At 40.6% G+C, this 144,179-nt stretch overlaps 2 protein-coding genes and 1 pseudogene across 3 annotated transcripts; 2 read left to right on the forward strand and 1 right to left on the reverse strand.

Annotated features, from left to right (window-relative positions):
- Nucleotides 1-7: 7 nt before the first annotated feature.
- Nucleotides 8-690, reverse strand: LOC308535794 (small ribosomal subunit protein uS2-like; annotated as a pseudogene). Its single transcript has one exon. The product of its transcript is annotated as a small ribosomal subunit protein uS2-like (transcript).
- Nucleotides 691-18,282: 17,592 nt separating this feature from the next.
- On the forward strand, nucleotides 18,283-109,928 carry KITLG (KIT ligand; the record flags this gene model as incomplete). The annotated part of the gene is made up of 9 exons (XM_081084628.1): nucleotides 18,283-18,312; nucleotides 52,444-52,557; nucleotides 66,585-66,647; nucleotides 81,852-82,022; nucleotides 84,987-85,146; nucleotides 85,869-85,952; nucleotides 92,912-93,021; nucleotides 95,056-95,132; nucleotides 105,395-109,928. The coding sequence occupies 9 exons, from the start codon at nucleotides 18,283-18,285 to the stop codon at nucleotides 105,462-105,464; spliced, it is 879 nt and encodes a 292-aa protein (XP_080940754.1). The 3' UTR covers nucleotides 105,465-109,928.
- A 25,499-nt stretch (nucleotides 109,929-135,427) lies between these two features.
- LOC308536330 (putative ATP-dependent RNA helicase DDX23) lies at nucleotides 135,428-137,889 on the forward strand (the record flags this gene model as incomplete). The annotated part of the gene is given in 2 exon segments (XM_081115463.1): nucleotides 135,428-136,307; nucleotides 136,310-137,889. Coding segments are annotated over 2 exon segments (2,460 nt in total).
- Between the last annotated feature and the right edge of the window lie 6,290 nt (nucleotides 137,890-144,179).

Genomic DNA, 144,179 nt, shown 5'->3' on the forward strand with positions numbered 1-144,179 from the left:
ACCTCGGTTAAGTGGCAGCGAACTCGGGAGCTGCAGCAGTCCACTCACCCTGAAATTCCTCCTTGGTCGCAGCCTTTTCGACAGTGCTCTCCCCTTCCTTTTCAATCTCTGCAGAAGCAGAGGTCAGGCATGACCTCCCATGGGTGTCCACACATGCGCAGAACTTCCCAGGCCCGCATGGATGGCGTCAGACCCACTGGGTGAGCTCCCTATTGTTGCACAGGATGGCAATGTCCACACAGTGCAGAGGGAGTCTGAGTTACACAGAGCGATGGCTGGCAGGTTAATGTAAAGCATCTGTGAGAGGCTGGTGCTCAGCCCTGGGGCCAGTAATCACCCAAGTCTCAGCTCCTGGGAGGCTGCCTGGATCTGGTCATGAAGGTTCCAGGAGTGAGGTGTCAGCAGTGGGAGTGGCTCCAGTGGCAGCAGCAAACCTCAGCACAGCTCGCTGGCCCGTGTTCCTGGATATGGCACTGACATCAGCAGGGTTTTCAATGGCAGCAATGGCACAAGCTGCTAACAGAAGCTCCTCCCAGGTTTCTTCAGATTGATGATGGAGACGCCATCACTTTTCCAGATGTACTGCTCCATTTCCAAGTCAAGGTTGGTGTCACCTCAGAGTGTTCCGGCTGCAAGGAATTTGAGGACATCCTCCTCCTTCATTTGCAAGACATCAAGGGCTCTGGGCATTGTGAAAGTGTCTCTATTAGTTACAAGGGACCCCAGGACAATATTCTATGATCCTTTCTTTTGGTAGCACAGAAAAGCAGGAATGTCATTTGTAATAAATAAAGAAAAGTAGTATATCAGTAACTTAGATTGTGGCCAATTTATATACAGTGAAAACTTTGAATAAGATGCACAAAATTCTAGATCTGGAAGAACTCTCAGCTCTTTGCAGCTAAAGGTCACTGCTATGGGCTAAATTGTGTCCCTTCATAATTCATGCTGAAGCTCTAATCCCCAGCACCTACCATCTGACTGCATTTGGAGAGAGGGCCTTTAAAGACATCATTTAGTTAAAATGAGGCTAATAGGATGAGCCCTAATTCAATCTCACTGCTGTCCTAGTAAGAAATTCGGACACACAAAAAGGCACCCAGGGCACATGTGCACAGAGGGACAACCATGTGAGGACACAGCAAGAGGGGGCCCATCCGCAAGCCAAGGAGAGAGATCTCAGAAGAAACCAACCCAGCTGACACTGTGCTCTTAGACTTCCAGCCTCCAGATCTGTGAGAAAATAAATTTCTGTTGCTTAAGCCACCTATCCAGTGGTAGTTTTGTTTGGCAACTTAGGGAACTAATACAGTCAGTCAATCTACTATCTAAATGCACGAATTATCTCTAATATTTTTCTAATTCCATCAAGAGTTTTCTATCCAAAACTTTAATTAGAATGGGCAAAGTCTGTTCTTCATAAAGCCCCATCTTTCCCCTGAAATCCCCTCCTATATTGTGCTCCTCTTACAGGACCTCATATATAAGGTCCTCGTGTGCTTGGGATCCTTTTATAATGAACAGTTCTGAATATCTTCAAAGCATGTTATTAACACGATTTCCTAGAAAGAGCACAAATATGGTTGAAAATTAGCTGTTTTATTATGAAGTCAACCTAAAGTTTAAATATCACTTAGGCTGTAATTTACCTTTTTTAAAAAATGAACAAACTATAGTGTTAGGGGCAAAGCATTTGATAATTTAATAGCTAGGAAAGACTTTTGCCCGCCTTTGTGATTGTGAATGCTTTGCCCTTTCTGCACAATGATGATACTACTATCACTAATCCTTATTTAAGCATAAGCTGGCAAGAGAAACAACAATAACAAACACCTTTCTCTCAATTAAAGAAGAAAAAAATATGTTCATATTTTAAAAAAATAAAAGTTGCAAGTATTTGTGTTTACTTATGTAAGTAGTTTTGTTTCTATCTGTATATCCATGTTAGTATATCAAGTGAATTATTAATTGAACCACTTCTGAGCCATACGTCTGTGGATAAATTTCTTAATCTAAGGTACAGTCCCCTCATCTATAAAATGGGGCTAATAAAATGCTATTTCCCAAGGATTTAGGTGGAGGCATTAAATAAAACATATTGCAAAACTCTTGGAAGTATGGCTGATACACAGCAAAAGATCAGTAAAAGTCATCAACTATAAGATTTTATTACCATAAAGCTCATACACTGAATTCCTCAAAGGCAGACACCTTAGTTATCTTAGGGCCAGCATCATGCCCTGGAGAGCAGGCTCTCTATGAGCATCGTAGGCTGACTTAAATTATCGTAGGCTGAACTGAACTGAAATAGATAGTAAGTTTATACATTTACACAATGCTTTATGTTTCTATTACTTTTTGAAAGTATTTTAATATTGCAAAGGAAAAGGTGTTAAATCATAAAATATTTAGCTGGGTAAAATAAGCTATATTAAGGAATCTAAGTCAGTTTGGGCTTATAAGTACAATGCTTCCTAAATAATACCATCTATACTAATAAAAGGGTAATATGCTAATAAGAGCAGGTCAACCCGACATCTTCCCTTTGTCCAGTCCTCCTTCCAGACAAAGCCACAGTGGCAGGGGCTGAGGCAGAGGTGGTTAGGGGCGATCAGGCTGGCAGGGGAGGGCGGTTAGGGGCAATCAGGCCAGCTGGCAGGTGAGTGGTTAGGAGCCAGCAGTCCCGGATTGAAAGGGATGTCCGACTACCGGTTTAGGCCCGATCCCTGTGAGATTGGGCCTAAACTGATAGCCAGACATCCCCAGAGGGGTCCCGGATTGGAGAGGGTGCAGGCCGAGCTGAGGGACCCTCTCTGTGCATGAATTTCATGCACCGAGCCTCTAGTGTACTATAAGTAAACATGTTTCACAGAAAATTTAAAATTTTGTTGATATTCCAATTTTTATTATTTTAATCAAAACATTTTTCTTTAGCTATTTAGAGTTGATAAATTTGTTTGTGCTTTTAAAAACTTCAATTTTTCTTTCCAAAAAATGACAAAACCTTTTGTTAATTTTCAACTTTTAAGAACCTAAAATCCGTTCAAAGCTCAAAACTAATACAGGCCCAGCAGGTGTGGCTCAGTGGTTGAACATGTACCCATGAACCAGGAGATCACAGTTTGATTCTGGTCAGGACACATGCCTAGTTTTCCTGGCTCCATCCCCAGTAGGAGGCATGCAGGGGGCAGCTGATGGATGATTGTCTCTCATCATTTATGTTTCTATCTCTCTCTCCTTCTCCCTTCCTCTCTCTGAAATCAACAAAAACATATTTTTAAAACACATGATACCTGCAGAAGGCTACTCAATTTAGCAAAAGTGTGTTCTCTCTGTTTCTAAGTGTTACAGAGAACTCATTATCTTTTTTTACATATAAAGAATGTCACAATAAGCCAAGGATATCAACTCATAATGAACTCATAAGAGGAACACTTATTTTGAGGATTTATTTCTTGCTCTAACAGTTTACCCTAAAGAGGATTTCTAGAAAGGTATGCCAGACCAATTGGACAGTGTCAGTGTGGTATAATGGAGAGATCACGAGAACAGAATCCAGGAATCCAGATTCCAGGCCTGACTCCCCTATTTAAAAACATATCATTTCTAGTCAATATCACTAACTTTCTCCGGATCTCAGCCTTATTTTCTGGAACACAGGAAGTATGATGTATGTGTGTCTTTCTCTGTGAGGATATGATTATGCTTTAGGAAATGGAGAACAATTTAAATATGAGACATTTTTGCCTCACATATTGTCTTCTCTGATCTATTTTCTCTATGAAAGCAAGTACTAAGTAAGCCCATGCCACCAATAGATCTTGAGTGAATTTCATATGTAGTTCTAATATTTACTGCATGCCTTTTGTGCCATTTATTGCCTGGCTACTATGAGCTAGGACTTGAAATCCATTACTGCCTAATCTTTAGAATGCCACTGCTAGGTAGTCATTACGAAACAAAAAACACCAAAAGTGTCAGTCCTTTATGTTTTGGGCACACATGCAGGGAAAAGTTCTAATGAGCCAGGGAGATTTTGCAGATGGAGCTTCTGGTGCCCAGAGAGGTTGAGTTGCCCAAAGTTAAATAGAAGGTTCCTGACAGATACAGGCTGCAACACTACTGGGAACTCCACTTAACCCTATGGGAACTGAGGCTCAGAGAGGTTAAATAATCTGCCTTAAATTTCCCAGGCAGCAAGTGGTAGAGCCAGGACTTAAACCCAGGTCTGTTGACTGACTGCAAAGGTAATGTTCTTTACATTACGACACAGTATAAAAGGAAAGCATGTTAGATAAGCGCAATGCACCACCTTTCATTTAATTAACAGTTGTAAAATAAATCATCTAGTGTTTTACAACTTCCTTGTTCGCTCTCTCCTCCCTCCTTGGCTGCGCAGCCTCTCTGCTCTTCCACCTGAGTTAGCTGGTCTCCCAAAATCAGACCTGTTCTCTTCTCTTTGAGGTAGAAAGGCTTATGGAGCATTATGTTCTCTTTTCTTTTCTCTCTTGTTTTCTTTCTTTCTCTTATTTTCTTTTTCTTTTTTTTTTTTTTTTGCCAGCTTTCCTTTATATAATGCTAAACGTTCAAGGATTATCTTCCTTAACAATGCCAGATCTTTGATACAATTGATTTAGGAGAACAGTTTCAGCATAAGGATGAATTGACAAAAACTCTTATTGAAGCAGGAAAACTTTGTTCCACTGCAAATAATCAAGATTATAGAAAACCCTCTTTGTTCACAATGTCCTATGGTGTCGCTATTCTTTAGTGAACCTTCTCCCTAGGAAGGCTTCCTTCTTCAAATGCCTTCTTGAGAGTCACTATCAGTGCTTTAATGCCCTATGTTATTTCTGCTCAATAAAAACATTTTAGCTTCCTTTTCGTTTTTTTCTAGTTAGCACCATTGGAAACCAGATGAAAGGCGGCTTCTCACTTTGCACTGATAGTTGATCAAGATAAACCTACAAACACAAAGGTTACAGAGATGATATTGTACAAGCTATACTAAGGTCGAGTAACGAGAAACCCAATAACGGGATTAGGGGAAAATCAGCACAGATAATCTTCGGCATCCAATGTTCACCCTGAAAAGACTCCGTGCTAGCCTAACGATTTCCTTTGCTCTTCATAAAAGAACCTTGTTCAGCTTTCTGAGCCCTTCATTGTCATGAAATCAGTCATTTGAATCAAAGTCCTTAAGGACATTTTCCACGCTGAGAGTACTGCTTTAAAAGGTGTCTAATTATCCTGCAGCTACCCAGCATGCCCTATGACTTGACAGGTTATTTTCTACCTTTCAAGCACGTAAGAAAATTCAGCAACAGAAATGCTCTTTATAAGGAATATTTAACTCACTTCTTAGCCATAAATTCTCCTATTTAAGAATCATTAAGGGATGCAGTAAAACAGCGTGGTTAGAAGGAAGGGCTTTCAGAGTCACGCAGGCACTTTCTAGTTCTGTGACCTTGAGTAGTCACTTAACTACCCTGTGGCTTAGTTTCTTCACCTATAATACAAGGTGACTGCACCCACCTCATAGGTGGAGGTAACGATCTTGTTTCTCTTTCTCTAAATAATGACAATGGTTAGCACCACCCTATGCATGGATGGCTTACTAAAAACATAAACAAACAATAATAGTTGTGTAAAGAGCATTGTGAGGATTGTTGTATAGGTTACCATAAAGATTAAATAATATATGCAAAGTACTTAGCACATTGTAAGTGCTCCATAAACAATTATGAACTGCCCTTAAGCCAATTTAACATGTACAACTTGGGTTCTTAATGGTAAGATTACATACCTTCAGATCATAATGAAAGCAAATCATAAACCAAATTCTGCAACACATATAGAACAATATACTAACAAATAGATACAATTCAGTTCATAAAAACTATTCCTTAAAGTTTGATAAATTTCTAGCTCTTGGTACAGTTAAGTGCTCCCTTTAACATCTTGCATGAAATATTTACTCAAAACAAACTCATCATAAGAAATCTTCCCACACCAATGACTGAAACCAACCTGTTTAGGGCTCAAGTCTCAAGCATCATTCCTACTGCTAAAGGCTGCAGGCCTCCTTGCATTCTCAGGCTATGTTCATATCTATGCATTTAAAACAATTTTAGCCAATGCACATATTCTGAAGAACTTTAGTTTTACCAAGGAGAGCTTTCTTACATTAAGGATGTTGCTCAATAAGTTACTTTTTTTCTCCTCTAAAAAAAGTATTTTGCCACAGGGTATGCTATTAATGAATAATACCCAATACTCTTATTTCTAAGCTATTTCCAACATCTATGAATAAGCTATGTTTGGACAACATAGAGATGAATCATAGAAGTGCTTGCATTAGTACCTTCTCGAGCATGGAACTTCTGCTGAGGATGCTAGCTGGCCAGCTCTGGCCTGAAATTCTTGATGACAGCACCTGGATTCACCCTCAATCAAATATCACACACCTAATACCATGCTGCATATTTTAAGGTCAATGAAGAATATCATAACAATCATCCCATTTAAATATGTATCATTTACAAGTGACAAAGAAAATACATATTTCAAAACCAATGGTTATGACAATGATTGTTTTATTTTCGTAACTCACCTTGAGCAGGTCTTCAGGATAAGAAAGCTGGTTTCTGGGATTTGCCAGGGGAGCCTCCACAGCATGGAAAGGCATCTTTGAGTGAAAACGGAATAAAGCAAAGGAAAGCGGGTAAGGGTGGCTGATGTATGTGGCTGATGATAGCAATGTCTAGGGTTTACTAACCATTCTAAGTTTGGATCTCTAAATTTGGAAAACCAACTCTTCCCTCGAGGCCATCCCTCAAGAGCAGGTTAAAAACTGGTCAAGATCCTCCTAATCTCTGAAGATGGAGTCACAGCAAATAGTTCCAAGCTGAGGGAAAATACTGACAATGAGGTACATTGTTAACAAATGTCTTTTATCTAAACTTGATAAGTGGTCTGATGACGCTGAACGGAGACTCGAAAACACAAAAAATCTGCTACTTGTTTAAACCAGTTGCGCATGCAGTAGAAAAAAAAAGTAGCTCATTTCAGACTGTGGAACACACAATATAAAGTTATTTGGTCCCTAGCTACCTTAATGTCAAATCTATTCTTTATCACCCACTACTCCCCAAAAAAGAAAGAAGAAAGTTCCAAATATGTGACAGCTGCTGTGCTGTCCTGTTTATAATTTCTGTAGAAGAGATAGTCAGGGGAGTGGCATTACCTCTGTGACAGGGCTTTCCAAATAGCATATTTGTCTGTTTCTACACTCTTATTAACTGTGCCATCCAAGAGTTGTACAGAACAAACATGTCAATTAGGAAATAAGCCATGCTGTAGAAATTTCTCATTTTAATGATTCATTAGAGAGCATGCAGTTCAAACATAGAATATAAAAAAGAACATTGCCACAGTTGAGGCCACAAATCTCTTTTAAAATCAGATAACTAAAGAGAATAACATCACTGCTGAAAATATCAACCTAAATTAATCTATCTAATACACATAAAGGTTATGAGCTATATATGAAAGCCATAACCAGGAAAAATATGCAAAATGTACAATTAGGTAACATATTTTTTAAATGTCATGGAGAAGAGGGAACTTTGGTCAAATATATAGAAGTTGTGTTATTTCATGTTATTTGAGCATCTAAGCTATAATTCAACAATCTCCTATATTCTTACAATATAGAATATAAAAAAGTATATTCCCTGAAAATATATATATATATATATATATATATATATATATATATATAATTTAAAAATCGACTCTATCTTTTGTCCTACTATAGAAATTCTTCTCTGAGTATGCTTAAAGTCAAGGTCTTATTAATAATAAATCACTCTTTACTATAAACCTGGGTGGACTATTTACTCTTGAACCTTGATTCCTTGGAAGCAGTGCTTCTGGATTCCCTGGAAAGTGTGCCATAAATCAATTCTGGAAATGTGGCTTCCACCTTTCATTCAAATTAGCCTTTGCGGCCTCAATTTCTTCATCTGTAGATTAATTGTGTAAATTGCATATTATTAAAATTCTCTTCTAGTTTTAAAATCTATGTGCTGTGAAATAACTATTTCTGGAATTTCTAAGGATTGGGAAGACATAATAATTTTTAGATAAATGAAGTAATTATACCTTTTTATTAAAAATAAATGTTGAGGCAAAATATACTTATTAAACTTTTAACAGAAAAAGAATAATGTGAAAACATAGGTTTTTTTCATCAAGCCCTATAAGCATATTCTCTCTCTAGAACGTTCCCATTAAATTATCACAGCTCATTTTATTCTTTCACTCAGCATATTTTGAGCAATGTTCTTCTTTCCTTCACTGAGTGAGGGCTCATGTATTATAAATTAATTTTCCCATTAACTTTAAACCTAATTAATGTTATAAGAAATGAATAAGTATTTGCTTAAAAGAGGAAGTGTTATTGGAACCAGGATTTGAATGATGAAAAGAAGATTTCAGACAGAAAATAGAGGGAAAGCTACTCCATGATAAAGAACAATATGAACACAAGAACAAAGGTATCAAAGAGAAAATATGGAGAAGGCCAACATAACTAGTTGGAAGTGCCTAGTACAATAGATGAGTCCAAGGAACTATAAATATGGCCAAATTGTGAGGAGTTTGGATTTTATTCCCTAGGTACTAAGGATCAAAATATATTTTTAAGTTAGTGAGGTGGTGTGACTAGGTTTTTATGGACACTACTATAATGTTAGCAGCAATGTTGAAATGGATTGGGGTAAGAAAGGACCAGAGACAGGGTGACCATTGGTGAATCAGCTGAAATAGTTTAGGTGAGGTTCATGAGACTCTGAACTAGGGCAGTGTTCATAGAAAAAAATACATTTTAGAGGAAATCATTAATGTCATCTGGAGGTATTCAAATATATTTGTAAAATGAATTAATTAATGAATATATGAGTTATTTCTGTAAAGTCAAATGCATAGTTTAAATATAGCAGGAAATTTCCCCCTAAGGTCTACCATTTTTCTTTTCACTCAAGTTCTTCCTAGGTTGTTTAAATAAATTTATTCCTTTAGAATTATTTTTATAATCTTACATGTCATTGGATAATGATAGCCAATATCTCCTTGATTATTTGATAAACATGGTATATAATTATCTATTTGTATTATAATTATATCCATAGAACACTAATTCTTTTTTTTTTTGGCAATCAAAATCTATATGATGCGTGATCAATATTTATTTATAACATTAAATAGAACATTCTAAATTAATATTATGAACATTTCTAGAATTTTACAAAAAAGTTAAAAAGTATCTCTTATTAGATATTATACAGGTTCAACTTTCTTCAGAAATGTAATTATTTATTGTTGATTTTTAAATTGTACCTGTGATTAATTTTTAGGTGCAATATAAATGTAAAGGAAGGCTGACTACCAATAATTTAAGTATTCACTATCGTTGGCAATATTTACTAATCTTTATTCCGTAATTTTAAAAAAAAAGTGAGCTAAACAAATGGGCTTGATAGTATTCCCTGAATACTAGAAAATTTGGGTTATTCAAAGAAAATTCTGTGAACTGATGTCTTTCATTATTTTTAAGAATGGTAAAACCACACCCTATAGGATAAAGAAAGCTTCACATTTTTGTAGCTAGACATGCCATAGGGAAGAGGGCAACTTTCCAATTAACTTCAGCAGATGAGTCCCACAGTGGATTCTGACTGGCACCCCTCAGGTGATGTATCCACACCTCACCAATCAGACAACTGGCTGGACCCAGACCCAGTTGTGAGGGGAACAGAACCTTGTGGATGACAAGCCCTCCTGAAAGGCATGGAATCCAGTGTGAATTCTACGAAAGACAGTGGGGTCCTGGTAGCAGCAGCAGAACAGGAAATTGTGCTGGGCCGATAAGGAGTCCTAACCATAGCACATGTGCCTGGATTAGATCATGATTTTTCCACTTAATGATGGAAGAATCTTAAATAAAAAACCTTCCCTTGGTGGTCCTCAGTTTTCTTATTTATCAAATAGAATAATTATCTCACATAATTGTTGAGAGAAGTTAGTGACATACACAAGCTAAGGGCCTAACCCAATTCCTGACTCATGCCTGGTATCAGCGACCTCATTAGAAAAATATTTAAGAGATTCACTATGTTCTGTTTAATATGCAAGACACTGAAGGCAAAATAATAAGTGATAAGCATCACAGTCAGTGACTTTAATCAAATTATCACACAAAGAAATGTCAAACTGGCAAATACTACAAAAGAGAGGGAATTCCTACTTGTCCTATTTGATAAAAGCCTAATTTGACCATTTGACCAGTTGCTATGATGTATGCTGACCACTAGGAACACACGCTCTGACCAGTAGGTTAGCTCGCTGCTGGGGTCCAGCCGATAAGGACTGGATCAGATGGGTCAGACACACCCTGGAGCCCTCCCACGATTCCTCCCCAGTCCCGATAGTGCACTGGTGGGATCCCTCAGCCTGGCCTGCACCCTCTTGCAATCCGGGACCCCTCAAGGGATGTCAGAGAGCTGGTTTAGGCCCGATCCCTACAGGCCAGGCTGAGGGACTCCACTGGTGCATGAATCCATGCACCGGGCCTCTAGTGTTTATAATAAGGAGTTGACGGAATTGAAGTGTTAGAGAAAGCCTGCCTGAGGGAACAGAGGGAATGTTGAGTTGAGGTCTAAAGAATGAGAAAATATTTACTAGGCAAAGAGCAGAGGGTTGAACAAAGTGGCCTAAGCAGAGGCAGGAGGAAGGGTATATGCAAAGGTTCTGAAATGAGAGAGAATTGTGAGGAACAGAAAGCAGGCCCTTGTCTCTTGAGCAGGGATGCACAGCGTGAGTTGACTTTGAAGAGGCAACGAGGGGCCAGACCCTGGAACCCTGAAGCCTTTGCTAAGGGTTTTATCCTAAGAGCAATGGCAAGTTACCAGTTTTCAGCAGAGGAGTTAATAATCAATGTGTGATGTTCTCCTTCTCCTTTTCCACCTTCCCCAAAGATGAGAATGGACGGCCTCCCTCTGGTCTGGCCTTGAAATACAGGCTTTAGTTTGGGGTGCCACTTTTTTAAAGAAGGGTACTGAAAACAACCTGTGTTTCTAACAGAGGACAGCCACAAAGTGGTGAAGAAAAAGATGTTTCATGTGCACTAGACTGAGAAAATTTAGTTACTAAACGAAACCTGTTTCTTACCAAGAACAAATGTTAAAGCTTTTTTTTTTTTTAAAAAAAAAAAAAAAGCTATTCAACAGTTGGATTAAAAAAAATACCCCACCAGCATGGTAGACCAACTAGCATTGAAATATGCAAGGAAGGACTAGATAATCATGGAGAGACTTTCTTTCTAATGTATCAAATGTTGAACTCTCTGTACCCATAGTGAGCATCTACTATTTCTAAAAGAAAAAATTCCCCATGCCTCTTATCCACTTGGGCCAAAGCAATGCCACTTGTTCACTTTTAAGTACCTCCTGCTTTTGTTTCTGCTGGGGAACTGGATTCTGGCCCGTGTCTCCTCTCCAAGGCACACTTTAGAGAGAAATCTCAGTCTTCCTGACCCACTTCTGACCTTGCCAACTATCCTTGATTTGCATACAAACTCTTTTTAATCCCTTTGATATGTTTTCTTTATTCTCTTGACTTAATTTCAAGTAACATGATCATACAGCAACTGTAGCACAACATTATGAAAGAAACAAAAGATACAGAGTTATGGTTGGTCTGGTGTGGCTCAGTGGTTGAGCACTGACCTATGTACCAGGAGGTCAAGGTTCAATTCCCAGTCAGTGCACATGCCTGGGTCTTGGCCTCTGGCTTGGATGCCCAGTAGGGGGCGTGCAGGAGGCACTTGATCAATGATTCTCTCTCATCATTGATGTTTATATCTCTCTCTCTCCATCTCCCTTCCTCTCTGAAATCACTAAAAAAAAAACTTTATTTGCTGCCCTAGCTGGTTTGGCTCAGTGGATAGAGCAGTGGTTCTCAACCTTCTGGCCCTTTAAATACAGTTCCTCATGTTGTGACCCAAACATAAAATTATTTTCGTTGCTACTTCATAGCTGTAATGTTGTTACTGTTATGAATCGTAATGTAAATATCTGATATGCAGGATGGTCTTAGGCGACCCCTGTGAAAGGGTCATTCGACCGCCAAAGGGGTCGCGACCCACAGGTTGAGAACCGCTGGGATAGAGCATCAGCCTGCAGAGGGTCTCGGGTTTGATTCTGGTCAAGGGCACATGCCAGGGTTGCAGGCTTGATCCCCAGTAGGGGGCATGCAGGAGGCAGCCAATCAATGATTCTCTCCCATCATTGATGTTTCTAACTCTCCCTCTCCCTTCCTCTCTGAAATCAATAAAAACATATTTTAAAAAGTAATTTATTTATTTATTGCCCTATAGAAGGAAACTTTATGCACTGCAAACAGTTCAATGTTGGTATGACACAGCTGTGAGAATAGCACAGCTATGGTTTGAACGCTAAACAGCTGAGTGATGAAGCAGCATGGGTGTGGAGAATCATGACCATGAGGCAACTCTGGGATAAGGTGGCCCTCGGCAAGACGCCCCTCTGGCTAGACAGCTCTGCTCTGCTCCAGTGTGCTCCACTCTGCCCCGTTCCACTCTGCCTGGCTTTGCTCTGCTCAGCTCTGCTCTGCTCCGGGCCAGCAAGACCTCTTCAGTGTCGGCAGTTCAGCCCCAGTCAGGGAAACACATTCTCCCTGAAAAGGGAAAGTGCACTCCTAAATATATGTATTAAAAAAAGATACAGGATTATGGGTGAGAAAGTCAGTGATGATATGAATGTAGCCGGAGCCAATGAACTGTGGAGGCGAGAGGATAAGACAGAGAACTGAGAGGCAAAAGAAGGGAAGGAAGGATGAAGGAGAGAAGAGAGTGAGATGCACTGTAGGAGAGAAATATATTGAGTATTGGGATGAATTATTGAGTTAAATGAAAAGACTATAAACTTAATTTCAGGTAGGTCTACCTCCTTGTTTCTTTAAAACCTTGTCTAACTTATTAGGCCATTCTATCCTATTGAGTTCACAAAATTAGTATGGTTAGATCGATGTTTCCTAAGCATCAGCAATTCTACCAACTTTGTAGTTTTTGTCATATATGCCCTCCCTTAGCACTATTTATTTAATGTTGCACATTAAACTGACTTTAAATTGACCGAAGTTTTTTCTAAGAAGTAATCAAACTGGAATCATCTGTTTGATGTGATATATATATATATATATATATATATATATATGCATTATATGCATTATATATTATACTATATCCTATACATTTAAAAATATACATTTTTAATTTATATTCATTTGATAAAATAAACAAAAATGTTCATTTGTGTACCACCTAACATAATCCTGGCAAACTTTACAGTTATGTATGCCACACTGCTAGACCTTCAACTTGAGTGAGGTAGAATCTGAAATAGAACCAATCCTCCTCAAACTCTTTTCCCTTTCTGTTAGGCCACATGACACATTTCAGTAGTATAGATCCTTTGTGCATCATATATGTTCAACTGTTTTGAAACTCTGGCAGAGCAAAATTACTCCTAAAGGCTGGTTTTATTACCTTTCCAATGCTGTCATATTTGCTTCTATTTTCAGACTTTCCACTTGCACTTAAAATGGTCTGCAGTACTATTTTGATTAGAAGTAAAAGCAACCTGGCTGCCATGACTCAGTGGTTGAGCATCGACCTATGAACCAAGATTCTTGGTCAGGACACATGCCCAGGTTTCAGGCTTGATCCCCAGTGGGGGCATGCAGGAGGCAGCCATCAATGATTCTCTCTCACCATTGATGTTTCTATCTCTCTCTCCCTTCCCTCTGAAACTATATATATATATATATGGCAATTATTTTAAAATTTTCTTGTGGTCCTTTTGTCAAACACTTATTTTCCTAACCATAGAGGTAGTCTTCCAGCTGGGAGCTCCAGAGCCACTCGGAGGGAAGCCCTGGAAGGGGGTGCACAGTGACAAACCTAGTCCACATTTCCACTCCACGTTCTCCCCAAACTTATGCTGAAACGTGTGGTACACTGAGCAGGGGCCCTCCGAAGATGTCACATCCTAATCCCTGGAACTTGTGAATATGTTATGTTATGTGGCAAAGACGGAATTAATATTGCTAGTCAGCTGACTAAAAGAGGGAGATTATCCTGATTACCCAGGTGGGCCCAATGTACTCACAAGGTGCTTAGGAATGTAGGAGAGAGAGGCAGAAGGGAGGGTCAAAATGGCTTGAAGTGAGGAGGATTGAACTCACCGTTACTGACTTTGACAATGAAGGAGGTTATGAGCCAAAGAAGTAGACAGCTTCAGGAAGCCAGAAAAGGCAAGGGAAGGGATTTTCTCCAATATTTAGCCCAGTGAGATTTATGGCTCCAAGCTGTAAGATACTAAGTTTGTGTTGTGTTAAGCCATTACATTTATGGTTATTTGTTACAGCAGCAATAGAAAACTAACGCAGTGAGCTTCAAATTTTGCCTAGTTTCCTGTTCTCTCATGGTTATAAGTTTGGCTCATTCATTTTTAATAAAGGTACACTCAACTAATGAAGGCAAACTTGGAACCTACTCTCTTATTAAAATACCTAATTCCTACATTTATCCATTATTCTTGTTCTAATCCATTATTGATGTTAATGTCTAGTTAACATTTTTTTTAAAAAAAATTAAAATGTCTTTTAATGGTCTTCAGTTAGAAGAAACATATAAAAGGGTTTTGGAGAATCAATAAAATATTTATCTTATGTAATTTTTAAAGGCTGTATAGCTAGAGCACTGGATTCAAATTAAGCTCTGCCATTCACTAGCTGTGGTTTGGGAAAACTGACCTCTGTGAGCCTCCATTTCACCATCTTTAAAATGGGAATAAAAATGAGAGGACCTATGCAATAGCTTGGGGAACAGATTTAATTGTATAATCTATGTAAAGTCCTTGGCATGACGCCTAGTATGTAATTAAGTGCATCACATAATGGTGTTCGCTAATATTATTGTTACATGATCTTTCCGATTTCAAAAACTTCTCTAACAAAAAGTAGTTTCCAGAACACTTGCTGGTCTGCAACCTGCATAGTTAATAATCTACACTTCCTTTCAATCTTAATTTCTAAAGAAGCAGCAGTGAACCCTTCTGAAAACAGCACCTCCCTTAGCAATACTTAACCCTGAGGGAACAATTCGTCTAATTATTAAATATTTATTCACTAAAGTAAGTGTTAAAAAAAAAAATAGAGGGGTAAGACAATGGTCTAAATCCTAATTGAGTCCCTGAGCGGGGCAGGGTGAATTATTGGCTAGGCTCCTGAGTCTTCTCCCCAAACACCCCTGTACCAGGCCTTCGCCAAGCGGCGAAGTATTTCGTTTGTCCAGGCGGTGCCAGGTGAGCCCCTGAGCAGCCCAGAGGCCGCGCTGGAACTGGCCGCGTCTGGCGCGTAGCGCCTGCAGCGGCTGCAGGTTGTTAAGCTTCGCCCTTGGAGCCCGTGCGCCCTCGTGGCCTCCTGCCGGTGCGCGTCCGGGGGCCGCAGGCAACAGGACGCGCTTAACCCGATCTGTCCAACTTCTGGGCCATCCCCGCGGCTCTGAAGCCCTCCCGATCTCCCCCTCCTCCCCTCGCACCCCCCACTCCGCGCCAGGGCCCGGACTCGCCACTCCGGGGCTCCGGAAGGGAAGGAGGCGTGTCCGGAGCAGGCGGGAGGGAGCGATATAAAAGTGCTGGCGGCGCGCCGGCCGGGGTTTCATTCGCCGCCTTGCGCCGGGACCGGGAGCGCCGCGGGAAGCACGGGCCGTGGAGAGGGCGCTGCGCTCGGGCTACCCAATGCGTGGACTATCTGCAGCCGCTGCTCGTGCAATATGCTGGAGCTCCAGAACAGCTAAACGGAGTCGCCACACCGCTGCCTGGGCTGGATCACAGCGCTGCCTTTCCTTATGAAGAAGACACAAGTGAGTAGGGCGCACCCGGGAGCTCGCCGGCTCTCCAAGAAAATCGCGCCCGGAGGCCGGCGCGTCCCGGCACTACCTGCCTGGGCGTCCGGGGCTGTGCCCGCCGGACCCGCCGAGGGGGTGCGGGGGAGGCGGGCGTGGCGTGCGAGCTCGAGCCGCCCGGGCCGGCTGAGCCCGGGAGAAGCGGAGGGGGAGTGATGAGAGGGAGCCAGTGCCAAGTTCGCAGCCTCAGCCGTTAAGTTTGGAGCTGTCAGTACGAGCCGCAGTTCCTGTAAGGAGGAAGGATCTGCTCTTTGGTCGGAGAGTTTTAAGTGATCACGGAAAGGCATGTCTTTGCACGGGAGACATTTTCCCTCGGATTCCGGGAGATTACAAAACAGCTCCCCGTACGCCACACTCGCTCGCGCGCCCTCGCACCCAGATTTCTGTGCAGCCCCCAAGTGGGCTCGGGGCTCGCGGGGACGCGGGTGTCACCGCGGGAGCGAAGCCGACCTCGAGTTCCTTTAGTAGCAGCGCTCCGCGGGGCAAGGAACCTGCCTGGCCCACCGCGGAAACTTGGTTCCCTGCAGCATTTGCGGGGTTTGCAGCTATGGGGGAGCTCTCCAGAGAGCTCTGGATGAGGTGATACCTCTACATCGCACCCACCTTCTTTCATTACAGAATAGAAAGTTTCTCTTTTCTTAAAAAAAAAAAAATGGGCACCTCTAATGATAGTTATTGAGGTAATTCTTAGTGCTGCTAAATTGTGCATTATACACTTAAACACTGGGTAAAGCACCGCCCAGGGCTACGATTAGATCCCGCAACCCACGGAAGCAGGTATGTGGCTTGTCATTTAGAAAGGGCCCCCACGTTGCTTCTAGCCACAGTTCTTTTCACCACTGCAGTTCTTACCTCTTCTCACTTCTGCCCGTTGGAATGTGTGTGTCTGTCCCGGGTTGGGTAAGGCTGCCCTTTCACCCCCCAGAGGTTCTATCCGAGATTGCAATTCCTGAAATGTGTCGAAGGGGTAGAAGTGTTGGGGGGAAAGGGAAATCGTCAGTTCAGAATGAAGGCATCACTGTGGGGGAAATGCTGTATTAAAGGGTGGCTTCGCATCATATTTTCAATAGATGTCTAGGCTTAGGAGATGTACACATTCGGAAGGAATCAGGAAGAATCAAGGTCATCGCACCCGTGTGGAGAAGAGCAGGGGGAAGGGGCATTGGCTGGCAGAAAGGTTTGTAAGGTTTCTAGGGCAGAGGCCTAGGAGGAGAGGAAGGGAGTGCAGTTCCCTTCTTGCAAGCAGGTTGGTTTATAGGCAGAGCAGTGAAGGCCACACCTGGGGTCACAGCAGTGTGCTGCGGAAATGCAAGTGTTAAAGGCTGGCGAGGAAAGAGAGGTTCCGATGTAATTACTTGATTTGTACAAGTTTTCTGCTTTGCAGGAATAATATGCAAGAGCATAGAACCCATTCCCTGTTACGGTAGCATCTGCTCACATGAATGGCAGTGGTGAGATCTGGGTGGAGAAATCTCTATCTACTAGTTCAGAAAAAGAGCCTAAACCGTCCTATTTAAACAAGAGCACTGGAGACAGATCAGGTTAATGACCAACACTCCAAAGGAGGGCGACATACTATCATGTCACTTTGAGTGTCAGTAGGATTGATGATCCTTGCACCCTTGCTTTGCGAAACACATGTTAGCGCTGTAATCTTCCTTCTCACTTTGATTAAATGTCTGTGTAAATCTGATTACATGGGATAATTCCATTGAAAACTAGAAAGAGGTCAGTCTAGCCTGAAACGCCATGGTGTTAGTGACTCAGTGCTGCCGACCAGGGTCATTTGAGATAGCTAAATATTTTAGAAATGTGACCTGCTCAGACCAAGTTAAAGTGCAAGCCCTTTGGGGGAACTTGCTGATGTTAAAGGACTTGCAGGCATAGGAGGGCAGTGCCCTTGCTGAATGAAGGCATTCATTGCCTGGGATCTAATGACCTTCAAGGTCTCCTTTAAGGATACTTCTAGCAATTCCACATTCTTGCCACTGAAAAGGGGGGGACACTAGAAATAGTATGAAATCAATAACATAATCTGTGGAAATGAGGGGGAGAGGGATTAGATCCTTGTTAATATTGCTAAATTTTCTAATCCAAAAGGTACAAGAAACTTCCTGTGTAACTCTGGATGGATGGAGAGTAGCATGAGGAAATCAAATATTAAGAGAAGTAAGATGAATTGCCAGCAAGGGTATCTACTAAATCAATAGTTTCAATGGTCATTTATAAAGATGGCCTCAATAGGAGAGTTCTATTTTAAGGTAAACAGTTTTTTGCTCTCTTAGTATATATTACCCAAGATATAAAATTAGAACTTAATAAAAGTAATAATAATAGTAAACTTTAATTGCAGTTATGCAGCTCTCCAAGAATCACGGGTGCACCAGATGTTCTGGCCTTTCAGTTAAGCTAAATAAATGTGAAAATTCCATCAAGAAACAATTGAGATTCAATAAATGATTCTTTCACTTATTTAGCATTTGTAATGGACTTTAGCATTAAGAAAATAATTACATAGACAATACCTATGAGGAGCAATTATAACAAATTTAACCACAAGTCTACAGAAATGAATGCATTTTGCATTTTTCAGATGTCTGATTGCATTTTATTTATATTATATGGTTTTGCAGTTTGAAGGAAATTGTGGCTTAGGTTCAGAAAGAACATCTATTTCGATCAATAATCATTTATTTTAATATAACACTCTGTATATTAAATAACAATTGGAAAGTATATTTTTCAAGACCATTTTAAAAAGTGCCTATCAACTTAATGGGCCTGATGGCCGATTTATTAATGTACTCACATTTTAGTTTTCAGATGGTTTGTGAGAGTTTTCCTTACTGCTATCAGTTTTAAAAATATTAAGAAAAAAATCCATCTTGCAAACAGTGTAAAAAAAAAAGGCCATTTTAGGCATACATTAGTTCTCAGAGAAGCAAATAGACTACTTTTTAGCTTTTGTTGCTCCAAGAAGACATCCCTCTATTGTCTGTATGAGGATGATATTTGGGTGATAATGCAAGTTTGTAGAAAAAAAATTATGAAAAGAGCATTTTTTCATCTTATCCTTAGAGTCACTCAATTTGGAGTGTGTGCTTTGAGTAATTCTATTTTGTGTAGCTTTTAATTGATACATTCTGCCAAGATTTTAAAATTCAAGTGCTAAGTCAATTACATTTAACATAAAACAAGGAAATAACCATATGGAAATCTGAAGGCCTGTGCCAAACCAATTAAAATTGCTAAATTGTATTTATGTCTAACTGCTGATTTGAACATAACAAATTGCGAGTCACATTTGTTCTTTAATGGTAGGTGATTGACATCTTTCCATCACCAGGAAAAAAAAAAAGAATCCCTGCCCAAATGGCTGGTCTGAATATTGGAGGTTTTATGCATGGTCTGCACTCATGTGCCCTTCCCACCCATGGCTAGGGAGCGCCGCAGGTGGAGTGGACACACAATGGGTGTCATCTAGCTCTAGCGTTTGAAGACTTAGATTCCAATTCCTGTTTTACCACTGGTGAGATAAATGACCTTAGGCAAATGGTTAAACTTCTTGGGAATTGCATTTTGTAATCTGTATGATGGTTATAAAATAGTCGTAAAGAGTTTTCTCACATGGTGGTTGTAAGGATTAAAGGAGACTATATATATATATATATATATATATATATATATATATATATATATATATATAGTCTTTATCCCAGCACAGTGGCTTACTGTAGTTACAGTCTGGATTTGTTGTTCCTGAGAAGAGAATTGCCTGCTGGTTAACTTAACAACCAGAGAAAAACTGACTATTGCAGGTAAATGGTGCTTCACCAGCAAAACAGACAGACAACTCTGAATCTGTGGATTCAGTGCTGCCCATTCCAGGCTGATGTCTGTTTATAGACTGTAATGAACACACAGCAAACCAGGAATGTATGCAAACAAAGGCTATATGTGGCACCAAGGATGTTAAATTCTTTAAAAGTGAAAATGAGTGAGAGAATTAGAATTGAAAATAGACAAGTGGAAATATTATCGCCATCTCTGATTCACTTCCATATTTCCACACTCTTGCTTTCTGAGTGCCCCTCGTGTGATGCTGAGGGTTTATTTTGTTTTGGACTGGAGACTTAGCGTCCTCTCCCTGGTGTTCTTGCACTTGCTCTTCTGACTGAGGCCATGCATTCATTTCTGCACGGCATCCTTTTTGTCTTTCCCAGGCAACACGCAGTGACATTGTTATCCATTATGCAAGTTTGGGAGATTTTTTGTTTTCCTTTTCTTGATTCCCTTAGTGTTCCCTTTTGTAAGTTAGGGTAAGGCATTTGGCTGCAAATCAATCTTAGGAGTGATCTTTTATCTTTTTTTCTAGCACATGAATCCAACAGCTGCAGGGGACTGCTTTTGGGTGTAAGTCACCTGTGTAGTCAGAACATTTATGAAACAAATTGAGGCAACACCAGTATGCTTTTATAAGGTATGCTGTTTTCAAGGTTAGTTTGTATAGACTTTGTCTCATAGAAACCATTGACTGTATCCTCACTGATTTTTAGATGCTGCAAAATGTGTTTTTCCTTTTTACTTGACTATGGGCACAGGAAGAACTGTTAACAGGGGCCGGGGGTTTGAGGGAATTGTTATTATCACATCTCTATTTCCTCTGTCCAGAAAAAAAAAAAATAAAGGAGGTGGGGAGTGATTTTCTTATAATTAGGCCTCATGGTTCTTTTTTTGAGATCTCAATGTGTGTCATCTAAAGGAAGACTGTTCTTTATGTTGCTGTCTTTGTCTTTGCCTACATTTCACTGTTTTCCTAGGCAGCCACATTGACTTGGATATTAGGGGATGGAGTTCTTTTATTAGGCTGGATACTGAGTTGTGTGACTTTGGAAAGAGATTTGAATCCCTTCCAACCTCAATTTCCTCAACTGTAAAATGAGGAAGTAGGACTAGGTGATTTCTAAGTGCCTTCCAGTTCTAGAATTTTGAAGGTACTAGTAAAATAGAGGCTTGAACCAGATGGCGTTTAAGCACCCTTTGGTTCTGAGATTTGTGTAGCCATTGCTTTGGTGTGAATAAAAATGATAACCATTATTTTATGATTATGACCCAGCCAACGGGGAGAAAGAGGTTTAAATTTAGACTGTCTGCTTTTAGCCATTTCACCTGCTCCTTGGCATTTCTCTCTAACAAGAATGGTATTTACACTCTGCTATATTAGCAGTATCCACTGTTACTTTCTGTCTTCTGATCTTTAAATCCTCTCCGTAAGGAAGAATCCTAAGGCAAAGGCAGGCGACCAGAGAAGATAGGCTCACAAAGGTAGTGAGTGCCGCCCTGGGCCTGCGTGTCTCTTCTGCTCCTGCCGTCTCCAGTGTCTGGGAGCTTGCAGTAGCCATGGAGGGAATCTGATCACGTAGCAGAAAGGCATTGGTGGGGAGCATGGGGGAATGGGTCCTGTGCTTGGCTCTTGCTCCAGCGCCAGCAGACACTGAGGCTTGGGCAAGTCTTGGACAAGTCCTGGGCAAGTCACTGATCTTAGTAGTATCTCTGGCCCACTCCCTAGCATGAACCCTCAGAAGCCAGGGAAGAGGAGGGGGTCTGCAGCTGGCAAGACGGGCTGGAAAAGGACTGTTGCCTCAGGGAAAGACTGTTCTTGTGGAAGGCACTTGGCTGAGGATTTTCGCAGGTTCAGTCCCCTCTCAGGAACACCTCTCACCTACCTCCTTTCCTGAGCTTCTCTCTAGAACTGACCTCACTGGAGAGTTGGGGCAAGCCCAGTAGCCAGCAGCTGGTTTTCCTCAGCCGTCAGAAGCCATGACAGTCCTTTTCTCATTGTTGACAGGAGACTATTGGAACATCAGCTGGACCCCCGCGCCGGCCAAGAGAGCAGGGATTCTTCAGAAAATTGAGCAGTGGCAGTGGCAGTGACGCTGTCCTCCTCTAAGCCCAGGCAGAGCCTAGGCTAGAGAGCTGCCCACTGAAAGCACACCCAGCATCGGGGCGGCGATCCAGGCTCTCACAGAGGCAGCGGTAGCTCTCCTTTGTGATCTGGGTGCGGGAATTCAGCACTTGCCTCTGCAGGTGTAGCTGTTGCCTTGGTGCTTTGAGTGCTGTGGATTAGAATGTGGGCATGAAGGGCGGCAGCCAGGGTGCCTTTTCTGTGCTCTGGGTGCACAGAGAGTCACTCAAAATGGGCAGTTGCCCTTCAAAGAACGCCTTTGCTCTCTAGGGTGACAATACAAAAGGGCACAAAAGAGCAAGCGTTCTTGAAAAAGAAAGCCCCAGCCTCCTTCACCTTTGCAGAAGCCCCCCCCCCCACCCCCCGCCCACATGCATAGCGTGGCAGGCTGCGGACCTGGGAGGACCCAGCACAGGAGGGTGTGGGGCCTGGTGTTGGCCTTGTTTGCACATACTCTGTTGCCCTTTCAAGAGCAGAATTTCATCTTCTGAACAAAAGCACTGTGGGTGCTTAGAACTTTTGCCTCTTTTTCAACTTGACATAAAATCTCTGAAGCCAGCAGTCTTTCCATTCAAGTGTATCTCACAACTGGCTTAGAATGTGGTCCTAAAGGGTAGTTGAGGGTTTTGAGTAAAACCTCAAAGAATTACAATTTAATAGGGGCTGTCTTTTGTGAGGGACCCCCTTATGCCGAGGTTTCTGCTGTTTCCTGGGAGTCCCTTTCTCGAGGCCTTTCTAGACGACTGCCCGTGAGAGCACACAGATTCCTTGATTTCCAAGCAGAGCGTTGCAGAGAAATGGGCTGTGTTACAAATTCCTTGCTCCTGTCCTGGCACGTGTTGTTCAGGACATATGGATGGCCGTTCAGATTTACATTAACTGCTGAACTGGAGATGAAGAGGAGGGAGGAAGGGGAAAAGTGCTTCATATAAAGTGATTTCTAATGTCATCCAGAAAACCCAGGGATTGCAAAACAAACCTCAGCAGTCACACATCATTATTTATGGTTCTATGTAAACCTACAATTTACTGCTTCTGAAATAGTCAACACATTAGGGATTTCCATGTCTGATGACCAGCGAAAACCTCAGTGATTGCTTTAGTTTGGATCTCTGGCAGTTTAGAAAGCTGCTCTATTCGGCCAGGCCTGCTCAGAGGCCTCTGATGTGTTCTGTTCAGCGGAGGACTGGCTCTGACATGGAATTCTGCTGGTTAGATAGGGTGCATGGCTTGCGCTTTCTGCCTCCAGGTGGTCCAAAATGGGCATTGAAATGCAGAGATAATAAAGGCATTAGAAAACATTCATGAAAAATGAAAGAGAGGTTATTAGCATGTTTTTAATATTGTATGACATTAATTTTATGTACAAAAGCACTACAAAATAGGGTTTATGTTATTCTTTCATTGTTTTGCAACAAATTATAACATTAAAACAATATTCTTAACCCCTGGCCAGGAAAGTATTTTTAAAACTTTAGTACATGTATTTTTTTTTTTTTTTTTTGGTAATGTGCCATACTCTATACCTTAATAATACTTAGAAAATAGTGGGCTGCCTTTTTCTCCCCTTTTGAAACTTGAATCTTTTTTATTCTTAAACAATTTTAATAGACTTTTAAATTCAAAAGCAATTTGATTGTTTATTGTTCTGCGTCTGTACAAATGCCACACATAAATGATTCAGCATGAAGGAAAGGATTTACTGTAGTGTGTGTGTCAAATTTTGACATTTAAATGTGTAGCCATTTTAAAGAGTTTCCATCATTGCTTTATAAAATCAAATCACCCTGCTAATAAGATCAACCAGAGTGGCACTCAGTAGAAAACAGTTCCAAGATTAATTAATTGGGAGAACTTTTCTTCTGGGAGGTAGGTACAGGTTTTTTTTAAAAATCCCATTTCACAGATGAGGAAATTCAGATAAGGTCCTTCCTCTGCCAACTCCACGTGTTTACTGCCAAGAATAACACCCAAAGAGATTTAGCTGGCACAGCCACAGTGCGTTAGTGTGGCTTGTTTAGCACGTCAGAGATACAAATTCTGTTTACAGGAACATGGAATCAAAAGCAAATGCAATTCAGATATTAGGAACAGCTGCCAGTGATAGAATTTGGACCAAAAACTTTTTCATAATTCCAGTTGCCTAGCAGAGTGGCTCATATCAGGTACTCATCGTGTTGTGGAAAGAGTAAATGCCTGATTCAGGTTGTTAGGTGCTGATATACTTTTTGAGGCTTTTTTCCTTTTCTTTTGTTAAAACAGGGCAAATTTTTTAAAAATGTTTAAATTGATTTTAGAGAGAGGAAGAGAGAGGGGAGAAAGACAAAGAGAAACATTGATGTGAGAAACATCATCAATTGGCTACCCCCAGTAGGTGCCCTGACTGGAGTTTCAACACACAACGTGGGGATGTGCCCTGACCAGGAATAGAACCCTCCACCTTCTGATGTATGGGCTGACATTCCAACTGAGCCACACCAGCCAGGGCAAAACAAGGTACATTTTTAACTACTGTGCTGGCTCTATTAAATACACAAATGTGTTTGGTTGATGATTATAAAGGTTACTTTGTTCACCATATAGAGCATTGTTTTCCATGAATATGCAATATAATTTACTAAGCAAAACTGGAGGTCATGTGAGAAAACAGAAAACATGATTGAATTATAGATCAAATGTAGTATTGGTTCTGCCACGGACTAGCTATGTGACCTTCAGTAGGTATTTTTCTCTGAACTTTATTTTCCCAATCTTTAAAATGGGTACAGAAATAACCACCTATTAGTTGTATTGATTAAGTGAGATGGACTATCTAAGGGCACAACGACTTACACTTAGTACACAATCAATTCTTTTTCTACTAAAATAATGAATCATGAAATATTATAGCAAATCCAAATGCTGTAAGAAATGTAAGAAATACATTCATTGTTAGCCATTTCTGCTTTTGCATGAATAAATAAAATAATCCTTAGAGATTAATAGCATTACTTCCTTATGTTATCTGCCTTCTTTAACACTCATAAGTACTCTTAGCAAATTAAACAAAAATTTCCTTCCATTTTATCTCCTTTACCTTTATCCCCTTCCCATGAAAGGAAAGTTATACAAAATAGTCCAAATGACAAGCAGCTTAAAAAGAGAAAGCAGCTTATTGAATAAGGAAATAATAAGAGTAGTTGATAAGTTAATATATACTTGTTGATTACGCACCACGATGAGGTGCAAACTGCACGGGTACGTCTCATTTGATTCTCGCCCCCAAAAAGTTATGAAGTAAATACTATTGTTGATATCACTTTTTTAAACAAATAAGGAACTTAAAGTTCAGAGAGTTTAAGAAAACGTGCCCCAAATTAAAAGAAGAATAAAATGCAAGTAAGCAGAAAATCTTGGATGTGAAGCCAAGGCTGTTGAATTCTAAAGACGCGATTCCACTTAGCCATATTTAGGTGTACATACATAGACGTGCAGTCTGTACAGTGTGAGCTTTTTTGGTTTTAATTTGTCTGTGGCGATGATAGCTTTTAGTCTTATATGGGGAGGACTGAGGCAGGAAAGCTGAGCTTCTGGGTGAGGGAGAGGTAGCTTCTGACCCAGCTCCTTAGTCCCACCAGGAGGGTAAATGGTTGTGGGAGCAACAAGGCTCACACAGTCAGGGCACCTGCCCCTCCCTCAGTCTCCTCAGCTGTCAAATGGGTGCCTCACCTGACTGCTGTGCGGGGGGCCCTTATCAACGGTAAAAGGGCCATTTTACTTTATGGAATTAAGAATTACTGTCTAAACCTTGGTGTCTTTCAAATAAAATCGTACTCTTATCTGCAGAGGGCAGGTTTTAAAATATTTTAAGATGGTGTTGCAAATTAGTACACTCTTAGAAAAAAAGATGCTTCAGGGATCACTTAATTCAATCGGTCCTGACCCTATTTTCACGCTGTTTTCAAAAGCAACTCTAAGTGCCTGTGAGCATATTAGAAAACTATAATGATATCTTTATGCTCTGCCTGTTTTTCAAAACTACCAGCCACTCAAGTTAGGACCTTTGCTCTGTTATTCATTTTCTGCTTTAACACGACGATTTTTTAAACAAATGACCACGGGCACACCCTTGTCAGCAGCATCGCTATGGGACTTACTCATCAGGTTTAGCGGAAACAAAAGTGTTAGCTGGAAGGTCCTGGCATCATCTGAACACAGATGATGGACACAGCACGGCAGAGTATGATGGACCGAGCAGCCTGCAGCTGGGCAGCCTGCTGTGGTTGGCTCAGCACGGGATCTCGGAGCCTCCGTTTCCACAGCTACAAAACATGGACAGCAAGAGTACACTTCTCAAAGACGGTCATGAAGATTCAGTGAAATAATCCACAGGAAAGCCCTCCGTCCAGCACTGGCACATGGGAAATACTAAATAAACGTTTACTGTTATCCTTAGCCTTCAGCAATTGGTAAGCTTATCAGTGTGGTGCCTCCTGTCTGAGAGAAAGTGCCTTTAAAAGTCCCCACTGTCTGAATGGAAGGGAAAGCTGGAGCCATTTATCCAAAGAACTCGGGCTTTCCATCCACTGCAGTCCTGAATAATTGGATTGCTTTCATTCCCTACTATCACAAAACCAGAAAAACAGTTAAGTGTGTATAATGATATCTCCAGATAGTTCACCTAGAGCGCGGTTACTTCTTTCTATCATGCGCCAAGGTCACCGAGCGAACGGCACACAGGCGCTGGCTTCCGAGCCAGGCGGCCAGCACCAGAGCCTGCATTCCTGAACTCTATGCTGTCCCTAGAATTGGGGAGGGGGGGCCGAACGTGAGTCCTTCTCATGGATTGGTGAGTGATGCCCTACTTTTCCCTATCCGGAAGAAGAGGTCATTTTTCGCATTAACAGAAAGATAGCCCCTTGTCAAGGGAGAATGGAAAGAGTATGGCTTTTGGGTCAAAAGCACCTAGGTTTTACCTCTGGTTCTTGACTCCAGCTTGCCAAGAGATCCTATGCAAATGACTTAACTTTGCTTCACCTTTTCCTACCTGAATTTCCTCTTCTGTAAAATGTACTAATAATACTTAGCACCTTTCCTCTCTCCCTTCCTCCCCCCACTTTCCCCCCTGCTCCTTTCACCCCCTCCCTCTTCTTCTGGTCCCCTTCCTTCTTTACCTTTTTAACCTAGGAATAATGTGCTGTATACCTGTCTTGTAGCTGGCCCTCACAGATTTTTACTATGATAAAAAAGTATTTTCCAGACCTCATCCATGTTTTCCAGCTATACCGTGAATTATGTTTGCGCACAGTGTTTGACCCATTGATCTCACAGACACTTGAAGGAGCGTGGACTTTGGAGTCAGAGAGAATGTGGCCTAAGTCCCAGCTCCATTATTCACCAAGACCATGCGCATGCTATTTACTTGCTTCCTCTAGGCCCCAATGCCCTCACGTGTCTACTGGGGTAACAGTACATAGAAGAATACAAAGATTAAATGAGATAATAGGTGGACATTGACCCAGAACTGATGTTCAGTAAGTGGTGTCTCTAATCTTTAGGGACTGGATTATGCCAGCAGACAGATCAGACTTCTACTCTGTTTGCTGCTTTTGTGTGACGGCTGTAGTAATTAAAAACCCGCGGCCATTGAAAAGCATGGAGAGATTAGGGCTGATTATGGGAAATGAGATTATGTAACTGTGATCTGAGATTAGGGAAGGGTCTGGATCTCGGTCAGCATGGATCTTTGAAACTAAGGATGCTAACACATGCCTTGGCTGCCTCACAAGTTGTAAGAGGCAAAGAGGTGATGGACAGAGCAGTTCTCTACAGACCAGGAGGTTCCATTCATAGCCCTAGGGTCATATTATCCTTCTAAACCTTGAGTGATGAAAAAATCTAAACTTTCTAAATTTATGAAAGACATTGTTTATTAATGTCTTCCAAAAGGAGCTTCAAACTATTTTATGTATAGTATGTATTAATAACTTTGCAGACTCAGATCTGGAGTCACCTCTTTTGGATGACTCTAAGTCACTTAATTCTGCTAACATTCTGATTTTCTCATTTGTAAAATGAGGTTTACAATGGTGTCTAACTCCTTAGGTGGTTGTGAGGATTAAATGAGCCAATACATGAGAAGGGCTAGTACTGTGCCAGGTATCCAGAAAATCTAGGTAAATGTTAGCTGCTGTCAAGAAAAATTCACTTTTACATTTAAAGTCCCTTTCTTGGGACGTGGGGAGGGGGCAGTATGTGTTGAATTTAGTAAGTGTGTTTGATCAACAGTTTGGGATTGTTTTCATTACGAATTCAGGGTTTATTTTCTTATGGGTGATTGTGTTTAGAGTTTAAGGGATTGATTGTCCAGGTTAATCTTTGAGTAAGTTTTGTATCCATCAAGACAGACTCGAGTTCCTTTTATCAGGCCATTACTTCAGGTAAACATGCATTCCATTCTCTGACAGAACATTAAACTGTTATATTCCTTTTGATGGAGTGCTGACTTGTTCAAGCATTTGTAACAGAAAACAGCTTCTGTTTTCTGACATTGTACAACTTAAAGGCTTTTTCTAGAGGTCTCTTGACTGAATCTTTGACTGTTGCTACCTCAACAATCAAGTAACCAACCCAGAAATGTGGAAATGTGTGAGTTCAGAGTAGGATCTAAGACAAAAAACCTCGAATCAAGACTGTAAAATCAAGAATTGAAAAATCTCTTTAAATCAGAAAAAGGAAAAAAACAAAGCTAAGTTCATTTTAAGGGCTAAAGTAGAATGAGACAGAGTCATTGGCCTGAATTATTTTTAAAAATTGCTTAGAAGCGCTGGATTACAAAGGGGCCTAATTTTGCATCTTTCCCTGAAAATTCGTGTCCTGGCATTTGAGAGGTAATACAGGAAAGACAAGAATGTGCTGATATATGGCTTAGTCCCTCCCAGGGTATGCGTTTCATTATCCAACAAAATGAATGGCGAATTCTGTAATTTTAAAAATTGTCTCTCACACATACCATCTGGAGTTATGATGGAAGGCTGACCATGCATCTACCTTGGTTCAAATCCTCCAATGACGTTGCATTACCTGAAGGGTAAAGTCCAAACCCTCAACAATTATACAGGTTCTCTGTGACGTGGCTGGTGCTTCTCGCTGCCACTCCCCAGATGGTAGAGTTCATTCCAGTGGCTCCTAACTGTGAACAGTGGTATAGTGGCGAGCTCACCACTTAGCCTCAGAGGCCTGGCAGCCTCTCCACTTGTCTAGCTGAGATGATGCCTCCTCACAGAAACCCTCCCTCATATCTGTTTGCCCTTCTTCCCTGGCCCCATCCCCACTGTGTTTAGTGATCTTACCCTGTGCTCCTATAGCATTAAGAAAAATTGTGTGCTTAAAACATACAGAACACATCATTTTACTCACCTGTCTACCTGCCTAAATCACCTCATGTTGGTACCCCTAGCTGGTGGCCCAGCACCAACATCTTGGTAGAGATTTTCAGAACCAAACTGTGAGTTGTGAATCATGCCAGGTGTATGTTTGACTGAATCATTTACTATCGGCACTCTGAATGTGCATCAGCATTCTACTCATGGATGTGGGTATTTAGCAACTTTGTGCTTCCTGACCTCGCTGACATTCAGTTGACGGCGAGGCGGTGACTTGGAAGGTAGGAGGAAATTTAGAACTGCTGGTAGGCACCGATGACTATAGGAAGCAAACCTAACTGTGCACACAACACTGCTCTACACAAACCCACATTCTTCAAATATAATTCTGCTCGGAGGGAAAAGTAATAAATGGGCCACTTGGGTTGTAGAAGAGAGTGGAGACCAGGATTTAAAAAAGGTGAAGCTGGGGCAAGTTGCTTGGCATCTTTGAGGAAAGAACACAGTGGTTGAATGGCAAGTACCAGCTGGTGCTTGCTAATTTCAGATGTTTAAAGGGCTGATGAGCCAGAAAAGATTTTAAGACATGGTGCTGTTGATGGTGAAGAAGGAAATGTTGATTTTGATGCTCATTCAATGTGTGAGGTTCCGAGCTAAGTGTGTGGGTTGCACGTTTTATCTCCGCTAATTCTCTCCACCTGTGAGGGTGGTAGTGTGATTATTCTATTTTATAGAAGGGGAAGGTGGGCTTAGAGAGGTTGAGCAAGTTGCACAGCATCTCACAACTAGAATCATGAAATCTGATCTCTGTGCTCCTCCTAATCCCTTGCTTGGTGCTGCTGTCATCTTCCTTTTCTTTGCCTAGATAAGACATTTTTGATAGATAATAATAAGGCTGATACATACAGTAAATGGATTCTTTTCCCAAATTACCGCCCCCCCCCCCTTCAAAATGCTTCCTTTCATATATTTTTCCACAGTTTGTGCTGGTTAATAGTTAGCCAGTGCAATAGACAAGGATGGTATGTTGTGTAGTTTTGCCTACTGTTGTGTATTATCTCTATCCAGAAAGTCATGAAAGACAGAAAATAGACAACATGAGAATTTTTAGATGGTTCCATCTGAATGGTATTTATGGATATAAAACAGATGTGGTTAAGCAATTGCAACAAAATAATGTTTTAGTACTTAAGATCAAAGATATATTTAAACGTGGAGGAAGGAAGTTGGAGGATTAACAAGAAATGACGTTTTCAAATTTCACTTGTGGTTAGAAGACACCCATTTAATCTGTGATCAGAAGTTACCAAGGCAATCACAGTACTGCCTTAAAACACAGGGCTCTATACAGTGATTTTATGTCTTTAGCAGATTAATTTGCAGGATACTCTTTGGATGCCAAGTTTTCAAAGTTCTGACATTTTTTAAAAGTTACACAAACCTGTACCATGGCCTATTTTCATTTTGTCTATTTTTTTATTTGTATGTATGTGGTTTTTTAAAACTTAACCCCAATGAGGTTTGTTTTGTTTTGTTTTAAATATATTTTTATTGATTTCAGAGAGGAAGGTGGGGGGGGGGGGGAGAGAGAGAGAGAGAGAGAGAGAGAGAGAGAGAGAGAGAGAGAGAGAAGATGAGAGTGAATCATTGATTGGCTGCCTCCTGCATGCCCCCCACTGGGGATTGAGCCCACAACCCTGGCATGTGCCCTTGGCCAGAATCAAACCCGGGGAACCTTTAGTCTGCAGGCCGACGCTCTATCCACTGAGCCAAACTGGCTAGGGCTAGTTGTATGTTTTTGTTAATTAGGTAATCTTGGTTTTGGGTGTAGAACTGAAAGGTTAATATTCCTGGCACCCATACAGCTTTTAAAGTTTTAAATAATGTCCTATCTCAGAGAGCAAAGTCTCCCTCCTGCCTCGGTTTACAAATAAAAGCTCCAAAGGGCACCATCAATGAGGAGAGGCGCTCACATACCAGACTTTAAGCAATGAAGTCAATGTGCAAAATGGTTTGTGCAGATTTGGCTCCTGAATCTTACAGCAGCTGCAACATATCTTTTAAATTTCATTGAGCTGGGTCCACAGCTCACAGGGTCCTCTCTCCACTTCCTGGGAAGTAAGTCCCCATTCTCCCCCATGCGGTGAGAGACTCTCTTTGCTTTCCAAGCAGTCCTCCTGTTTACATTTATGCTTCCATCTCCATTTGATTCCTCAGCAAAGCAGCTGCTTTGAGGAGCCCACAGGATTGTGATGGTTATTTGCCACTCAACCCTCTTTTCTGCCCAAAGAGCAAAGTGTCTGTTTTTCCCCCCCAACATGATTGTGAGAAAGGACTTGAGGGTTTAAAGTATATTCTTCGTATTCTTCTTTTGATTTTTACACTAGGGAGCTCAATTCATAATCTTCCTGAGTCTTCTTCAAGGAAGAATTTCAGAACATAAAATAGTTTACATTTACTTTGAAGGTTGTTAATTCGGAACCTTTTTAAAAATAATAAAAGGTGTGATGCCAGTACTCACATCCTGATAGATTGTAAAAAGCCTTCTCCTTTTGTTTCTGTTATATCTCTTCTTTTCTCTACTGAATTTGGAGTCTCCTCTTACATACTGGAATTGTGGAGAATGGTAAGCATACATGCCTGGATATCATGATGGAAAAGCTGAATAAAAGAAAACAAGTCATGTGAGAGGAGAGCAGAAATCCTATGCCCATATTACTCTAAAGAAAAGGTGACTGATTTTATTCTCTAGTCAAACTAGGGATGGGTCTGGATGACTAAAGGATTCGGTTCTCTGAGGTGTTTGTTTGTTTGTTTGTTTTGCCTACTGTAGTAAAGATGACAGATAGAGAACAGTTAGCCAATGCTTTGGGAAGAGATAAGATTAGCATTTGAAAGCTCAACCAGTGTTATCACTTCTGAACATGTTTGCTCTCAAATGAAATCACATTCCATGTGTATTTCCAGTGCCAAATCACCATGATTAATTTTTTTATGAATGGCTGTTTAAGAAATTTTGAGGGATTACAGCTCATTGGGGAAACAGGGAGAAAGTTATAGTTGCATTTTATACTAAACTAGAGGCCCAGTGCATGAAATTTGTGTACTGGAAGGGGATGTTCCCTCAGCCTGGCCTGCGCCCTTTCACAGTCTGGGAACCCTTGGAGGATGTCTGACTGACGGCAGTTGACTTTAGTGCTGCCACGGAGGCAGGAGAGGCTCCCGCCACCGCTGCTGCACTTGCCAGCTGTGAGCCTGGCTTCTGGCTGAGCGGCACTCCCCCTTGTGGGAGCACACTGACCACCAGGGGGCAGCTCCTGTATTGAGTGGGATTGGGCCAAAACGGGCTCTCTGACATATCCCAAGGGGTCCTGGATTGCGAGAGGGTGCAGGCCAGGCTGAGGGACCCCACCAGTGAATGATCGCTGGGCTGAGGAGGGACGCAGGAGGTTGGCCAGCTGGGGTGGGGGGAGGGGTCACGGGAGGGCTCCAAGGTATGTCTGGCCCATCTCACTCAGTCCCAATTGACTGGACCCCAGCAGCAAGCTAACCTACCGGTCGGGGTGTCTTCCCCCTGGTGGTCAGTGCACGTCATAGCTACTGGTCGATCGGTCAACTGTTTGCCCCCTAGTGTTAGTGAACGTCATAGTGACTGGTTGATCAGTCAACTGTCTGCCCCCTGGTGGTCAGTGCACATCATAGCAAGCGATTGAGCGGCCTTAGCATATCATTAGCATATTATGCTTTGATCAGTTGAACGGGCGACCAGATGACTGGACACTTAGCATATTAGGCTTTTATTATATAGGATTCTAAGTAAACTACAGAATTGTAGACTTCTCACAGACTTTCACTGAACTTACTGTAGGAAAGTACCTACATTTTTAAAAAAATATGTCCCTGATGCCTTGGCCAGTGTGGCTCAGTTGGTTGGTTGGGCATTATCCTGTGCATGGAAAGGTTGCCAGTTGATTCCAGGTTGGGGCATATGCCTGGGTTGTAGGCTCAATCCCCGGTAGGGGGCGTGCAGGAGGCAGCCAACGTTCTGCTCTCACATCAGTGTTTCTCTCTCACCCTCTCTCTTCTTGTCTCTCTAAAAAAATTCAGTTAAATAAATAAATAAATAAATAAATAAAACTATGCCCCTGTTGAGTCAACTAAGTAAAGTAACTTCATATCATACTTACCTTTAGAAAGGGAGCTCTGGGGATTTAAAAGTTCAGCATTTTGGTTTATTGTCATAGTTTCTTGCCACATCTCAAAGAAAAGGCATTTTCCACTAGTTGTTTACATACTAAAAATTGTTTATTGCTCTATTTACTACCAGAAAAGCAACTGCCTAGAGGCTAGAGATACAATAGTGAGCAAAACAGTTACATTGTTCCTGCTCCTCATGGAGTTTACAGTCTATCTCTGGTTTTATATCCTAATTTTTCATTTTTCATGGCGCTAGAGAAGTATTTAAAGGTACAAAGACACACACAAAATAAAGGTACAAAGAAAACAGTTAGAAGTTCAACCTGAGGCCCATTTAGCTAATGTCATGTTTTGGATAATTAAGAGAATATTGTGACGTTACACTTGTCATCATTAGAATTTTTTAATTAAATCTTTATTAATTTAATCTTAATACTTTCTCCTTTCTCCCCTCCCCCGTTGACCCCAAAATGTCTCCTTTTTCTCTCCATTGACCCTTTCCAGCCCACCCCCTGCCCCTTCCCCAGGACAAAACTCTTATGTTTATCCTGCATTCACTCATTTAAAAAATATATTTGAGAGGCTTCTCTGTGCTCAGCACTGTTGTATGAACGAAACAGGAACTGAAAGAATCTGCCTTATGGTGCTCAAACTCAAGTGCAGGAGACAGATAATAAGCAAAGCTGGTGGGTGATGTTGCAATGCTGTTGTGTGAATATGGACACCATCTGCTGAGGATTGAATCCTGCAGACTTGTCTGTGCCCCATTTCACATACTGAGTATATTCTCTCTTTTTTAAAAAATTTCTTTATTGATTTAGGTATTACATATGTGTTCGTATCCCCCCCATTACCCTCCCCCTCGCCCACCCCCCACTCAAGCCCTCACCCTCCTTTTGTCTGTGTCCATTGGTTAGGCCTATAGGCATGCATACAAGTCCTTTGGTTTGATAGCTCCACCTTACCCCCACCCTCCCCTACCTTCCCTCTGAGGTTTGACAGTCTGATCGATGTTTCTCTGTCTCTGGATCTGTTTTTGGTCATCAGTTTATGTTGTTCATTATATTCCACAAATGAGTGAGATCAATTTGGATCTTGCTGCCACCGGGGTCTGCACTATATAAAAGAGATTTTGATCAGAGGAGCACTTTTGCAGGTATTTTAGAAGCAGTTTGCAATACATGCAATCCACAGATGTGAAAGAGCATGTATGTGAGGGGGGTCAGTCCAAGGCACTAGAGCTAAGAAGGAAGAACAAGACTAATAGAATCCTCACCCTCACACCATTTACATTCTTGTCAGAGGGACAAGCCATAAGCGAATAAAGTCATTGGAGTATGGAGATAATTTCTGATGAAAATGTTATTGCAGTTGAAATAAAACAGTGATATGAACGTTGAAGCTACCAGTGCTTAGGTTACCTGGGAAGGCTTATCTGAGAAGGTGATATTTGAACTGAATCCTGAGTGAAAAGAAGGACTTGCCTCTTGCAGAGCCCAAGAGGGGAAAAGCTTACAGCGCCAAGTGCAAAGGGCTTAAGGCAGGAATACCGTCCGAGTGTTTGAGGAGCAGAGAGGAGGCCAGAGTGGCTGGCGTATGGTGGGGGCAGGGCCTGGGAAGGTAATGAGCATGGAGGTGGGCACATCTGCCTTACTCACCACCTGGTAGGCCTGTCAGGCGTTCACTCTTGATTGTAAATGTAATGGAAAGGCATTCAGAGGTTTTAAGCAGACAGCGATGTTTTATATTCCCAGAAGACCACACTATTGTAAGTAAAAGTATACAAGCAAAGGAGGCTCTTTAGAGGGTGCTTTCAGTCTTCCAGGCAGGAGTGATGGAGAGAAGGGAATGTTTCCGGGTACATTTTACTGATAGAACTGATAGGACTTGACAGACTGCATGTAGAAACAGAGTAATGGAGAGAATCAAGGATGGTGCCCTGAGTTTTGGCTTGAACCGCCGTGCTTCCAGTCTGGAAATGACATTTCTGGGGATGACTGTTCTAGATATGGTTGAAAAGACATCAGTGGTGATAACTACAGTGGCCATCTATGAAGGTGTGCTATTTTCAGGTACTATACTAAGTGCTTTAACACACATAACGCCATCTAATCCTCAACAAGGCTGTGAGGTGGGTTCTGTATTGTGCACGTTACAGCTGGGCCAACTAAAGCACAGTTCAATGAACTAATTTTGCAAAGGCCACAAGGCTAGTCAGTGGCAGAAGAGAGATTTAAAAATTGGCAGCCTAATTCTAGAATCACTGCTGCCCAGCCCCCCACTCTCTACTGTTCTTTTTTTTTTTTTTCCATGCATGGGTTAAACACGCTGTTTTCTAAAACTGTGTTGGATTCCTGCTGAAGCTAAAGTTGACTTTTGAAACTCTGCAGTTTAGGTTAACATTCACCCATTGCCCAAACAATTGGGCCTCACTTTTGCACCAGGTGGAGAGGAGCCTGCCTGCTTTGGGGGAGTTGATCCAATCCAAGTGCAGGGGGCAGTTTCACAACCTCTTTTTATCAACTTTCCTGTGCTGATCTTTAATCTATGGGGAGGCAGAGCATAAGTGGGATTGGGACATTCACTGTTAGTATAGCTTTAATTCTGAAGCCAACATTGAAAGCATTAGTAAGAATGATAAAATAATAACTATAGCATTAACAAGTCATGTCATGATCTGCATTGTGCCATTCCTGTTGTGGGTGCTTTACATAACTGTCTTATTTAATCTATAAAAAAAAGTCAAAGAAATGTGATCACCCCAGGAAAACTGAGAGTTTCCATAATCTGTTTAGGTAACAGCATGTAAGTTATGGAACCATGATTTGCATCTAGGTCTCACTTTTGCTGATGTTGTTCTATTCTAAGCATCACCTCTTTCATAAGCAATGAACTTGCAATTTACTGTGCTTCAGGTGGCAGACAGATATCCAGAGGAACATGTCCTGGGCGTATCAGAGGTAAATTGTTTTGTGTTGCTTCAAGTGGTAGAATTGCATTAACATTCTTATGGATTGCCAATTAAAAATGGCTCTTCATAAAAATTTTTATATGATTCTTATTTTATAATTTGAATTTTGAAATACTAATGGAAAATTCCCAAGGAACATCTAGACTAGCCTTTATGAGACATAAATGCTTAATAACTTGGGTCTTTACTCCTAGTATTGCTTAAGGTTTAATTGCAGATAGTATAATCCACTCTAGTTAGTAAAGAAGAGATGTATTGAAATGTATTTGATGGCTTATAAAATCACCGGCAGGCCTAGAAGAGTATGCTAACAGAATACTGTAGCACCGAGAACCCAGTTAAGTCCACTGCTGTCTGTGTAGCTGCTACAGCCAATGCAGGAAGCTGTTACTGCTGCAGGTTGCATAGTCTAGTTGCCCCAACACCACTCAAGCCAACAAAGTGCATGTCTAGCCTCCAACTTCTCATGTCAAGGATTTTCTTCCCATATTAAACCCTGCAGTGTGGTGCCTGATGGTCAAAACCTAAACTCATCTGCAGGTGTACTAGATGCAGAGGAGTCCAAGAAATACAGATTTCAGTTTTGTAACCACTACAGTGAGAAGGATATGCTAGGAGGGAGCTGGAATGGAACTTGAGAGAACCGATCCACAGTACCCACCACACTCGCTACATTTAACTTTTCTTTTTGAGATTACTCTAAATCGGGAGCATCTGCTATGTAGCCCTTGAACCGAGTGCCACCTTGTATATATACCTTTGAGACCTTTTTGTTTGTTTTTCCTAATGATATAGCACCCATGAACAAGTACAGCCTAAACAGCCTGACTCAGACCTGAGAGAGTACCCAAGAATTACATGAAGGGCTAGTTAAAAGTGCACATTCCTGCCATAGCAGGTTTGGCTCAGTGGATAGAGCGTCAGCCTGCGGACTGAAGGGTCCCAGGTTTGATTCTGGCCAAGGGCACATGCCTGGGTTGCGGGCTCAATCTCCAGTGGGGTGCATGCAGGAGGCAGACAATGATTCTTTCTCATCATTGATGTTTCTATCTCTCTCTCCTTCTCTATTACTCTCTGAAACCAATAAAGAAATATATATATATTTTTTAAAAGTGCACATTCCTGAGATATGCCTTCAGAAAATTGGATACCTCACTACGCCCAGGAATCTGCATCCTAAGTAAATACCCTAATAATAGCACTTTGATCTAAACCCTTGTCCATGAAAAGGGGGACATTTCAATATTTTATTCAGTTCATCCAAAGGCAATTGGTGCATCCAGCATACATTGTGTAATTGGGAAGACTCATGCCGGGACCTTCGCAGATTGGGCTGGTCATCTGATGTCATAAAGAAAACGATCAAGACTGTGGGTGTTTTTGAACTCAGGGCCTTTAGCCCCATTGGTTTTCATGCTGTTTAGAGGGAGTTAAAGCAGAGTACAAAGATCTCATTTATTTAATGGAGTCAGAAACCCAGGTGGGGAAAAACACTTTAGTGGCAATTTCCTGAGCTGCTTCCTGACAGTGTTTTCTTTGAATTTAACGGCCCTATGAGACCAAACTTGTCAGACTCCCAGTAGCTGATCTGATAAGACCTCTGAACCCGTTTAATTTCAACTGTAGGGAAAATGCATGAGAAGTTCGAGAGAGTTCAGGCATTCAGTCCACATTCAGCACCTGGGATCAGATAGCAACTGAAGCTCTGCACTTATTTTTTAGCTCTAAGTTGTTTGGAGATCAAAAGATTCTACAGATTTTGAAGAATTGCAGGGTTTTTTATTTTCCTGAGATTACAGTTTCAGAAGTGAGTCACATACTTGGGAGAGTGTGAATTACGGTTTATGTTTTTGTATCTGTTTTTGGAAAGCTTATCATGGTGGTTCAATGCAATTATTTGACATGACAGTGAACAATGCCATCCAGCAAGAACAGGTGCCCATGGAGTACTGAAAGTTGGTATGCGGATTCAAGAACTGTCATGAATTTTTTATTTTTTTGCTATGTTCCTATACCTTGGCCAATGCTGGGGGTCTGTCTCTCTTATTTCTTTAAAAATATATTCATATAGTGAAAATAATTGGCAATGGATATGTTCATCTAGGTCAGCCATGGGCAAACTACGGCCCGGAGGCCGGATCCGGCCCATTTGAAATGAATAAAACTATTGAAAAAAAAGACCGTACCCTTTTATGTAATGATGTTTACTTTGAATTTATATTAGTTCACACAAACACTCCATCCATGCTTTTGTTCTGGTCCTCCGGCCCAGTTTAAGAACCCATTGTGGCCCTCGAGTCAAAAAGTTTGCCCACCCCTGCCCTAGATTCTAGTCTGAGCTAGAAGTCGTTCGTAGGGATTGTCATGCAATGGCAAAGCCTCTGAACTCACCTGGCTGTCATTTACCACAGAGGCGTTGTTCCTCCTGAAAGACCCTGTAAGAAAGAGGAAGGCTTAGTCGATCTTTTCAGCCCCACCCTTTTAGAGCTATCTTCCCTTCTACAGACTGAAGTTAACTTTCTAGCCCTTCCAGATATTACCCGCTATCTTCCTCACTTTCTAGGCAAGCTGTTGTGGTATATCCTTGAAATTCCCCACACTCATTTATCCCTGTGGTCCACCCACTACGGTCTGACTCACTACGGAAACTGTCTTCATCAAGGTCAACTCCACCAGGTACCCCTCAGCAACCACCAGGTGGACCTCTTGTAGTGCTTGCTTTATTGACCGTTCTCTGTTTTGTACATTCTTCTCCATTGGCCAAGGTGCCCCACAGTCAACCGATCTGTCTCTCGTGTATTTGCTTCTCGCCCGCTCATCTCCTGTGCAGATGGTTCTTTCTCCTTATACCAGTACAGTGCTATTCCTCAGGGGTTTTGGTGATAAACGCAGTTGCCAGCGGCCACCTCGCCTCCTGAATATCCTGGCTCCGTGAAAAGCACCACTTTTTCGTGTCACCCAAACTGGTTCCTGGAAGTCATTTGAGACTCCTCTCCTCACTTCCTGTAAGCCACCAAGTCCCTTCCATTCCACTTCCATATCCTGTCGAACTTGTCTCTCTCTATTCCCATGGCCACTCGCATAGTTGGGGCTCCCCTCACTTCAACTCTGGATGACTCCAGCGACCTGCTAACTGGCCTCCTGTCCCTCAGGCTTGTTGCCTTCCCCAGGCTATTCTTTATTCTGATGTCTGATAAGCCTTTCAAAAATAAATCGGATTTTTAAAAATATATGTATTTTTATTGACTTCAGAGAGGTATGGAGAGATAGAAACATCAGTGATGAGAGAGAATCATTGATCAGCTGCCTCCCACACTGGGGATCGAGCCCAAAACCCGGCATGTGCCCTGACCAGGAATTGAACCATGACCTCCTGGTCCACCAGTCAATACCCAACCACTGAGCCACGCAGGCCAGGCAATAAATCAGATTCTGATGCTCCCCTGCTTAAAGTCCTTCAAGAGCTCCTGAGCAGTGCCTTTAAGATAGAAAAAGCAACTCAGTTAGCAAAATTGGGAGTGCCTCTGCACATTTCCCTAGCCTCATCAATTGTTGCTTATACGTTGAAACTTTTATTTTTCAATAGTATCATAAACCTGAAGTTCTGTGAAAATGTACCTTCACTCCTCTGGGCCCCTGCTACTACTCTGTCAGGGGTCTTCACCCAGCTGCCTTTGATCTACCTGGCTACTTCCTACTTCCCTTTGAAGAATGTGTCACCTCCTCCCAGGAGCTGTCACTGAGACCCTCCCTCAATTTCCATCCCCAGCCCCCAAAGTCAGATTTATCTGTCCCTCCTGGGCCCTTCCCCTCTCAGTCTATGGCCCTGCTGTGGGTCCCTAATAGTTTGAACTTTCAGAGGCCAAAGTCCATACCTTGTATGTCTTTATCTTATGTACTTATCAGGTACTTAGACAAGTTTGTTGAATGAATAAGTAGCTCTTCTTAACCGTCTGAAAGCACTTGATTTTGTATTTATCAGCAGGAACAACTTATCACTTTATGTCTTGGGTTTCTCCCCTCCTTCTAACTATGTGATTTTCTTTAAGCTACAGCAAAGTGTAACTTGATTTACTTGTTTACCCAGCCTAGTTGTAACTTGGCACTGCGGTTTCAATTAGAAACTGATGTAGATTAAGGGGCCTCTGTGCCTTCCAAGGCATACACATTTTAAATAAAACTAAATAGTTCATTAAATGTAGATGAAATCAGCTTTATGTCTGACTGGCCCCGCAGTTTTATTTCCAGTGCTGTGTAGGTCTTCCTTTAAACTCACTTTGGGGATTTACTAGCAGAGTGGCATGAGCAAGTTACTCAATCTCATTGAATCCTATTTTACTCACCAGCAAAATAGGATAATAACCTCCACATAGTCAGTGGGAGGTTATATGAAATAATATCAGCAAACTGCTCATCCTATGCGTGGCCCTTAGTAGGAATCAATATATGCAAGTGATTTGCACTTGAATACCATTTACATTTAGAGTGAGTACTGACTATCACAGAGTGATTTTCCCGTAGATGAGATACCTTGAAATCCTTACATTCTTCTTTCACATTAAAGCCACCGTCTGCCTGCCTTTTATGTTAAGCAATTAATTCCTTTCTAGGGTGCTTTGTTCTTGTCATAGGGCATACGCACCACATATTTTCGTGATTTCCAATATTTTAAAATATTTTTATTTAACTTCCTTACAAAATGACCTACATGGAAAAGAGAGTGGAGAGTATGTTCACAAGATTTTTGTGTGCCAATTTGGATTTCCAGCTGGTTTGAATTTTCACTTAGCTCTACTGTCGGCATCAGCTTTCCTGATAGCAGTGACGTTTGAAAAAGAAATAAGGCTGCTAAGTGTGCCTTCGCCCCTTTGAGATTACTGGACAGTCACGAGAGGAGAATCTGTGTGGGATGAGTAGGTATTTTCTCTGCGTGTTTAATGGCAAGTTTACAAACAATAAAAAAACCTGAGGGACAAGGTCATATGGGATTGATGGTCATTCACTGAACGGGCATCTGATGTGGGTTTCCCTCAAGATCACTTTTGAAGGATCTGGTTCATGTGAACTCGGAAGACCTGAACTCGGGACTGATTACTCTACCTGTGTCTCGGTAACTTGCTTTCCTGGCTCTGGGCAGCCGCGCCAGTTGGCTCTCCTCCAAAGCACATTTGGGCTGCAAGGCAACTGCCTGCTTCGCTAGCTGGCATTTGAGATTAAAGAGAAGATGGATGTTGTTTTTGGCAGCAGCTGCTGTTTTGTTCGGCGCAGTCTTAATCCCATTTTGTAGGTCTGCGCGTACAGAAAACGAGCACACGGACCACTCACTACCGTTCTGACTTGGAGGAGGCTGCAACGTGGACGCTCGCCGTGCATATTTGAAAACCGCTTCTCGCACTTACAGAAAAGTCTGGGTTTTTTCCAAGTTTAGACGATTGGAATCCTCTGGTTTCTTGAACAGCATGTGTTCCCCCAATGTTCTTGGGCTGCACACATGTTCATTTCTACCAGAGGAAAGAAGTCTGCAAAGTCACTTCTGTGCTCTAACACATGTTCAGATCAAGTGAAGAGTTGGCTTTAGGGACACTGCAGCGCCTTTTCCTGGCAGGCGGCTTTTTACTGTAAGGAAGGCACTTAGGTTCAGGAAGAAGCGATAATTGAGTGAATAGTCCACTGGGGTCTGATGAGATTGATTCTCCACAAAAATAAGATTTAGGTAAGACCTTTGCCTTCAGGGTCTCCAGCCTCATCTTCCTGTAACTTTTCCCCAAGGCCCCTTTAAAGTACCTTTCCAGTATGATCTGCCAGTCTTAAAACCTGCTTCCCCCAGAAGGCCTGCTATATCTGTCATTCACAATCGAGTATGAATTTTAGTCACTATTACTTCCCTTCTCCAGGACTGTTTCTGTTGCAGTCCTAACAGTGCATACAGATGTCTCTTTAGATTTTTTCATCCTGTAAATAATTTGAAGGCAAATTTTAGCAGTGATTAGGTTATTGGAATTTTGTGTGCCATGGGGAGTATATGGGAGGACACTTAACAGATGTCTCTAAATAAAAATAAAATCTAGAACTGTCGGCAATAAGATTAGTTTACTATGTCTGTGTAACGAAAGGTTATCATGAAATGAAAGGTTATCACACAATGAGCGTGACCCAGAGAGAAAAGTTGCACGACGCTAAAACAAAGTAGCCAAAGAAAAATTAATGTGCAGAAGCAGAGACTGTTACAGAAAAAAAAAAACAGTGAGATGATTACGCAAACTGAAAAGATACATTTGAGAGAAGTCACAAACCCAGGGACATTTAGTTTCATCCTGCTATCTCCAAGGATGTGTGTGCACACACGCCCACATGTTTAGACACCTGTATGCCTTGTTGGAGTTTCCAGAACTTAGAGAAAGAGGAAGAGAAAGAAAAAAGAGATAAATACTTTTTCTGATATATTGGGACACCTCACTTAATTGGGAATCAGTAGTCTATTAACTGAAGTTACTCTACCCACAGCACCAAGAAATAAATTGAAAAAAAAAATGCATCTGAACCCAAAATGAGAGTCAAAACACCCTGCAGTAAAGGTCACACTCTTTGTTCATGGATTGCCTTACCAAGTCCTTTCTCTGACAGTTTCATTCCAATGGTTTTGAAGCACTGGTTTCCCTGGTTTCCTAGCACTCCCAAACCCAGAAACCACAGAACAAATAATTGCACAGCACCTGTAGTCTGAAAAGTTTTGATTTGATTCCCATCAGCACTCCATGAGTGGGTGAGGGGGAAGTTACCCTTATTCTCATTGGAGAGACTGATAAACAGCTACTCAGAGGGATTAACTGGCTTGTTTGAGGTCCCCCGATAAGGGATTCAGAGGTTTTCCTGGATACATGTTCTGTACTCTCCCATCACACCACTGGTTTTCAAAAGCCTGTGGTTGTTTTTTTTTTTCTTTCCTTTCTTGCCCTTGGAAACCTTTGTTCAAACAAAATCTTACCCAGAAGCATGAACAAATAAAACAGAAAAAAGGCTGAGCTGCTTTGCTTAAAGCAGGGACGGGAGACCCGGAACACTGACATGGGCAGTTTACTTTTCTTACGAGGAACAGCTCGGACATTGGGCAACTACTCCGCTCATTCGTTAATTCATTCAGAAAATAAGTTTATTGAGCTCTGACTTATTTTCCTATTGCTGCTATAACAAACCATCGCTAATTTAGTGACTTAAAATAATACAAATTTATTATATTACAGTTTTAGAGATTCGGAAGTCCAAAGTGGGGCTTACTGACCTAAAATTGAGGTGTCGGTGGGACTGTGTTCCTTGCTGAAGGCTCTAAAGGAGACCGGTTCCTTGCCCCTTTTCAGCTTCTAGAACAGCCGTGGGCAAACTACGGCCCGGAGGCCGGATCCGGCCCATTTGAAATGAATAAAACTATTGAAAAAAAAGACCGTACCCTTTTATGTAATGATGTTTACTTTGAATTTATATTAGTTCACACAAACACTCCATCCATGCTTTTGTTCCGGCCCTCCGGTCCAGTTTAAGAACCCATTGTGGCCCTCGAGTCAAAAAGTTTGCCCACCCCTGATCTAGAACATGGTTCTCAACCTTCTGGCCCTTTAAATACAGTTCCTCATGTTGTGAGGACCCAACCATAAAATTATTTTCGTTGCTACTTCATAACTGTAATGTTGCTACCGTTATGAATAGTAATCTAAATATCTGATATGCAGGATGGTCTTAGGCGACCCCTGTGAAAGGGTCGTTCAACCGCTAAAGGGGTCGCGATCCACAGGTTGAGAACCGCTGTTCTAGAAGCTGCTTGCATTCCTGGGCTTCTGGCCCCATCCTTTCTGCTCAGTGCCAGCAACGTCAAGTCCTTATGTCACATCTTCCTGACCCTTCTTCTGGCACTGCTGCTCTCTGACCAGAGCTGAGAAAGGTTCTGTGTCTGTAAGGACCTGGCTGATTGGGCTTAGAGAACTGAGGATAATTTCTTTATCTCAAGATCCTTAATTTAATCTCATCTGCAAAGTCCATTTTGCCATATAAGGCCATCCTATATAATAAAAGGGTAATACACAAATTGACCCTAACAGCGGGACAACCAGGAATGACTGGTAGCTATGACATGCACTGACCACCAGGGGGCAGACCCCAATGCAGGAGCTGCCTCTGGTGGTCAGTGCGCATCCACAGGGGGAGCGCTGGTCAGCCAGAGCCGGCTCATGGCTGGTGGGCACAGCGGCGGTGGCGGGAGCCTCTTCCACCTCCGTAGCAGTGCTAAGGATGTCTGACTAATGGCTTAGGCCTGCTCCCCATGGGAAGTGGACCTAAGCCATTAGTTAGACATCCCCCAAGAGCTCCCAGGCTTCCAGAGTGATGTCTGACTGCCAGATTAGGCCCGATCCCCTGGGAAGTGGGCCTAAGCTGGCAGATGGACATCCCCCAAGGGGTCCTGGACTGTGAGAGGGCACAGGCTGGGCTGAGGGATCCCCCTCCCCGCAAGTGCATGAATTTTCATGCACCAGGCCTCTAGTATATTCATAAATTCCCAGAATTAGGACGGGACCATCATTTTACCCTCATTCCGCCTACCATAAAACACCCACCATACATGGGCCATGTGCTGTGTTTGCCATCAAGACTCTGTCGGCTAGAAATAGGCATTGTTAACAGGTAAACTGAGAAACAAGTTGACAAAAACTAAAATAAAAATTTAAAAACAGTCACTGAAACAAGCACAGTCGTTGAGAGCCACTTGGAGGATGACAGGCACAACTTTGTAAGGGCAACGCTCCCCGCCCAGCTTTATGGAGGTAGGAGTGACAAATAGAAATTATATATATTTAAGGTGTACCGTATAATGTTTTAATATATGCTTCATTGTGAAATGATTACCCCAATTTAATTAGCATATTGTATCCATTACCTCACAGAGCTACTGAGTACATCTGAGATCTACTCTCAGTGAATTTCAGCTAAACAGTAAAGTCTTATTAATTGCAGTCACCATGCTATACATTAGTCTCTAGAACTTACTCATCTCATAATGGAAAGTTTGTACCCTTTGATCAATATTTTCCTTTTCCTCTCACCCCCCAGCCTCTGGTAACCACTGTTCTATTCTGCTATCTGTTACTGTGAGTTCAACTTTTTTTTTTTTTTTTCAGGTTCCACATATTAGTGAGATCATGTGATATTTGTCTTTCTGTGTCTGGCTTATTTCACGTAGCCTTCCCTTTATATGATGAACTTGACTCATCGAAGAAAAGCAAAGTTTAATATTTCTACCCACTGTTTAAGAAATCAGGGAAGTGTTTGTACTATATATTAGAAAGATCTCTGTATAGAATAAGTAGTACTGAAAAATTACTTCTCCATATAAAGAAGTAAGCTCCACATGTTAGCCCTCTCCCAGGAATTCTGACAAAAAAAGTAAGTTGCTACGGCTCGGCAGAGTTCTCCATATATTTCTGCCTTCACTGCTCCTCCTTCCTCATGTTTACTTACGCCAGAGTGAGTTATTGACTTTTACAAAAGGTGAATATTTCTTTTTGGTAGCAAAGTATATACAGAATTAAATTACAATATGAGTTTAGTTAATAGCTTTAAAATAAAGTGCTTCAAGAAATAGAGGTTTGTCTGGGATATCTGAGTGTATTAAGGTACAATGCACTTTGTACACAGTGAGCTAAATCCTGTCTTTACAGATGTGTGTATGTAACTGCTACAAAAAACAGTACTGAAGCTGCCCTCTCCTTGAGACCTAGATCTCGCCCCTTCTTGCCTTCCTAAGGACACTGCTCAGCCAGCCCCCCACTCTGACCTGCACTGCCAATCGCACCCTCCTCTGGGGTCATCCCCATAGACATACTGACATCCTGGTATTTCTTGCCAACTGTCACCCCACTTTGTTTTTGTTTGTTTGATCTCCTTTGAAGGACACTCTTTCTGTCTACATTCACTGCATGCGATTACTCTCCTCTCGTGTTCTCTTAAATCCACTCCAGACTGGCTTTTTCCCATAACTGCTTCAATAAAAACGTTCTTGTTAATGTCACCAATGATGTCTATTCTGCTAAATCCAAGTGGTCAGTTCTCAGCCCTCATCTTAATTGATCTGTTGTGTTTAACATAGTTTGACAGTTTGGCTTTCGGTACTTTATTTTTCCCCCACTTGGCCTCCTCCTACTTTTTGGTTTCTTTGTCAGGCTACTTTGTGAGTTCTCAGTCTTTCGCCAGACCTCTTAAGGATAGAGCACTTGGGCCTCTGTCCTGAGTTCTTTTTTCTATTTGTACTCAATCCTTGATGATCTCATCTACTCTTTTGCTTAAAATTCCATTTCTATATCAAAGGCTATCATATTGATATACCCAGCCCAAACTTCCCCCCTCCTGATCCAGTAACTGTGGGGCTATCATATTGATATACCCAGCCCAAACTTCCCCCCTCCTGATCCAGTAACTGTGGGGCTATCATATTGATATACCCAGCCCAAACTTCCCCCCTCCTGATCCAGTAACTGTGGGGCTATCATATTGATATACCCAGCCCCAATTTCCCTCCTCCTGATCCAGTAACTGTGGGGCTATCATATTGATATACCCAGCCCAAACTTCCCCCCTCCTGATCCAGTAACTGTGGGGCTACCATATTGATATACCCAGCCCAAACTTCCCCCCTCCTGATCCAGTAACTGTGGGGCTATCATATTGATATACCCAGCCCAAACTTCCCCCCTCCTGATCCAGTAACTGTGGGGCACGGTTACAGTGTGTGGCCAGGTTCAAGCCTTGGACTGAGGAGAGGGCACAGTCCTCTTGTTGCCACGTGCAAGTCCCAGCTGGAGGGCAGAGCCTTCCCAGCACAATTAGCCAACAGCGATAGCTGTGAGCTTGAACCTGGGGTCTGAACACATGGCCCCACGTGCCTGTGTGATAGAGTTCAGGTGCATGTAGTTGAGTAGGGTTGAAACCTACGAGAATGTTGTAAACATCTTGATCACGCCCGTACTTTGCCTCTTGGCATCTGCTATAAAGACACGGCCTGTGGGCGCTGGCGCTGTCCATCAGAGGGGCAGCGTCCCACCGAGACCCAGCTTTCGTTCTCACGTCTGTCTTTTCTCAGCCTTTCACCCCCCCCCCCCCCCACTTAGGGTCATTGAATTAGGCTGAGCTGGCATAGCACATAAGGCGCCCTGGGGCTGAGTGTGCCATGGCCGTGCTGGCTCCCCACAAGTAACATCAGTAGGATATCTCAAAGACATTTCAAACTTAGACACCAAAAACTCAGCTTCTGATCTGCCCTCCAAACCTTCTCTATCCTCAGCCTTTTCATATCAGCTGATAGAAACACCACCTTTTCAGTTGTTCAGGCCAGAATCATTGGAGTCATCTTTGACTCTGTCAAATCATATTCCATCTGTCGGGAAATCCTATTGGCTCAGTCTTGATGAGACATCCATAATCTAACCACTTCTGGTCAACGAGCAATCCTTTCTTGCTTGGATGAGAGAGGTGATTTTTAACGGTACACCTCAAGAATTTTTAAAGCATGTAATACCTGACTATTTAATCAGGAGTACTGACCTCTTTTCCCTTAAATTGTCAAAACAAAAACAAAAAAAACCACCAAACACAACAATAGCTGTCTGGTGTGAACAAAACAAAATTACACCTAATTTTTGTCAGATTGGCAAAAATATATAGATTTCTTTTTTTGGTGTGCTGCAGAATTTTAGTAATTAGTTATGTGTGCCATGAGATGAAAAGGGTTGAAAATTGCTGGATTAGAACAATAACTCCTAACTTGTTTCTACTTTGTTAACTTAAAGCAGTGGTTCTCAACCTTCTGGCCCTTTAAATACAGTTCCTCATGTTGTGACCCAACCATAAAATTATTTTCATTGCTACTTCATAACTGTAATGTTGCTACTGTTATGAATCATAATGCAAATATCTGATATGCAGGATGGTCTTAGGCAACCCTGTGAAAGGGTCGTTCGACCCCAAAGGGGTCATGACCCACAGGTTGAGAACCACTGACCTAAAGGCTCTCACCACAGTAATCAAAGTAATCTTTTTTTTAAGACTTCGTTTTTTTAGAGTAGTTTTAGGTTCACAGCAAAATTGGGAGGAAGGTAGAAACATTTTCTATATGCCCCCTGTCCCCACACATGCATAGCTTCCCCTTTAATCAGTAGTCCCCCACCAAGTGATACATTTGTTACAATTGATGAGCCTACATTGACCCATCTTAGTCACCCAAAGTTAGTTTATGTTAGTGTTCACTCTTAGTGAACATTCTGTGATTTTGACAAATGTGTAATGACATGTATCTACTATTACAGAGCATTTTTACTACCCTAAAGTTCTCTGTGTTCTGCCCATTCATCACTCCCCCCTCCACACCCTGCCAACCTCTGATCTTTTTATTGTTTCCATAATTCTGCCTTTTCCATAAAGTCATTGTCGTTGGAATCACAAGTATGTGATATATTTCACTGAGTAATATGTGTGTAAGGTTACTTCATGTCTTTCATGTCTTGATAGCTCTTCTTGTTTTATCACTGAATAATAATTCCTTGTCCGGATGTACTCCACCTAAATGGTTTATTTAGCCATTCACCTACTGACGGGCATCATGGCTGCTTTCAAGTTTTAGCAACTATGAATAAGCTGCTACAAAATCAGCGTGCAGGTTTTTGTGTGGACACAGTGTTCAGCATCTTGGGGTAGACACCAAGGAGTGTGACTGCTGGATCGTATGGCACAAACATGTTTAGTTTTGTCAGAAACTGCCCAACACTCTTTTTTACATAGGTATATTTACATACGTATATACATATACATAAATATGCACATGATGTACATATGAGAGGGTTAAGTTTTGTTTGCACAGAGGCTTACACATGACCGGAGGGTCGGAGGTATGACAGAAGTGGACACAGTGGGGTACCAGACGCTCCAGGATCTGGCCTCTCCATTCTCTCTGACAGTATCTTCTGCCCCCGTTTGCTTTTGCTGCTCCTGAAACACAGCAGACACCTCTGATAGACCTTGGGACCTTCGCACCACTTTCCTCTCTGCGGCACTCTTCCCACAGGCACCCGCCTGGGCCACTCCCTCAGCTGCATCCAAGCTGTGATAAAACAGAGCCTTCTCAGTGAGGCACGCCAGGTATCATCCTGCTTACAATTTCAAGCCGTATCCCCACCTTCTGCAGTCCTGGAAAGAAATGGGGCCTTTTCTGTAGACTCAGGGGTGCTTGGGGATTTGACCCTGTCTATCATTCTCCTTACAACAGGAATTCAAGTAGTGCCTAGGAGTATGGCTGTGCTTCAGGAGAATCCTGCTGGCATTTCTAGCAGAACAAACACCTGTATGTGCTTTATTGTTGAGATGTACTAGTGGGAGGTAGCTGTGATGGAGAATGACTGGAAATTCATCACATGCCCCTCATGGGGCTGCTCAACTAGCAAGGTATAAGCCCCCAAAGTGGCCCTGCCCACCCGAAATCATCTGTCACTGCCATCCACGGCCCAAGTACAGTGCTATGCGGACATTAGAGACTGCCTGCCGGGGCCCTGAGACTGGGCTCTGCTGGTGCTGGGCATGCTCTTGTTGCCTGTCCCGCATCCTTTTAAAGCTTGGGGCTGAGGGAAGCCTCTGATGCCTTGTGAGTGTGATGGTCAACTTGAACCTAAGGCTGCTAAAGCCAGTAGAGCAGAGTAGGCATTTTAATCCCAATTTTCTTTACCTTGATCTAATTTTTATTTTTCCATGGCACAAAACACCTTTTGACATTCTGTATAATCTAGTTACTTATATTTTTTGGTTATGGTCTGCCTTCTCTCACTAGAAGATAAGCCTCATGAGGGCAGGGATTTTTGCCCCCCCTCCCCCAATATTTTACTAATATGTCCCAAGCATCTAGAACAGTGTCTGGCACCCACTAGGTGCTCAGTAAATATTTTCTGAATAAATAAGTGAACAAACAAATGTTTTTTAGTGTTTCTTCCATGCCAGGAATAGGGCATGGTGAAGAGAAGAAACAGAGTAACAGAATTTTATTTCTTAGAGCCTAGAATATGAATATGATCATTAGTGAGATTGGCCATTTACAGAGACCCTTTGGGGGGTTTCCCAAGTCATATCATAGACAAGAGTCATGGAGAAATTTATATATATATGTATATATGTATATATGAAGGGTTAGGTCTTAGCAATTATATATATGTATATATGAAGGGTTAGGTCTTAGCAATTATAATGTAAAAGAAAGCTTGAGTTTCACCAATCATACTTACATATATGAAGAAAGACTAAGTTATTAGGAGAGATTTTATAAGTTGGCATTGCCCAGTAGTAGACTCCCCCAAACAGAAATCACTTATACAACTTACTCTTCATTTTGTTCCAAAAGGAGATGGTGCTATGAAGAGTGTGACTCCATATTGCTTTAAAATAGCCTTAAACAAAATTAAGTAGGATTACTGCTAAAAGATCACAATAATAAAACAATAAAAGCATTTTAATTTTGTTTACAAGCCACTATTATTTATGTAGGTAGCATTGCACTCTTAGAAATTTTAGTAATGATAATCATCATTTGGTCCAGTGTAATAATGTAATATCTAGTTAGCTTGCAGATGTTAATTAAAAATAACAATCTAGTTCCTTTTAAAACCTGGCTAGCTACATAAAATAGGAAGGATTTCTAGCCATGTGCAGATGGGTTTCTGTGTAATTTTAAGACATCATATCTTCACATCTCCATGCCTTTGCTCATGTTGTTTATTTTTCCTGGACTTATCCTCCCTTCCTTGTCAAACTCCTCCTGGTCCTCCAGAATCCAGCCAGAGTCATATTTTCTCTCTGGCTTTTCTTGGCGCTGTCTCCCTGTACAGGTTCGCCCCTTAAAATTGATGGATTAATTGTTTCCTCCTTTGTGTTCCCAAAGCCTCTGAATTTCAAGGGCATGTCTGTCACCTTTATTTCTCTAGTGACTGGTACAGTCCCTGTCTCAGAATACGCGTTCAATAAATAAGTATTCAGTTTGAAGCATTAGACGATTTTTACCTTGGTCACTGATTCATCCAACAAAATATGTATTAAGAATATTTTACATGCAAGGTGCTGTGTCTTATGTTATAAAGGTACTGAAAAAAACACACACGGAGATGCCCAATTTCTTAGAAACTTAAAATATAGCGTAATAAAGAAAAAATAAGTCATGTGTAAAAGTAATTGCAATGTATGGTCTGAAGTGTTATTTTCAAAGAGAGAGGCGTGTGTGATTGCTTCCTGCTGGGGTTGAAGAATGTCTTCTTATTGACTAGGGAAATAGTCTTCCTTATTAAATAGCTTAAAAGGTATTATTCAAAACTATGTTTCTTTTGATGTCTCATAAATTAGGTTAAATTTTATTCTAGATCCAAACTTGGAGTATTATTGTGGACTATTGGATTAAAACACGGCTCAGGGTTATGCTGCTACTTGCCAAACAGTCCACCTTTAACGTACAGAAAGTTTCATTTGGTGCCTTAAGGTATGAATTTAATGCATTCCCTGGTTTTTAGAGAACATCTAGTGATAAATCCTTTACGTGTTGCTACAAGTTATTCCTAATTGCTACTAGAAATAGGCTGTAGAAAGCTTTTGACAAAAGTTAAAAATAATGTCATGGAAATGAAAAATCCAAACCACATTTAAATGAGAATTTTTGAAAACTTCAGTCAGCATAGTTTGAAAGATCAGTGCTTAATTGTAATATTTAAGCCGAAAGTATTTAAAAAATCAGCAGATTGCATTTTTCCACATTAAGGGGTAAGATGTTAATAGTATAAGTGGTTACAGATGTTAACTGATGGTCACCAGCAGGTTTTCTCTTTTTGTTTAGACTTGGATTATCACTTGCATTTATCTTCAACTGCTCCTCTTTAATCCTCTCGTCAGAACTACAGGGATCTGCACGAACCGTGTCACTGATGATGTGAAAGACGTTACAAAATTGGTGAGTAAAGAATGCTTTCAATAGCTGTGACCCTTTTTCTTGTGCTTTTTGAAGAAGATTTAATTTTTCCTTGCTCCAAATAGGCATTTTTCTAAGACAAGGAAATCATCGAGTTATCTAAAGGGCTTATAGGGAGAGCAGGTGGGAAGACACTCAAGGTCACAGAGAATCTGTTGATAAAATGGGCCCATGGCACACTGCTGTATTGACTTCGGTTTTTTGCTGGTCTTTTCATCTCATTCCCCAGCTGCGAAGTGAGGTCCCTTCCTGGGTGCGGATGTGCCAGCCCTGGCTACTTCCCCATTAGCTCTTTAGTGGGATCCTCAGCATGTATAATTTCCCCTCCACATGCCTTCCTACCGTTCTCTATCAAGCCCACCCAAAGGAGATCTGAGATGGCCATTCTCCCCTTTCCAACAGCTGGGAGACCCTGTCCCATGTGGGAGTGTGTTTGCTCCCTCAGTGAACATACTTGGAGGAGTGGCTTGTTGTCCAGATGTTGACCAGACTCATCTCCTACATTTGTCAGTGGAACTCTTCCCTCAGCAAAAGCCGTTTCACACTCCTGGTGTTAGGCAATGCCGCTTCATGCCATCCTCTCTTAAAATCCATACCACATCTGGAATGCATTTTTCCCAGCTCTGACGATCTAGGGGAGATTGTACATGCTTGTTTGAGTTTCGGAGTGTGATTTCGGGATGAACAGCATTTGAGAGGCATTTTTTATAAATTTCTGGTTCAAAATAGCTGAGGACAGTTAGTTATTTGTTGTCTAGAGAACAGAAATGATGTGAGACTAAAAAAGAAATGAGGGGTGTTATGACATATACAAAAGAGAGAAAAGTACATTTGTGGAGATATCTATCTTCCCTACTCTAGATATACATTTCCTGGTTTATATGACTTTGGCTTCATTGAAACAGAAGTTTAATGCTCTGGTCGAAGTCTTGCTAGCTTAGCCTCAGTGCAGAATTAGGTATACCCATACCCACAGGCACACACACAAACACAGTGTATGAAGACAGGCCGAGCATATCCAAGATTAATATTGTACATAAGAGGGTACAGCTTTAAAAGTATTCTTGATGCAGTACCTGAAGATGTAGTCACATGTGTTATTTGAGGGGATGGTGACCAAAGCAATGCATCATTTTCCTACCATATGCCCAGCTAGGTACTGAGTATAGTGGTCGGGATAAGGGTGGAGTATTTTTTTTTAATTTTGTTTTAGTAGAAGACACTCATTAAATGTGTGTTTGATGAAAGAATTAAGGATGTGCTCCACTGCGGTGAGAATTGCAGTCACCTGTGGTGCTTATTAAAGTTGCAGGTGTCAGGGTTCTACTGATTCGGTAGGCCTGAGGGAGGTCTCCGGGTATCCACATTTTTAGGACATTTCTGAAAAGAGGTTTACTGCTCTAGATGATCTGTTCTGTCAAACTTTAAAGACCAAAGCATCTTAACTTTTATCTAATCTCAGTTTTTATTATGGCTAGTTTTATCTTTGTTATATAGATTTATGGATGTCAGATGAATATGTGTCTCCCGTACATGCTAAAGGGGCTGCTGGTAGAGCTGTGAAGCTGAGAATGAGCTGGGGTGATCTGCAGGGGTCCTGGGGAGCAAGTTTCAAATATGTGGGCAATGAGTCATAGTTGGGAGATGATGGTGTATCTGACCACAGGCCAAGCATATCCAATATTAACATGGTATTGAAGAAAAATTACCTGTCCAAGTTGTTTGTTTGCTTGCTTTTGTGTGTGTGTGTTAATCCTTACCCGAGATATTTTTTTCATTGACTTTTAGAGGGGGTGAGAGGAGGGAGAGAAGCGGGGAGAGAGAAAAAACATCAATGTGAGAGACACATCGATTAGTCGCCTCCTGCATGTGTCCAGACTGAGCAGGGGACGGAACCTGCAACCCAGGCTCTATGCCCTTGACGAGGAGTCGAAACCTGGGACCCTTCCGTCTGGGAGTTGATGCAACCATGGCATTATTTTTTGCCAAGTGTTTGGGGATACTGCTTAATGGCCGCCACTTCCAGTGAAATGTCACATCGGTGTTTTCAAATGGCGTACACAGGCATTACAAGAGCCTTCCAAGATTTCCCATTCTCATCTTTAACCATTTGCTTGTTTTCAGTCTGTTACCTATGTGCTGATACAATGGAAAATGGTTAGACACTAAAAAGAAAGAAGTGCCAGAAAGGGATGGTTATTAATACTGACATTAAAATATAATTCCTCCCCTCAAGGACAGCTGTGAAATCATTAAACTGAAAAGGGTTTTATCTCCTTTCTAGCAACTTACTCATGGAGAAATTTTTAATTTCAAGTGTTGATCTAGTGCAGTGGTTCTCAACCTTCTGGCCCTTTAAATACAGTTCCTCATGTTGTGTCCCAACCATAAAATTATTTTCGTTGCTACTTCATAACGGTAATGTTGCTACTGTTATGAATCGTAATGTAAATATCTGATATGCAGGATGGTCTTAGGGAACCCCTGTGAAAGGGTCGTTCGACCGCCAAAGGGGTCACCACCCACAGGTTGAGAACTACTGATCTAGTGAAATTGGTAAGTTTATTTCGGATTACTGAAAAAAATCAAGTTAATAAAAATATAGATCACTTCTAATTGAATAAAGACCTCCATAATGCACAGCCTGTATTTCATAGAGTAGAAAACATAAAAGTATAAAGTAATTTCTGATATCAAAGTGGGAGATAAGCCATCTCTATGAATATATGAATGCATATCACTAACATCACAGAAACAGCACATAAATGGATGCCATTTAAAAGATTTCATGGTATAACATGGGACCCAACCTGTGTGAACACAGGATGTCCCAAAAAATGTATACACACTTTAACAGCTGACAGCTCAATTTTGAAAATGAAATATATTTTAATTAACTCTGCCTTTATAATTATTCAAAGTGTGTACACACTTTTGGGGGACACCCTATATATTGGTTAGGAGAATGGATTTTGGAATCCAGCAAATCTGAATTTTAAATACCAGTTCTTTGACCTAGGACCAATTTTGTGGGTTAGATTAAATAAGAGAATGCATATATAAATATTTACCCCAGCCCTGACCGGTTTGGCTCAGTGGATAGAGCATCGGCCTGCGGACTGAAGGGTCCCAGGTTCGATTCCGGTCAAGGGCATGTACCTCGGTTGCGGGAACATCCCTAGTAGGGTCTGTGCAGGAGGCAGCTGTTCGATGTTTCTCTCTCATCGATGTTTCTAACTCTCTATCCCTCTCCCTTCCTCTCTGTAAAAAATCAATAAAATATATTTAAAAAAATATTTACCCCAGTTATTATCCCATAACCTTTTTGTGCCTCAGTTTCTTCATCAGTATAATCAATTAATAATGCTTTACACCTTGGCTGGTATGGCTCAGTTAGTTGGAGTGTCATCCTGTACAGGTTCAATTCTGGGTCAGGGCACATACCCGGGTTGCAGGTTCAATCCCAGTTGGGGTACGTATGGAAAGTAACTGATCCATGTTTCTCATATTCATGCTTCTCTCTCTCTCCCCTTCTTCCTTCCTCTCCCTAAAATCAATTTAAAAATCATAATAATCATTTACCTCATAGAGGGATAGCAAGGATTAAATAAGTGAATAGAATAGTGCAAAGAACAAAGCAAGTGCCTGCTAAATAATAGCTCTTAGTGGTGATAGTAATGATGTTTGTGAGATCATAGGATACCAGAGGTATAAGGGAATTTAGAGACATTATAGAGAAACTATTTATAAATAAGGAAACCTGGACTCAAATTGTTGAAGATGGGCTCCTGGTCCCATTACCAGGGCTGGTATTCTAGAACAGTGGTTCTCAAATGGGCTCCTAGAGCCACCCAGCCACTCTGCTGTTATCTACATAGCTGGGCTTCTAAATAAGAAAAAAGAATCAAACATATGAAAAATGTTTGAAAGCTACTGCTTTAAACTAGTATTTGTGGGATATCATTTGAGAACCATGCGTTAGGGTACCTCTTAAAAGTACAGCTCAAAACAATCTTGTAGGGTATTTATTAAAAGTATAGCTGCCAGGCCCCACCTAAAAAATGCTGACTCTCAACCTGTGCAGATGGAGTGGAGGAACTGAATGTCTGCATCCCAGGTGATAGTTATTTGCACAGAAGCACCAGTATTGCTTTCAGGGGTTCTCAACCTGTGGGTCGCGACCCCTTTGGGGGTCGAACGACCCTTCCACAGGGGTCGCCTAAATACATCCTGCATATCAGATATTTACATTACGATTCATAACAGTAGCAACATTACAGTTATGAAGTAGCAACAAAAATATTTTTATGGTTGGGGGTCACCACAATATGAGGAACTGTATTAAAGGGTTGCGGCATTAGGAAGGTTGAGAACCACTGGCTTAGATCATAATACTGATAATGTTGTTTTTCATGTTTGAAAAGCTGTGTTTCCCATCCTTAAACTAAAATCCATTAATTTCACTAATTCAAACAGCAACATGAGTGACTTGAATTTTATGAACATAGATTATCACAGCCTCTCCCTGAAGAACCGTGGTGCTAAGCGCCTTGACCCTGGTCACCAAGACTGCTGTCACCTAGCTGTGTGACTTGGACAAATAATCTTAATCTAGGATTCATCCACTTGAAACCTTTGTAAAATGGAACTCCAAATGACACCTCTGAGGCCCTATGTGAATTTCTGAGAAAAGTTGCCTAGCGCTCATCTGCTTCCCTGGGAAGCTCCTCCCCCCTCAAAAAGATAAGAACTACTAAATTAGATAAACTGGGGGCCCTTTTTTAGCTTTGAAGTCCTTTTAGTGCATAAGGATACTTACTCAGGATGCATCTTTTGGAGTCATTCAGTAATGTCTTACCTAAAGGAAGTTGTATAGAATGAGAGAAATTCATTTTGCAGGTATAACCTTATTAAGTCCTATTGAGGGAAAGAAAGTGAGTTGATAGTACACTTTTGCCCTGTCCCTCACAGTCATTTCAACTGGAATCATTCCTTTGCAGTCTCTGCCAGTTCTGCCTTTACATTCGGTGGCAACTTGGACTGTGCCCACAAACCTTAAGTTTCTTTGCTTGGGTCATTCTCATGTCAGAGAAGCACATGACTTATGACCTGACTGTCGTTTTTTCTCTTCACATTTCTTCTTGGACACTTTGTTCTACCCCTATAGTCCCCAAGGTTTTAATTTGAAATCCTGCTGGCATGTTTACTCAGGATAATAGTTCATCTATTTACAGAACGTTTTGCTTTGTTTCTAAAAAATGTTGCAAGACTTGTTTTAAATGGCACACTCAGAACTACCTAAGGAAAGGGTCAAGTATCTGGGAAGAGGATGAATGGAACTTTAAAAGCTTACATCTAGAGGACAGTTAGGCTCTAGCTTTTAGTGGCTGTGTTGATGGGAGGAATCCAAATATTGAAATAGTTCAAATTAGTTTCCATCTTACTTCTTCCTACTGTTGCCTTCATTCGTGATGATGTTTTTCCTTCATCTGGGGGAATTTAATTAAATGTGACTTTGCTCTTTTAAAAGCTCTTTTTATCTTTAAATATCTATTAGGTGGTTATTTGTCTTTCTCAAAATGCTTTAAGACAGGTGGCTATCCCATTTGCATCTTGTAGAGGTGAAATTACTCTGCCTTTTCAAGGTCAGGGTACAAATCAGTAGAAGGAATTGAAACTCAGGAATGCCTGGTTTTCCTGGTCTTGTGGTAGCCACTTATTTTAAGTAGGTTACATTAATATTATGTAACTCTTGGAGTTTCACATAGTGGGAAATTATAAAAATATCCTCAGATAACAAATTTTCACACTTTGAATGGGCAGTTTTGGATAATTCTGGTTTTTATTCTTCTTCAAATACAATTTCTTTCAAATAGAATTACGATTGCATTAAAATGGAGGATTGGAATCTCCTCAGTCTTTCAATTTATAGGTGGATGCTAAGCTTTTCTAAGCATATGTTCTCTTTAAAGCAGAGGTCTCACATATTGTGTGACCTTTGAAGAACAATGATTCTGTAGCTGGAGTGTTTTTAAAGTTTATTTTAATTAGTTTGCAATACTTAGCATTTTAATTTCTGTTCCTGTGGTCAGTAGAAATGTCTTTATTTAAAAAACTGAGGCCTGGTGCATGAAATTCGTGCACAGGAGGGGGAGTCTCTCAGCCCGTCCTACACCCTCTCCAATCCGGGACCCCTCGGGGGATTTCCGACTGCCAGTTTAGGCCTGATCCCTCAGTCAGGCAGTCAGACATCCCTTGGCAACCCAAGAGCACTGGCTCCTAACCGCTTTCCCCTGCCAGCCTGATCGCCCATAACTGCGCTCCCCTGCCGGCCTGATTTGCCGTAACCACTCTCCCCTACCAGCCTGATCACCCCTAACTGTTCTCCCCTGCTGGCCTGATCACCCCTAACTGCTCTGCCTGCCTGCCTGATTGCCCCTAACTGCCTCTGCCTTGGCCCTGCCACCGTGGCTTTGCCCAGAAGGACGTCCAGAAGACATCTGGTTTATCTAGTCTAATTAGCATATTACCCTTTTATTAGTACAGATAAAGTTAGGAATTTTAGTATTCAAAGAAAGGGCAGAAATGTACTGGAAATAAAATTTGTGATGGTTTGCTATATTGCCAAGCATGTCAGTTTTATGATGAAGAAAACATTGTGGGTTCTTTCTTTATGGAATAAACCACTTACGTGCTATGTCTCCCACTCCTTGGCTTGTTAAAGCAGTAGTTCTTGTCTGAGTATCCAGACACCATGCAAAGCAGTCTGTATGGATTCTTTCTTTAATTTTCATGACCCTAGGAGATCATTTTTTTTTTTTTAGTGCCAGTTTATTGGTTAGAAAGCTGAGGCCTACTAATAGTAAGTCAGTTGACTATCCTCTCTTGTAAAGAGGAAGCTAAGTAGAGATTTGAACCCATCATTTCCTGTCTCTGTCTCTGAATCTGAAGCACAAGAACCCAGTTCTTCATTTACAAGGTCTTAATTTAAGAAGATGTAAATGTCAACTGTACTGTAAGAATTATCATTGTAACCTATTGAATTTTATTTCCTAGGTAGTAGTCACCTATTTTTTGATTAGGAAGCAGTCATATTGTAGAAGTTCAATTAATACTACCTAACTGAAGTGATAAGGTGTGTCTGTGAAATAGAATTTGTTATCTCTTCTGTTTGAAAGAAGACAAGGGTCATTTAACTTTTTCTGTATTCTTCACTGAGAATATATGATCCAGAAAAGTCTCGTAAAGTTGTCATCTAATTTTTTAAATCATTAATTAAGGCATTATTAAAAAATAATCTAAGTACCTTTGAAAACTAAAGGTAATTGACCTGGTTACTTAGATTTTTATCAATATTTATAGGAGATGACTTACAAGGAGAAATTTTAAAAAGCAAAAAGCTTTCTCCTTTGTTATTCCTGAAGACTCAACAGCCAACATTACACTAAGCTGTTGTGCATGAGTGAACTATGACATTTAAATACAAGAGCACAATTTGCTTGTTTTCCCTCTACAGTAGTGATTTGGATCTGATGAGACTCTGAAAATTGTGGACCCTTCCCCATAAAAGGGCCACATCTGCACCACATTTTATGTACATTGTCAAGGGGATCAGGAGTTACTGCTACTGCATTTTGATTCTTACCTAGAACTTGCGAGGAAAAAAAACTGAGATAAATAAGTGTCTTAACAAAGATGTCTCAGCAAACACTGATTTGAGAACATTTGGGGACCTCAGTGACATTTGAAGATCCTAAGGTTTTCAGATCCATGACCTAGAGATGGAGTTAAATATTCTGAGTTAAATATTTCTACTGAGTCCAGATACCTGCAGGGCATGGTATGCAGCCAGTGCCTATCTGGCTTGCAATGATTTTTTTTTTTTTTTTTGGCTCAGTATCCAGCAGTTTTGCATGCTGTTTCCTGATACTCCATCCTCCTTCAGTGTCATTGAGTATGATCAATTCTTAAGACATTTCAAAAAAAGATAGTAAATGAGCCCACCTAGTAAAGCCCATCAAGTGACTTCATTTTTGCAGTTTCATGCATTTTACAATCTGGTATAGTCTTGACATCTTTGAAGACCAAACTACAAAGCTCATTGGGATAATCTGGCCTTTGGTAAAATTTTCCATCAATTAGGTTCAACTTTATTTAATTTTGCCCTGAGCTTATTTTACTACAAAATATTTATTTTCAAAATCTGTAGCCTTGGTTACTTATCCACTTAACCTACCAATAGGATATTTCCCTGGAATCTAAACAACATTTCTGCTTTTTCAGCTTCCAGTCTCTATATAAATATTGAGCACATGCTCAGCACTGGCCCAGTGGTCTTCTAAACTGTTTCCCACCTCTGTTCTCTCCTTGCTCCAATCCATCCTTCCAGACTAATCTTCCTAAGTTTACTATCCTGTTCCCTCTTAAACTAAACATTCAGTGCAACACTCCTGCTTACATGAGAGTTAAATCAGACTGATTTTTAGTAATTATCTAGTTCACCCTCTTCATTTTACAGACGAGAAGTAGAAGTTCCCCAGAGAGGAAGTGATGTCCCTCAGGCAGAAGTGGCTTGCTGTGGGCTCTGGTGGTAGACCTGGTCCCACTGAAACTTCACGGCCTCCCATTGGGCCTCCTTAGCACAACATTCAGGGGCTCTCTAAGGTGGCTTTCCGGAGTATCTCCTGCCCTCTCATCTGCAAAAGCCTGATTTTTCTGTCTCTGGTCTCCCAAAGAGACTATGATGCGCTTTCCCATCTCTTTGTCTTTGCCTGTGACCCTTCCTCTGTCTAGTCTAATGCCCCATTCCCTTGTGAAGTGCTTATTTGCATGCCATGCTCGATCACTAAGTATTTAAAATGTGGTCTTTAATTCTAAATTAGTCTTTATAAGTCCACTAGTAAGATTCTATTATGATTTCCATTTTACACATGTGGAAATTAAAACTAAAGTAGATTACTTGCCAAAGAGTTAGCTTGTGGCAGGGCCTGGGTCCCCAACAAACTAACTGCTTCAAAGGAACATCTTCCAGGTCCAGGCCATAGGCTCCCTCTGCTCAGAGAAGCTGAATTTATCGCAGGGCTCTCTGTGCTTTCTGAATGCTGTTCAACATACCTTAATGCATGGAAAGTAATATAATAATTCATGAATTGACCATAAAAATCTATTAACTTGACTTCCTAAATTCTCTTCCAAATGTAATTGGAAAGGAATCGGTACACACCAAGAAAGTCATGAAGGGGAGAGAGAACTGTGCTGAGAGCAGCACACAGAGCCAGGATTTGATCCCATCCCCTCCAGGAACTCCTGGTGCCTGTGACCTCCAGGTGCCAGTTAACCTCTCTGAGCCTCTAGGCCTTCATCTGTAAAATAGGTTTAATGATATACACCTCATGGGGCTGTGGTAGAGACTGTGTATGAAAACTTTTTATTAATTGTATAGCATGTTTCAAAAGTATCATTACTTTTAAGCCCCATCAGAAATTAAATATTATTAAGTCAGTTTAATGGAGAATTTTCTTTATTATTATCCATTCTTCAAGTGGTAAGGTGTGGGGAGTTTAAGGTGTTGGCCAGATAACTTTTTGTGAGGTTTCTTTGACTTTTTTAAACCAATTTTCTTACAGAGAAATTACTAATAAAATGGGATTGGCCAGCATATCCCTTGTATTTCCTCTGCTGGTTAGGTGTGTGTACTCAGATCCCGAGTTTTCTGAATTCTAACTTGACCAGTTCTATATTATTGGCTATGCAAGTTATATATAAAAGAAGGGCCAGATTGTCAAACAACTTGTGTTCAGAGCAGCTGCCACTGCTTGCCATGTCTCTCCATCTGGCATGGCTTTAATGTACATGGTTGGTTCATATTGAAAAAATGTTGCTGCTCAGTCTAATTCCAGCATTTATACCTGCAAAGGTGTCAGCTGTGTCAGGGCTGACAGAACATGACTAAGTCGCTTTGCTTTCCAAAGATGGGGATGAAGATCCAAAAGACCAAAGAAGTTACGGAAGCATGGTGGGAGAGGAAGAAAATTAAGTGTAAAAGGCAAGAGTGTAACTCCTAAATTAACAATTAAAAATACTGCCTCTAGGGCAAAGGAACCGCCTGCCCTTTTGCAGCCTAACCTAACAAACTGCAGCTGGGTCAGAGATCTCCAAAACTTCCAAACCCCAAACAAAGCGGAGAAATCTACTGATATCGCTGTAGCTCCTGCTGGGTGGACTCACACAGTGGTTGACTTGGAGATGCAGGAGCCAGGGTACCCAGTAGTCAGATACCAGATTTCAACTCCTCACATCCATAAGGGTCACACTCAAGAGGCAGACTCAGTGAGCACCAAAGCCCCACTGAAGCAAGTCCTACCCCATAAGGGTGTCTCCAGCACAGCAGTTCTTCCACTATAGGCACAGCGGGTCCTCGCAGTCAGCCAAAATGCAGAGACAAAGAAACATGTCCCAAATGAAAGAAATGGAGGAAAGGAAACTACTGGATATAGAGTTCAAAACCACAGTTATAAGGTTACTCAAGAATCTTCTACAAACCTCCAGGGAACTTAGTGATACCTTCAAGGATCTTAATGAGAATGCCAAAAAAAAAAAAAAATGGAAAAGGACCAGTCAGAAATTAAACATACACTGACTGAAATTAAGAATAATATACAGAGATCCAACAGCAGACTAGAGGATCCCAAGAATCAAGTCAAAATTTGAAATACAAAAAAGCAAAAATCACCCATCCTGAATGCAAAAAGAAAAAAGAATCTAAAAATATGAAGATAGTGTAAGGAGCCTCTGGGACAACTTCAAATGTACCAACATCCAAATTATGGGGGTGCCAGAAGAAGAGAGAGAGCAAGATATTGAAAACCTATTTGAAGAAATAATGACAGAAAACTTCCCCTACCTGGTGAAAGAAATAGACTTACAAGTCCAGGAAGCGCAGAGAACCCCAAACAAAAGGAATCCAAAGAGGACCACACCAAGACATGTCATAATTAAAATGCCAAGAGCAAAAGACAAAGAGAGAATCTTAAAAGCAGCAAGAGAAAAAAAGTCAGTTACCTACAAGGGAGTACCCATAAGACTGTCAGCTGATTTCTCAACAGAAACTATGCAGGCCAGAAGGGAGTGGCAAGAAGTATTCAAAGTGATCAACCGAAGGACTTGTATGCATGCATATAAGCATAACCAATGGACATAAGACACTTGGGGGTAGGGGAGGCCAGGGGATTGTCAAGGGCAGGGAAAAAAAAAAAAGGAGACACATTTGTATCCTGATTTTGAGGTCATGCAAATGGAATCTTGTGGGCTAGTGGTATTAAAAGACAGACGCTAAAAAAGCAAAAACAAAAGAAAAAAACAAAAAAAAAGAAATATTCAAAGTGATGAATAGCAAAAACCCACAATCAAGATTACTCTACCCAGCAAAGCTATCATTCGGAATTGAAGGTCAGATAAATAGCTTCACAGAAAAGAAAAAGCTAAAGGAGTTCATCACCACCAAACCAGGATTATATGAAATGCTGAAGGATATTCTTTAAGAAGAGGAAGAAGAAGAAAAAAGTAAAGATAAAAATTATGAACAACAAAGTGACATCAAATAAATATCTATCTACAAGTGAATCTAAAAATTAAGTCAGAATAAACTGGTGAATATAATAGAAGCAGGGGCATAGAAAGGGAGTGGACTGACAATTCTCGGGGGAAAGGGGGTGTGGGGTATGCTGGAAGAGATTGGACAAAAATCTTACACCTATGGATGAGGACAGTGGTGAGGGGTAGGGGCATGGGGTGGGTTAGGAACCAGGTGGAGGGGAGCTATGGGGGGGGGGGGAAGAGGAACACCTGTAATAATCTGAACAATAAAGATTTATTTTTTTAAAAAAAATACTGCCTCTGTGGCAGCCCAGACATGTTCTCAATAAGCAGCAGGGTGTCCATTATTAATTTGGTGGGGATGGCATGAGGAGAGATGATGGTGGCCTCATGAGTGGAAAATGCCCAGGACAAATGGGCAGAAACTAGATGAAAATGTGCAGTGGAGCCCAGAGGCAAGGGAGGCTTTGCTGTCAGAGAGCTGAGTTCCAGTGCAGACTTAACACCAGCAGTTCTCAACCTGTGGGTCGCGACCCCTTTGGGGGTCAAACGACCCTTTCACAGGGGTCGCCTAAATACATCCTGCATATCAGATATTTACATTATGATTCATAACAGTAGCAAAATTACAGTTATGAAGTAGCAACGAAAATAATTTTATGGTTGGGGTCACCACAACATGAGGAACTGTATTAAAGGGTTGCAGCATTAGGAAGGTTGAGAACCACTGCTTAACACTGAATAGTGTGACCTTAGTCAGGTTCCTTCACCCCTCAAGTTATTCATTTGTGAAATGCAGATAATATGTCACAGGGATCTGGGGGTTGGATACAATCATTCAACGTAAGTCCTTAATGAGCACAGTGCCTGACACACAGTAAATATGTGGTAAATGTTAGGCTGGAGGCTGAGATGGGAGTGTGAGAGGTACCACTGGAGGCAGAATTGTAGTGAGTGCAGTGGCTCCCCCTCGACTATGTATTTTCTGTCTGCAGTTGGGAATCTATGTATTTGGAGGGCTGACCAGTAGTTAAACATGGATCTTCAACTTCACGGGGGTCGATGCCCCTAACCCTTTCATTGTTCCAGGGCCACCTATACTTATGCCTTTGCCTGGATTATTTTCTCACCAAATTGTTCTCAGATTCTAGAAGCTATTGGCAGGGCCAAGAAGAAACATGGGTTGTGTTATAGGACACCCTAACTAGATCATCACCTGTCAGAGATGACATAAAATCCAGCAAATATGTACAAGGTCCCAGCTTACTTTGGGGAATAGTAAAGATTTTAGAGACAGGATGAGAGGAAGATGAGTCTGCAAAACCAGGATAGATCCATTGAAGATGTAATAGTGCAAAACCACATTTTCACATTATATATTGTTTTAAGAACCAGTGGGCTAAATCAACTGTTGGCTGTATTATTCAGATGGAAATTTTAACAAAGCTAGAAGGGTGGGAAGGCAGAGCTGGTGCTATATGTAAGAAAGGTTATGACAGAACCCAGAACTATGTGTGCTTGGAAGTCAGTTGCCAGTATAGCTTTCAATATAGATTGAGTATTTATGATGTGTTTGACACATTCCCTTACCTCAGTTCATGACTCCTTGGCCTGGGTGTCTTTATCTCCATTTTACAGGTGAGAGACACCAAAGTAAAGATTTGTTTTAAATTCCCTGGTTCCCAATCAGTTGCTTGTTCAATTTATGCCACAATGACTGATGGAAATGTGTTAGATCTATTTTTAAAGCCTTTAAAAAGAAATTAGGGAAATATTTCAGGCATCTCAGATGTTCAGCCCTAGAAAAGTGGATGAATTGGACTTTCCTAAATTATGTAAGTTATAAAGCATTCCAACCCATAGTTAGCATTCTTTTGAAGTTTTGCTGACGTTTTTTCCTTAGAACAACATAGAGCAGTAGTTCTCAGACTTGAGCACTCATCAGAATGGCCTGGGGACTTGTGAGGTGAGAGTCTGCAGGGCTGGTGTGACTGGGAACTTGCATTCCTAACAGGTGCCCTAGTGATGTTGACATATTACTTTGTGAATGACTGATAAGGAAAATATATTGTATTCCTGATTATATGAAGGAATTGTATGAGAATAATCCTGGAAGGGAATTTCCAAGACCACAGATAAAATTTGCAATTAGATTATGTTTCCATAAGTGAATTTGTAGTCCAAAGGATTTGTATTGTGACTTTATTTTTTTGGAGGTTGCCTTTCATTACAAAGGGAAATCAAGAATGAAAGTCATTTTATGTGTAAATATTGAAATTCTGTGTAACTTAAAAACATAACAGGTTTGTATGTTTTCCAAACTACTAAAAATAGCATATTAATTGTTATGTATGGATTTTCTTACAGTGTTTTCTTTCTTCTTTCCTTTTTTTTTTTTTTTTTTGTCTCTGTAGGTGGCAAATCTTCCAAAAGACTATAAGATAGGCCTCAAGTATGTCCCCGGAATGGACGTTTTGGTATGTAAACTTTGCGTTTCAGAGTTTCATTTTGGTAGTTGATAAAAGAGATGGGATCACCTTATTGAGATAGAAAATTATAATGACATTTAGAAGTTTGCAAGTTGTTTCCTAAACCTCTACTCCCAAATTTGGAACTAGCCACAAATTTCTTTTTTTTTTTTAGCCTCTCCCCAAAAAGGCTTCAGTGTAAAATTATGTAAATTTTTTCTGTACTTGAAAAGGTCCTACATGAGTCTCTTTTCTATTTCATTTGAGAACAGAAAATATTTTATCTCAGAATTTATTAGAATCTTACAATAGATTCTTAGAACCTTATAATAAAAATATGAGGTTATGATTATAAATACTCCTTTGTTACTGCAACCAAGAAATTTTAATTATTTTTCATTGGGAAGAAATAGTTCAGGAATTCATATATGAATAAATATTTCAAGCATAGGAAATGTAATGCCCATGTATCCATCACATAGCTTGTCAAACCTTACACTGTGCAATATTTGCTTCAAATATTTTTTTGATATTGAAGCATTATACATATAACTAAGTCCCCTGTATTCCCTTTTCCTATCTCCATTAGTTCCCACTTTGTGGCTTAGGGACAATTTGTCTCTTATGAACAAGTATTCTGAACTGGAATATTTTATTCCAAGGCATGTTTTTAGGACTTGGCATGAGGTTAGCCTCCCCTGGAGTTGTGTTGAGCACAACAGCACACAGAAGCCCTTGTGCTTTTACAGTTTTACTGCTGCAAACTGCATCTATACATAATATGTTGTTTTTTGCATGTTTTCATATTTATGTTAATGTCATTATACTGCATACTCCACTTTGCAGGTTGCTTACTATTGCAACATGCCTTTGAGATATAACGTGCTGCTCCATGTTAATTCATTCTAACATATTGTGTTGAGTTCATTTGAAACCATTTGGGATACTCTACTCTGCAAGTAGACATCTTTCCTTAAATTACCAAATACTATACATCCACCTCGTGAAGATTGTTTGAGGCTTTGAGTCAATCAAAATCATTACAAGTTTAAGTGTGTTAAGTACATCACTAAGTGCTTGTACTTAAAATGTGTTTCAAAGACTATAAGGTTATCATTACAAGAGAAGGTCAAAGGTACTTTTCTTTTTCTTAGTAAACCTTTTAGCATGAACTGTCTAATAATGTTCCTTAGAACTCTTTTGAACATGTACCTTCATGCTGAACCAGTTATTCTTGAGTCTAGGTCAAAGTCTGGCCTATTGAATTAGGGGGAGTTCTCTAGAGATAGGAATGTAAAACCACAGCATCCTGAAAGTTAATTAATGCCATCATTCAGTCACTCAGGCAGCAAGTATTTGTTTAGGAAAAACTATGGAAACAGCACTTCATCAGACACTTTAAGAAACAAACACATGTCGATTTAGTCTTATGTTCAAAAACTAGGGAGAAATTATCTGGCCTTTTTCAAAATGAATTCACATATTTGTCTCCTTGGATGATTACGGAAAAACCTGTGAGGGCAGCAGGATAGCGAAGGTGACTCCTCTTTCACAAATGACACACTGCGGTTTGCAACCCAGAAGTATCTTGCCCAGGCTTGCACAACTAGACAGTGACCCATCTTAAAAATAAACCTGGGGTCGCCCTGTTTGGCTCAGTGGATAGAGCGTCGGCCTGCGGACTGAAGGGTCCCAGGTTCGCTTCCGGTCAAGGGCATGTACCTTGGTTGCGGGCACATCCCCAATAGGGGGTGTGCAGGAGGCAGCTGCTCCATGTTTCTCTCTCATTGATGTTTCTAACACTCTATTCTTCTCCCTTCCTCTCTGTAAAATAATCAGTAAAATATATTTTAAAAAAAAGAAAAAGAAACCTGGGGTCATGGGACTTACCCCTGGGTTATAGAATGTGGTTATCTCAGTAATTACACTGGTGAGGGAAAGTGTTCTAAGTGAAGCATCTGAGTGTGAAGGACGCACCTGCTCTGGGCTCGAGAAGCATTTTGGGCCTCTGATTGCCGAACTCACTCAAAGACGTGCAGCTCTTTGCAAAACAAGGTTACACCGAAAATAACGGAATAGATTATTGTGTACAGTATAATCATGGATTACACTAAATCACACATTTTGGTACTGGCTGGTGACAGCAAGAGCCAAACTTGTAAAACTAAAGCCAGCTCTCTGCCACATGTTTTCTTTCTGTTTCTGTAATTGAGAAAAGTCCACTATTATTTGATCTTGGCACTCCATCCTGGCATCGCTGAGGAGTAACTCTGTTTTTGGCTACCACAGTTGGCAAGGAAAACAAGCCCACACATAGGACTGTGCGCAGAAACCTGTCTTAAGCTTTCTTTACCTTCCTTTTAAAACCGTAGTTGCTGCCAAGATCAGAGGAGTTTCCAGTGGACAGGCCCCTGATTATTTGTCAGTGGTCAGAGTCCCAGCTGCCTTATCTTTTGTGTTTAAACAATAAAGGGTGGAGTGGGAATCAAAATGGGCACCAACAACTTCTCTGGGGCCAAAGCAATAAAATTCTGCCTGCGGCACTGGGCAGAAGAAAGCTCTAGAATAGAATACACATTATTATTATTATTATTATTATTATTATTATTAGCTTTTGTTTTAAAAATTGGATAAATACACCTGAAAAGGAGAGCTTGCTTTTCTAAGGGCCTTCCTAGGAAATTACCTAGTAGGTTTTCTCTCACAAATAGCAGGGTGTGATCAACAGGTTGATATTTAAATCTAAGGATAATTACCAATTCTATTTTAAGCTTCCTGAAGCTGTAATATTGCCAGGCTTAAGATTTCCTTTAAGTTCCTAACCTTAAAAATCTTAAACATTTCCAAGCCTTTCCATTTACTAGTAATGTTACTATAGAAAGAACAAATATTAAGTCACTGAATCAGTGCCACATGTCTTCGGTCATTTTCACGTTTGGAAAGTGATATACACTATGAGTTGCTTGTGGTATTTGAGTAAAAAATTCTTTATCTGTTTTTAATAAAAGTAAATTCATCAGTTTTCTTTTAACTTTTTATTTGGGAATAACTTCAAATTTACAGAAAAGTTTATAAGACTGTTACTCAAAGAACACCAATATACTCTTTAATCCAGATTCACCTACTTTTCATATTTTGCCTTATTTGATTTCCTAAATGCTTGCTTTCTTTGCACACATGTGTGGTTTATTATTTTTCTAAACCTGTTGAGTAAGCTATATACATAATGTCTGTTTACCCCTACATACTTCAGTGTATATTTCCTAAGTAAATGATTTTCTCTTACATAACAACATTGTAAGCTGTCAACTTCAATAAGTTTAGGAAGTAGAATACTTCAATAAACGAGTATATTTCAATTCTAACAACATTTTTGGGGGGCATTTCTTTTTCTCCAATACAAGAAGCGATCTAGGATTATAATTTACATTTTTATATCAAGTGTGATGGGCAGAATAATGGCTCCCCACGCATGTCTCCTGCTGTGAATCTATTATTACCTAACAAGGCAAAAGGAATTTGCAGATATAACTAAGTTAAGGATTTTGAGATGGGAAGAGTATTCTGGATTACCCAGGCAGGCCCAATCTAATGACTTGCATCATTATAAGCGGGAGGCAGGAGTATCAGAGCCAGAGAGAGTGATTTGAAGATTGAAGATAGAGGAAGGGGCCACAAGCCAAAGAATGCAGACATCCTCTAAAGCTGGAAAGGGCTTCTCCTGTAGAGCCTTTAAAAGAAACAGCCCCATTGAACACCTTGATTTGCACCTACTAAGACCTATTTGGACTCCTGACCTCAGGGACTACAAACTAATAAATTTTTTCAAGCACATTAAGTTTATGGAAACTAATAGATCCTGTCTCGTTCGTTAGTCTCCTTTAAGAGCTCCTAGCCTTTCTTTGTATTTATGAGAGTGAAAGTTTTCAGTAATGCAGCCCTCCCCCAGTAGTACAGTTTCTGAATGGCTATACAGTGGGGCCTTGACTTACGAGTTTAATTCGTTCTGAGACCAAGCTTGTTAAGGAGCTCGTTAACTCAAATTACTCTGTCAACTCAATGCAAAAAATCTTCCAAGAGACAGCTGGTATCTCAAAAAAACTCGTTAGTCGGGACACTCGTAAGTCAAGGCCCCACTGTATTCAGATTAGGCATGTCCAGCCTCTATGTGACATAAGTGATGATGCCTCAGGTTATCACCTCTAGATTGTCCATCTCCCCTTCCTGGCGCTGGTTGTGTGATCACTCACCTGGTGCAGGTGTTCCACTATTTCTGTGTATTTACTCATTAGCGACTACTAAGCAATCTTTGGGGAGACACTTTCAGACGATGTCCAATTCCTCATCCAAGTTCCTCCTGTAAGTTTAGCAGCTATTGATGATTCTTACCTGAACCAGGCTTTACTATCATGTCAATTTTTAATTAAGTTAAATTAAGCAGGGTTGAGCAAGTCATTGGCAATATAGAACGTTACTCTAACCATATGCCTCCCAGCCATCTTCCCTCTGCAACACCCTTCCTCAGGTATGCATGACTTCACTTCTGGACCAGTCTCCCCTTCTTTGACTGCTTCTGGGCTCCTCCAGTCTCCCTGGCCATTTTAGAATTCATCATTGAAGGTTTCAATTTTTTTCGTTGGTACTGATTAAAAAAGAGAGATTTCAAGTGATCATTTAACTCCTCCTTCATGTACTTTGAATGGCTCTTAATTGCTCTTGGGAAACAGGAAAAGGAGCTCCTTAAACAAGGCCTCCCAGAGCTGTTTGATCTGGCACCTTTCCATATCCTGCTCAGTCCCTCATCTGCACACATTCCCGGCTGGGAGGCTCTTCTGCGCATGGCTTTCTCTGTACCTGGAATCTGGCCTGTCCTCTTGTTTAGGTAACTGCTGACGCTTTCAGCGTCAATTTCACTTCTTTACGGAAGCCTTCCCTCTCTTTGATGACACCAAATCCTCCTATTAGAAAGTTTTTTCCCAGCACGCCTCAGGGTAGCAGTTTTTCATTTATTTGTGGAATTATTTTATCGATAATTGTCCACTTGTAAACTTCATGAGGGCAGGAATTATATGTTTGCTTTTTAATATCCTCACTGCCTAATGGGTGATAGGCACTTAATAAATATCTGCTGAAAGAAAGTGAGGATGAAAGGAAGGAGGAAAGTTCCCCAACGTGTAATCACTTGTAATTTCCCTGAGGTACAAATTTGACCTGAATAGAATCCACACGATTAATATGATGAGGTGAGGTGAATGCCTATTACATCACATAATATCTGCTCCGCAATGTAACTCTTGTCTTTTTTTAGGTAGGTGTTCATTTTGTAACAGATCTTCAGTGTGAGAGTTGTATTATGCAAATTTTGAGGCACCATGGTTTCCTTGCGTCTTCTATTATACTACTTATTATTGAGTCATTTCCATATTCAAGAACTTTCTCATTGTTCCCAAGGACTGAAGGCTGAAAGCCAAATTCCTGAATCTAATGCTTGCTCTGGACGCTCCACAATCTCGCCCCACCCTAACCACCTCACCTCAATACCCATATTACCCAGCGCAAACTCGCCACCCCAGCCAGATGAGTCCTTGCCTTCAAAATTGCTGTGCTTATTCTAAACTCCAAGACTGTTTAGTGCTACTTCCCTTTGCCAGGGATGCCTTTCTTCCTCCTGTCTACCCATTCAAATTCTCCCCACAGAATCATGCAGTTATCCTGGGGCTAAAAGCATCTTTTTTTTTTAATATAGTTTATTGATTTTTTACAGAGATGAAGGGAGAGAGATAGAGAGTTAGAAACATCGATGAGAGAGAAACATCGATCAGCCGCCTCCTGCACATCTCCTACTGGGGATATGCCCGCAACCCAGGTACATGCCCTTGACCGGAATCGAACCTGGGACCTTTCAGTCCGCAGGCCGACGCTCTATCCTCTGAGCCAAACCGGTTTCGGCGCTAAAAGCATCTTAATGGTCATTTCCTCCAAGGTCAGCCTAAGATCCTTCTTCCTCACCAGGCCTTCTCACCAGGCCATTTCCTACTTCATATCATGCTCTCTCTTCCCTGTATCATTTGGATATCACACCTACTCTGTGCTTTTGCTTGGTGCTGCTACATAATACTGACATGGTTTCTCTGAATTTCTATAGAATTTGTCCAGAAAATCTTCATTTTGGGAACCTGATCATATATTGCTTACCCAGCTGTTTAAAATTGCATGTGTTATGTATTTGCCTCAAAGTATTGTTGTGAAAAAATAATTAAGACACAAAAACTAGATTTTCCTTTCTCCATTTCTGTATCTCTGCCTCATTCTGTTCTGTCTGACAGAATTTGTCTCCTCTGCCCCAGTCACCGGGTAGATTGTAACTTCCCCAGCGCTCCCAAATTGTCATGTTACAGTTTCGGCCCTGCAAAGACTGGTTATCAGTTCCTATCACCACTATTAGTTTGGGGAAGGGACTTTCTGATTGGCCCATCAAGCTCAGGGTCCACCACTGTCCAATCAGCTGTGGCCACAGAGCAAGTTCACTAATTGTAAGTACAGATCCTGAGGGTTGACCCTCAGATTTGGAGTACTTACTATAGAAATGAAAGTCAGCCAAGTAGACACTGTAATTATCTACCTCTACCTCTCATATAATAAGTATTTTTTAAATGATTAAGTATAAATGTTAGTTAAATGAATAAAATACAACATTAAATAGTATTTTTAAATGGCTCTTATGTGTATTTAATCTATGGGATCCATCTTAATAACTAAGTGATTATACTAAGGCACTGCTCAGAACATCTATCCCGTTACTGTCTGAAAGAAATATAATAGAAGCCACTTATGTAATCTTAAAATGTTCAGTCATTACATTAAAAAAAAGTTACAAGGGCCGAAACCGGTTTGGCTCAGTGGATAGAGCGTCGGCCTGCGGACTGAAAGGTCCCGGGTTCGATTCCGGTCAAGGGCATGTACCTGGGTTGTGGGCATATCCCCAGTAGGAGATGTGCAGGAGGCAGCTGATCGATGTTTCTCTCTCATCGATGTTTCTAACTCTCTATCTCTCTCCCTTCCTCTCTGTAAAAAATCAATAAAATATATTTAAAAAAAAAAAAAGTTACAAGGGAAAGGCATAACTATAATAATAAATTTCATGTATTCCAAAATATCATTTTACCTTATAAAATTATTAATGGAATGTTTTACATGGTTTTATATTATTCAGAACCGACCTACAGCACATTCTAATTCAGACACTAAGTTTTCATCAGAAATATTTAGTCCATATTTAGATTTTCATGAAAATACAGGTTCACATACCTCGCTTTTCCAAACATGCTTAAAAGTTTTCTAGTCACTGAACCAATTACTGATTTTTAAATTTAAAAAACTGAAGTTAAGTGAACTTAAGATTGTAGTTACTCAGTCGCACTGGCCACATATTGAGTATTGGCCCCATTTTGGCTACCACAATTAGACCCCTTTTTTCAAAGACAGAGAAACTGAAGCTCTGAATAGACTTGTCTAAACTCTCAAACTGTGTCAGCAGAGTTGGGACTGGAGTTGAGCCTCTGGGTCATCCTCGCTGCCCTCCCCTCCCCTCGCCGTTCCCTCCTGACTGTGCTATTTTGTGTCTGCCTCGGGAGCCATTTATAGACCTGCTCTGGGAAACAACACATATTTATAGTGTTTGGGCTGATTACCATCTTAATCAGATTGAGGTTTCTACATCACTCTAATTCAAACAAGAAAATTCAAGTTACAGTGCCTAAAGTGAACACTGAAGACCCAAATTAATTGTTTAGGGAGAGGACTAAAATAAGTCTGGAGAAAACCCAGCTCATTCAAAAGCGAACGAAGATTTTGGAGACTCTACACCTAGTCATGGGAGCACACAGTATTTTGCAAAGTGCTTTTACAGGCCTGTTCTCACTTTGCCCATCCATGGGATGTTTGAGAGTGGCAGGGGGGTGTCTTGTCTGTTTTCTAGCCCTAAGAATAAAAACCGGAAGGAGAGGAAAGGTTTACTCATGGCAATTACATTTGCTATTTGGTTGTGACAGTTGCTCAGAGAAAGTTTCTTTCATCAGAATGACACTGGATTCATTGGAATGAGACAGAATGAGCCATACCTTTACCCAGAGATCTCTTAATTGAGCCTAAGGACCAGTGCACCTGATCCAGATGTGCGAGCAGAGTCACGGTGACTCTGGGGCAGGAAAAATAGTTTATGTGCTTTGACTGGACTCATTGATGAAAGAACTAGCAGGTGTTCAAGAGTCTTGGTGTCTCATATTTCTGTTTAAATTTTTGGTGTAACCTTGAGCAAACCACATCACTGGTTTTCTCATTCACGATATTGGAACAACTGGACCACGTGGTCTTTAGTATTCCTTCCGGATTTAAACTATTGGTGCTTCTAATGGCATGGCTCTAGATTCGATGGATTGCTCAATTAGGGAGTAAATGTTGGAAGCATGAGAGGAAAGAAAGGGAATGCTTTGTGCCCTGGGCACTCATACCTCTAATTCTGGCAAGACTGAGGTTTGACACATATTAAAGAAAAGGAAACAAAAACACTCAAACTGGACGGTAATGCTGGTAATTCGATGAGTTGGATTAGAAAACTGGGTGAATACCACTGTTTCTCAGAAGCCTCACAGCGTGTGAGCCAGGGCTTTTCTCCCTCAGAATTTCTAATGGGTGTGTTACCTCCACTCCTTTGTGGAGAACTCTCATAGTGTTCACCTACCTTAGACCCCCTAAGGAAGCACATAGATATCTCTAGGAATAGCTACCACATCAGAAGTGGTGCCAGGTGCATCCACAAAGAAGTGTTATCTAGCAGGTCCTTGAATAATGTCATTTCATTCTATGCTGTTTTGTTACTAAAAATATTGATGAGATGCCATAGGAACTTAACTCTTTTTAAATATAAATAGGTTAAATATAAGTAGGTATTAGCCTGCAATAAAATTGGTTTCATTGTAGGTCATTTTGCTTAAAGTTGTAGAACCTATGGACAAAGTTGAGGACTTACTGTTAGCATGTCTTGTCCACTTTCAGCTCCTATTTCCATAAAGCTGTGGTGACTCTGCATCTGAGCCTGGTGCTTCGTGTCATAAAGTGTCAGATTCTTTCAACTAATAAACCAGAACAGTTTCTTGAAAGAAGCAGGAAGGTGGGAAGGAGAAAGCATGCCCAAATTAGCAAGATGCCGCGATGTTTTCAAAGCACACAGTCTCAGTAGTTCTGAGACTGCAGAAGTGTTATATCACATGTCTTATGAAATTCATATAACATCTATTTTTAAATTTATGTGTAGTTTTAGAATGTTCATGAATATTTTCTTTTTTCTTTTAAATATATGTTTATCGATTTCAGAGAGGAAGGGAGAGGGAGAGAGAGATAGAAACATCAATGAGAGAGAATCATTGATTGCTTGCTGCACACCCCTACTGGGGATCGAGCCCACAACCCAGGAATGTGCCCTTGGCCGAAATTGAACCTGGGACCCCTTAGTCAGCAGGCGGACACTCTATCCACTGAGCCAAACCAGCCAGGGCTGCATGGATCTTTTCTTTGTTGGTGTTAGGAAGCAGTCACATTCCTAGTTATATTTAGAATGCTTTTATTTATAGTAGTTTTTATATCTTTAAAAATATCATTTTGTTAAATCATTAATTTGGTGTTCATGGTACTTTAAAAATCCCTTAGGAAGCTCACCCTGGCCCAGTACCTCAGTTGGAGTGTGGTCCCGAAACACCAAGTTTGCAGTTCCATCCCCAGTCAGGGTGCATACAAGAATCAACCAATGAATGTATCAATAAGCGGAACAGTCGGCCTGGCTCAGTAGTTGAGTGTCAACCTATGAACAAGGAGGTCACCATTAGATTCCCAGTCAGGGCGCATGCCTGAGTTATGGGCTCGATCCCCAGTGTGGGTTGTGCAGAAGGCAGCCAATCAATAATTCTCTCATTACTGATGTTTCTATCTCTCTCTCCCTCTCTCTTCCTCTCTGAGATCAATATATATATATATATATAAAATATAATATATATATATAATATAATATATATATATATAAAATAGAACAATAAATTGATCTTTCTCTCCTTTCTCTCCACTCCCCTCCAAATAAATCAATATATATATATATATATATTCTTTTTTTAAATATGTTTTATTGATTTTTTACAGAGAGGAAGGGAGAGAGATAGAGAGTTAGAAACATCGATGAGAGAGAAACATCGACCAGCTGCCTCCTGCACACCTCCCACTGGGGATGTGCCCGCAACCCAGGTACATGCCCTTGACCGGAATCGAACCTGGGACCCTTCAGTCCGCAGGCCGATGCTCTATCCACCGAGCCACACCGGTTTCGGCTCAATATATATTTTTTAATTCCTTAGGAAATTCACAGTTTTTAACCAAATCTTCAATGGTAGGGCATGCTAGCAGTTCAAAGCTATTGAGTCAGTATCATTGATTCAGTTAGCATTCTAGAATGATACATATTATATATATATATATATATATATATATATATATATATATGAATATAAAGGATATGTTGTTTTAGTAGTCCTACCTAGAACTGCTATAATTTACCCAGAAAATGTAAGACAGAAGCCACCAAGAAAGAAGGTAATAAATTGAGACTATGGAGTTAGGGAAAATCCAGACATATTTTCCCTTTCAAAGCAAAGACTATATTTCTTTTTGTATGTATATGGCTGAATAAAACTCAGTTATATGAACTTCAGGGATTTGAAAGGTAGTCTTTACATTGCTGCTATGACATCCTGCATGACTTTATCAACTTTCCTAAGCCTTCACATTCTTCTACTAGTGAAAGAATGGTATTTATATCATACATTCTTCTAATGAATGCTGTGAGTTCATATTTATAAAGAACTATTTACATTTAAAATGGTCTCTGAAATATAAGAAATAGTGACCATCATGCCTGTGATTAAGGCAAAGAAAAAATTACACCTGTGAACTTCACAACCTTTAATCACCCATTTCTTAATCATAATCTTGAAAGAGTTGAAAAATAGAAAGACCTATTAACTCACAAGTGAAATATTCAGTTGGCCATGTTTTGTTCTCTTTGCAAATCATTGACTATATTTAATTAAAAAGAAAATCCGAAACTGCTTGACATTCTAGTAAAAACTGGTTACCTCTCCTGCAGGCAGACAAGTCAAAACTGGCTGATATTTAATATTATTTATTTGTCTCAGTTTTAGCTGTAATAAATCCAAGAATTTTGAAAAGCTAAAATGTAACTATTTAAACAAATTAAGGGAAAGGTACAACTTTGAATTTATTATACCTTTTCCAATGAAATTGTGGCAAGAATGAATAATGAATGAAATACAATTGCAAAACTTTTAGAAATATGTTTTTCAGCAGTAGAGTCCAGAAGTTCATATCTTATCAGCTAGCAACGAATTGTTCATTACTTTAAAAGGACGGATACTGGGGTAGGAGTAGGTACTGGACGTTTCATGATTAAACTGCAAAAAATTACAGCTTTAGAGTTGAAAATTTTACTGGAAAAGGTTGATTGTTTGGACTGTTGATTCGGTATGTGAAAATGGAAAGTGTAGTTATAGATAAATGAGAACTTGAATACAGAATGTAAACATGGAGTTCAGATGAAAAGAGAGATAAACAGAAGTGTCCGTAAGCACTGGCATTCCCCAGTGTAAAAAATAAGATACATGGATACAAAATATTTTTTACTTTAACCACAGAAAAAGAAAAAAACAGGACCACAATAACAAAAGGAGGCCCTTAGTTCAGTTCAAAACAAGGGGATTTAATTTTGGTTCCTACATGTCAGAAGACCCAAGAGGAGGCTAGGCAGAGTGTATTCAGAAAGTAGAGCAAGGAAGGAGTTTAAAGGTATTAATATGTGGATTTGCTTACCACAAAAAAATTTGCACAGTTACAATGGAGTGAACTAATTGGTAAAGGCTGTTCTGCCATGTAAATACTATTCAAACTGTACTCCCAGTATGTGCTGTATTCCATATGTTAGGAATTCCAACCCTTGCTGATAGGGCTGACTATATAAAGGTAGTTGTCACTGTCTAAATGGAGATAAACTTGGAGAGCAGTTCTGCCCCGCAGGAAAGACTGACAGCTTGGAAAGTGACTTGTAAATGGTGCAAATATGAACTTGCAAATGCTTGAGATAAGCATAAGCATTGATTTAACAAAACAAAGAATCCATTCTGAACATTCTTGGAAACACATAGTCTTTAAGAACGTGGTTGATAAGTTGAATGAAGTGGCCTAATTGAATTAATGCACGCGGGTGGTTTGTTTATTCTACTTAAATGAAGCCAGAGCCAACAGTCCTAAAAGTTTTTATTTGTTTGTTTGTTTGTTTTGTGAAAGGGGTGAGAAAGGAAAGGAGGTTGTAATCTAGCCCTACAGCAGGCAGAACAAGGCATAGATCTGGGAGACTTTAAAAAGGTAGAACTGACAGGTTTGGAAACTGATTGCGATTAGGCTGAGATGTGATGTAGAAGAGGAAGAGTAGAGTCAGGACATGTTAAATGTGAGATGCTTTTTTTTTCTTTTTTGTTGATTTTATTGGGGTGACGCTGGTTAACAAAAGTATACAGGTTTCAGGTGCACAACTCCACAACGTATCTTCTGTATACTGAATTGTGTGTTCACCACCCCAAGTCAAGTCTCCGTCCATCACCATTTATACCCCTTACACCCTCCTCCACCTCCCCCCAAATCCCCACCCCTGCAATAACCACACTGTTGTGCAAATCCATGAGCTTTTTCTCATTTTTTTCTTTTTTTGTTCAATTCCTCCATCCCCCTGGCCCCCCAACTCTCAAACCCAAAACTTTTAAATGACATTTAATGCTTCCAGGAATTGGAGCTTATCTATCTATGGATAAACCAGTTTCTTTTTTGTCTGCATTATATTAATTGAAATTGTCCTGTTAAATAAATCTAAAATGGCCCCAATATCTAATTTAGAATAAATAAATTACTTGACTTTCCTCCACAGAGATACTTTGCTGCTAAATGGAAAAATAAAGTTTAGTGGTTTGATTCATTTTACATGGCATCAGTTACTCTATATCATTCCAATACAATAGATTCTAGAAGATATAGTAAATTAGTTAGGATCTTAATAAGTCAAGTCAGTTTTAGCTATCCTCACTCATTGCCTTATTCTCCTCACTGTAATATTTTAGCACAGTTAAAAAAAGAAATCAGAGCCTCTACTTACAGAAAATGTAATCTTAAAATATGTGAAATACCTGAACTTATGGTCAATTACTAATTTTAAATAACACCACATTAAGAACTATGAAAATCCATTCTAATATACTAAGAAGTTTTTCCTAATAATCTAAACCTCTATTGATCCCTACCCATTTATAGCAGCTATACCGGGTAGACCAGATCTAGTCTGCTGCTTGATTCTGCATACCCAGCCAGCTGGGATTGGTTTTTATAGATGAACACTTGTGGTCTGTACGATGATAGAGAATGCTGACTTTTGATCCCTAAATAAGCAAAATGTTGACCCCAAATAGAGAATTCTATTCTTCTTGTTGGTACACCTGTATTACACAGAAAATTAAATTCAATTATTATGCAAAAGAAGTCATATTCAATTATTACATTTTTAATTTTGTGATAAAATTTTTGTGGAAATTTGTTTTCCATTGTATAAATATACATGAATAATATCCTTAATTTTTGCCTCTTGGCATGCAGAATCTAAAATATTTACTATCTAGGCCTTTGCAGAAGGTGTGACCCCTGATACATTTTTTCTCATTCATTTATTTTTTTAGTCATTCATGCATCAGATCAGCAAATAGTTTCTAAGCAACTCCCATATGCCGGACACTGTTCTAGGCCCTTGCGACACAGTTGGGAACAAGATTTTATAAAAATCCTGCCCTCAAGAAACTTATATTCAAGTTATATACATTATCACCTCACTACTTCCCTGTTCCATTATTCCCATTCCATATACTAGTATAGGCAAATCGAGGTTCAGAAAATTTGTGTAGCTTACCTGCAGTCCCTTGGCTGAATTGAACCCGGTTATGCCTGACTCCAAGGCTTGAGCCTTTGACCAGTGGGCTGGGCTGGCTTCACAGGTGGGGCTCCATGCTTGGTGTAATGTTCTTCTGTCACCATCTTGAAGTTCTTAATCATTTTTTAGATGAGTTTTTGAATTATAAATAAATTTTCATTTTGCTGTTGGCCCTCAAAATTATGTAGTTGGCCCTTTCACTAAGGCAAAAGTGCTTCTCTCTCAGATCACATTTCTACCAAATTCTTTTTCTTTTTTAAAAAAGGAACTCATCTATGAAGGAGGCTTGAAATCTATCACTCTAGGAAAATCAGCTATTATTAGTCTACTAGAGGCCCGGTACATGAAATTCATGCATTGGGGGGTGGGGTTGGGGGGACGGAGCTCTTCAGCGCAGCCTGCACCCTCTCACAACCCAAGACCCTTCTTGCAATCCGGGACCACTGGCTCCTGCATGCCTGGTCTGCCTGCATGCCTGCCTCATCACTCCTAACCACTTGCCTGCCTGCCTGATTGCCCCTAACTGCTTGCCTGTCTGCCTGGTCACCCCTAACCTCCTTTGCCTCAGCCCCTGCCACTGCAGCTTCATCTGAAAGGACGTCCAGAATGACATCCAGAAGGTCATTTGGCTGTCTGGTCTAATTAGCATACTATGCTTTTATTATTATAGATTGTTTTATCTTCCATTCACCAAAAGACTAGAAGTTCCTTGACTAGGACTCTCTCACACAATAGTGTTTTGTAAGTCCCATTGTACCTAAAGCTCTTTTAAGAACACATTGACTACAGAATACATATTTTTCAGCGGGGCTCCATGCTTGGTGTAATGTTAATTCCATTACTATCTGAATTTTGTCAAGGGTAAGAGTTGGCTCTGTCTCATCTTAATTTACTTCCATGAAAGAGAAAAATGTTTACCATCAACACTTTCCTCTAATCTCTATGCATTTGTAAATTTTGAAATAGATATTAGATCTGAATTAAACAGAACACAAGAACTGACCTGTTCTAATATAAGGAAATCTTTTATCTGGCAGTCAATGACTGCAGCACTGATGTCTTTGAAGGATACTCCTAGTTGACTGTATTTAAACAGATGCTTTATCTTTCTCCCTTTCAATTTCTTGCAGCCTAGTCATTGTTGGATAAGCAAAATGGTGGAGCAATTGTCAGTCAGCTTGACTGATCTTCTGGACAAGTTTTCAAATATTTCTGAAGGCTTGAGTAATTATTCTATCATAGACAAACTTGTGAAAATAGTAGATGACCTTGTGGAGTGCATGGAAGAACACCCATTGGAGGTAACCTTATATTCATTGGGATTGGTTTCTACTACTCTCCTCTAAAACCTATATTGATGGTGGTGGTGGGGATGGGGCATCTTTGTTTATGTGATTATTAATGTATAAATTTGTAATTTAAAAATATTTTGAAAGATGAGTACAGAAATACATGTTTGTAGTTATACTGCAGTGTTGAAATATACATTAAGACTTAAAAGTTGTCATTTAATGTAAAAATTGATTTACACTACAATGTAAAACCAACCCTAATTTTATCTGTATTTCATAAGTGAATGAAATTATCATAACTTTTCTATTAGGTTACAAATGTTCATTTACCTTTAAATGGAAAATTGTCTGTAATAAACATTTAAACTTGACTCTTATCCATAGTAATTACATCATAACAAAGAAGTGCATTTTAGTATCTCCAAGTCATTTTCTGATTAGTTCTTGTCAACTTCAGAATATGGGCATGGCAATAATTTGGGTTCTAAGCATATTGAAGAGACACTAGGATTAAGTACAGTACAAGGTGTTGGGGTTCAGATCCTGACTTGGTCACTAATTTGCTTTGTGAACTTTAGTAGAGTTGACATGAGATGGTTTGTGATGAGTGCTTTATCACTGTATCTGGCAAAATAAAGATTAATAAATATTTTTGTGATGATGATTTTATAACTTTGAATCTATAATAGAATAGAATTCGGGAGATATGCTTGGGCATAGAGTTCACAAGCCCAGGTTTAGCCTACAGGCCTTTTAGAAGTTTAAACCTATGATTTTAAATATGATTCTGTACCACAATGCTCAAATACTTCCTCCTCATCAAAATTCCAGTTACACTGTAAGGCCCAATATCAGTCCTATTTGTGTTCTCCAATCTCAGAATTCTTGTATGCTAGTAAACCTAATCACTATATTTATTCACTTCTCATTTCTGAGTCAGAATGTATCTATATATATAAAAGCCTAAGTGACTGCTCGACCGTTTGACTGGTTGCTATGACACACACTGACCACCAGGGGGCAGACACTCAATGCAGGAGCTGCCTCCTGGTGGTCGGTGCACTCCCACAGCGGGACTGCTGCTCAGCTGACCGACGGGCGCCAGATGCCCGGCTCACGGCTGGTGAGCGCAGCTGCGGTGGCATGAGCCTCTCCCGCAGACACTCCCCCTGCACGCCTCTCCCCAGTCCAGACCGGGCCAGGATCAGGATCGGCATCAGTACTGACTGGGCACAAGACGGCGACCACTTGTTGGTCATGGGCGTGCTGATATCGCCCTAGGACGGGCACACAGAGACCGCAGCGGAATGGCAGTGAGCCTACCAAGCGGCAGCAATGGCAGACACAGCGGGGCCAGGATGAGCAGGATAGGCACGACAACCGGCCTGGGTTCGGGCTCCTCCCTGGCCACCTGCCACCTCACGCACTACTGCATCCCTCGGGGGGCTGTTGGACTGCCGGTTTCAGCCCAATCCCCTCAGGCCACACTGAGGGATCCCACCAGTGCATGAATCCATGCACTGGGCCTCTAGTCCTATATAATAAAAGGCTAATATGCAAATTGTCCCCTCAACTGGGCGTTTGACCAGGAGGCAGGGCTGGCTGGCCAACCACCTGCAGCCCCTCCCCCTGGCCAACCCTGCCCCCAATCAGCCCCCCCAACCCAATTGGGGGGGGGGAGGGGGCGGCCAGCCAACCTTCCACATCCCCTTCTCCTGGCAGCCCAGCCCAATCGGCCCCAATCAGGGCAGGCCAGCCAGACCCTACCTGTGCAGGAATTCATGCACTGGGCCTCTAGTCTTATAATGAATAACATCTTAAAATTAACATCTCTTTTTATATCATATTAGTATTGTGTGCTGATGGCATTGATAATAAGTAGGGTATATCAGACAAGGTGTCATAAAGGAAATAATATATGCAGTGGAGCTTGAAGGATGAGTTAGGTGTTCAGTAAATGGTGATGTCAGGAAGAACATTCCAAATACCAAAGAATGTGCCTTTAATCATCATGATGCTTTAGCTGGAACCCAGGAGATTCATACCAGGAGGTATTTCTCAGTTGTTTTGGAGATTGATTAAACATATATAAAACACTTAGAGAGGTACATAGTAAGTGCTACATAAGTGTTAACTCGTATTATTTCCTGATTTTCTTTATAGATAATCATGCATTTGTGAATTCCTAAAATATAGCTTTGATCTGCTTTTAGGGGGACTTTAGAACTTAATCATATTCTTTATTCTTTTGTGACTTCTTTCACTGAGCATCATGTTTATAAGATTTACGCACTTTGATGTATATAGCTTGGTTACTTTTTTGCTGCTTATATAGTATTCCATTGATTGAACATGCCACTATTGATTAAACCATTCTCCTGTTGATTGATGTATGCATTTATAGACACTGCTGGTAAGAACTTTCCTGTATGTCTCATGGTACAGAAATGCAAAAGCTTCGCTAGAGGCCTTACCTATGAGTGGAATTTCTGGGTCACAGGATGGGCACATGTCCAACTTTATAGCTAGTATCAAACCTACCAAATTTACATCATTCCATCAATTTGTAAGAGTCTCTTAGCTCCATCCATGTCCTTGCCAATATTTAGCATCAATTGTGTTATAGAGGTCTGTTTTTTTTGTTGGTTTTTTTTTTTTTTTTTTTTTAGTAAGGAATGATGATTTTAATGAGCATCTTAAAAGAGCAATATCTCTAATTTGTTGTTAGGATTATTTGATTGTTATGATGTTGAATTCAGCTGCCCACCCTATTCCTTTTATCTGGAGTTGAGCCTCAGACTAAACTGGATGGGATCACTATCCTGCTGTACCTATGTGAATTATGTAATTAACAAAATTGTCTAAGAGAGCTCGTTTTCCTTGCATCATTGAAGGACATAGTCTTTTACTTTGCCATCAGTTAAAATCTGTAGACTCTTTGAAAAATATAATCCTGTTTTTGTCTTCTTCTAGAATGTAAAAAAGTCATCTAACAGCCTAGAACTCAAGATGTTTACTCCTGAAGAATTCTTTAGAATTTTTAATAGATCCATCAATGCTTTCAAGGACTTGGAGCTGGTGTCATCTAAAACTAGCGAATGTGTGTTTTCTTCAACATTAAGTCCTGACAATGGTAAGGCATATAAGATTTTCTAATTTAACTATAAAAGCAAGCTTGATTCTCATATGTGTAGGTAAGAACCTACCTCTGAATCAAATATATGTGTAGTTAGAGAAAGATGTATGTGTGTTTTGTCTAATATAAAAGAAAATGTCAAGCATAAAAGAAATGGTTATAGATTTGTTTTTTAAGCCAAAACAATTAATGATTGTCAGATTAAAGAATTGTGTGTGAGTAAACAATGAACGAGATAGTCACTCATGTTTTTCTTATCTGCCATTTGCCAGTAATTTGCAATTATGTTATTCTTCACCTCCTATCGTCTTATGTCCCCGTCTCAAATCTTTTCTAAAGGATCTAACTCTGAGGCATGAATTCTGGTCTTCACTAGTTACTCTCTCTTGAGACTCTTTCTCCCCCACCCCCTCCCCAGGGTTCCTATAATACAAAATCTTAATTACAGTTCTTTTCTTTTAAATGGCCAATTATGAACAATTTGTAATTTTACATTTATCGGCCTGTATAGACAATGAATCTTTGTTCTGTAAGGTGACTGGTGAACTTCTTAATAAAAATAGAACAGCAAGAACCAGGATGAAATAAATAGGATATGAATCATTGAGATTTGGGAAGTAGACCTGAAAAATACTCTGGTATTGCACTCGGCCTTTTGGGGACTCTGTAATTTATGTAAATCACCGTGCAACACTGACACATTATTGCTTTCTATTTAGATTCCAGAGTCAGTGTCACAAAACCATTTATGTTACCCCCTGTTGCAGCCAACTCCCTTAGGAATGACAGCAGTAGCAGTAATAGTAAGTACATGTATCTGATTTAATGCATGCATGGCTCCAATTAGCACCTCTGGGAGTATTGCATGGGCTTTAAAGGAAATTCTGCAATTATTGCTGTGAATACTGTTCCATTACTGTTCTTCCTATTATGGTCTTCCTGAGATTTAAGGACTAGACTTGTAGAATTGGGTTTCCCTACAGTTGGAGATGACAATGAGAGAATTGGGCCAATAATTTTTTTGCTAAGATTATTTTAAATAAGGCATGAAAGTACTTTTATAAATATGATTTAAGCTTTTTTCATTGTTGACTTAAAATCTATTCCGTGTAGAATTTGCCTGAGTTTTACAACAGAAAGTACAAATGCTAGTTATGTGGAATTCCAAGGATATTTTCAGTTTTGTATATATATCACTATTTACTATTATATGTGTGGAAATTTGATGATTTTGTTATTTCACTATAAAATTATATGTTAGAAGAGAATATGCTTTTTCCCCTGCAATTCCTGTCCTCTTTGACCAAGAACTTAGTTTCCTGGAAGTCTAATATCCTCTTTTTAAATCTAGGCAAAGATCATTAGATTTACTAAATATTTTGACCCTCAAGTCTCATGTAAGAGGAAAAAAATCATCCTGTGATCTTAGCTAAGAAAGTTATCCCTTAAGATTCATTAATAGGGCACTGTCATATGTGTAGGGACATAGAAGACCTATCTATAAAAAGAAGTAATCCATTAATTACAAATCCACAATAGCAATTCTACATTCATAAATTTTTAAAAAGACCCTCTAATATCCAATTTGTTTTTGAATTTTTGCCACCAAGTTCAGATGAGGCTATTGATAGCCTTTATTCTTCTTAAAGTGACTATTTATGCATTTCACTGTAGAAATATTAATGTAATTGATTGCAAGTTGCTACCCAGACCTCTCTGAGGAAATAATGTAATACACAGTATATGCAGGGCAGAATCCAAAACCTAAAATTCTGAATTACAGGATACTTCAGATCTGGAAAGTTTTGTAAAGGAATTGTATGTGTGTTAGTCAATTAAGGTCTTTCCTACTAATTATCGATTTTATTAATCTTTTCAAAGAAGCAATTTTTGGCATCTTAAATTATATTTATGTATATTTCATTGATTTCTAATCCTTATTATTTCCTTCATTCTGCTATGGGTTTAATTTGCTTCACTTGTTCTAGCTTCTTAATGTCTCAAGGTGGAAAAATTAGATTGCTGACTTTAAAATCATTCTTCTTTTCTAATAAAAGCACCTTAAAGATATGTCTTTGTAAGCAGCTTTAGATGCACCCCACACATTTTGATATGCTCTGTTTCCACTGTCATTTCTTTAACAATATTTTAAATTCTCCTTGTGATTTCCTCTTTGATTCATATGTTGTTTGAAGTCTAAAAATGGATTTTCTCTAGATGTCTTATTGTTACTGGTTTCTAAATTAATTCTATTGTTGGAGAACATGCATTGTAATATTTTGAAATTTGACTATGTCTATTATTCAGATATGATGTGTAGCATTCTCAAATTTAATCAGAGTGGTTGATAGTGTTATTCAGATTTTTTATATCATTATTTGTCTAACTTTTGTCATTTACTGAGAGAGGGGAATTAAAAAAATCTTTCATTGTAGATTTGGCATTTTCTTTTTTTTAAAGCATATCTCTGGTAGACAGGATATAGTTGGGCCTTGCTATTTTATCTAGTTTTTCTGACATTTAAAGTTTTTTCATTCATTTATTTATATTTGATACAACTATTGGTATGGTTGGGTATGGGTTTACTATTCTTATGTTTCCTGTTTGCCCTTTTTATTGATCCTCTGTCCTTCCTTTCCAGCTCTCTTGTAGGTTCGTGTGTGTGTGTGTGTGTGTGTGTGTGTGTGTATTCATTGTATTTTAATTAATCTGTTCTGAGTAGCACTATAAAATCTCCCACTGTCCTTGTCCATCCCACTGAGACATCCTGTGTCCATTCTATATATACTACCTGCTTTTTAAGTCAGTAGCCAGAAAATCTCTCCATTCTTGCTCATCAGAACTCTTCAGGTCTCTGATAAAGTCATAGCTTCCCAGGCATCATTCAGTGTATCGGCAGGCTCTGTGAAGTCTCTCCCTGTGCATGTGCAGCCTATTATTTGACCGATGGCTTAAGCAGCATCTCCTGGAGATTTCTGGCACTCCTCTGCTCAGCTCCTTTCCTGCAACTCACACTGCTCCACAAACTCCAGCCAGATCAGCAACCCTGAACTTCAGTCTGAATCCCTGTCTCAGTGAAAATTCTGAGTCCCACTTGGGTTCTGTCTTCCATGCCTCGGTGCCTCCCAGCCAGAAAATCAGGACCATTTGGGTTTCACCATGTGTGTTTTTGCTCTTTCTTGTGCGACCTGTTGGCTAATGTCTGAAACAGTTGCCTGAGATAATTTGTCTAGTATAGTAATTCTTCAGCTTGGGAAGGCTAATCTGCTACCATCATGGTTGGAAGCAAAAGTCTTTCCTACTTACTTTAAATGACAAACTGAATGCAGAACACCCATTCAGTCCTATGCTTCTCAGTCTGAATGTGCTTTTTAAATTGCAAAATGAATGGCCAGTCCTTTTGTTTGTTTATTTTGCTTTCTTTTTTCTTCCTTTTTATAAAAAGCATGGGTCTTACATAATAAGCAGCTTTTGGCTGTGTGATGTCACTCACAAATGAAACACTTAGGTATCCATGCATAAGACCAGCTCTTAGGGAGCATGCATTCTCATAAGAAAAACAGACATAAATGAAATACTTAGAATTGTATCATACATATCAAATATACAGTTGACCCTTGAACAACACAGATTTGAAGTGTGCAGATACACATACAGTATACATGGATTTTTTTTTCAATAAATACTTGTACTCTTTTTGATCTGCAGTTGGGAGTCCATGGATGGGAAGGTAAACTGTATGAACGGATCTATGCCATTTTACATAGGGGACTTGCGCATCCCCAGATTTGTGTATCCACAGGGAGTCCTAGAACCCCTCCCCGTTGACCTGTCCCCCTTGGATACCAAGGAGACTTAAGTTTTGGGGGAGTCAAAAGTTATACTCAGATTTTCGACTGCCTGAGGGGTTGGTTCCCCTAACTCCTGCATTCAAGGGCCAACTTTATAATAGATATAATAATAGACATATGTAACTGTTTTAGTCATAGCATAAAGGAGGAAAGACTGTTTTGGAAATAAGGTCAGGGAAATATGGAGAAAGCATGCTAGTTTTCAGAGATGACAACCAAAATGTGACCGTGCTAAGCAGAGGACTGGGCCATATGAAGGAGTAGTCCAGAGATGTGTGTGTCCTCACTGTAGCTTATAAAGGCAATTCAGGTTATCCAAAGGAGCTGTATTTTCAAAGTCATAGTAACATCTTTGTACCAGGCTAAAAATGTTTGAGATCCTTGCAGACAGTATTTAAGTGATGTAGAAAGATATCCTTGCTTTGACATTACCGTATACATCTTCTTCAAGAAATACAGTCTCAAGTCAGACTGCCTTGGGGTTATATGCCAGCCCCTGCCTGGCTGTGTGACCTTGGCCAGGTACTTAATCCCTCTGGACTCCCCAGTTAAATGGAGCACAATGCATCCTTCATAAGGTTTCTGTGAATTTCAAATGTCAGCACACACATACTTGGAGCCATGTCTGACGTGTAGTATGTGTTCATCATTAATTATTAGAACAACTGGATGCACTGAGGCTGTGGGTCAGTGATTGGAAAGCCTGTGAGCTTTGGGTCTGAACCCAGGAGCAGCACCGCGTAGCATGTTTGCTAAGCACCGAGAGATCCCTGTTCACAGGCGTGGTACTTACAGACTCACTCTAAAAAGGCGCTCCACAAATTCGAAGCATACTTTTTGTGTTGTGTATTTGTACAGATGTTGGGTATTATTAGTCAAACCAAACAAGTCAGTTCCCACGAATTTTGGACAGTGGAAAGTTTTTGTAATACTGAGATACAGTTAATATGTTAACAACCCAGGAATTTGGGATTACTCAGATCCTATCCCGATGAGCTCCCTCACTCCATATGGTTTCTTTGAGCAACCTTTACTTAAAAGCAAAGCTTTGTTACTGGCTTGGGCTTTGGCCCCAAGCACCCTTACGTAGGCCTTGAGGAGCCTGATTCAAATCTTACTGATCCTTGGAAAGCAGCAGGAGCAAGTGTCGGGAGTCAGGCCCTAGAAGTACAAGCAAGCCTTTTCTGATAACATTTTTTCTCTCCCTGCAAGAGATATGGCAGTATCACTGGAGAGAACCAAAGGCTTGGCTATTAAGCTACTTGAATTAACAGAAGCAATCACAAAATTGAGGAAACCTTGACCTCTAGACTTCTGTGGGAGGTGAAGCTCAGTTCCCGTGGTCCCATTCCCTCCCAGTCTTCACCAGGCCGCTGCTGGAGGGATAGGCAGTTTTCAGGGCTTCACTGAGGGCCAGAGTCCCGGGTGGGGCTTTCCAGGTGGTTAAACAGCCACAGTACTCAGAGAGAGAAGTACGATTTCCTTGTTAGGTTTCCTTGTTAGGGCTTTGTTTGGAACACCTGCCTTAGGGGCTTGTCCTTCTACCTGAGAAAGATTTTAAGTGGGGAATCCCAGAAGACCTCACTCCCTAGTAAGTTCCTTATGCTTTTTTGCTAGTGGGTGTGGTCTCTGCTCTGGTCTGAATGGTGCAGTTCACGATTTGGCCTTTGGATAAAACAGGGCAAACGGCATTCGGCTGCCTTGATTCCAGGGCATGTGGCTGCCCAAATGTAGCTCATGGCGTTCTACATAGCACCATCCTAGCTCATTGGTTTTCCATGGGACCTGGGGCGGCAAAGGTCAACAGCTTCCTTTATTCTCACTTTAGACATTGGTCAGGGCTCCTCAAGGAGGTGACCTGGTCAAATTTATCAAAATTACACCCCAGTATCGAGTGTGGGTCACAGCAGGTTGACTAGTAAGGAAAATTCAAACACGTTACTGGAGCACACACACAGAGTTTAATCATTTATAGACAGTAAAATAAAATTCCTAAAATGGTAGGAATTGCATGTAAAATTCTGAACCCATTTTCTTTTAGGAAACACTTTTATAAATGGTGGTTAAATCCCAAATTAGTGCACATAACCCTTAAAGTAACTAGTATTGTAATAATAGTAACACTTCAGTTATACCAAATCCCATTTTTTACCTCAGACTTATTTTGGTGAGGGAATTCATGTTGAGCTCCAATTTAAGATGCCTAAACTGTATTTCCCATGGGGATTGTAGGATGTGGGCTGGGCCAGAAAAACTGCTAATCAAGTCTTAAGGAAGCAATTCATTGTTATGTGAATGGAAGACCCCACTTTCCTACCCAGTCCCACTGTCCCTTACACTACATTCCCACCACCACTCACTGCCCCCCAACACACACACACACACACACACACACACACACACACACACACACATCCTATTACCAGAGCCTCTTTGGAAACAGGAATCATAAATTTGGCAAATTTTCTACTTTCACTTTATAAATGATGGGAAAATAGGCAATTCCTGTTCTCACTAGAGTAGATAAGATTTGGTTCTTGCCTCTCAGGTTAAATTTATGAGTTTATTTTTTCCTAAATATTGCTAAATCTACAGTGATTCAGTTCTTTTGTATTATGTTCTATATTTAGGTACTTTATATGTTAAATAGGTGAGTGTAGGCGGGCTGACAGTAACTCAGATAACATGGTAAAATATCATAGCCCAAAGCAGTTGCTTTATCTTGGATTAGTTTACATTTTGATCAATCATTGAAACTGTATAATTTCCAAACTTATTGCATCTTTAAAAGAAAACTGAGATTTTTAACTTCCAAAATGGCACATGTCAGTGTTTCCAAACAACAAAGCTGTTCCCTGTCAAGAAACAGAGAAAACTCTGTCAAAATGTTAAGCTTTGTGTTGGGAGGTAGAGACCCTTGTGGGAGAAGTGTTTTGTTGAAGTTATGAATCATCCTGCTTCTATTGGAGGAGCAAAGCAGGAACAAGGACGGTGTTCCATGCTAACATATGTCTTCTCTCTCACTAAGTTATTATCTGGAGGAAGCAATGGGAGACACTGGTGCTTTCAGCCGTTGGTTAATGTTCAATAGTGTCAGGCTTTTCAAAATAAGAATTCTGAGAAATCATGCTTTAGCGGGCAGAGGTGGGGAACATCCGGCCCAAGGGCCATATAAGGCCTGCAAAATCATTTGGTCTGGCCCTGCCAAGGCATTAGGGGTGAGTTAATTAAATGTTTGACCAAATAGAGCAGGCTAATTTTTAGCTGATAAATTTATATGGCCCGCAAATGATGTTATAAATATCTAAATGGCCCTTGGCAGAAACAAGGTTCCCCATCCCTGCTTTAGCCCATAGCACAGTGTCAGTTCCCGCCTGGCATCCAGTCACTGTGTGTTGAAGATGCAATGAGAGACAGCGTGATTCTAAGCACACGGTACTGAAAACTAATCTAACCACAATGCATGCAGAATGACAGTGCTTGCAGACCTTGATCTGGATTACAAAATGTCATCTTTACAAAATTGCTTGGGTAGATATCAAGAATGAGAAAGTGAAAGATATTAGAAAATAAAGCCACAGAAGATGGATTTGCTTGGTAGTACAAATCACCCTCCCACCCCCAAACCCAGGAACACATCCCGTCTGCATCCCCTATGCATCTACATCAACCAAGTCAAATTTCTTTTGTCTGTGGGTTTTTTCTCCTTTTCAATTTATTTACCTTTTGGAGACTGCATGGATTTATATTGCCACTCCCAAACAATACTCTGCAGAAAAATCATGGTTTAAATATTTTAAACAGAGAGAGGTCATGAGCGTGTTACAGAAACAGGTGGGAACTGCCAGAGCGATAGAGCAGAACCCCAGCATGGAGATGCTGTGTTCACCACTGTGCTATTTAAATTACAGGGAAGGCCTTGAATTCCATTGGAGACTCCAAGCTGCAGTGGGCAGCCATGACGTTGCCAGCATTCTTCTCTCTTTTAGTTGGCTTTGGTTTTGGAGCCTTATACTGGAAGGTAAGTGTTGCTTTTGTTTTTCTTGATCAGAAACTTTCTGAACTTTATATAGTTACTACTTCTTACTCTAGTTACATAAGTGATTAACAAACAAACTGCCCTTTTCTGAGAAAGGATCTCACCACGAAAATGATAAAATAAATGAAGTTCAACCTTAACTTAGTTATAAGAAAATTAAAATCTTAGAAAGGTTTCTTCCCATTACCTATTATGCTTGGGAGACCACTCCTCTGGCTGAGAATGCAGACTGAAGAAATGCAACTGGTTTTAATAGCTTTAACTAAATATAAAATGGAAGGAGAATATGCTAAAAATCTTACAAAGCCAAACAGAAATGGCATTTGTATTATCTGCTAATTTGGATTTCTACTCCTTTGCTCTCTTCTTATTGAAGCCTGTCTAAAAGTTTAAAATGTGCTAAATCATTGTGACTCAGCTTTTTGAAATGTCTTTTGAATTTGATTACTGTTTAAATCTTTCAGTTTCTTTATTACGTTTTTGCCTCCCATATTCTAAAAATGTTGAGTCGATAATACCATGCATTTCTTGTCATTTCTTAATGGAAAAATATTTTACATGCTGCATGCTGAAGACAACTGTTACTGGAGTTATTGACAAAAGATAAAGGTAGAGGCCACTAACCTCTGAAATAGTATATTACGCACTGATATTTTTATGATATGTGTCACTGTTCTTTTTCCAGAAGAAACAACCAAATCTTACAAGGGCAGTTGAAAATATACAGATTAATGAAGAGGATAATGAGATAAGGTATTTTGTTTTACTAAGTGTGTGCACCAGTAAGCTTGGCATTGGCATTTCATGTACCATATACATGCTCATAATACCTTTAAGAAGTGGGGTTCAGCCTAGCCGGTTTGGCTCTCTGGATAGAGCATCGGCCTGGGGACTGAAGGGTCTCAAGTTCGATTCCGGTCAAGGGCATGTACCTTGGTTGCGGGCACATCCCCAGTGGGGGATGTGCAGGAGGCAGCTGGTCGATGCTTCTCTTTCATCGATGTTTCTAACTCTCTATCCCTCTCCCTTCCTCTCTGCAAAAAATCAATAAAGTACGTTTTTAAAAAGAAGTGGTTCGCTCTTATAATAGCATCCCCCAGCCAGGGCCCTCCAAGACTTTGTCCACACTTCTAACCCCTCACTCCTTCTTCAAGCCCACATCTCCATTTAGCTGTAGAACACCTTCACAACCCTTGGGTGTCAGAGCTGGTCCTCTCTACTTTATTTCTTGCTCAGACTCCTGGTCATGAAGCTCGGTAGGCACGTTTGCTTATTCTTCTTTTCCACACTGTTACCAAGACATACTGAGTCCTCTCTCAAATCTCTCACAAGCTTAGCTTTTTCTTTGGCCATAGTGATTATCTTCATCCAAATCTTTATTATGTTTTGCCTGAGTTGCTGCCACAGAATGTTTCTTTTTCTTAGCCCCTCTAAACTCTACATTTGTCTCATTCTTCCTTAAATTTTGGCTCATAACATCACTTCCAAGTCAAGATACTTTGTTACTTTTCTCTTGCATACTTAATATGTTTGCCATCATTCTAGTTTTTAGAGCCCTTAACGTTTCCCAACCTATTATTTTCTCCAAAGCCAAATATAAAAATTATTTTAAGATGCTTTTCCATTTACTGTAGCTAACCCTGATCATTTGTTTATCTTATGCCATATTGCCCAGTACTGAAACTTTGATTTTATGCTCAGGTTTGATTTTCATTTGTCATGTTACTATCTCTCAAATCATGCCTGTATATACAGATTCACATGTTAAATACACGTAAACATTTTTAGTATGTGTATATGCATAGAGAATGTAAAAATCTACTTGGGAAACTGTATTGAGGCAGATAAATTCTTCCCTCATCCTTATAGTTATACTTAGGAAGGTAAGCTTCCTATTCAACTTTGCAACCTTTTGTTACTGTGTTTACAGAAAAAAAGACCTGCCTTTTAAAATGCTTAGATCATGTCAGAATTTCTGTCCAAAAGCAAATAAGCATTTTTCTTGTTGTTTTTCAGTATGTTGCAAGAAAAAGAGAGAGAGTTTCAAGAAGTCTAATTGTGGCTTGTATCCACACTGTTACTTTCGTATATTGGTAAGTTTTTAGAATGCAAGCTGAAATATGTAAAAATTACACAGCCAAAATTTCGAAACAAAGTGTATTGTCTCCTATTGAACTGATATCAGTATGTGAACTGAATGGCTCTGTCATATTTGAACTGTACCTTTCCAATCCGTTGTTATTCTGAAGCTTTGAAAGGCAAAGCAGTGCTAGTCCTGGCCCGTGGATTCATCTGGGATGGGAGATTGTAAAAGGTCAACAGATAAGTGTTTACTATTTTCGAGGCCAGAAAATAAATTACACAAGGGAATAGAGTAAATTAGGACTAAAATAAAATATTATTAATAGAGGGAGAATAAATAAAATCAATTTCAATTAGGTGTAACTACTGTAATGATAGAAAAAGTATTTCATTTGTTAGATGCCGAAAAGAGCAAAAACTAAAAACATTTCCTTGCCATCTTAAGGAAAAAGAGAAGAGGTCAAAATATCTTACAGTCAGGAGAGGGGAATTGTCAAGGTGAAGTGCCACCTGCCACATGTCTGGTAATCATTGTGCCTCATCACAGTACAGAGTCCAGAATGCGCTGAATATTAACCACTGACAGATACCCGCTGTGGCTGTGTAGGTCTGCAGAGGGCTGGGAGGCTGGGGAAGTGAGAAAACACGTCTGGAAGGCACTGGTGTTCAAACTCCAGACACTGTTGGGGGAGCCCCCTGAATGGCACTAACCTGGTCCAGCAAGGATGGATTCATGCTCTTCTCACTTGCACTTCTGCCAACCGGCTCTTAATATTGTTATGCCCGTGGGATCCTGAGCGCATCCATTACAGCGGGGTCTGAGTGTTCTCTCATGCTCCTTAGTTCTTCGCATACTCTCTCATGACCACTAACTCTCCCAGATGGTATAGACAGTCATTGGTGATCCTGGCTTATTCCTGACAGGCCACTGTCCTTCCAACTTTCACTTCTGTCCCCGATTCTGACATCTAGCTCTAGATGGAAACTTCACCAGGAAAACTGGGTCACAGAGCCTTTTGCCTCCTCCAGGAGCGCTCACTGTTATAGGTATAGAACAAAGTTTTCAACAATCCAAAATCACATGATACACTAATAACGATGCCCCACATTTCTCTAACACTTTAACCTTCTACTGCACAGACTTCATCTTTGCCTTTAAACATGCTCTTGATCACTGTGTCCAAAGCATGACTCCTCCTCCTCACTTCTTTCTAGGCCGATTTTCCCTGTGATTTGATGTAAATGAATACAACCCTAGTGCGGCTCTTTTTATTTTTCTGGAGTCACATTCCCCAAGATGAAGTCATTGTTTTTGCCTAGAAATCTATTTCTCTGTCCCCAACCCCAACACAAGCCTCACTGTATCTTCCCTTTCTGCCATTTCAGTCCCCTACGCCAGACATCCCAAATCACACATTAAATAGTTAATTGAGTCGTAAAGCGCAAGTAATGTCCTCTGTTGTGTGGTTTTGGATTGCACTGCTGGGATCCTGTTTTGGCACACGGGCCTTTAATCATGCGTTTTTAATTGTAGCCTTTGTCCTGTGACATTTGGAGAGTTGATTATGTGATGGGAAAACCCAGGGCACTTGTTTAAGAGACAAAAACATGGCATTTTAAAGCAATTGTAGTCAAGCAACTTATGCATCAGTCTACTAGCCAGGGGAGCATTAAGGACAGGAACCAAGCCTGTCCAGTTCTTGCTGTAGCTCCTCACTTGTTTCCAGTACATTGTAGACTCTCAGGAAGTGTTTGCTGAATGAACAACTGAGTGAATGAATAAACCCAAGTGAAAGTGTACCAAGTAGGAAGAAGATCGTGAGATCTGCTGCACAACATTATATCTATAGTTAACGATGCTACAGTGTGTACATAAAATAAGGGTGTGTTGAGGGGAGATCTCACAATAGGTGTTCTTGCCACAATAAGGTAAAAATTTTTAATTGTTGATTTTGGTCACTAGAACAGTAAAGTGTGCAATACTCATTTTTCCTAAACTATAAACTATTATTCACGTATAAAACAAATTAAGAGAAACCAAGATGGTGTTATAGGTAAACACCGGAAATTGCTGCCTCGCACAACCACTTCAAAAATACAACTAAAAGACAAAACGGACATCATCCAGAAACACAGGAAGGCTGGCTGAGTGGAAATTCTACAACTAGAAGGAAAGGGAAAAGCACACTGAGACTCAGAGGAGGTGTGGAAGTAAAGTGCAGAGGTACGGAGGCGCACACAGAAAGGGCTGGCAACTGAGGACATGGTTGTCTTTTTCAATCAGGAGGGAGTCTCAAGCTCCCAACTGATCTGAACTCCAGTTCTGGGAGAGTCTCTGGGGACCCAGACTCATACGGGGAGAAACTGGACTGTCTGGCATCAGTCAGAACTCGAGGGCGGCTTTCTCTCAGAGGTGCTTGCAGCGATTACCGGGACACTGAGACACGGGACCTCTTAGGGTAGGACTGAGGAGCAGCCATAGCTGTTTGCTCCACCGTGTTGATTCCTTGAGACCCCGCCCCACCCAAGCTGTGCGCAGAGGCTTTTGCATATGAAAGGCCTGGCCCTTTGCAATCTGAAAATTACCTAACAAACTGCAGCTGGGTCAGAGAGACCCAGAATTTCCAAAAGAAGGCCCAAGGCCCCACAGTTGCTTGCATTGCTTCACAGCTGGGCCTCATCTAGGCACCTCCAAACCCCAAACAAAAAAGAGGAATCTGCAGATCTCTCCATAGCTCCTGCTGGGTAGCCTCAGGAAGAGGCTAAATTAGCACCTCCTTAGAGATCCAAGAGCCAGTGTACCCAGTGGTCAGAGTGGGACCATCCTGATTACAACTCCTCAGATCCATAAGGGACACACTCAGGGGGCAGACTCAGTGAGCACGAAAGCCCCACTGAAGCAAGTCTTGCCCCAGAAGGGTGTCTCCAGCACAGAAGTTCTCCCACTGTAGACACAGCTGATTCTCACAGCCAATTGGCCTGGAGGTCAGTTCCTCCCAGTGATACCTACAATGACCAAAGCTTAACTACAACAAGACTGTGCACAAAGCCCACAAAGTGGTGCACCAAGTGTGTCCACCTCAGGTAATTGGGAGGCTGAGCCACTGGGCCCTATAGGACACCTAGCACACAAAGCCACTCTATCAACACAGGGAAGCATAAAAAATGCGGAGACAAAGAAACAGGTCACAAATGACAGAAATGGAGGAAAGCAAACTACTGAATATAGCGTTCAAAACCACACTTACAAGGTTTTTCAGGAATTTTCTAGAAACCGCCAATAAACTTATTGAGACCCTCCATAATCTAGTGAGACCCTGGAGGATATGAAAAAGTACCACCTAGAAATTAAGCATACACTGACTGAAATAAAGAATATTATACAGAGTTCCAACAGCAGACTAGAGGATCCCAAGAATCAAGTCAAAGATTTGAAATATGAAGAAGTAAAAAACACCCAACCAGAAAAGCAAAAAGAAAAAAGAACCCAAAAATATGAAGCTAGTGTAAGGAGCCTCTGGGACAACTTCAAGCGTAACAACATCTGAATTATGGGGGTGCCAGAAGAAGAGAGAGAGCAAGATATTGAAAACCTACTTGAAGAAATAATGACAGAAAACTTCCCCTACCTGGTGAAAGAAATAGACTTACAAGTCCAGGAAGTGCAGAGAACCCCAAACAAAAGGAATCCAAAGAGGACCACACCAAGACACATCATAATTAAAATGCCAAGATCAAAAGACAAAGAGAGAATCTTAAAAGCAGCAAGAGAAAAAAAAGTCAGTTACCTACAAGGGAGTACCCATACAACTGTCAGCTGATTTCTCAACAGAAACTATGCAGGCCAGAAGGGAGTGGCAAGAAATATTCAAAGTGATGAATACCAAGAACCTACAACCAAGATTACTTCACCCAGCAAAGCTATCATTTAGAATTGAAGGTCAGATATAGAGCTTCACAGATAAGAAAAAGCTAAAGGAGTTCATCACCACCAAACCAGTATTATATGAAATGCTGAAAGGTGTCCTTTAAGAAGAGGAAGCAGAAGAAAAAGGTAAAGATACAAATTATGAACAACAAATACACATCTATCAACATGTGAATCTAAAAATCAAGTGAATAAATAATCTGATGAACAGAATAAACTGGTGAATATAATAGAATCAGTAATGGACTGACTATTCTGGGGGGGGGTGGGGACGGAAGGGGTGTGGAGGTGCGGGAAGAGACTGGACAAAAATCGTACACCTATGGATGAGGACAGTGGGGTGGGTAAGGGCAGAGGGTGGGGTGGGAACCAGGTGGAGGGGGAAAAAGAGGAACAACTGTAATAATCTGAACAATAAAGATTTAATTAAGAAAGAAAAAAAAAACTAAGCCTAAACAAACAAACAAAAAAAACAAATTAAAGTAGACAGATTAAAAACTAAGCCCTGGATATTTTAGAAATAAACTTACTGCATATCCAGTAGTCAGCATAAAATGAAGGAGTGGCATACCCCTTCATAAGGTACCTTCCTCCTCCTCTCTACAAATCTCAATCTTAAGACTCAGCTCAGATACCACAAGCTCCACAACGCTGACTACCTTCATGAAAGCAATCCCTCAGTATGGCCCTCTGTGTTTTGTTACATTTCATACTACCTTTAATACTCATATATTAGCAGTTAATTACATAGACATTTTGTGTCCTTTTTCAAATGACAAGCTTTTAGAAGGCAGGATTTGTTTCTAAATTTCATTTTGGAATCCCACCAAACTCTGTGCATGTAAGTGATGGGTAAGAATTTGTTCAGTAAATGAATGAAGATATGAATGAGAATCTCAGAGTATTGCAATAATGTGAGAATAAAATTTATGTAAATAAGCCCTAGATGGTATTGCTAAGTGGTTAGAGTGTCGGCCCAAGCACCAAAGGGTTTCGGGTTCAATTTCCGGTCAAGGGCATGTGCCCTGGGTTGCAGGTTGAACCCTGGCCCTGGTAGGGGAGGCAACCAATTGATGTGTCTCTCTATTTGTCTCACATCTCTCTCTCTCTCTCTCTCTCTCTCTCTCTCTCTCTCTCTCTCTCTCTCTTTCTCTTTCTCTCTCTCTCTCTCTCTCTCTCTCTCTCTCTCTCTCTCTCTCTCTTCCCCTCCCTCGCTCTCTTCTCTCCCCCTCCTTCCCTCTCTTCCACCCAATCTAAAAAGAAAAAAAAATAAATGGAAAAAATATCCTCAGTGAGGATTAACACACAGAAAAATTTCTGGAAATATGAACAAAAGTAGACTTTTGTATGTCAAAGTAAATAAGTCAAATGCTGAAGATAGGAAAAAGGAAGAAAAAAGGGGCAGCTCACTATCATGAGTCTGCATACTCCAAAGTCAAAATGTGTATCATTTGTAATCATTGATTGACTACCCACTGTATAGAGGAAAGACTTTTGTTTGCCCCTATACCAAAACAAGTTTAAAACTTCCGAGGAACTTTGAGTATAATTTGGGAAAAAGGATGTGGTGCAGGGAAAGGTTTGGGAGAGCAGACTATGACATGGGAGAAGAAATCTGCTGAAAACTAAGAATAACAGTAGTAAAAAGTACCAAGATAGAAATGAAATGGGGAGTTGTAATTATATATTTTAAAATTTAGACATAATTTGAATTATATCCATTTTCTTGGTTAACAAGAAAAGGGGAAATACAGGGAGAATGACTCAGATTTATGGTGAGGATTTCTCCCTGAAATGGAAGTTTCACTCACGTTTTAAATCAGGACAAATATTGGAACACTAGAACAGAAACAGTGGAATAGTTAGTTCTCCAAAGGAAATAACCTATAATTGGAAATGAAGAGGGGAATTTGATATTCTTCATTTTATTTTTTAATCTTCACCCAAATATATTTTCCATTGACTTTTTTTTTTTTTTTTTTTTGAGAGAGAGAGAGAGAGAGTGGAAGGGAGAGGGAAAGACAGAGAGAGAGAAACATCCATCAATATGAGAGAGACATTGATTGGTTGCCTTCTGCACAGGGACTGGGATTGAGCCTGCAACCGAGGTACATGCCCTTAAGTGGAATAGAACCTGGGCCCCTTCAGTCGGTGGGCCAATGCTCTACCCAGTGAGCCAAACCCTCTAGGGCCAGTGGTCGGCAAACTCATTAGTCAACAGAGCCAAATATCAACAGTACAACGATTGAAATTTCTTTTGAGAGCCAAATTTTTAAAACAAACTGTATAGGTAGGTACAGTGTTATTAACTTAATTAGGGTACTCCTAAGGCTTAGGAAGAGCCACACTCAAGGGGCCAAAGAGCCGCATGTGGCTCGCGAGCCGCAGTTTGCTGACCACGGATCTAGGGCAAGAGTTTAAGATTTTAAATACCAGAAAAGGAATATATAATAATGAACTAGAAACAAAAGAAAGTGCCTCTAAGAGAAAATATACAAAAACTGTGTTTATTTGACATCAGACATGAAAAATGTCTATAAAAAAAATTAAAAATCCATTTGGTCAATTAGCTGATGCCAAGTATCCATATGTAACACTCCTCTATAATTTTTCATTTATTGGGTTATGTACAGCACAGTTTAAGAGAGAGAAATGGAATATATTATAGGAAGATTTTGCTCTTCGTTCTTCATTCTTTGCATTATCCAATGCAAAGCTTAATATAACCTAGTTGTATCCTCAAATTGCTTATAGCCTACAAAGGAAATAGGACATATGCATAATAACCTATTTGAAAAAGTTTAAAAAGTAACTAAAGGAGCTTACAAGGAAAATGCAATAAGAGACCTGAGATAAGGCCATTGCAAATGGTTGAATAGGCTGTGCCTGTATCATAACTCTAGATCAGTGATTCTCAACCTCTGGCCCTTTAAATACAGTTTCTCATGTTGTGACCCAACCATAAAATTATTTCTGTTGCTACTTCATAACTGTAATGTTGCTACTGTTATGAATTGTAACGTAAATATCTGATATGCAGGATGGTCTTAGGCGACCCCTGTGAAAGGGTCGTTCGACCCCCAAAGGGGTCGCGACCCACAGGTTGAGAACCACTGCTCTAGATATTGGTCTGGGTGGAATCCCTTAGAATTATACTATGCAAATCCATAGACAGTTGCTTTATTTGCAGTGAGAGAAAAATCACTAGCAATCAGAGAAAGGCTTCATTGTACAGTTAATGGAGGTAGCATTGGTACTGAGGTAGATGTTAAATGATTGGCAAAATTTTCTTAGCACAGGTGAGGGGTAGTCTGGATGCTGCAAGTGGTACAAGCTAATTCCGAGAGACCAAGTATAGACTGTTCCAGACTCAGTTTGTCCAGTCAGACTCCAGTGGAGGTCACACATAAAGCGTTAAAGGGCTGAGAAGAAAGTGTAGGATCAGTTTGAGAAATTCCAAGCATGGGCCTTACACTCTACTGAGTAACAGAAGGAGCTGTTGGAGGGCTCAGAAGAGATGTGAGTGATACAATCAAAGCAGAGTTTAGGAAAGTAATCAGATGTAGTGAGGCCAGATAACTGCGAGTGGTGAACTAGAATCAGGGGGTCCACTTAGGAGGCCCATCTTCTACCAGTGGTTCTCAACCTTCCTAATGCCGGGACCCTTTAATACAGTTCCTCATGGTGTGGTGACCCCCAATTTCATTGTTACAAATTGAACATAAGTAAAGCACAGTGATTAGTCACAAAAACAATATGTAATTATATATGTGTTTTCCGATGGTCTTAGGCAACCCCTGTGAAAGGGTCGTTTGACCCCCCCAAAGGGGTCGCGACCCACAGGTTGAGAACCGCTGTATCTAAACAGATGTGCTAGAATGATGACCTGAACTAGGGTTGGGGCCATGGAAACAGGAAAACCTGGGCCATTTTGGAGACATTGCAGTAAAAGAATATCAACAATTCCTAGTTACTGATGGGATGTGAGGCTCGACATTCCGTGGAGGTCGTAAGGGTGACATGGAGCCTTTGGGACTAACCAGATAGTGGTGCCGTGAAAAGAAAATAGAAGGAGCTGTTAGTAAATATTGACCTGTGGCCAAATACAAGAGACTGGAATTCAGAGAACAGTCAGGGCTGCATTTGGGAGTCTTCTACGAGGAATTTTAATTGAGACCTTGGTGAAAGGGCTGCATAGTCACCCAGAAGGCCCCGGGTGGTTGACAGTAAATAGCACGAGTTTGTAGACACTGGGTTAGCAGTGCTTATTGACTTACCCCAGCATGGTAAGAGTAGGAAATAGTTCTTATTATAATGAGGCTGGTAGAGAGATTTCCTAAAAGAAACCCCATCTGGAAGTTTCCTATAGATCTAAGCCAGAATGTAACAGATCCTAGAATTGGAGTACAGATGGGCATGAGTTGAGCAAGCTAGGTCATTGAGCGAACAGTTCCTGGGAATGATTGGTTACCAAGTGGCAAGAATAGGACTCTTCACTAGGTATATCCTAAGAATTTCTGGAGCTTTGGAGTTTTTGTTTTTGAACTCTCTTTCTATAGACACATTGTAATGCCGAGGCTTAGAAGGGATTAGACTTGGGTTCAAGCCTTGACTCTGAAGATTTAACTAGCTGTAAGTTCCTGAATGAGTCAATTGTCTTTTAAGCCTAAGTTTTTCACATATAACAAGGGGATAATAATACTCACCCTGCTTATTTCATGAGGTTGTTGTAAAAAGCCAGAGTATTATTATAAAAATTGTAGTTTTATTCTCTGGGAAAACAGTTGCCAGCTTTCGAGTGTCTTTTCTTTGCTAAATAATCCAGGGACAAAATAAGAAATGGATTTGTAATCTTGCTTTTCTATATTTAAATTTATAATTTTAAATTATTCATAGCTTTTACATATATCTATATACAATATATTCAGATATAGATATAAATATAGGTAGATAGATATAGACATAGGTATAGATATAGATAGATATAGATATAGATATCTTTGCTCTTCCCTCTTGCTTTTCTAACTAAACTTTGTTTTTAAAATATCTGCTATGTATTTTGGATTTCTCTTAATGCCTCTTAGTTTTTCTTCAGGATTTAATTCTGCATTCCTAAACACAGGTTCTCTAGTTCCTAAATTTCTCTGTTTGATAAATTGTCATATAATATGGTTTTTAGTATACTGCATTTAGAAAGACTGGGAAAAATACTGTACTTCTTATCACTCGCACTATTGAATTTCATACATAGCTTAAAACCAGTGATCTGATTTTGGGAGTGATAAATGAGTACAGAGATAAGGGGGGAAATAGTGAGTAGGGAAGAAAAGAAATGCAAAAATGCACATTTATTTAGGGTTGTGATTGAAGATAACATGAAGATACTGTCTATAATAAAAATAAATAGACAAGGAAGTACAAATATTTCACTCAAAAGTTGCAAAATCTGAAAGCTAAGTCCAAAGCTCAGTGGTCTAACACCAGCGCAGAGGAACTAAACCAAAGCCTGGCTTTCATGATTGGACAAGTACAGTAAGCGGTGCCCAGGCAAATGAACCTCCCAGACGCTTTGTCAGGATGTGGTGCCAGGATTTCTGTCTTTCTGTTGTCTGTTTGACAGGATTGAGTGAGATCTTGCTGCTGCTATTTCCTCCATTGGGAGAAGCCATTGCTAGAACCTGGCGGGCAGTCCAGATACTGGCACTGCGCAATGACCAGGAAGCTGTTACTGGCTGGGCCTCTGACCAGCTTCTCCACCTGTCCCAGCTTATCTCTTTCATGCTACTCCATCTCAGTCCACTTCACCTCTCTCTAAACACCACTGCCTTTGTCCTTCAAGCCCTCTCCCCTCACCACCTGTCTGCTACCTTTCCACAGCCTTGTTTGAGAAATTCAAGGCTACATAGGTTAAGAACCCTCTTACTACAAATAATAGAAATAATCTATGGGATGCTTTGGGTATGAAAGCCACAGGATATCCATTCATCCTTTCTTACATGCAAGAAATAGTTATTGAGTATTATTTTATGTCAGGCACTGTACTAGGTATTGAAATACGGCAGTAAGTAAAAAAGATAGACAAAGCTCCATATATTCAATAGGAGCAGACAAGCAATAAACAATAAAACATTTCAGATAATGTTCAATGTTACCAGGGAGAGCATAGAGAGTGACTGATCACTGCATCTAGGAAAACATTTGTAAAGTCATTTTAGGCTGTGTAATTGAAACATACATTGTAATCTGAATCTAATTCTCTAGTCACATGAGTTCATGTAATGGGAATGAAAATGAGGCAGAAAGCAGATATATACCATAATCTCTCTTTTTGTCTTTTCTCTCTAGGTGGGTAACAGTTCATGTTTGCTTCATAAATGAAGCCGCTTTAAACAAATTCATATTCTGTCTGGAGTGACAGACCGCGTCTTTTCCTGTTCTTGCTACCCATGACTCTATATGGATGATTCAGAAATTGGAACAAAGTGTTTTACTGTGAAACTGGCACTGAATTAATCATCTATAAAGAAGAACTTGCATGGAGCAGGACTCTACTTTAAGGACCTGGGGGACTTGTAGTGTCATTTAGAACCTGCAACTGATGTTGGGAGAGAAAGCACGTGTCCCAGACTGCACGCCCATTTTGCATGCCTCCAGAAATGTCTAATTGCTGAAAACCACATCGCTTTATTTTTAGTTACAACCTGCAGTTTGTAGTTATCTCGGTCCCTTCAAGTAGCGTTCAAGCTGGATAGTTGCGGTAATAATTTTTCTCAAAGGGATCTAGAAGAATTTTAAAGACAAAAACTCGATAGCATCAGCCACTGCACATATTCAAAGCAGAGGAGGAAAAAGTGATTGGAGTGGGTATCACGTCAGCTTCTTAGCCGCTAATGATATGGGCCTGATTTCAAGTCTCTTCCTGATGTAAAACACGCTCATCCACATCGCACGAGACAAAGGGACGCGCTTGGCTGGTGCTGAATTGGAACAGTGATGCCTTTGCAGCGGGGAGAGTCCCCCAGAGAGTCATGACACGAAGAAGCTATGAACACTGAACAGCAGGGCAGTCGCCGAGGAGGATATTCGTCTCCCCTGGTGCGGGCGGCCTTTTCCCTTGACCACTGTCGGGTGTATAAATCATGCTTGCAAAATATATTACAAAATGTTTATATTCTAAAACTATTACAGAGTTATGGAAAGGGACTTAGGAGAAATTGCTGAATGTATGAAGGTCCTGTTTTTGATTTCCGCCATGGGAGAGAGTAAAAATAAATTATGATATTTAGTATGTAAGGTTAGAAAACCACAACACCCACATGCGGATATGGGTGTTGAAACTAAGTTACTTGGCTTTTTATAAGAATGCAAGGAATCAGGAAACTCTACTTATTTATAGTATAACCACCATTATCTGTTTTAAAGGATCCATTTATTTAAAATCAGGCACTCTATATCCATTAAGGTTTATGAATTAAATAAAAAGAGAGCTTTATGTAGTTATGCATGTCAGTTTGCTATTTAAAATGTATGACAGCGTTTGTCATATTAAGAGTGAATTTGGCAGGAATTCCCAAGATGGACATTGTGCTTTTAAACTAGAACTTGTGAGACATCATGTGAACTTCCCTTGCCAATTTTTTTTTATGGTCAAAGAAACATCTGACTAAAGTGAAAGAATGATTTCTGATGACTTATTTTGGAGAAGGTTCTCTTATTCTATCATGAGCATGCACATAAAGGAATCCAAAGCTTGCCATTATCACTTACTCCTTATAACAACGTTATTGCCATGTACTCCCACCATCAGATGACCATCTTCAATGTAGTGATACAAAAGGGCATGAAAAACAGCTACTTTCCTTTGATTTCTAAAGTCTAAGAATTTCTAGTGCAGTTGGATTTTAGCTTATGTTCAAAGCTAATCCAAATACAACTTAAATACGTGGCCTTTGATCTCTTTTTGTACCAAAGAGCCCAAATGATTTCTATGATCCCTTCCTTCTTTAAAGTTCTGTGGTTCCTCAAACACTAGTCATTTTTTTCTAAAATATAAGCCAGTGCTTTGGGAAGCTGCATTACCTTATGTAGGCCCTCAGATATCCCGTGGTATAATCAATTAGTAATAGAACCAGAGATCAGTTTAATTGCTGAAAGGACCTGTCTCAGGCATGTGACAGGGATTGTTTTGAGAAAAATAGACATAGGTGAATGCGAGTTGCGTGAGTAGGTCATAAGTAGATTGAGAAAATTGATAAGTGATAGTTCGACTTGTTTCACCAATGGTTTCAATTTTCTTAGGCATGTGGCACTGCTGTTTAATGAGCTTGAGAGTACAATAAGTGTACTTTTGTTCTCAGCTAGTAGCTGGATTTTAACATTCAAGGACAGGGTCCTAATCAATAGAGTTAAAGAAACAAATTCAGCAACTTATGAAATCTGGCATAGTTGGCGAGGGGAGCTATATTCTGCCTAATTAAATGTATTGGTTCATTGAGAGGTAGATGGATTACCAATTTTTAAAACACTGAAGTTTCATAAAATTCATGAACAATAGAAAAATGCTGAACATTATTTTAGATGCTAGCTGCTTGGGCATTAACTGTGTCATATCTGCTTTAAGATAGGAAAAAAATACATATTATCTATATCTTTGCTTTGTCTTATCTGGCATATGTTTGAATATTCTTCTTTATAAATCAGTGTTTCGAAATTGCCTTTTAAAATGATCTCAGAAGTCTACTGATTCTAAATTATACCTAAAGCCTTGCACCATTTTGATAGAACCCAAGTTTATAAAGAATTGGCTTGCCTGGCCGGCGTGGCCCAGTGGTTGAGTGTCAACCTATGAATCAGGAGGTCACGGTTCGATTCTGGGTCAGGGCACATGCCCGGGTTGCAGGCTCTATCCCCAGTGTGACGTGTGCAGGAGGCAACCAATCAATGATCCTCTCTCATCATTGATGTTTCCATCTCTCTCTCCCTCTCCTCTCCTCTCTGAAATCAATAAAAATATATTTTTTAAAAAAAGAAAGAAACTGACTCTGTGATAAACTGTTCCTGCCCAGTGATATCAAAGTGTTCCTGAATTTTGTATTATTATCTAAGGTGCTCACCACACTGCCACTTTTTAAAGAGTCAGAGACAAATTGGTTGTTTTAAAATACAATAATAGAATAAGTACCCTATCCTCTTTAGAAAGGATTAAGCATGTGAAAAAATGAAAAAGCAGGTGTCCATAATGAAGTGTTTGTTTTAGTAACAAACACCTTTCATTGAGCATTAAAATACTTTGGAGAAATTTTGTGTTATATTTTGGAACTTTAATTCAATTGAAGTTAAATTAACCAAAAAAAATTATTCGGAATCCATGGATATTTCTTAATATTTTTCTGAAGCTAGGTTTTGGTTTCAAAATGTAATTCCAATATAGGGCTTTTAGCCATTTCATATCTATGCTTCTTTAACTAAAAATTATTTTTTCAAAAGGCAGTTTGGCATAATGGGATAAATGTTGGGAAAAACTGTAAGAAACCTCTGCTATTAACTAAAACAGGTCAATCACCTCCCTCATTGGTTCTCAGTTTTGTAATTATCTCTATGATGAACTCTGAGGGCTCACATTAGATGGGAAGCCTATTGATGTATGACTGACAATAGAGCTGAAACTGTCTCATGAAAAATATCCAACTCTGATCTTCGTGAATAAGCAATTTGACCATAAAAAAAGTCATTGCTGTTCTTGTTTGTAATGTAAATAGGGTCCATTAGTAAAAGTGAAATTCAGTCTCATGTACAGTGAATTGGATAACCATTTACACAGAGATGGCATTTGCTTTGCTTAAACGAATGTTTTTGGATCACTTCTGAAGAATGAACAGCATTACTGCATTTTAGGCGGGAAGAGATACTATAAGATGTGTGTAATATTTGGAAATGTACCAAATTAGGCATTTAAATCTTCTCATTTTCTTAAAAGCTAACAGCAGAAAATGTAAGATGCTCATAAAGTTTCTTGAATGCCAAAAGGTAATTTAGAATCCATTTGGAAAGAGGAAATTCATAAATTTCATTTTAAATTGAAAAGTGGGATAAGAATTTTAAAATAAGCTAACTTGTCTTTGAAACAATATTATTTTTAGATTGGCATTAAAATATAAACATTCAGATTGAAATTCTAACTAGTTCGTTTATAGTTTCAGCTCACACACTGTATGGTGTTGCTGCTTTCCATGAACAAACCTGGAAATGCCCTTGTTTGTAAAGATAAAATAATAGTACTTTCATTTCCTAACAAGCTATTGTCTTAGAAATAATCCATATTAAAATGGATTTTCATGATCCTAAAATGTTTGTGAAGCATTGTAAACTGATAACTGCCATCTCCAACTACATCCTTATGATTTTGTTTAAATAAAATTAAGATAACTGTTTAAACTAAAAACCATAGTATTTTTCAGTTACTTGATTTCTGAGCTATAAGACTAACTAAATAACATTTTCCAATCAAAATATCTTATTCTCCTGTGTTCTAAGGGTTAATGTGTGATTATAGTGTCCCACTTGCCACAGTTTTTTAAATCGGTAGACGTGAAAAGTATTCAGACATTTAGATGGATGCACAGATATATTGCTAGTTCAGTCAGATTGGAGTTTGCATATTGTAATGTAAATGTATGTCAACACTATTCTAAATAGTTTTATTATGACTGAAGTTTAATTAAATAAAAAAGGTTGTAAAATGTGATGTGTATGTGTATATACTGTATGTGTACTTTTTAAAATAGGTATATGTCCTGACCATTTTTATACAGGTTTGAATTTGAAATTACATTATATATACATATACTTTATTGTTCTAAATAAAGAATTTTATGCACTCTCATAAATTTGCCCTGTCATTTGCCATTTTAAGGTTACCACATACATTCACAGCATGGTTCAATATTTAAGCTAAAATCAAATTTTTCTATGGAAACTTTGTCAGTAATCTAGATTTTAGTGTAATATGGACAGAAGAAATTAAGAAATCATTTTAATTCAATAATTATTTATTGGTCCCTAAATATATGTTAATCAGAGAAGATAAAATTGAATTAACACACTGATCTCAAGAAGTTTCTAACTTAGTTGGAGAGACGATATGAAAACCACTGTAGACATAAAGACACATTGAAGTAACTACCTAAGTGTAAATATGAGGTCCAATTAATGTGCTTAGGGCATGCAGGAAAGAGAATTGGACACAGAAGAGGGAAGATCATGGAGAAGTTGATGTCTAGGCTAACACAAGGATGAAACAAATTTTCATAGAGAAGGAGAATTATGCCCAGTATTCTTGAGAGCAGGAACTTCTAAAATTTCTCAGCTTATTTCCTGAAATCAAGCCAGTGTGTCCTGAGCCTATCCTATATAATAAAAGGCTAATATGCAAATTGTCCCCTTGGGAGTTCAACCAGGACACCAGGAGTTCAATCGCTCGCTATGACATGCGCTGACCACCAGGGGGCAGCACAGAACATGGCGGGTGACCAGCAGTGGCGGTGGGGCACTGAGGGAGCAAGGGAAGGATGAGGCAGGGAGGCCAGGAGGCAGGGAACCTGATCACCAGCCAGGCCTATGGACCCTACCCATGCACAAATTTTGTGCACTGGGCCTCTAGTAGAGTATAATGAAACTTATAGAAAGATAAGTTTCCTTGCCTTGAATGCTATAACAAAGACGGAAGACATTTTTCTTAGGGGCAATGGGAAGCCGGTATATGTTTCTAAGAGGAATGGCAAGAATCAAACACCATTATGGCTTACGTGATTTAGAGAATGAATGATCATCCTGCTTAATCTTGGGTTGGTATTTGACTCTCGAGACCAAGACTCCAGCTTTGACACACTGAATTCACCCACCATTTTTTACAATTTCTTTGCTGATGCCCCCCGCCTCTCAGCTCACCCTTTATATTAACTCCCACCAATGTAACCCTAGCCAACTACAATAGCCTCCTCACTGATCACATGCCATGATTCAGCCTTTCCTCAATCAGTTCCTCACATTAGAATAGCTGTACAGAGAGTGAATGGAGACATATGATGATATTTTTCTCTGGTTAAAACACTTCATTGGTTTCTCATTTTCACGATAAAACGCAAACTCATCTACATGGCTTCCAAAGCCCTCCTCAATCCATCTCCATAATACGTTTGGAGGATTGCTAATTTGTTTTTCCCTTTAAGTGATAAATAACATGAGCTAGAACCAAGGATACTTATACCGGTGCATTCCAAAATTTCATACAAATATTAAGTTTAGAACTAAAATAAATTTTAATTTGAATATTTTGTTGATTGATTGATTAAGGTATTACATATGTGTCCTTATCCCTCCATTGGCCTCCCATACTCCCCCCCACACTCATGCCCTCATCCCACTGGTGTCTGTGTCCATTGGTTAGGCTTATATGCATGCATACAAGTCCTTTGGTTGATTTCTCCCCCTTACCTCTACCCTCCCCTACCTTCCCTCTGAGGTTTGACGGTCTGATCAATGTTTCTCTGTCTCTGGACCTATTTTTGTTATCAGTTTATGTTGTTCATTATATTCTACAAATTAGTGAGATCAAGTGATAGTTATCTTTCTCTGACTGGCTTATTTCACTTAGCATTAATGTTCTCCAGTTCCATTGATGCTGTTGCAAATGGTAAGAATTCCTTCTTTTTTACAGTAGCATAGTATTCCATTGTGTAGATATACTACAGTCTTTTAATCCACTCATCTGCTGATGGGCACTTAGGCTGTGAATAGATATTACCTATTGCAGCTTTTCACTATGGACATTTTGAAATACAGTTGACCCTTGAAGAACACAAGTCCACATATATATATGTATTTTTTTCCATAAATATATAGTCAGCCCATATTCCCAGGTTACACATCTATGGGTTCAACCAAACATGGATTCCACAGTTGGGATCAGTGGATGCTAAGGGTCGACTGTATACATTGTTCTATGCCATTTCATATAAGGGACTCAAGCACCCACAGATTTAGCTAGAACCAATCCCCTGAGGATAGATACCAAGGGACACCTGTTTATTGGGGGTCAAAGTTACATGCAGATTTTTGACTGAGTGGTGGGGGGTCAGTGCCCCCAATGCCAGTATTATTCAAGGGTCACCTGTATGGTATATACCAAAGTAGACAGGGTAGTGTGATGAACCCCCAATAACCATACCTACCTACCTATCTTCCACCTCATTCAACTCCTGAATGATCTTGTTTTACCTGTCTCCTATCTATTCCCTTTACTCCCTCTTTATTTTAAGGCACATACCTAAAAATATTTTATCTGTAAATATAGTATTTATATGTTTCTCTAAGTGCTAAAAACAATTATATTTCCCTAGTCTATTCACTTGTGCATTCTCATAGTTGACTATTCATACATTTTTTTTTTTCACAAACTGCCCACCTCATTCTCCATTCTCACTCCTAGCTGATCATCTTGATTGCTATTTCACCTTGAGAACTGAAAAAATAAAAGATAACTTCTAAAGACTCCTAGCCCGCAGAGGCTGATTTCCTGTGAAGCTAAAGAAGCTAAAACTCTGGGCCCCTCCTCAGTTAGAGAGGTTCTTCATAGGCCCTAGGAGGGAGTCTAGCAATATGTTCACATAGTCATATATTTTTGAAAAATTCACAGCTACTTTCGTTTATCATTATTATTATTAGTAGGTGTTCTGGTGTGGGAATAGCTCCCAGCAACACCCCCACTGCCCACTGTGTCAGTTCACTAGAACACCATGACCCAAAGGTGCTTAGCCAAAGGCTGTATCATGATGCAGGGCCTATGAACCTGGCACCAGAAGTCTGTGGGTGGTGAGGGAGAAACAAGGTTTGAAAAGAGCGAGAATTTTGTGGAAAATTCTTAAAATCATCAGTTACCGCCCTAACCGGTTTGGCTCAGTGGATAGAGCATTGGCCTGCAGACTGAAGGGTCCCAGGTTCGATTCTGGTCAAGGGCATGTACCTTGGTTGCGGGCACATCCCCATTAGGGGGTGTGCAGGAGGCAGCTTATTGATATTTCTCTCTCATTAATGTTTCTTCTCTCTATCCCTCCTCTTCCTCCCTGTAAAAATCAATAAAATATATTTTTAAAAAATCATTAGTTACCTCGTGTGCAAAATTATAAGTGGAAGTGTCATGAATACCTGACCAAAACAAAAATTATTTAGTAATGCAGAGTTTACAATCATAAACAAACCTTATTTTTTCTCTTAATGTTGAGGAAACAATAGAATTTAACAAAATTGCTGTTTATAGAACAAAAAAAAATCCATATGTGAGGACACATGTTTTAGGCTTCTTAATGTATTGGTCTTGCCAAATGCATAGTGTTGTATATCCACCACTGTAGTTAAATACAGAATGGTTTTAGACAATATTCATTGTCCTAAAATAAAATCCCTTGTGCTTTGTGTATTCAACACTCCTTTCTCCCCCATTTCCCTTGAACCTCTGGAAAACACAGATTTTGTAATTGTCTTTACAGTTGTTATCTTTTCTAGAATGTCCTATAATTTAAATCCTACAGTATATAGCCTGTTTAGGCTGGATTCTTTCACTTAGCAACATGTATTTAAGGTTCATCTATGTCTCTCATGGCTTGATAGCTCATTTCTTTTTTATCAATAACTAATAATTCCATTGTATGGATGTGTCAGTTTGTTTAGCCATGCTCCTATTAAGGACATATTGGTTGCTTCCAGTTTGGGGTAATTATGAATAAAACTGCTGTAAAACACTTATTTTTCTGTGACCATAAGTTTTCAAATCAGTTGGGTAAATACCTAGGAGCACTAATCCTAGACTCCATGGTAAAACTGTGCCAAGATTTATAAGAAACTGCTAATCTGTCTTCGAAAGTGGATGTACCGTTTTGCATTCCCAGCAGCTCTGAGTAAGAGGTCCTGATGCTCCACGTCCTTATAGCAATTGTTATTGTCAGTTTTTTGGATTTTGGCCATTCTAATAGGCTGGTAATAGTATATCATTATTGCTTTAATTTGCAGTTTTCCTAATGACAAATGATGTTGAGCATCTTTTCATATGCTTATTTGCCATCTGTATATCTTCTTTCCTGAGATGTGGCTATTCAAATCTCTTGTCCTTTTGAATTGAGTTGTTTTCTTATTGATGAATTTTAAGAGTCCTTTGTATATTTTAGATACAAGTCCTCTGTCAGATCTGTGTTTTGCACCTATTTTCTACCAGTTTTCCATTCTCTTAGAATTTTTCACAGAGCAGCTGCAAACATTTTTTAAAAGCCCATGTAAAAACACAGAGTATCTTGCTCAATTTATTTTTTTAATCTCATCAGAGTAAAACTACCTCCACACTACCTGAAATTGTTATTACTTTCATATTTTGCAACTCTTCAGGTTTTTCTTGTTAATGGAATATTTTAAACATATGCAAACTTGGACTTTCTAAAGAGTTTCTTAGTAACAAGATGGTATTCCCAGTATAATGCTATTGGGCATAGTGACATTTTAAAGGCTTTTAACATATGTATTTTAAGACTCAAAATAAAAAGTCAAAACACATGAGAAGAAAAATGTTGGGTAAAATTTCAGACACACGCCCTGGCCGGGTGGCTCTGTTGGTTTGAGTGTCCTCCCATGCACCGAAGGGCTACAGAGTCTGTTGCTTGTCAGGGCACATGCCCAGGTTATGGGTTTGATCCCTAGTTGGGAGGCAACAGATCAATGTTTCTCTTTCACATTAATGTTTCTCTCTCTCTTCCTCTCTCTAAATAATCAATAAACATACATATCCTCAGGTGAGAATTGGAAAAAATAAAATTCAGACATTTAACTTTCATTTAGGAAAGATGTTTAGGAATATTTATAAAAACAACTGAGAAATTACAAACTCCTGATTTGCACATACAAAATAGACATAAAGAATCCCTTTCTGGCCCTAGCCAGTTTTGCTCAGTTGATAGAGCATCGGCCTGCAGACTGAAGTGTCCCAGGTTCGATTCTGGTCAAGGGCACATGCCCAGGTTGCAGGCTCAATCCCCAGTAGGGGGTGTGCAGGGGGCAGCCAATCAATGATTCTCTCCATCATTGATGTTTCTATCTCCCTTCCTCTCTGAAATCAATAAAAAATTGTATCAAATGTATTAGGGTTCCTTTTATATTATTATTTTTTCTTTTTTTAATTTAAAAATGTTTTTTTCTTTTATATTATTACTAGAGGCCCAGTGCATGAAATCCGTGCATGGGTAGGGTCCCTAGGCTGGCGGACGATCAGGGCTAATCTGTGGGGCGACCGGCGGAGTGATTGGGGGCCCCCCATTGGCACCCACCTGGGGCCTGTGGGCTGCGGGAAGCTCCTGTATTGAGTGTCTGCCCCCTGGTAGTCAGTGTGCGTCATAGTGACTGGTCATTCTGCCAGTCATTCCGCAGTTTGGTCGATTGTCATATTAGGCTTTTATTATATAGGATTATTATTATTATTTTAAATCATTATCTTACCAAAAATTTGTTAGGGCTCTAAGGTAGAAATACAGCTTGATCTTCATCTAATTGGCTAGCTGCTGTCTCAACATCTCCTATTAAATAGTTGATCTTTCCCCATTGCTTTGAAAAAACAGCTTTGCCACACACTAAACCCCCATGTGTATTTTGGCTCTATGAATAGAACTGTCAATTCTGTTTTGTCACTTTGTTTCTTTTCAAGCAAGAACCCTTTGACTTCCTGTGATCTTCAAAATTGTTTTTAGTTTTGTTTCACCAACTAATAGATCTTTAATATGGGGAGGCATAAAATATCACCCTTTGAAACTATACTTTGAAAGTTAATTCCAACAAAATAACTTGGCAAGAATTAGAAATCACATTTTAAAGAGGACCCAAACAAAAGTTCTCCAAGAGACCTTTTTTTATCCATTCAGCTATGTATCACAGGTCCAGGCACAGTGTGGGCACAAAGAATTTCAATGAATCAAATGCTTCCTAACACTGGAAACAGGGCAGCATGAATGGACTTCTTATACATGAAGTACAGTAAAGACTAGTGATGACCAGATTTTCTGGATACAACCAGCAACCTGATCAGTCACCCTGTCATGATCTTTTAAACACAAGGACAGTGATGTCATGAATTGCATTCTTGTTCTCAGTGAATACTTCAAAACCGCACAATGCAGTTAAAAACACAAATAGCCATGTAAACAATCTCTTATTCTTTTAATGTTTTTAATGGACTTTGCTCACATCAATATATTTGATATGAAATATCCCAGCTAAAGCATGAAATATCAAAGCTAATGAGAACATTATCCTTTAAAGACTCACAAAACCTGTAAGTATCTACTTAAATTCAAAGAAGACACATATTCATATACATGTGCAAAGATTTCAAGGTAGCTTTTGGCAATTTGACATAAACTTTCAAAATGTTAAGACTGGCTTTGAAAGGTCTCAGTAATTTACATACCCAATCTAAGTGCTCTTTGCTATCACTATACAAACGCCCATTAAAAGCAGGTAAGACCTAAAAATACAAATTAGAGAGGTTTGTGTTTGTGTGTGTGTGTGGGGGGGGGGGGGTCCTTCAAAGAGTTAGGCTTTTTGCCAGTGACAAATATGAGGACAATTTTCTCCATTTTTGGCAAACATCACATGTTTTCTTGAGCTGATGGAAAAATATTCCTTGGAAACCAACCACAACATTCCCTCTTATGTATAACTAAGTAGCAAACAGATTAAACATATAATAGTGCAAATGGACCAATTAAATTTAAGAGCGTATGAACAGAAAGGCACTATGCACAGCACTGATCAAATTTAAATAACCATATTTCAAATACCATTTTTTTAGCCCCCAATTTCGGAGGATTCTTACTTGTAACCATTTATTCTGTGGCATGAAGCTGTTTTATATTCCCAAAGTTATTGCTGAAATGTCTGGGGCACTCATGCTATTGAAAATATAATTCTGTCAGCACTGTCGGGTAGAAGCATTTTGAACTTCTATAGAAAATGGACAAAGCAGGGATATTTCCTGTGCCAATTAGCAGTTTCACTGAGCAAGAAGGAAGTGCATCTAAAGGTGCCTGAATGAGAACCCAGCAAGCTCAGTGTTTGAATGAGAACAACCCAGCAAGCTTTCTTGGGCTTTTGGCACCCACAGAGGCCACAGTAAAGAGTTCCCAGGAAGGTCATCCAATTCCAATGAGCCAGAGAGATTATGTGGGAGGGGAACCGTTATGTGGTGTGTTCCCTTCAGCACAAATGTCCCGGAGGACATTTGCCAACGCCCTGCACCACAGGGCTTATAAATATTTTCACGAGCTAAACTCGTGAATACAGCTTTTCAAATGCCAGACAAATGATGCTGCAAAAGAATGAGTTCAGTGAAACATGAGCTGTCTGACACGTCAGTAAAGTTGTGAATTTGTATTTTGAAGTAACACATGCCTCAGACATACAACTTGATTCAGATTCAGGGGATGGGTTTATGGGGACGGGTTTATTTAACTCAAGATACTTATCTGATAACTTGTCTGTGCTACAGTTATATAGCCATTTGGGAAATGACTACCTTTCCACTGTTTCAGCAAGACCTTAATTTTAATGGAGACATATAGCATTATAACATAGCTGGTGTCATTTAGATGTTTAATTAATACACTGGGTTAAGCTAGCATTTTGTACTCCCTTGGATCTTAATTTGTTTAGAAATCTAGGAACAAATTATTTTTTATTTTAAAACCGTACCCTATATTTATTTACCTATGTGTAAGTTTATTTAATTTTTTTCTCTTTTTCCCTTTCTACACTCTACTGCCTTTATCAATTTAGTGTTGCTCTTCTATGAAATTAAGCTTGATGTCACCTTTTCAGGTCTGTTTGATACATATATTTCTCTTATGCCTGATGAAGGAAATGGAACTAACTCAAAAAATATATAGGATGGTCCATTACGTCTCTCAAACACTTGCACGACACAAGCGCATTAAGAAAAAACAAGTTGACATGACACCTAAATATTTTCTTTCAGTGGTAATTCTTCTGTGGCTGAAGTGTTTAAACTCTTTACTGAGAGGTGCTATAGTGTAGCATTTAAAAGTAAGAGTTATAGCCCTAGCTGGTTTGGCTCAGGGGATAGAGCGTCGGGCTGTGGACTGAAGGGTCCTGGGTTCAATTCCGGTCAAGGACATATGCCAGGGTTGCAGGCTCAATCCCCAGTGAGGGAGGCATGCAGGAGGCAACCAATCGACGTGTTTCTCTATCGTTGATAATTCTCTCTGTCTTTCCTTCTCTCTTCCACTCTCTCTAAAAATCAATGGAAAAATATCCTGTGGTGAAGATTTAAAAAAAAAAAAAAGTAAAATAAAACTAGAAGTAGCATACATACTAAAAAAAAGAAAGAAAAGAAAAAACAAGTTGTAGCTTTTGCAATCACAGGATGAAGAGATGCCAGAGATAAATAAAAAATAATAATAATTACATAATATGATCAGTTTCCCCAAAGTTGATTCTAAATCCAGTAACCAGATTGAGTTTTTAAGGAAAGAAGTCAGATCTTATCAGTTACCCTCAAATTCTTTATTCAGATGTCTCTATTCAATGGCTTATAATATCTTGTATGATCTGACCTCGGTTTTTAATTTGACCCTTTCTCCTACCATTTTCATCATCTCTTCCTCCTGTCCCATGACACTCACTGGTATGCTTGCTCTTCAATGATACATTAACACTGAACATGATATGTACTCTCCAGCTTTACTCCTCCACCTTAGATATTCTCCTACATATATATATATATATATATATATATATATATTATTATTATTATTATTATTATTATTGATTTTTTACAGAGAGGAAGTGAGAGGGATAGAGAGTTAGAAACATCAATGAGAGAGAAGCATCGATCAGCTGCCTCCTGCACACCCCCTACTGGAGATGTGCCCGCAACCAAGGTACATGCCCTTGACCGGAATCAAACCTGGGACCCTTCAGTCCACAGGCCGAAGCTCTATCCACTGAGCCAAACCTGTTAGGGCTATTCTCCTACGTTCTTGCCTCTTTTAAATCTTTGCTCAAATTCCACCTTTTTAGTGAGACTTTCCCTGACCATATTTTACATTGCAGTCTCTCCTTAGAACTCCATGTCCCATTTCCCAAGGTTTATTTATCTCCATAGTATTTTTATCCTTTCAATTCTCACCATTTTTTTTATGATGAGTTTCTTTTTCCCCATAGAATATAAGCTCTGTGAGGGCTGAGACTTTGGTCAACTTGCTTATTTCTATGTTACCAATAGCTATAAAAGAATCTGGTACATACAAAATACTTCATAGATACATATGTTGAATGAGTGACTTCTAGAAGTAAAAGCAAAGAGCAATGAGAGAATAAAAGCCGACATAATCATGGGATAAAGAAAGCTTCATCAAGGTTGTGCCAATTTAGGTTGGCTTACAAAGAAGAGTAGATATTTTCCAAGTAAAGACCTGCAGGGAGGCCGAAGCCGGTTTGGCTCAATGGATAGAGCATTGGCCTGCGGACTGAGAGGTCCCAGGTTCGATTCCGGTCGGGGGCATGTACCTGGGTTGCGGGCACATCCCCAGTGGGGGATGTGCAGGAGGCAGGTGATCGATGTTTCTCTCTCATCGATGTTTCTAACTCTCTATCTCTCTCCCTTCGTCTCTGTAAAAGATCAATAAAATATATTAAAAAAAAAAAAAAGACCTGCAGGGAGAGGGTATCCTAATCATAGAGAACAGTGTATTGGGATGCTTGGAACAACTAAGAATAGAAAGCCTCACTCAGAATGACTCAGTCCATGACAAGACTCACATAACTGGAGGTCACGAGTCAGGCAGGCTACTGGACTGGCTCCATCCAGTGGCTTTCTCTCTCTCTCTCTCTCTCTCTCTCTCTCTCTCTCTCTCTCTCTCTCTCTCCTCTCCTCTCTCTCTCCCCTCATCTCTGGAATGGCTTTGTTTTCAAGCTGGCTTCCATCATCAGAGCAAAGAAGCTGTAAAGGGTTTCAAGATTCAAACCCTTACACGGTAATATCCAGAGGAAAGGAGAAAGTTCTCAGAAGAGTGTGTCCCTTTTAAATTAGTTATTTTGGCCCCAGATATGCCATAAACCAACTGTTTTAAGCCTGATTTATATGAATCAATCACAATGGCAAGTAGAGATGGATTGTCATGGTTGAGTAAAATAACCAGGGCCACCACTGGATGTGGGCATGGGGACATTTTCCCCTCCAAATCCATGATTTCTATCCAATGGGTGAAAGAGTTGTTGGAAAACCATCATAATATCCCTAATAAATAGTAGGTTCAAACATAAAATATTGGGATGAGCATTGTGTGATCTTTAGAAGGATGTTTAAAGAAAAATGAAGGGAGTTGATGCTGGAAAAGGGATATTGAGGCCAGATGAGTGAGGGCCCTGCATAAAAGTGAGGATTGCACTTTATCAGGGAGCTGCTAAAAATCCACTGAAGTTTTTTAAAGCAAGAAAATGTCATGATAAAGTTATTGTTTTTCTCTCAGGTATTTTGACTACTTTAAAAAAATAATTCTGGAAGCAATATCAAAAACTAAATTGGAAACATTTGTAGGAAAAAAATATCCTCTAAGATGTTATTGTAATATTTCATGACAGCATGACAGCTTGAAGTGAGGCAAAGAGAAATAAACTCAATTGAAGAAATATTTTTCACATAATGTCAATAAAATTTTCAAATCAGTTAACTAAGTGGTAGTAATAAATAAGAGGAAAAAGACAAAGATGACTCTGGAGTCTATAGTTTAAAATGATTTTCCACTGGAGAAATAAATTTAAAAAAAGGAGACCCAGGATTAGGAGGAGTAAATTAGAGAAGAAGGTTAAGAAGAAAAAAACTAAAAGAATTCATCTCCACCCAGCCAGTATTACATGAAATGTTGAAGGGTATTCAAAAGGAGGAAGAAGAAGAAAAAATATGAACAATAAAATGGCTATAATACATATCTATCAACAATTCAAATTAAAAATCAAAATAAACAAATAAAAAATCTAATGAACAAAATAAACTGATGAATAAAATAGAATCAGAGGCGTGGAACAGACTGACAAATCTCAGAGGGAAAGGGGGTGGGAGGCAGGAAGATATAACCAAAGGTCATATATGCACAAATGCATTACCTATGGACACAGAAAATAGGGTGGTGAAGGCCTGGGGCAGAGTGGGAACCAGGTGGAGAGGAGCAATGGGGAAGAAAGGGAGGCATCTCTAATACTCTCAACAATAAAGATTTTTAAAAATAAATAAAAATTAAAAAAGAAGAAATCTTTCAAGGATTAAAAGAACCTTGTGGAAGAATTAGAAGGAAAAAAAAAATGTAGAACCAATTCTTTATTAGAGACAGAAAATATAGTGGATTCTTGTTGTGCTTTGATTGCCTGACATTCATCTTCCCTTCTTTAGACCACCCTGATTCTCTTTGGGGAACTATTGCTTCTCCATTGGTTATAGTCTGATGGGTATGTTTCCACTTAGCCAAGAGGCAGTTTCTGTAAGCCACTCTAAGTAACTTGGATGCTTTCTTCCTGAAGATCGAATAGTGGGCAGAGTGACAAAGGACTAGAAACAACTGGATTCATCCCAGAGGTCAGGCCTGGAACACCAAGCTCTTTTGCCATCAAAGAGACTTTTATAATTTCCTTTGAGGCCCCCTTGGTTCCTGTAAATTTCCAAATCCACATCTCCAGGCTTCTTTTTGATACTATGATTTCATAACATCCTCCTAATAAATTCCATTCCCCCACAGGATAATCCATTGTGTCATTCTAGCCAAAAACTTTAGTTGAAGGGAGAAAGATTATGAAAGAAAGAGTAAATACTGAAATTGAGAGTATTCTTGTAAGACATACAAATTCTAGGTTTCATAAAAACTAAGATACCATTTTTTGTGAATCAGGAGCTTGAGAAGAACCAGAAAATTTTGAGGGGCTTCGGGGGGTGCCTTTTTTAACTGTTACTAAAAAAAAAAATGTGTAAGGGAATAAAAATAAGTGAAAGAATTGCTTATCTTATTGAGGATAATTAATGGAGCCCAACCAAAATAATGATGCACTTTTCTTTAAGAGTGTTTAGAAATCCTGGAATGAGATTAGAGAATATAAATCAGAAGGTGATCCGGATTTAGGGATTAATGGAGTATATAGTACTCCACTAAACAATCAGTTGAAATAAAATAGCAATCCTACAGAAAGAATATGGCAGGAAAAGAAAAGAATCAATTGAATAAGAGAATGAAGTGGGTTGGTGAGTGTATAAATGACATATGAACCTGGTATTTTGCCTGGGTAGGGAGCTATCTGGATCTTATATTTGGAGGGTGGAGATGAAATCTGTAATAACTTCACCTATAAGAGCTGTGGCAAGGATAGGATTTAGGATTGAACAATTCCAGGAAGAATATTTGCCCAGATGCCTATAGGCAGTACAGACCAAGGGAAAATCCAGCCTACAATTCAAGATATAAAATATGGTTAGAAACCTAAGTGCAGTGCTGAACTGCAAGTATAGAGAGTAGTAAAATGCCATAAATGTGAATATTAGTGATATTTTCAGAAATGTGAGGGAGTTGGAACAGATTGAGGCATGATCTGATTTAACCAACGTGGAAGGTATTTATAGCATTGAAAGTGGATCTGATAAGCAGAAAATGAAGCCTAGACTCTAATAAACTAGAAGCTGATAATAAACAAATTGGGAAAAAGGAAATCCTGTAATAAAAGCAAAAACCAAACTTACTCAAATGGAGGAAACAGAAGAGGTAGGAAGCTCACTGAGAGAGAGAAATTCCAGGATTGAAGATATAGGTGTAGATAGCCATGTGAATGGTTATAGGTGAAGGTTATTAATGTAAGTAGAGCAAGGAAATGGACCTAGCATCATACACATAGAAATTAATTAAGGTTATTGGAAAACTATTAAAAGGAAGGTGAAAAAAAAAGTGTCAACATCCTCAGTGGAAAAGTTACTGACAGAGGAGTCAATGGTGTTGGGACAAACTGGGAGATGACAGCCAAGAGGGAAATGTTTGAAACTGGAGAGCATCTAGATTAATAGTGTAAAAGAATTGTGCCAAGAAGAATTCTGCTTTTGTAGTAACTATGCCTATCCTCATTCTGCCTTTACTTTCTTTTACTGGAACTTTGGGTCAACCTTAACTTCTTGAAATGAAATGATGTCCCTGCTCATATGAGACCCACATTATCACCTTTGTCAAACAAACTTTTTTTTTAGACAAACAAGTTTCTTCTGTGGGGTTAGTTTAATCATCAACAGTTTTCCTCAAGGGATTAGGAGACAATGGGGGAAGACATTGAATTTCCTGGCCTGATAAGAAGCCACAGAGGAAGGTGATAAATCCCTTGTAGTAGGGACAGCAAAGGTGCTGGGCACTGAGCTTCAGGAAAGGGACAAGAGCCTTGAATGTGATGTCTGCAATGAGGATAACTAGCATTTTGAAGACATAACTCAGATGCTTCATGGGGAAAAGATGCTTTATAAAAATCAATTTTTGTTGATTCATAGTAATAAAGAACAACATGACCTTTTGAATCAGACAAATCTTGATTAAAATATACTGCCACTTAATTGTGTAACTTTGATCAAGTTCTTTACCTCTCTGAACCTGCGTCATTATATTTATAATTGCTAACAATACTCTTTCACGACATAAATTAATCTATGTATGTAAAATAAAATCAATAATTTTTTTCTCACTGGGTATGTTCAGAATGTGAGCAGGATGTTGAGCACATAGTGTCTATTCATGAAATGGTAGCTGAAAGCAAAGATCTACCCAAGCCGATTTAGGTAGCTTTGTGTTTCCAATTCCGATTTCTTTTCTATCTTACCCTTATATTTTTCAAAATATTATCTAATTTACTTTTACTCATTCTTTTTTTTAACCTGACCCATTCAACCTATGGCCATATATTCAGTTGAAAATGTGCCCTTCATCTGGCCCTGACTATCTCTAATGTAATTCCCTCCGGTCCACTTTATCCTACCCCACCCCTATACTTGCCCTAGCTCACCCTGTTCAAGCCCCTTGCTGTTTCTGGAACATAGCAAGTACCTTCTCTTCTCAGACTATTTGATCTTGCTCTTCCCTTCTCCTGGAATGTCCTTTCGAAGATCCTTGAATGTCTAGCTCCCTCGTTTCAATTGTGATCCTCCTGAAATGTCATATTCTCCCCATAAAGCCTTCTCTTCTCAACCTGTCTAAAGGAGCAAACCTCATTCATTCCCTTTCCTTCTTTTTTCCTTTCAGAACACTTATACCAGACATTGCAGGTTTATTTATATGTTATTGTCTCCAGTAGAAGGAAAGCACCATGAAGGTAGAGAATTTACCTATTTTTATGGATGTACGGTATTCCCTAGTGCCTAGAACAACACAGTACATATAAGTAGACACTCCATAAATATTAGTTCTAATTTTTGATTCTTTTCTTGATTGGTCTAGGTAGATCAGATCAACTTCCAAAAGAAAACTAACCTCCTGGAACTGATAATTACAGCAAAGTTATAGGATACATGGTGTTTTAGTCTGTTAGGGCTGCTATAACAAAACTCCATAGACTGAGTGGCTTATATACAACAGAAATTTATTTCTCATAGTTCTAGAGGCTGGACAGTTGAAGATTGAGGCACCAGCAGGTTGATTGTCAGGTGAGTGCCCACTTGCTGGTTTGTAGATGGTTGTCTTCCTCTTGTGTCCTCAAAGGGACCAAGGGAGCTCTCTGGGATCTCTTTAATAAGGGCACTAATCTCATACATGGAAGCTCTGCTCTTAGGACCTAATCATCTCCCCAAAGCCCTGCCTCCTAATCCCATCACGTTGAGAATTAGCTTTCAGCATATGAATTTTGAGGAACACAAACATTCAGTCTATACCACAAGGTTAATGTACAAAAGTCAACCACTTTTCTATGTACCAGCAATGAACAAATGGAATTTAAAAATAAAAACACAGTAACATTTACATTAGCACCCCCAAAAATTAAATACTTGGATATAAACCTAACAAAATATATACAAGATCTATATAAGGAAATACTATAAAATTCTGATAGAAAAAAAAATTAAAAAGAACTCAATAAATGGAGAGATATCCCGTGTTCATATATAGGAAGACTCAATATTGTCAAGATGTCAGTTCTTGCCCTAGCCGGTTTGGCTCACTGGATAGAGCTAGCCTGCAGACTGAAGGGTCCCAGGTTCAATTCTGGTCAAGGGCATGTACCTTGGTTGCAGGGACATCCCCAGTAGGGGGTATGCAGGAGGCAGCTGATCGATGTTTCTCTCTCATCGATGTTTCTAACTCTATCCCTCTCCCTTTCTTTCTGTAAAAAAACAATAAAATATATATTTTTTTAAAAGATGTCAGTTCTTCCCAACATGATCTATAGATTCAATGCAATCCCAATCAAAATCCCCCAAAAAAAGTATTTTGTGGATACTGATAAACTGATTCTAAAGTTTATATGAAGAGAGAAAGGACCCAAATTAGTCAACTTGAAGGAAAATAATAAAGTAGGAAGACAGGCAGTATTTGACTTCAAGACTTGCTATAGCTTGTCAACATATATAGTTTGACAACAAATGATGCTAGAACAACTGAATACTCACATGCAGGAAATGAATCTAGACATAGATCATCACCCTTCACAAGCATTAATTCAAAACAGATCACAGGCCTCAATGTAAAGTGCAAAACTATAAAAGCCATACAAGATAACATAGATTAAAAACCTAGGTGTTCTAGCTTGTTTGGCTCAGTGGATAGGGCATCAGCCTGCAGACTGAAGGGTCTCGGGTTTGATTCTGGTCAAGAGATCCTTGGTTGCAGGCTCCTCCTGGCCTGGGCTCTGGTCAGGGCGTGTGAAGGAGGCAACCAATCAATGTTTCTCTCACATTGATATTTCTCTCTGTCTTTCATCTCCTCTCTCAGGTGAGGATTAAAATAAAACCTAGGTGATCTTGGGCATTGCAATAATTTTTTAAACCCAACACCAAAGACATAATCCATGAAGAAAATAATTAATAAGCTCAGCTTTATTAAAATTAACTTCTGATATGTGAAGGACAATGTCAAGAGAATAAAAAGACAAGCCATAGACTTGGAGAAAATATTTGCAAAAGACATATATGATAAAGGATTGTTATTCAAAATATACAAAGAAGGCTTAAAATTCAACAATAAGGAAATGTACTAGATTTAAAAATGGGCCGGGACATTAACAGACACTTCACCAAATAATATATATAAAAGGCAAATAAGCATATGGAAAGATGTCCCAATCATAGTTATCTGTGACACGAAAATTAAAACAACAATGAGATACCCCTCTACACTTATTAGAATGACCAAAATCCAGAACACTCACACCACCAAATGCTGGAGAGGATGTGAAGCATCAAGAACTCCCATTCATTCCTGGTGGGAATGCAAAAAGGTACAACCACTTTGGAAGATAGTTTGACAGTTTCTTACAAAACTAAACATACTTTTACCATACGATACAGCAATCACATTCCTCGGTATCTACCCAAAGGAATTGAAAACATATGTTCATACAAAAACCTATACATGGATGTTTATAGCAGCTTATTCATAACTGCTGTCTTAGAAGCAGCCAAGATGTCTTCTGGTAGGTGACTGGATAAACTGTGGTACAACCAGACAATGGTGTATTATTCAGCACTAAAAAGACATAAGCTACCAAGCCAGAAAAAGTTGTAGAGAAGAGTTAAATGCATATTACTAAGTGAAAGAAGCCAATCTGAAAAGGCTATCTGACTGTATCATTATAACTATATGATATTATGGAAAAAGAAAAAAAACCATAGAGACAGTGAAAAGATCACTGGGATTAGTGGGCTGCCATGGATTAGTGGGAAGGGAGTGATGAATAAGCAGAACACAGAGGACTTTTAGGGCAATGAAACTACTCTTTACGATGCTATGATTATAGACACGTTATTATAAATTTGTCTAAATACATAGACTGTAAAACACCAAGAGTGAATCCCACTATAAACTATAGACTTCGGATGATAACGGTGTGTCAATCAGTTGTAACAAATGTACTACTCTGGTGGGGAATGTTTACAATAAGGGATATTGCATGTGTGAGGGAAGTGAGTATATGGAAAATCTCTGTGTCTTCTGTTCAGTATTGCTGTAAACTGAAATTGCTCTAAAAATAAGGTCTATTAAAAATCAACAAAAAAAGCAGGCTAAAATATTCAGGAAATATTTTTTTTATTTAATAAGAAATTGGATCTTGGAGATCAGAATGACTCTCTAATCTTATAACAGTGACTAAAAAATCACTAGAGAAGTTGAAAATAGTTTTATACTTTCTAAAGATCAAATTTAAGTGACCTATTTCCAAATGCTCACATTTTTGATACATGACTTGGACATTTCCAATCCTTAGGATTATGCAATACTTGGCATACTGGTACTCCTCAGAGAGTTCTTGCTAATGTACAAGAGTTTTCCACTGCAAAGTTTTAGGAGTAATCTAAATTATTCAGCTGGATGGATATCATAGACTGGAAAACAAAATTGGTACAACTCTCAAATACTAGTTGACAAAACATGATCATTACAAGGAAGAAGTGAACTCAATAATTCTCAAAACTACTACTAGTACACATTTATTCACCAATTACTTTGTGCCAAATAGTATGTTGAGTATTCCATATGTTTTATTTAAATATCCTAACAATTTAGGTGATAACTACTACTATCATCTCCATTTTACAGATGAGGAATAACAAAGTTAAGTTTTTGTTTATACTCCTGTGACTAGTAAGTGAGTATACTGGGCTGAAGAGTGTTCCTCGTATTTCATGTCCGCTCGGATTCTCAGAACATGACCTTAACTGTAAATAGGATCTTTGCAGATAAAATTTTAGAAGAAGATCATGCAAAGACACAGGGAAGAAAGACATATGACAGACAACAGAGGTGGAGATGGGAGCAATGCATTGTCCACAAGCCGAGGAACATCGAGGATTGCCAGAGGCATCAGAAACTAGGAAAGATTCTCCCTCAGAACCTCCAGAGGGAACCGACTCTAACAGTTTGATAATAGATTTCTGTCCTCTAGAATTGTGAAAATATAAATTTCTGAGTTTTAGGCCACCTACTTTGTGGTACGTTGTTATAGCAGCCCTAGGAATATAATACACTAAAGAACTACCTTAAACCAGGTCTCTTTTTAAAGGCTAAGCATTTATATTCATTTTATTGTGTTACTTTCAGAAGGTCTTGACAAGTGTCTGTTATAACACTAATCACTCTTTTCAGCAATTATCTGTAACTTCGGGAACAGAATAATCTTATTCATCTTTTTACCCCCAGGCCTTGAGTACATATAACTGGCTGTAAAAAAAAATAAGAAGAATATCCATTCCTATAAACAGACAAATTCTTCCTATGTAGTTTGCCCATTCCTTACAAATAAGAGGCAAATGTTTTGGTTACTATCATCAACAATGAAGAATATAGTAAGTATAATTATGTTGTTACATATATTTCTATAGGTTATGAGTTTATTATTTTTAAGTTAATTCTTCATTCTTAAAGTCATGTTTTGACTGAATGATCTTATGTTTGGATTTTTATTTTATTCTTTAGATCACTTCTTAGCCTTGTTATAGTAAGAATTTAAAGCAGGTACTTCATAACAATGCAATGAAATAAACTAACAAAATATTTGCATGCAAAAATGGGACAAAGCACAGGAAAAAGTTAACATAAAAGCAGAAGCAGATTTGAATAAAAAAATCAATAAAGCAAATTTTCCACTTTGTTAGAGACGGGCTACAAATTTGACTCTAAATATTGTAAGAGGAATGCTAGAAGAAAAAGATATGTTCATATATATAATGGAATATTACTCGGCCATAAAAAATAATTAAATTATTTTTTAATTACAGCATGGATGGACTTAAAGGGATAATGCTCAGTAAAATAAGTTAGTCAGAGAAAGACAAATACTAGATGATTTCACTTATATGTGGAATCTAAAAAACAAAATATATGAACAAACAAAATTGAAATAGATTCATAGACATAGAGAGAAAACTAGTGGTTGCCAGAGGGAAGAGGATTTGGGAGACTGGGTAATAGAAGTGAAGGGATTAAAAATTACAAATTAGTAGCTACAAAATAGTACAGCATAGAGAATCCTATCTACTAAAAGGTAGTATGCAAATTAGTTGCCACTCCATCACAAAGATGGCTGCACCCATAGCCACAAGATGGCAGCACCCAGTCCCCTCAGCCCCACCACTGAAGTGTCCAGACCTGTTGGCCAGGCAGGTGGCGGGGGAGGCAGGTGGGGAGGGGCAGGGGTGTACCTGGCAATTGGAGGGGGTAGGGGTGGAGCCAGTGATCGGAGGGGCCTGGACAGGGGTGGAGCTGATGATGGGAGTGAACTACAGAGGAAACACCTTTTCTGACTGCTCATTGGCTAAGCTCCCTATATGCCACCAGTAATATTCTTAGTAACTTGGGTAATAAGAATCCAAGAAGGTGATGTAGGGTTTTTTCCACCTCACTCCTGGAGAAAAAAATGAAGGGCCACTGCTGGAGGGCTAAGAAATGTTATATCCTGCCCTAGCTGGTTTGGTTCATGGGATAATGCCTTGCCTGCTGACCGCAGGGTCTGGGTTCAATTCTGACCAAGGGCATGTACCTAGGTTGCAGGCTCCTCCCTGGCCAAGGCCCAGGTCAGGGCTCATGCAGGAGGCAACCAATCAAAGTGTTCCTCTCACTTTGATATTTCTGTCTGTCTTTCCCTTTCTCTTCCACATTCTCTAAAAATCAATGGAAACATATCCTCAGGTGAGGATAAAAGAAAAAAAAAAGAAAGAAAAGTCATATCCTATGAAAAACACATCTTGAAAATGCCTAAATAAAGTTGGTCATTTTTTCATGGTGAAGGGACTGTAGTCCGTGTTGATGAAAACACCTTGGTGGCTGCAGTGACTGGAAGTGGCTGCAGCAGCAGGGTTATGGGGCTGGTGCCTTCCCCTGATCAGCCTGGTCGCCTCCCACAAAGAGAGGCCAGACTGCAGGTTAGGCCCGCTCCCCAAGGGGAGTAGGGAGCGGGCCTAAGCCATCAGTAGGACATCTCCTGAGGTCTCCCAGTATGTGAAAGGGGGCAGGCTGGGCTGAGGAACCCCCCCCCCTTCCAGTGCACGAATTTTGTGCACCGGGCCCCTAATTATATTAGTATATATGCAAATTAGTTGTCACAAATTAGGTAGTATGCAAATTAGTTGTCACTCTGTCACAAAGATGACTGCGCCCATAGCCACAAGATGGCAGCGCCCAGTCCCCTCAGCCCCACCACTGAAGTGTCCAGGCCTGTTGCCAGGCAGGTGGGAGGGAGGCAGGTGGGGAGGGCCAGGGGCAGAGCCGGCAATCGGAGGAGGCAGGGGTGGAGCCAGTGATCGGAGGGGTCTGGACAAGGATGGAGCCGACGATGGGCACCTATCAGGTGCTCGAGTAATATTTATTGAAACAATTAATGATGTCTAGGATGCTTTCTAGAGAAAATAGCCTTTCTTCTGGAGTGTTTTCTTAGGGCTGTACGTGGTAGAGACATCAATATAATTTGAGGTACTGATATAGAACATTCAGTCATTTCTCAGGCAGTCATGAGATAAAATGGGATGTTTCTCCACCTTTTGAAAGTGCTACTTGTTCATTTTTCTTTTCTTTATAAGTTCTAATATATATATACTAGTAGCCCGGTGCACAAAATTCCTGCACTGGGGTAGGGTGGGAAGGGGCCCCTCAATCTGGCCTTCACCCTCTCCAATCTGAGACCCCTCAGGGAATGTCCAACTACCTGTTTGTGCCCACACTTTTAACAGATAACAGCTCCATTGTTGTTTCTTTCTTATGCTTAAAACCATTGGAACTAGTAGGTATTCAAAGTGTGTATACATTTTGGGAGGACACCCTGTATATCTCTAGTCAGCAGTGAAAGAAACCAACAGCAGGTTTGGAACCCCCAGACAGGGAACCTCGCTCACTCCCCACATGTCTCCCCACTTCACTTTCCACCTTCGTGGGCAGCAGAAGAATCAACGTTTTCTCTCATTAATTCAGAAAATCGCGTCCTGTCACCCGCTGCCTGGCAGGAGTGAGCTAGGCCCCAAGCAAGCGAGGCTCAGTCAGGGCAGCCTTTGCTCATGGGTGCTGGCACCCAAAGTGCACATTCCTCCTCTACAGATGCCCTGACTATCCCACTGTTTCACTGAAAGGACGGAATTCCTCTCCGCCTCTGGGTTCTTGATCTTGAATGCTGACCGAAGGCACCTCAGTGAGGGCCGCCCGTGCCCACCAGGTGTGTCTGTCTGCACCTGCTCCTGCCTCAGCACCTGCATTCACCCCCCAGAGTGTTTTCCTAGCTGCACTGGCCTCCGTGGGGACAGGGCATCACCATTCCGCCCTCTCACTGTCATCTCACAGGCGCCCACCCTCAGCACCCAGAACACCCAGACACTCTCCAAAGGACGTGAGGACATCAGAGGGGATGTGTGCACATCCTGTGGGGGGGTTAGGCATGCTGGGTTGATGGAAGTGCGGTGGAGAGGTGGGGGGAACTTGTGCACGCTTTGGTTTGCAACTGTTGCAGGCGCGGGAGGGTGACAGTGTGCTGGGGGATGTTCGCACGCCAGGGGGGATGTGCACACCGGAGGCCTCTGGCTTTGCAGATCCGCAAAACCCCATGGTGCGGCCAGGAGGACGTAAGTTTGGCCCGCCACGGTGGCTGTCCCTGCGATCCTGCACCTTCTGGGCCAGGAGGCGGATCTTGCACAGCCACTCCTGGGCACTGATGGCCTGCAGGCGCTACTTCAGCTCAGCCTGCAGGCTCCACTTGGCATGCTCACAGCTGTCACCACCGCCATGTGGGGAGTACAGGCCACCCTCCGCCGGCCTGCCTCCCCTGTCCAGAGGCTCTCTGCGCTGCTCACCTGCCCAGAGTGACTGGGGCTGGTTGGAAGCCAGGCATTCTGCCCTGCCCAACCCCAGCCGATCACCCCTGTGCGAGCTACTGCCCCACCTGGCAGGGTCACAGATCTGTGTCTTGGTCCTGTGGACAGCCTCAAGCACTGCCCCCCGCCCTCCAGGACATGGATCCAGGTCCCAGACAGTGGACAGCCTCAAGCGCTGCCGCCCTGCCCAGCAGGGTCACAGATCCGGTCCCGGACCGCGGACAGCCTCAAGCACTGCCCCCCACCCGGCAGAGTCACAGATCTGGGTCCTGGACCGCGGACAGCCTTGCCCGCTGCCTCACTCCTTCAGTATGCAAATTAGCCACCATCTTGTTGCTTCAGGGTGGGGGTCCCCACTGGGGTGCCTGGCCAGCCTGGATGAGGGGATGATGGCTGTTTTCAGCTGGTCACACCCACTTCAGGGTGGGGGTTCCCACTGGGGTGCCTGGCCAGTCTGGGTGAGGGGCTGAGGGCCGTTTTCAGTCTGGCAGGCAACTGAAGCTCCCAACCTCTCATTTTTTTCTTTTTTTTTTTTCTGGGATTTATTTACCTTCTATGGCTGTTACTGGAGCTGAGAGCCGGCTTTAGCTCTGAGGCTTGGCTCCAGCTCTGAGACCTCAGCTGCTGAAAGCAGGTACTGGGTTTGTTTGGTTCTATAATTGAAACAATGTTGCGGTCCTGCTGGCTGAAGCCCGGCTGGCTGAAAGCAGGTTTCTGGGGATAGTTTAGGTTCTATAATTGCAACATAGTTGCTTAGACTGAAGCTCAGAGGCCGGCAGCAGCAGGCGGGGGACCTTGGCTTCCTCCTTCACTGGAGCAAGCAAGCCTCCTGTTCACTTCAGCTGCCTGGCTGCCGGCTGCCATCTTGGTTGGCAGTTAATTTGCATATCCTGCTGATTAGCCAATGGGAAGGGTGTTGGGATTATGGTCAATTTGCATGTTTCTCTTTTATTAGATAGGATATTAGTATATATATACTAATATATACATATTAGTGTATATATATATATTAGTATATATATGTGTGTGTGTGTGTGTGTACTAGTGTATATATATATATATATATATATATATATATATATATATAGAGAGAGAGAGAGAGAGAGAGAGAGAGAGAAAGTCCTCAAGTTAAAATACACCAATTTCGAAAACCACAGCCTCCTAGTTCACAAGTCAATGCTCAGTCACTGAGCCACACCGGCCAGACTCACACAAGTCTGTTTTTAATTGGCAAACATGCTAAGCTAATTCCTGCCCAGTCCCTTAATAATTGCTTCTACCCACTAAGTTCTTTTACCTGTTTTTTGTAGGCTCTCTCCTTCCCATCATTCAAATCTCCGCTTACAGTGCATGTAAAAAATTCTTTTCCTGAACTTTCTTGTCTCTTGCTCATACCTCTCCCCATTATATCTGTTTTATTCTCTTCATTAGTTCTTGTTACTATTTGAACTTATCACTTAACTGTTGTCTGCTTTACTGGAATTTAAGTGTTAGAGATCTGAGACTTTGTTTTGTTTATAGGTATATCTCTGGTACACAGAACAGTTTCTGGCACCTATCAGGTGCTTGAGTAATATTTATTGAAACAATTAATGATGTCTAGGATGCTTTCTAGAGAAAATAGCCTTTCTTCTGGAGTGTTTTCTTAGGGCTGTACGTGGTAGAGACATCAATATAATTTGAGGTACTGATATAGAACATTTAGTCATTTCTCAGGCAGTCTTGAGATAAAATGGGATGTTACTCCACCTTTTGAAAGTGCTACTTGTTCATTTTTCTTTTCTTTATAAGTTCTCCCTTCTTAAAGATATATGGCAGGGTATGATGTGGGAAAAGGGGGTTGTAAACTAAAGCTTAGGGGACTGATATTCTAGCTGAACCATTTGAGGCTAAAATAAGTTCTGAGAAATTTATCCCAATTGGGGATGGTGATGATGGTTGTGATGATGATGATGATGATGATGATGATGATGATGATGGGGTAGAGGCAGATTCAGACTTGCTGTTGTTTTAGCAAGTGAAGTGAAGTAGATTTGGTAGTCTGAAAGACAGTTGACAGTGTGGCAGTGTTCAGTGTTCCCAGGCAAAAGGGAACGGGACTTAATTCCTGCGCAAACCTTTCATGGGACTGGGTAATGATCAAGACTGTGAAAATATGAGTAGGGAATGCGAGTCAGAATGTCTATGACCTGTAGCTTTTGGTATCTATCTTTCTTCTTTCTTCTGAAATAATTATAGGTTTATCAGAAGTTGCAAAAAAATTAAAAAGTTCATGGAGGTCCTATATGCCCTTCAAGCTTTTCCCATTGTATAACTAGAAGTACCTTTCTGTTTCTCCAGTTAAATTTAGTTTTTCCTTGAAATGGTAACTATAATGCCAAACCTCAAAGTTAGACAGCCCTCCCCACTTTTGAGCTTTTTTTGTGAGCTCAAGAGAACATATCCCTTTAGGTTTGTGTGTTGACTGATTCTGGTGGGTTGGCAGACCTAACAGACTCCTAAGATAAGCAATACAGGATGTTTCTAGAGGTAGGAGTACACTATTTATTCACTAACATCTCTTTTAATACTCTTGCAGTCTAAATTTTAAAATAAGGTATATTAGTTATATACTTTTAGAAATAAATATATACAAAAACTAACTGCCGGAAGCCAGTCCATCCTTGCTGCCTGACTCAGTCGCTGCAGGGAAGAAACATCTGCACAGCATATGTTTCAAGGGACCTGGCGTATATGGCATACTGTTCTTAATATGTTTGCTCCCCTTTTAACGCTATGTGTTTTAAACAGGACCACCTCCCAGAGAAAGGTTGTTTCCCCAGGTGAGGCTTTTTCCCTGGAGTTAGGGAGGATATAAAACCCCTTAACTAAGTGCCAGGCAGGTAATTAATCACTTTAACTATGAACAATCACGCTTAAGCTACATAATCTTTACTTTGGATACTCTCCTTCAGTTACTTCCTTGTAGCTTAATAGAACAATAGAGTAACCTTGGAATGGAGATAAGAAAACGCCCTAACCTTTGAAATAGAATTGATAGGATTAAAATCAACTGGTATAAATACAGATGTAACAAGACAATAAAGACAGAACTTGGCTGGAGATCCTGGCTAGAGAACCTAGCTATGATGATCAACTGAACGCTGCCTCCCTGCCATTCCTTCTTTGGGGACTCCATCCACACCTTTGGGAACCCCTGGACCTGCTAGGGTTGGACCCCAACAACTAACCACAGAAAGGCAATCTATACTAATAGAAGGATGGCAGGAGAGTTGGCTGATAAGAAGGACCGTGATGTGTCACCTTCCAAGGAGGAAAGGAAGCGATCTCGGTCACCTGACAGAGAACGAGATAGAGACCGGGATCGGAAATCTTCCCCTTCTAAAGATAAAAAACAGCATCGGTCAAGGGATAGGCGTCGAGAGGGCAGCCGGTCTCGCTCCCGTTCCAGGTCCAAGTCTACGGAAAGAGAACGAAGGCCCCGGCACCCAGAGCGAGATAAGGAGCAGAATCGGAATAAGAAGGACCAAGATCAGGATAAGGATGGTCACAGATGGGACAAGGACCGGAAACGATCCGGTTTATCTCCTGGGCGAGAAAAAGATTTTAAATCTCAGAAAGACAGAGACTCTAAGAAGGATGATGAGGATGAACATGGTGATGAGAAGCCTAAGGCCCAGCCATTATCCCTAGAGGAACTTCTGGCCAAGAAAAAGGCTGAGGAAGAAGCTGAGGCTAAGCCCAAGTTCCTGTCCAAAGCAGAACGAGAGGCGGAAGCCCTGAAGCGACGGCAGCAGGAGGTGGAAGAGCGAAAGAAGATGCTTCAAGAAGAGAGGAAGAAAAGGAAACAGTTTCGAGACTTGGTCAGGAAAATGTTGGAAGACCCTCAGGAGCGAGAACGACGGGAACGCAGGGAGAGGATGGAACGGGAGACCAATGGAAATGAGGATGAGGAAGGGCGGCAGAAGATCCGAGAGGAGAAGGATAGGAGCGAGGAACTGCATGCCATTAAGGAGCGATACCTGGGTGGCATTAAGAAGCGGCGCCGAACGAGGCATCTCAATGACCGCGAGTTTGTCTTTGAGTGGGATGCATCTGAGGACACATCTATCGACTACAACCCTCTGTACAAAGAACAGCACCGGTGCAGTTGTTGGGGCGAGGCTTCATTGCAGGCACCGGCCTAAAGCAGCAGAAACCAGAACAGTCACGTTTCTATGGAGACCTAATGGAGAAGAGGAGGACACTGAAAGAAAAGGAGCAGGAGGAGGCAAGGCTCCGCAAACTTCATAAGAAGGAAGCCAAGCAGCGCTGGGATGATCGTCATTGGTCCCAGAAGAAGTTAGATGAGATGACGGACGGGGACTGGTGGATCTTCCGTGAGGACTACAGCATTACCACCAAAGGTGGCAAGATCCCTAATCCCATCCCATCATGGAAAGACTCTTCTCTGCCCCCACACATCTTGGAGGTCATTGATAAGTGTGGCTACAAGGAACCAACACCTATCCAGCGTCAGGCAATTCCCATTGGGCTACAGAATCGTGACATCATTGGTGTGTCTGAGACTGGCAGTGGCAAGACAGCAGCCTTCCTTATCCCGTTGCTGGTCTGGATCACTACTCTTCCCAAAATTGACAGGATCGAAGAGTCAGACCAGGGCCCTTATGCTATCATCCTGGCCCCCACCCGTGAGTTGGCTCAGCAGATTGAGGAAGAAACCATCAAGTTTGGGAAGCCACTGGGCATCCGCACTGTGGCTGTCATTGGCGGCATCTCCAGAGAAGACCAGGGCTTCAGGCTGCGCATGGGTTGTGAGATTGTGATTGCTACCCCAGGATGTCTGATTGATGTGCTGGAAAACCGCTATCTGGTGCTGAGCCGCTGTACTTATGTGGTTCAGGATGAAGCAGATAGGATGATTGACATGGGTTTTGAGCCAGATGTCCAGAAGATCCTGGAGCACATGCCTGTCACCAACCAGAAGCCGGACACGGATGAGGCTGAGGACCCTGAGAAGATGTTGGCCAACTTTGAGTCAGGAAAACATAAGTACCGCCAAACGGTCATGTTCACGGCCACCATGCCCCCAGCTGTGGAGCGTCTGGCATGGAGCTATCTTCGGCGACCTGCTGTGGTGTACATCGGCTCTGCAGGCAAGCCCCATGAACATGTGGAACAGAAGGTCTTCCTCATGTCACAGTCAGAGAAGAGGAAAAAGCTGCTGGCCATCTTGGAGCAAGGCTTTGACCCGCCCATCATCATTTTCATCAACCAGAAGAAGGGCTGTGAAGTTTTGGCCAAATCCCTGGAGAAGATGGGGTACAATGCTTGTACATTGCATGGTGGAAAAGGCCAGGAGCAGAGAGAATTTGCACTGTCTAACCTCAAGGCTGGGGCCAAGGACATTTTGGTGATGACAGATGTGGCAGGTCGTGGTATTGACATCCAAGATGTGTCTATGGTGGTCAACTATGATATGGCCAAAAACATTGAAGATTATATTCACCGCATTGGCCGCATGGGACGAGCAGGCAAGAGTGGTGTGGCCATCACCTTCCTCACCAAAGAGGACTCTGCTGTGTTCTATGAGCTGAAGCAAGCCATCCTGGAGAGCCCGGTGTCTTCCTGCCCCCCAGAGCTAGCCAACCACCCAGATGCCCAACACAAACCAGGCGCCATCCTCACCAAGAAGCGCCGGGAAGAGACCATCTTTGCCTGACACGGCACCCTTCCCACCTGCTTCAAGGCAGGCTCTGAAGCCTGTTCTTCAGGACTCTCACATCTCCCTTTCCAGGTCCTCATTCTTACGGGGGCTTAGGAAAAATTCAGACTGCTTGGCTAGACCCTCAGGTTTGATGGCCTGAGCGTGGGCTGCAAAGGAGGGAAGCTGCTGCAGGAGACAGGGAGAACAGATTACCCCAGGTCTGGGCCCAGCTCTGCCCCTCTGGCTGACTTGGGGATTGCCAGTGTCAGGGCAGCCAATGGCTTTGCCTCCCAGGCTGCTGGGAGCGTTTCTTCGCAGACTTGACTGCATAAGCTGCAGCAACACTGTTGCCCTAGATGACCCAGGGGATCCGCACTGTGAGGATTATGAACCTTGCACTCATTTTCATTTTGATAGCATTTGCCCTTTTGGATTATAAAACAAGGTGAGAGCCCTGTGCCGAGGGGTGCTGTGCACCCCAGGCCTCCCTCATCCAGGGAAGTTTTTTAGATGTGGGTCAGGGTGAGCCGGCTGTGTCCATCTTGAAGTCACTGGGTAAAATTTCTGTTCTCTATTCTCTGAAAAGATGAGTTTGTATGTTCTGAGAATAAATACATGAATATTAAAAAACAAAAACAAAACCAACACACCAATTTCTCAGGAGGTGTTTATAAGGGACTCCTGCCCTGGCCAGTCCAGTGTTGATAAGTGGTTAGAGCACTGGCCCACAATCCAAAGGCTGGGGGTTCAATTCCAGTCAAGGGCATGTAACTGGGTTGCAGATTTCCTGTCCCAGTTGGGGTATGTATGGGAAGCAACCAATTGATGTAGGTCTCTCACATCAATGTTTGTCTTTCTCTCTCCTCTATCCTCCTCCCTCCTCACTTCCACTTTCTCTGAAATCAGTGGAAACAATATCCTCCAGTGAGGATTAACAAAAAAATTTAATTAATTTAAAATTTTTAAAAAAATAATTGACTCCTCGCTGGAAGCCAGGAAGATTTCTCCTATACCTCTACATATAAAGGGGAATTTCATGCATTGGATCTTGAGTTGTGCTGTCTTGTTGGGGTATAAGATGCTGTCATCTCAAGTACACAGATTTCAAAGTCATGCAAAACTGGGCTCGAATTCTGGCTCTACCACTTACCAACTGTATGATCTTGGGGAATTTCTTGAATTGGTTCTATTTTTATTAACTAGGGCAATTAAAAGTTATCTCATGCAACTCTTATGGGTTTAAAAGTAGATATGTAAAACATTTGGCAGGGAGGAGATGCTCCTCACTAGTTAATTCTCTTTTCCTAATAAATTATCATCTTTCACAACTGACCCCAAAGCAATTCTTTATTTGGAAATTGCTTATCAAACTTTTCTGCTACAGATCTAAATTGATATTCATTTTTAGCAATGCACAAGCTATGAGTTGTAATTTTATATTTACACTTGAGGCCTGGTGCACAAATTTGTGCACAGGTGGGGTCCCTCAGCCTGGCTGGTGATCAGGGCCTATCGGTGCATCTTGCCCGGTCCCTACAGGGGCTGGCTGGGCAGGGGGAGGGACCACGGGAAGGTGGCTGGCCACAGGAGATTGGCTGTGGGAGTGCACTGACCACCAGGGCACAGCTCCTGTGTTGAGTGTCTTCCCCCTGGTGGTCAGTGCGCATCATAGCAACCGGTAAACCAGTCGTTCAGCTGACAGGTTGTAAGGGTCACTTAGGCTTTTATATATACAGATTAGCGGCCTGGTGCATGAAATTCATGCATTCGTGGGGGGGGGGGGTGTTCCTCAGCACTCTTGCAGTCCGGGACCCGTTGGGGGATGTCCTACTGACGGGCTTAAGCATGAGGAGTGAGCCTAAGCCATCAGTCGGATATCCTTAGCGCTGCCATGGAAACGAGAGAGGCTCCTGCCACCACCGCTGTGCTCACCAGCCATGAGCCTGGCTTCTGGCTGAGTGGCCCTCCCCTGGGGGAGCACACTGACCACCAGGGGGCAGCTCTTGCCTTGAGCATCTGCCCCCTGGTGGTCAGTGAGCATCATAGCATCCAGTTGTTCCGCCATTCAGTCAATTTGCATATTACCCTTTTACAATATAGGATAGTCATATACACACTAGTTTATCTTTAGCACTGTGGCATGTATACACATTTAAGTTATATGTATCTATTTACTAGTAAAATAACTTAAAAAGAGGAAAGCCTCAAAAGTAGCATATTTCAAAAGTGTGAGCAATTGTGCTCTCCATTCTACTTAATTAATAAACACAGGCCTCAGACTAAATTTGAGATGGGAGATTGGATGCTGCTGTTTAACCCTCAAAATCTGCCTTGATTTCTATCTGTACAAGTGTCTCACGATAATGAGTGTGTAAAATTAGCATGTGTTAACAATCATGGCCCCTAAACCAAAGCCAACTGTTTCATCTAGTGCTCATCTGGGAAGCCAGACATTCATTCTAATTTTGGAGGAAAAACTAGCTACATTGGACTATGGTGAGACAGCTGATTCTCAGAAATCTAGAAGCAGATTTTAAACATACTTTGTACAGAAGGTAAGATTTCAATTTATATCCTACTAGAGGCCCCGTGCACAAAATTTATGCATGGGTGCAGTCCCTTGGCCTGGCCAAGAATTGAAGTGCAAGTATCTGGCATGAAGGGCAGGTCCCAGCTGACCTCTGGGCCCCCAGGCCTCCACATGCCCCCCTCTACCAAGTCCCCACACGGAGATGTGGTGAGCACAGCCAGAAACTGCGGGCCAGAGCACAGCATGGGCCTCTGGGCTGCCCAGCAGCACTGTGTGGAAGCCAGGTGGGCAGCGCAGTCTCTCCAGGCTGGCCTCACAGACCAGCTCCTGCGCAAAGCCACAGGGAGCACAACCGACCCCTGCGGTCCCAGTGGCTGCCACCTGGCTCACCTGGAAGAGGCTGCACAGGTGTGGGGCGGGCTCCTCGTGGGCACCCGGCACCTGAGCGCGGGCTTCCCCAGTGTGCAAGCCCTGGCGTCCTGGGGGAGGGTAGCAGGGGAAGTGAGAGTGAGCTCAGTGGACACCCCACTTTCTCACTGCACCCCTGTCCTTGTCACCCCCGCCCCCAGGTAGCCAGCGAGAAGTTGCAGCCCCCCACCCAGGCACTGAGGGAGGTTGGTCTCCACCACCCAGCCCCAGTTCCCCAGCCCAGCCCGGGGCCTGCTGGCCGCTGGTCGCCATCTGCGGGGTAATCCACAAGGTGATCAGGCCCCCACTCGCACCCGCCTTGGCCTGGCACTGCCTGCTCACCTGCTCCACCATCCCACCATGTTCCCATTCTTGTCCGGGCCCATCAGGGCTGGCAGTACCTCCACTGCCACCCACTGCCAGTGCCACATCTCTGATACCTGCCATATTCCACACCACCCCTCTGGTGGTCAGCGCATGTCATAGTGAGCGATCAAACTCCCAGACAAACAATTTGCATATTAGGCTTTTATATATATAAACTAGAGGCCTGATGCATGAATTTGTGCATGGGTGGGGTGCCTCTGGGTGGCCTGCAGGGATCGGACTGAAACCCACAGTCCAAGCCACCTGCAGCTCCTACCTGCCACTCCCGCTCATCCCAGCCCCACTGTGCCTGCCGCGGGCTTGCTCCCAATCAGTTCTGATTGGGAGAGACTCGTGCTGCTGCAGCAGCACTCGCCAGCCATGAGCCCTGTGTCTGGCACTCTCCCAAAGGGACTGGCCAAAGGGATCAGGCTGAAACTGGCTCTCCAATATCCCCTGAGGGGTCCCAGATTGTGAGAGGGTGCTGGCCAGGCTGAGGAACCCCACCAGTGCACGATCGTTGCTGGGGAGGGGCCGCAGGAGGGCTCGAGGGCATGTCCGGCCTATCTTGTTCAGCCAGACCCCAGCAGCAAGCTAACCTACTGGTCAGAGCATCTGCCCCCTAGTGGTCAGTACGCGTCATAGAGACCGGTCTTTCCATCGTCGGGATGAAACCAGCTCTCCAACATCCCCCAAGGGGTCCCGAATTGCAAGAGGGTGCAGGTCAGGCTGAGGGACCCCACTGGAGCATGATCAGGACCAGGGAGGGACACGGGAAGTTGGCCAGCCTGGGAGGGGCTGCGGGAGAGCTCTAGGGACTGTCTGGTCCATCTTACTCAGTCCCGATTGGCCGGACCCCAGCAGCAAGCTAACCTACTGGTCAGAGCATCTGCCCCCAGGTGGTCAGTACATGTCATATCAACTGGTTGATGGGTTGACTGTCTTCCCCCTGGTGGCCAGTGCATGTCATAGCGAGCAGTTGAGCAGCCTTAGCATATCATTAGCATATTATATTTTGATTGGTTGAACAGCCGACCAGACACTTAGTATATTAAGCTTTTATTATATAGGATTTTGCCCTTTAGTAAAGCAAGCATACATATCAAAGGGAAGGTTTGGTTTGACATTCTGATCAATGTTTCTCTATCTCTGGATCTGTTTTTGTTCATCAGTTTATGTTCATTATATTCCATAAATGAGTGAGATCATGTGATTTTTACCTTTTTCTGACTGGCTTATTTAACTTAGCATAATGCTCTCCAGTTCCATCCATGCTGTGTGCATGCATATAAGCCTAACCAATGGACACAGACAACAGGGCGGTGAGAGCATGAGTAGGGGGTTTCCAGAGTAATGGGGTGATAAGGACACATATGTAAAATTTCAATAAAGAAAATTTCAATAAAGAAATTTTTTTTTTTAAAAAAAGGTAAGGTTTGGTAAACAGTAAAGGATTATCAGTTTAGAGGAATTGCCTTCAACTGTTCAGCCAGTAGCAGGTAATAATATGCAGATTTTCAGCCTTGCTGAATATCATAAAGTCCATCAGCCTTCTGGGGACTTTTCACATTTATTATGACCTGCTGGTCTTAGCCTCCAGCAGTCTAGGATTTTAGTAGTCTTGCTGGCCATGTAAAACCAAGCATTCATACCTATATTATTTCTCTCTGTGTTCATGATTTAAGAATCCTTCAGCTCTGGTTCTCCTTTCCTAGCCAGAGGTTAGACTCTCCAAAGAATTTTCTCTAGTTTCCTGTCTCCTCTCAACAGGAATCAAGAAAACTCACTACAAATTCCTTTCTCCAAATTGTTGGACTGCCTCAGCCTTAGAGGGCTACAGATAAAAGAACACTAGCTTGAGGTCAGGAGGTCTGAGACCTCGTTCTACCTCCTCTAGTGACTTTCAGCCTCTTGCAACATGCCTCATCTTCTCTCTCTGGGCCTCAGTCCTTTCATATCTGCAAAGCTGATCTCTATAATGACATGTTGATGAAAAGTTTTTGGATTTATATTCTACTTATTTTAGGCTTTTCCCAGATCTTGAAGACAGAACCATGGTCTCCTCTATTCCTTAAGGACTTTAGATTGGATTTCATCTCTTTCACATGATGAAAATGTTTCCTTCTTTCCAACATTGCAAGTTTTTAATCCCAAAATGGGACTAATTTAATAGTTTTAGCCCATCTTTGATTAAAAAGAATTCACTGTGTTCCTATTTTATATTCATATCTGAAAAAACATGCTAACAATATTTTTTTAAAACTGTCTCTCAATTGCTTAAATGGTAAACAAGTCAGGAACATAATTTACTTGTAAATCTTAGGTTGATTTTTTTTTCCCAAAAGGGTCTGGTGATAAATTAATATATTGCATTTTAAAAGGCTGGGATTTCATTTCTGAAGATTGGCAAATGGTCATGACTAATTATGACAGAAACCATCCATTGCCAACACGCTTCCATCCCCCCTCCTCTTCTTCCCTACTAATAGAATATTCAGTAGATATGCCAAGGTGGTCCTACTGAAAATTGGTCCCTGTCCCACTTCCAGGCAATAACATAAGTCACCTGAATTAATTACAGTAATGCCATCCCCCTTCCCCTTCCCTGACCCCACATTGATTTATCTCTGGGAAATCATGTGACCCAGTTCTAACCAAGGTGATATAAGGAAGGTCTGGTGGATAGAAGTTTCTGGGAAATTTTGCTCTCTAGGTAAAAAATAAATAAAAAGATAGCCTCAATAAGAGCCCTCTTTTATTTGTGCTCCTTTGGTCATGCCTGTAGAGTAGCTCTACTACAACCTCAACGTACTGTAACCATGTTGTGACTCTAAGGCAATAAAGAATAGAAGCTAACATGCCCATGATGGTCCGTGCTGACATCAGTGAACTGCCTCACCAGGCTTGAGCTACCTACTTCTTGACTTGACTTCTTGTGTGAGACAAAGGAACCTCTATTTGTTTTAGCCACTCTAGATTTGCTTTATGTTTCTTGTCACTG

This window comes from Myotis nattereri, assembly GCF_964212035.1.
Source record: "Myotis nattereri genome assembly, chromosome: 2".
NCBI lineage: Eukaryota > Metazoa > Chordata > Mammalia > Chiroptera > Vespertilionidae > Myotis > Myotis nattereri.